The sequence below is a fragment of the Stegostoma tigrinum genome, chromosome 29 (genome assembly GCF_030684315.1).
Source record: "Stegostoma tigrinum isolate sSteTig4 chromosome 29, sSteTig4.hap1, whole genome shotgun sequence".
Classification (NCBI taxonomy): Eukaryota; Metazoa; Chordata; class Chondrichthyes; order Orectolobiformes; family Stegostomatidae; genus Stegostoma; species Stegostoma tigrinum.
Genome location: NC_081382.1, coordinates 2,603,342 through 2,705,887, shown reverse-complemented (window position 1 = coordinate 2,705,887; position 102,546 = coordinate 2,603,342). Strand labels below are relative to the sequence as shown.

The following is a 102,546-nucleotide window of genomic DNA, read 5'->3' as shown; positions in this document are numbered from 1 at the left end:
ATCATCGGCAAACTTAGCCAGAATGCCCCCAGTCCCTTCATCCAAGTCATTGAACCCTGCGGGACACCACTCGTCACAGTTGCCATTCCGAAAAAGAGCCTTTTATCCCAACTCTCTGCCTTCTGTCGGACAGCCAATCCTCAATCCGAGCCAGTAGCTCACCTTGAACACCATGGGCCCTCACCTTGCTCAGCAGCCTCCCGTGAGGCACCCTATCAAAGGCCTTTTGGAAGTCTAGATAGATAACATCTACTGGGTTTCCCTGGTCTAACATACTTGTTACATCTTCAAAGAATTCTAACAGCTTTGTCAGGCACGACCTCCCCTTACTAAATCCATGCTGACTTGTTCTAATCTGACCCTGCACTTCCAAGAATTTAGAAATCCCATCCTTGACAATGGATTCTACAATTTTACCAACTACCGAGGTTAGGCTAATCGGCCTATAATTTTCCATCTTTTGCCTTGATCCTTTCTTAAACAAGGGGGTTACAACAGTGATTTTCCAAACATCTGGGACTTGTCCTGACTCCAGTGACTTTTGAAAGATCACATCCAAAGCCTCTGCTGTTTCCTTAGCACCTCCCTCAGAACTCTAGGACGTAGCCCATCGGGGCCAGGAGATTTATCAATTTTTAGACCTTTTAGCATTTCTAGCACTTTCTCTTTTGTAATAGCTACCATACTCAACTCTGCCCCCTGGCTCTCCCTAATTGTTGGCATACTACTCATGTCTTCCACTGTGAAGACTGACACAAAGTACTTGTTAAGTTCTTCAGCTATTTCCTTATCTCCCATTACTAGCCTTCCAGCATCAATTTGGAGCGGCCCAATATCTACTTTTACCTCTCGTTTGTTTCTTATGTATTGAAAGAGGCTTTTTATTACCATTTCTAATATTACTAGCTAGCCTACCTTCATATTTGATCCTCTCCTTCATTATTTCTCTCTTTGTTATCCTCTGATTGTTTTTGTAGCCTTCCCAATCTTCTAATTTCCCAGTGCTCTTGGCCACTTTATAGGCTGTCTCTTTTTCTTTGATATATTTCCTGACTTCCTTTGTCAGCCATGGCTGTCTAATCCCACCCCGGATAATCTTTCTTTTCTTTGGGATGAACCTCTGTACTGTGTCCTCACTTACACCCAGCAACTCCTGCCATTGTTGCTCTACTGTCTTCCCTGCGAGGCTCTGCTTCCAATCGATTTTCGTCAATTCCTCTCTCATGCCCCTGTAATTACCTGTATTTAACTGTAACACCATTACATCCAATTTTGCCTTCTCTCTTTCAAACTGCAGACTGAACTCTACCATATTATGATCGCTGCCTCCTAAGTGTTCCCTTACTTTAAGGTCTTTTATAAAGCCTGGCTCATTACATAGCACTAAGTCCAGAATAGCCTGCTCCCTTGTGGGCTCCATCACAAGCTGTTCCAAAAAGCCATCCTGCAAACATTCCATGAATTCCTTTTCTTTGGATCCACCGGCAACACCCAATCCACCTGCATATTGAAGTCCCCCATGATCACCGTGACCTTGCCTTTCTGACATACTCTATTTATTTCTCGGTGCATCTTGTGCCCCTGGTCCTGATCACTGTTGGGAGGTCTGTACATAACTCCCATTATAGTTTTTTTGCCTTTGTGGTTCCTCAATTCCACCCACACAGACTCCACATCTTCTGACCCTATGTCATTCAGTGCTGTAGATTTAATTTCATTCTTAACTAACAAGGCAACCCCACCCCCTCTGCCCACCTCCCTGTCTTTTCGATATGTTGTGAATCCTTGGATGTTTAACTGCCAGTCCTGAACTCCCTGCAACCATGTCTCTATGCTGCCTACCACATCATAATCATTCAAGAGGATTTGTGCCGTTAATTCATATACTTTGTTGCAAATACTACGAGTATTTAGATAAAGTGCCTTGATGCTAACTTTCTTATCATTATGAGAGAGGTTGGAAATCCCAAGATGTCTTAAACTATCCTTCCTTTTTGCTGTATTCCTAGTCTGCCTCGAGCTTAAACCCACCTGTACACATGCTATCCTGTTGCTTATCTTTCCATTTAACTCCATACTCTCTGTCTCTTTCACTTTCCCTTCCCCCCGACTCAGAAGTTTAAAGTCCTACTGACCACCCTATTTATCCTTTTTGCTAGAACACTGGTTCCAGATCGGTTCAGGTAGAGACCGTCCCATCGGTACGGATCCGCCCGGTTCCAAAACTGATGCCAATGCCCCATGAAATGGAATCCCTCTTTCCCACATCAATCCCTTAGCCACGTGTTTACTTCCCTAACTTTCTTTTCCCTATGCCAGTTGGCATGTGATTCAGGCAGTAATCCGGAGATTATGACCCTTGAGGACCTGTACTTCAATTTCTTTCCTAGTGCTTGAAAATCCCTGAACAGGTCCTCTACCCTAGCTTTTCCTATGTTGTTCGGCCAATCGTGGACCACAACAACTGGATCCCCCTCCCGCTCCAATATCCTTTCAACCCGGCCGGAGATTTCCCACACCCTGACACCGGGCAGGCAACACATCGTGTGGGACTCCCGATCCGGCTTGCATAGGATACTATCTGTCCCCCTAATTATAGAATCCCCTATAACAACTACCTGTCTTTTTGCTCCCCCCTCTTGAATAGCCTTCTGCACCACGGTGCCGTGGTCAGCTGGCTTATCCTGTCCACGGCCCTTTTCCTCATCCGTACAGGGAGCAAGAATCTCATACCTGTTGGACAAAGTCAAGGGCTGAGGCTCCTGCCCTTCTGAATTCAGAATCCCCCTATCTGCCTCACTTACAGTCACACCCTGTTGTCCCTGAACACCTTCTGAATTTGAGTTATTTAATCTACCGGGTGTGACTGCCTCCTGAAACAAAGTGTCCAGGTCACTCTCCCCCTCCCGGATGTGCCGCAGAGTTTGAAGCTCAGATTCTAGATCATTTACTCTGATCCGGAGTTCTTCCAGCAACCAACACTTGCTGCAGATGTGGTCGCTGCCGTTCACAATGGGATCAGCCAGCTCCCACATCATACAGCTATTAACCCAAGAAGGGGACAGTAACCCAGGGTGGAAGGGGGTAATAACTCAGCAGGTGGAGTATTAAACTGGGGGGGGTGGGATAATAACACAGGGAGGGGTCATAACCCAGGGAGAAGGGGTAATAACCCAGGAAGTGGGTAATAACCCAGGAAGGGGACAGTAACCCAGGGAGGAAGGGGGTATTAATCCAGGGAGGGAGCAGTAACCCAGGAGGGAAGGGGGTATTAACCCAGGGAGGGAGCAGTAACCCTGCTTGGATGGCAGCAAGATAGGGAGATGAGGTGGTTAGGAAATCATACGGTCACTTTACCTTTATTAGACAAGACATTGAACACAAGAGAAAGAAGGTTGTGATGGAGCTGTATATAAAATGTTAAGCCGCAGGCTGGAGTACATAGAACATTACAGCACAGTACAGGCCCTTTGGCCCTCGATGTTGTGCCGACCTGTCATACCAATCTGAAGCCCATTAAACCTACAGTACTGAGTGCAATCCTGGTTGCGACATTATAAGAAGGATGTGATTGCACTGGAGAGGGTGCAGAGGAGATTCACCAGGGGGATACCTCTGCTGGAGTGATTCAACAATGAAGAGAGACTTGGGTTGTTTCCTTCGAGCTGAGAAGGCTGAAGGGGAACCTGACTGCGGTGTACAACATTATGAGGGATATAAATAGGGAGATAGCAGAAACCTTGGTAGTGGCATCGATAAGAAGGGGAAATGCTCTATCATTCTCACTGGCTATTACCCACCCCAACTCTCAACACCACTTAACCCTGCAATACCCCCTGGGTTGCCCACTCAGGGAACCATCTGCACCAACAGCTGTCACCACTTTCATTCCCCCTTAATATCTGCCTTGTTCTCATTCTGAAAAGAACACATTTCCCAATAAGGCAGAAGGAGCTAAGATGGGTGCCTGACATTCAGCTCCTCCCCAGTTCTGAGGAAGGGTCACTCGATCCGAAACATTAACTCTGAATTCTCTCCACACACATGCTGCCAGACCTGCTGAGCTTTTCCAGCAATTTCTATCTTTGTTTCAGCTCCTCAAGCCCTTATGAAGAGAGGATCATCACTGTCCCCCAAGTGACTGACTGACTGTGTCCAAGCCCCTGGACTTATATCAAAAGCTGCCTTTGACTTGCTGTGCCAGGACTCCTGAAGTGAAGGCTTGGAGTTGACTGAGGGTTGCTGACAAGCTTTGCTCCTTTGTGTCTGTGTTCAATGGCACAGCAAGGCAAAACTAATGGGAGCTTGATGTCCCTGGCCTAAGGGGCAAGTTGCAGCACTGCAAAGCAATTCAGGGCATGGATGCCATGAGCAAGACTCAGACTGAGTAAGCTCCATGACAGTGAGTGAACAAGAGGGAGATACACCCTGATCGATTGCATGACCTGGTGGGTGTCTCTGAGTGCACAGTGTCCCGACAGCACCATTGAAGTGCAGATGCATCCTGTTAGTGGATTACAGATTAGCGACAGGGTTCTTAAGGCTGGCACACGTTGGTTGCCAATGTCCATGGATGAGGAGTGCATCTGTCCCCAAGATGTTGGTGTTAAACATAAAGGTCTTTAGGAGCAAGAGACAAAGCTGAAATTACCAGGAAACTGCTGTGACTTCCATGTTAAAAATTCTCAAACATGGAGCTTGTTGACTACATTTGGTAAGTTAACAACCTGAATTTTTTTTTCTAAGCAGGCTGAATATTAGTGAGGCATTATTAAGGCATTTAACCCTTTAACTGGTAATTTACTGCTGCCGATTAAGATACTCATCTTGTTCAGTAAATGCATTAAAGATGCAACAAGTTGCTCTCATTGTTGAAACATACCTCGCTGGACTTCCTTTGCCATTCTGCCCCAAATTTCACCTCCACATCGAGAGATTCTGCCCTCTGCTATTGCCGGCTAAGTTTCTCCAGCACTTTTGTTGTTTAAATCCCTTTCCAGAATAATTACGTCCCCCCTTTACAACTTATACCTTCACCCTGTCATCAGCAAATATTCTGTCCCTACAGCCAAGCCATTGAGATAACTAGGAAATAGTATAGTGCCACAGTCTGATACCTGTGACACTCTACTAGTTACATCATGCCACCCCAAAAATAACCTGTTTATGCTGACTGTCTGTTTTCTGCTGTCTAACTAATCCTCCTTTCATGCTGATATGTCATCCCTTACACTAGAAGTTCTAACCTAATGTGGTGCTTTTGATGTGGCACCTTGTCAAATGTCTTCTGGAAATCCAAGTAGATCACTTCAACAGGTTCCCCTTTATGCAATGTTGCTAGTTACATCCTCAAAGAGCACTAAAAAATTAGTCAAACACAATTCCCCTTAAATAAAGCTAGATTATCTCTCTGCCTAATTGCATTAAGGTTTTCTAAGTGCCCTGCTATAATCTCCTTAATAGATTCTAGCATTTGTCCTATGTCGTGACCCTGGTGGAAATAGTGTGGTGGAAATTGAGCCCCACTATCTCATGTGTCTTGATAAATGTGAAAAAATATTAGTTTAGTCTCTAGGATGACCTGATAGTGATTACTATCTACAATAAAATATGTCCATTTATAAACAAACAAAAATGTGTTTATTCCAGCAAAACATATCCTCTACAGTGTAACAAAAATTGATTATTAATAACTATAGGCAAACTTTAATTATCTCTTCTTTGAATCCAAACTCTCTCACATTCATTCACACATAGGGCAGACAAGGGAAATGCACACCAGTTCTCTTTTTAGTAATATCTGTCGGCAAAAAGACTTAAATTCTTTTGATTCAAAGTCCAAACCAAAAGGAGTGGAATGAAGTGAATTTTCTCACATTTTTGTTTTGAGGGCTGGTCAGCAATTATATCACTATTAAAATGTGATAGTCATGATCCTCGATTAAGTGGCCATCAGTTGAACCTAGACCTTGGATTGAGTTAGAAATTCTTTATCTTTTTGCAAAATCTTTGAGTGGTACTTTTCCACAAAGGGAGGGAGAGTGAGCAATTTCATTTGCTGATTGGTTGGACTGCCTGAGGCCCAACCATTCTTTGTCCTCTCATTTCTGTGTCAAGTTGCAATTTAAACTCATTTAAATCATTATTTTTTTTCTCCGAAAGACACCTGATGGTGGCATGTACAACAAAAGTAACAAATCAGTTTCAGTGAAAGAAAACACACAGAGTTTCACCATTCCTTTGAATTGTACTTAAAAATAATCCAAGCCTCCATATTTCCATTTATATTGCTAAATGAAACATATGTAGTTCTTTTTGGCCTCCACCCTTGGAGAGATGATATGCCGTTTTTAAAAGTGTTTCGTCACCAGGTAATCATCACATCTATATAAATTTACCTTCATTCATCCTTTCTGCATGATTTCTACAATTTCTTGAAGCCCGTCTTCTCTGATTTTCTTTACATTGTTGATAATGTGTCTGCGATTACATTATCCCTTTTGATGGTATGAGCAATTCCTTTTTATTATTCATTCTCCAGGTTAGGGCATCACTGTCCAGGCCTGGCCTGTCCGTCATGGTAATAAAGAAATACTTATACACTGTTCATAAGCCTTTGGCTTTTCTTGCAAAATGTAAAATTTGGAATACAAGATTATTTTGATGGAGCTTATTAATTCAAACCATACAACATCAAAGGGGGGAGGTGATGGCCTAGTGGTATTTTCACTGACCTGCTAATCCAGAGATCCAGGTAATGTTCTGGGACAGTCAGGTTCAAATCCTGCCATAGCAGATGGTGAAGTTTGAATTCAGTAAAAATCTGGAATTAAGAGTTTAATGATGATCATGAATCCATTGTCAATTGTGGGGGGGAAAGCCCATCTGGTTCACTAATGTCCTTTGGCGAATTAAACTGTCGTCCTTACCTGGTCCAGCCTACATGTGACTCCAGACCTCAGCAAAGTGGTTAACCCTCAACTGCTTTCTGGTGTATGGATGGTGTAGGAGGGCAATAAATGGCAGTTAAGAGTTAACCACTTTGCTAAATGAAACGAATGTAGTACTTTTTGGCCTCCACCCTTGGAGAGTTGATACACCAATTTAAAAAGTGTTTAGCATCAAATATCATTTTAAAATGTTTCATGAACTCAGGAACAACCTGCATTGTTTCATTCATTAGAATTGCTTTCAGCTACTCTGAGCTGCTCTATTAGTAGGTTTTGTCAATAGTAATTCACCACGGCCTTGTGCTGTCGGGGCTGAGGTGAGGAAACGGGGGAAAGGCCGTTCTCTGAAGAAGTGAATGAGAGACAGGAAGGTTGTGCTGCCTCATTGGTGCCAGGATTTGGGATAGCTGCGCTGGGTCAGGAAGCGATCAGGGATCAAATAAAGGGAAAGGGAAAGGCATTGGGTGTAGGGACCATAATTTGGTTCCTCCTTTGAATAATATATTATATAACATAATACAAACTTGGCTAAGTTCGAAGTGTGATTAAAATCAAGTTCAGAAACTTGAACTGGGGGCAGTTGGATATACAGTGCTGTCTGTATGGTGTCTGCCAGGGCTCAGTAATAGTGTGCCACTGTCCAAATTGAGTCAAGAACTTACACTCACAAAGTCATAGATTTATACAGCATGGAAACACATCCTTTGGGTCAACTTATAGACGGTGAACCTTTTGAACTGATCAATGCACTGGAAGTGCCAAAAATAGAGGTACAAAGAAAGGGGAGGAACTGACATTTATGTTGCTTCTAAAGCACTTTACCTCAGAAGTGTTGTCAAGTAGGAAATGTAGCAATTTGTACATCGGTCAGAAATCACATAACACCAATTTATAGTCCAACAGGTTTATTTGAAAACACAAGCTTTTGAAGCCTTGCTCTTTCTAAGGGCATTAGTCTAACACCTGAAGAAGGGGCAAGTCTCTGAAAGTTTCTGTCTTTAGAAAAAAGATTTTTTTTTTCTGAAGACAGAAACTTTCAGAGAAAAGAATTTTTTTTTCTGAAGAAAGGTCTGGACCCGAAATGTCAGCCTTTCTGCTCCTCTGTTGCTGCTTGGACTGCTGTGTTCATCCAGCTCTACACCTTGTTATCTCGGATTCTCCAGCATCTGCAGTTCCTACTACCCCCCACACTACAGTCAGTGTGTGCTTCCAATAAGCTCCACCTGGCCCTGTTCTCCGTGAATAAAGCATAGTTTGGAAGTACAAAGCACTGATCTTCTGTTCTATCAGGTTCAGTGATAACTGATCGAACGACTGAGCTAGCAGGACTGTGACTGTGACTGAGCTATTCACGTACGGGGTTGTGGTGGAGCGTTGCTGATAAACTGACACTATTCCATACTGTGTGTGAAGCTGGATGAACACAACAGGCCAAGCAGCATCTCAGGAGCACAAAAGCTGACGTTTCAGGCCTAGACCCTTCATCAGAGAGGGGGATGGGGAGAGGGTTCTGGAATAAATAGGGAGAGAGGGGGAGGCGGACCGAAGATGGAGAGAAAAGAAGCCCAGTTCATCCCCTCCCCCCATTGCATCACACAACCAGCCCAGCTCGTCCCCTCCCCACACTGCATCCCAAAACCAGTCCAGCCTGTCTCCGTCTCCCTAACCTGTTCTTCCTCTCACCCATCCCTTCCTCCCACCTCAAGTCACACCTCCATTTCCTACCTACTAACCTTATCCCACCTCCTTGACCTGTCCGTCTTCCCTGGACTGACCTATCCCCTCCCTGCCTCCCCACCTATACTGTCCTCTCTACCTATCTTCTTTTGTCTCTCCCTCTCCCTCTCTCCTTTCTGTCTCGGGCTGAAACACTGTCGATTTTTTGATTTCAGGTTCCACCAATCACAATGCAAACTTTACCCCGGCAGCCAATCACCGAGGAGGCGGCTGAGGCGGTAAAGGTTTTTGTTACAAAGTGAAATTAACCGGAAACAGAGACAAGTTTGAGAGAGGGAGAGACCGAGCCCAGGACAGGGTGCAGTGCAGGAGGGTGTGACACAACAGGGGACGGAGGGGGAGAGCGCAGGACAGGTTGGAGGGGGTGGAAGTGAGTGTGTGACCAGAGGGTGATCTGCATGGGGAGGAAATGACCAGAGTGTGACTGAGACGAGGGTGGGTGCAGGTAGGTCCGGCCTCGGACGCATGCAGTCGACTGTCTCGGGCAGTGTGGAGCTGGAGACCGGGCCATCATTCCAGGAGCTGCCCCGGGGCTTCCTGCACAGTCTCCGGACTCTGTTCGATATCCTGGACGATGGGCGAAGGGGCTCGGTTCACATCTTGGAGATCGAGTCCCGCTGGAGCCAGGGCTCCCCCGGCCGGGCACTGCCCCCGGGGGTACTGCAGTGCCTGCGCAGAGTGGCACCAGCCTCTGGGTACCTGACCTTCGAAAGGTTCGTGCAGGGGCTCCAATCCTCCCTGCTCAGCCCCGGGAATAGGCAGGCACAAGAGAGCAGCAACTCGGGTATGTCTGGAGTATCGCTGGAACAGCACTGTTTGATGTGGGTGGGGACTTTACTCTGTATCTGACTGCGCTGGGAACGTTCAGGGACAGTGTAGAGGGAGCTCTACTCTGTAGCTAGCCCCTTGATCTATCTGTACTGGGTCTAGTTGATGAGGATAGTGTGGAGGGGTTATTACTGTTAGTTGAAAAGAGTGTAAGGAGCTTTGCTCTGTGTCTAACCTGGTGCTGTCCATAATCTGGGACGGTTTGATCAAGAGAGTATAAAACGAGTCAAGCGCATTCCGTTTAAAAGAAACGAGGAAGGCTTTACCCTCTATCTGACCCCTCGCTGTCCCTGTCCTGAGAGTATTTGACGGGGAACAGTGTAGAAAAAGCTTTACCCTGTATTAACTCCTTGCTGTCCCTGTCCTGAGAGTGTTTGAGGACAGTGCACAGAGAAATTTTCTCTGTACTATCATTGCAAGTTAGGGGATACAATTACAATTAGTGTTCCTGTTGACATCTTTTCTAATTATCCTGAGATGTTGTTGATCAGCTGGTACATGAACCTAGGTCTCCTTATTGAACCCAGGTTGTGAATATGTAACCAAGCACTGGTCTTTGTGGCTGTTGGATCACTAATTCCTCACACAAACGATTCTCTGTGTCTTAAAAAAAAAGTTGCAGATGATACTAAAGTAGCAGGATTGTGGATAGTGAAGGTTATCAGAAATTGCAGCAGGATCTTGATCAGCTGGGGCCGAGAAATGGAAAATGGTGTTTAATGTAGAAAAGTGTGAAGTGTAGCATTTTGGAAAGTCTAATCAGGGTAGGAGTTTCATGGTGAATGGTAGGGCCTTGAGTGCAGTGGAACAGCGGTACCTTGGAGTTCAGGTGCACGGTTCTCTGACAGTGGAGTCACAGGTAGACAGGGCAGGGCAGAAGGCTTTTGGCTCAAAGGCCTTCGTCAGTCAGGCAGTGAGTATAGATGTTGGGAAGTTATGTTGCAGTTGTACAGTGTGTTGGTGAGGCCGCACTTGGTGTGTTGTGTTCAGTTTTGGCTGCCTTACTGTAGGAAGGATGTTATTAAACTGGAAAGAGTGCAGAAAAAAAATGACAAGGATGTTACTAGGTCTAAAGGGTCTGAGTTATAAGGAGAGGTTGGACAAGCTAGGACATTTTTCTTTAGAGCATAGGAGACTGACTTGGAGGGGATGGGTCTTATAGAAGTGTATAAGATCATAAGAGGCATGAATAGGGTGAATGTACTCTGGGGTTTTCCCTGCATTGGGGAACCAAGGGCCAGAAGGCATCAGTTTAACATAAGAGGGGAAAGAATACACAGGAACCTGAGGGGCAACTTTTTTACACTGAGGGTGGTACACATATGGAATGAGCTGCCAGTGGAAGTGGTTGAGGCAGGTACGTTAACAAAATTTAAAAGACATTTGGACAAACACATGGATTGGAAAGGTTTAGAAGGATATGGGACAAGTGCAGGGAAATGGGGTTAGCGTGGATGGACATTTTGGTCGGCATGGACCAATATGGGCCATAGGGCCTGTCTCTGTGCTGTAGGACTTGTGTCCTTTTGAAATTGTTCTCCTCTCACCTTTTAAAAAAAAAAGTGCCCCCTAGTTTTGAACTTACCCACCCTGGAGAAAAGATCTTGGCCGTTCACCTTATCTATGCTGCTCATGACCTTAAACCTGGAGATGGGAAGGCAGAAAGTAAAATTCCTTGATAATCACTTTTGACAGATTGAGTGTGTCTTTGCCTGAATTAGGAAGTGTTGTCTCACTTCTTCCTCTGTGACTGCCCGACGTGAGAGCTGACTGTGTATCCACCTCTATGCTGTACCTGTCCTGGGAGCATTTAATAGAGACAGTGTTGAGTAAGTTTTGCTTTCACTTTAAAAGAGTAGAGGGATCTTTACTCTGTACTTGACCCCATGCTGACCCTGTCCTGGGAGTGTTTGATGGGGACAGTGTAGAGGAGGCTTTACTTTCAGTTTAAAACCGCAGTAAGATTCTGTAGTCAACCCTGTGCTGTCCCTATGCTGTGAGCGTTTGATGGGGACAGTATTGAGAGAGGTTTAATTTCAGTTTAAAACACTAGAGAGAGCAATGCTTGCAGTTTAAAAACTGCAATGGAGCTTTACTGTGTGTCAGACCCTGTCCTGGGAGTGTTTGACAGGCACTGGGTGGAGCTAGTGTTACCTTATGTTTTACTTTTAGTTCGAAAGAGTGGAGGATCATTACTTTTAGTTTATTTCTAGTTTAAAAGAGTAGGGGGCAGGGCGTTAGTCTGTACCTAACCCCATGCTGTCACTGCTTGGGAGTGTATGGGATATTGCTCGTTCTGATGCTGTCTAACCTGAAGTTTGTGGTTTGCATGAGGATGTTGAGTTGTTCCTGTTTCGCTGGACCCAGTGTTATTTGCTGATTTCAGTGGTGCCTAATTTAAGCCCCTCACTGCTGCTTGTGTTACAGTATGGAAGAGGACTAAGGATGGCTCTCGGAGGAGCAATGAGAACCTGGCCAGCTTAAGAACGCTAAAGGTCCCGCGTCAGATCTGCCCAGCGACTGAACGTCACCACCTGATGTCAGACAAATACCGAGCTCCTGGGGTTCGACCAAAATCACCGCTGAGGGCGAGACCGGCAAACATTCCCAATAACTGGACAGAGCCAGATCATGTCTCACTGGAGCCTGGCCAGTGCAAAACCACTCTGGCCGAGAGGGAGCCAACGATGGAACAGAGAGGAACCAACACAGGACCACAGAGCGCCATCGAGTGCCTTGGATTGGAAGAGCAGAAGCATCTGGAAGCAGGTGAGTGAGAGAGTGAGTATCAAATGGGCAAGAAATCACCAGGAATATTCAATTAGGATATAAACAGAGGGATAGGGTCAGTGGCCAGGTTAATAGGATAGATAGCAGCAAGGATAGAGACAGCCGACTGGCCTGGTCAATGCAGAGATTGTAACATAATTTACAGATTTGTTCAGGTTTATTCCCTCCTAATCATTATTCGCAAGGACAGTCCTGCCTGCTGTCTGATCCTGTGTGTTGTAGCTACCAAACTAAGCAGTCAGTTGATAGCACTGAAAGGCTATTTGGCCAATGTATCGACTTCCTATTTGACAGAGGAAAATTAATCCCACTGCTCCACTCACTTCCCAGAGCTCTGTATCAATCCCAAAGTAATCCCATTGCTCCCCTCTCTCCCTATTGCCCTGTATCAATTCCTAAACTAATCCCACTGTCCTGCTCTCTCCACATAGCCCTTTATCAATCCCAGTGGCCTCCATCACAAATTGTCTGATAGTCTTTTCCCCATTTCACTTTGAAAGAGTGTTGAGAATTTTACAACTCTTGTTTGGGCTTTGTTAAGCTTTGTCCATGCCTGGCATCTCCCTGGTGAATCTAAATGTTGCTATGATCTGCATATTTCAGGATGACTGGAGCTGCCCAAAAGAATGCCAATTGTGGCCTATAGCATGGTCACTGTTTCAATTTTTTTTTGATTCTGCGTTTTAAGCTAATGTTTATGCAACTGCAAATGGAGGAAGTGCTCTGTGTTTGAGGCCCTGGGACTGGCTTTGGTGGGAAGTTCTTGCAATTGAGGTGTGGCTCCTGTTCCCTTTTTTTAATGTTTTAAATTTCTCACTTAATCTCAATCTAATTTAGTCTATTTGCTTCATGAACCTGTGTCCTCCTGAAGCTGTTTGCATTCCCCTCGCTGTTTGTAAATATTGCTACTCTTGTACAACTAGTACATTTTAAAATTATAATCCTGATCCCGAAGCCCAAGCCACCTCCCAAAGTATCACCAGTTGACACAGAGCTAGTCACATGGTGGACCACATCCAGCTCTCTCTCCAGACTGACCAACACCTGTCAATCATTTTTCTCTCCATCTGGCTGTCTTACCTCCATATGGTGTACCTTCTGACAGATTGGCTCCTCCATATCTCCTGTGAGCTCTCTGCCTGTTAAACTGCTCAAATCTTTACCATCTCCTTGCGATTTCCTCTCTGACATTTCAAGGAGGTGATAGAACGCTGCCTGCAGTGGGATGATTATGTCCATGTCTGGAGATCCACTTCAGGAAGGATTAGAGATGGTGCAGAAAAGCATCATGAGAATGTAAGCACCCCACCCCCTACCCCCCAAATTCTCGGGACCAATTAGTGAAGTAGATTATATCGGAGTACAACGGGACCTTGATCAGTTGGGCCAATGGGCTGAGGAGTGGTAGATGGAGTTTAATTTAGATATATGTGAGGTGTTGCATTTTGATAAGGCAAACCAGAGCAGGACTTATACACTTAATGATAAGCTCCTGAGGAGTGCTGTCGAAAAAAAGAGACCTAAGGGTGCTGTGCTCAGTTTCTTGAAAATGGATTTGCAGGCAGACAGAGTAGTGAAGCAGGTGTTTGGTACGCTTGCCTTCGTTGGTCATAACATTCAGTACAGGAGTTGGAACATCATATTGTGACTGTATAGGACATTGATGAGGCCACTTTTGGAATGCTGCATACAAGTCTGGTCTCCCTTCTACAGGAATAAGGTGGTTAAACGTGAGTGGATGCAGAAAAGATTTACAAAGATGTTTCTGGGGTTGGAGGGTTTGAGCTAGAAGGAGAAGCTGAGTACCCTGGGGCTACTATCCCTGGAGACTGAGGAGTGACCTTAAAGAGGTTTATAAAATCATGATGGGTATGGATCGGGTGAATAGAGAAGGTCTTTGTCCAAGGGTAGGGGCCTCTAAAACTGGAGGATGTAGGTTTAAGGTGAGAGGAGAAAGATTTAGAAAGGAAATGAGGGGCAACCTTTTCACACAGAGGGTGGTGTGCGTATGGAATAAGCTGCCAGAGGAAGTGGTGGCGATGGGTACAATTACAACAATTAAAAGGTGTGTGTATATATGAACAAGAAGGGTTTAGAGAGATATGGGCCAAATGCTGACAAATGGGGCTAGGTCAGATTGGGATGTCAGGTCAGTGCTGATGAGTTTCTGTGCTGTACCATCCCATATAATTATGATGATAGACTGGAGAAGCTGGGACTATATTCCTTTGATCGAGGGTTCAAAATCATGAGGGGACCAGGAAAAGTAAGTACAGAGGAACTCTTTCCATTGATGGAAGAATCACACACTTGAGAACACAGGTGGTTGGCAAAAGAAATAACTGCAATTTGATGGTCAGTGATTTGACTTATAGTTGTCACATGTTTGGAGATACAGTGAAAAATATTGTTTTACGTGCTAATCAGACAAATCTTACAGAATGAGGATGGTACCTGTGACTCAGTGGTTAGCACTGCTGCCAAACTACGCCAGGCACACAGGTTCAATTCCACATTCAGACGACTGTGCGGAGTTTGCATATTCTCTCCATATCCATGTGGATTTCCTCTGGGTGCTTTGGTTTCTTCCCACAGTCCAAATACTTGTAGGTTAGGTGGAATGGCCATGCTAAGCTAATCTAAATTGCCCATGGTGTTCAGCGATGTGCAGGCTAGGTGGGTTAGCCATGGGAAATGCAGGGTTACAGGGAAAGGGTAGGGGGATGGGTCTGGGTAGGATGCTCTTCGAAAGGCTGGTGTGGACCTGTTGGGCTGAATGGCCTGTTTTCACACCATAGGGATTTCATGATTCTGTGGTTTACATAAGTACAGCAGGGAAATAGAACAGAATGCAGACCAGTGTTACAGCTGCAGAGAAAGATCAACTCTAATGTATGAGAGGTCTGATAACAGCAGGGAACAAACTGAGTATACCTGGAATATACTGAGAGTGTGGTCGAAGCAGGTTCAATCTACACACTTGAGAGGGGATTGGATTGTTCTTTGTAAGGAAGAATGTGCGGGGTTGTGGAGAGAAAGTTGGAAGTCTGGACAGCAGTCACAGACATGATGGACTGAATGGCATCCTGTGCTTTAACAGTGCTGTGATTGGCCAAGCACATCTTGATCATAACCAATCCAGCTGACTGTCCTGATAAACGATGCTTTTCAAAAAGCTCACTTTTATTATGACTCAAATCCAAAATTCTGGTTTTGCACCGAACAAACCTGCAATGAACTGTTCGGCTGCAATGCAGCTTTTCTGTTTCTCTCCTGGAACAGCGGATAATTTGTGCATCTGATCAGTGCAAAATTGAGACTTTAGTTTCTGCTGTTCCTGTGAGTTTCCTCCACAGCCCAGGGTGTAGGCTTCAGTACCCAGTCACTTGTTGCCCATCAATTCTAATTGTTATCACAGAATTGCTCACCATTTGGATCTCTTTAGGAGAGGTGAATAGATTTGATTTCATATCCGCTCCTCCACTGGTTGCAGTAAAATTTACTTTTAAAAAGGGGAGATGATTTTGTAAATTGTAGCTAACTGTATGTTGCTCAGTCACAGAACAAGTCAGCCAGGTTCCTTAAATAACAAAGAATCAGCTTAATGTAAACAAAACTTAGTGGAACAAAGATTTAAAGATTATTCACAAAAGGTTTAAATAATGCAAATATGTATCATTGCCTTCTTGAAAACTACCATGTCCATGCACAGCTACATCCCCAAGTATAGGATAAAAATATTAAACTCCTGAATGTGTTACCTCAAAAGCACTTTAGCCAAATAGTAGTTAAATTTTTAAAAAAAGGTCAGCTTGTCATAAATATCAGCCTGCATCCAAGTCAGGACACAAGCTGCTGGTGTTGTGATATCTCCATGGATTGGTTGTGGCTGGTTGACGTAGCTTTTGCTGGAGATGGTGCTGGCAGATTCTGAATTCTCCCTTGAGATCATCCACTTGTGGTAATGAGGTTATCCTGAGAGTTCCTAACTTAGACTTGAGAGGGGATTCTGAGAAGAGCAAGAGAAAGTGCAAACGCTGTTGTTGCAGGCAAGTTATCTCTCCAACGGCTTTATTACACTGACAAACTGAGTCTTGTGATCTTCCTCTGAAAGTATGGTGGACTCAGTGACTCCAGGCAAGCAACTTGCTTTCTTTACATTTACAACCGTTTTCCCTGCTACAGCTGATTAGCTTCGGGAAGCATACTTTTGAAAACGTTCAATACGCAGATGTGTGTTCAGTGAATCATATTCTAAATTACTGCTTCAGATAACACATCTTTGTAACACAATGCTGAAATAAAGGATTCACCCTCATGTCTGGAGAACAAAGAAATGGCAGAGGCTCTGAACAAGTCCAAAACTATAACAAATTCTTCGATGAGCGCTTGAAGTGTCGTAATGTTCAAGACTATGGGGCCTGTGAGGAAAAGCGGGACTTGGGTTGGTAATGGTGTATTTTCGGTAGTATAGACTTGATGGGCCGAAGAGTCCATCTTCTGTACTGCATAATTCTAGGTAGTTTGCATCTTTTTTTTCATGGTGCATGATAGTAAAAGCATCCTCAGAGGAATAGAAAGTAGAGAAGCCAAGGGGCAGAGTAAAAATGAAAACAATTGCACTCTCAGGTGGGAAAAGTACTTGGAAATCTAATGGAATTTAAAAGCTGACAATTCACTGGATCCGATGGCCTGTATCCCAGAGTTTAGCAAGAAGTGGTGGCAGAGCTAGGGGATGTCATCCATCTCCCCAAATTCCTGAGATTCTGGCCAGGTCCCAGCAGATTGGAAAAGTGCAAACATAGCTCTTTTATTCAAGACAGAAGAGAGACAGAAAGCAGGAAAGTATAGGCCAATTTGGTTAACATCTCTCATTGGGGAATCTGTTATCAGTGATCAGATGTTTGGTCTACAACGGAGTGAGCAATAAGGCCACGCATCAGGCTTGCCATGATGTTGTATAGTGGGGCTGAATGGCCTACTCTTTCTTACAATCTCATGAAAGGTCTTATTGTTTCACTTTCTCCTGTTAACCCTTTTCAGTTTCTTGATCTTTAATCTCTTTGCCTCGCAAACTCACTCCCTGGGAACATCTCCTTTTTTACACCTCACCCAACTTATTTTGTACCCTGCCCTATTGGAGGGCATCCTGATTAGGTGAGAGACCAATCCTGCCCTCGCCTCACTGGATGGTGTTTGGGAACAAGCAAGTGTCACTGATGCCAACTGTGCCCTCCTCACTCCCACTGCTTGGTGCAGGAGTCATCCTGTGACAGGGAGATTCCCATGTGGTCCTGGCCATTGGAGGCTATGGGGATTCAGACACTGAGCCTGGTGTTGCGTGATGGGGTCGTGGGCACAACGGATTGCAATGGTTTCTTTTAATCCTCTTTCCATATCTACAGAGGGGAGACACATGGCTCGCTGCCAAAGTGAGGCCTCCTGTGGTCGAATGGCATCTGGCCTCAAACGCAGACAGGAACTTGGTGAGCTTCGTCGTCACACCATAACCAGTGGGATTGACTATGACAGGGTGAGTGTGAGCTCACTGCAGGTTGTAGGCTCAGATTGTTAATGACAGATGAGCTGTCACATACTCACATGGTGTGCCCTCGGACCCAGGAGTCTCATGGCTGCTGCAACTCGGTTAGAGCGTTTGTTACACTCTGAAATGAGGTCTCACACTGGGTTGTGAAACATTCTTAGATATTGTAAGAACAAAAAGTAGCTGTGTGAGTTGGCCACATTGCTGCCCAGTCAGTACAATCAGGATCATCTCCACTTTCCCGTCCTCTTCTCAAATCCCTTAATACCTAAAAAAAACCTCAAAATCTGCCCCCCTCAGCCTTTCAGATTTTTTATACAATCATGGGATGTGGGTGTCACTGGCTGGGCAGTTTTTATTACCTGTTCCTATTTGTCCCTTGAAAAGCTGGGGCTGAGCTGCCTTCTTGAACCGCTGCAGCCCAGGTGCTGTAGTTAAGCCCACAATGCCCTTAGGCAGGGGATTCTAGGATTTTTGACCCAGTGACACTGGAGGAGCGGTGATATATTTCCAAGGCAGGATGGTGAGTGGCTTGGAAGGGAACTTGTAGATGATAGCATTCCCGTGTATGTGCTGCCTCTGTCCTTCTAGATGGAAGTGGTCGTGGGTTTGGAAGGTGCTGTCTGAAGATCTTTGGTGAATTTCTGCAGTGCATCTTGTAGATATTATACACAGCTGCTGCTACTGAGGGTCAGTGGTAGGTGGACTGGTTGCTTGTGGATGTAGTGCCAATCAAATGGGCTGCTGTGCCCTGGATGGTGTCAAGGTTCTTGAGTGTTGTTGGAGCTGCACTCACCCAGGCAGGTGGGGAGTATTCCATCACACTCCTGACTTGTGCCTTGGACAGGCTTTGAGGAATCAGGAGGTGAGTTACTAACTGGGGTATTCCCAGCTTCTGACCTTCTCTTGTAGCCACTGTATTTATGTGACGAGTCTAATTCAGTTTCTGGTCAATTGAACCCCCAAAACGTTGATTGTGAGATTTTCAGCAGTAACGTCAAGGGGTGATAGTTAGATTCTTGATGGAAATAGTCATTGTCTGGCACTTGTGTGGCATGAATGCTACTTGCCACTTGTCATCCTAAGCCTGGATATTGTCCAAGCCTTGTTGTGTTTGAAGGTGGACGGCTTCAGCATCTGAGGAGTCTCAAATGGTGCAGAATATTGTGTGATCATTGGTGAACATCCCCACTTCTGATGAAGCAGCTGAAGATGGTTGGGCCGAGGACACTGCCCTGAGGAACTCCTGCAGAGATATCCTGGATCTGAGACGATGGACCTCCGACAACCACAACCATCTCTGTATGTGTTAGGTATGACTCCAACCACTGGAGAGCTTGCCCCCAATACACATTGATTCCAAAAATAAAAACTTAATTTTCCTGCCATTTTTCAGCCCTCTTCAGTTACAAGGAAGAGTTTTGGGACTCAAATTGTTAACTGTGCTTGACACGTCTCCACAGATGCTGCCAAACCTGCTGAGTTTCTCCAGTATTTTATGCTTTTCAAAATCTTCAGCGATCACAGTAGTTTGCTTTTAGACTCCATTGACTTCAGTTTTACTCCTTGATGCCACACTCAGTCAAATGCAGCCTTGATATCGAGGGCTGTCACTCTCACCTCACCTCTGGAATTCAACTCTTTTGTCCGTGTTTGAACCAAGGCTGTAATGAGATCAGGAGCTGAATGGTCCTGGCGGAACCCAAACTGGGCGTCACTGAGCAGGTTATTTCTGAGCAGGTGCTGTTTGATAGCCCTGTAACTGACACCTTCCATCACTTTCCTGATGATCGAGAGTAAACTGATGGGGCGGTAACTGGCTGGCTTGGATTTGTCCTGCTTTTTATGTACAGGAAGTACTTGGGCAATTTTCCACACCTGTCGGGTAGATACCAGTGTTGTAGCTGTACTGGAACTTGGGTAAGGGAGCAGTTCTGGAGCACAAGTCTTCAGTACTATTGCTGAATGTTGTTAGGGACCACAGTCTTTGCAGTACCCAGTGTCTCCAACTGTTTCTTGACATCACGTGGAGTGAATTGAATTGGCTGAAGTCTGGTATCTATAATGCTGGGGACCACTATAGGAGACAGAGATGGATCATTCACATCATTCACTCGGCACTTCCGGCTGAAGATTGCTGTGAATGCTTCAGCCTTAACTTTTACACTGTGCTGGGCTCTCCCATCATTGAGGATGGGGATATTTGTGGAGCTTCCTCCCCCAGTGAGTTGTTTAATTGTCCATCACCATTCACGATGGATGTGGTAGGACTGCAGAACTGAGACCTGATCCGTTAGTCGTGGGATCATTGACCCCTGTCTATCTCTTGCTGCTTATGCTGTTTGGCCTGAAAGTTGTGCTGTTTGGTGGCACCTCATCTACAGGTATGCCTGGTGCTGCTCCTAGCATGCTCTCCTGCACTCTCCATTGAATCAGGGTTGATCCCCTGGCTTGATAGTAATGGTTCAGTGGGGGAATATGCCGGGCCATGAGGTTACAGATTGTCCCCAAGTACAATTCTGCTGCTGTTGATGGTCCACAGCGCCTCATGGATGCCCAGCATTAAGTTGCTAGATCTGTGCGAGGTCTGTCCCGTTTAGCACAGTGATAGTGCCACACAACACGATGGAGGTTGTTCTCAATGTGAAGGTGGGACTTTGCAACAGTCACCCTTACTGATACTGTCATGGACAGGTGTATCTGCAGCTGGCAGATTGGTAAGGATGAGGTCAAGTATGTTTTTCCCTCTTGTGGTGAGGGAACCAACCTGTCTCAGACCCAGTTTAGCCATGTCCTTTAGGACCCGACCAACTCGATCAGTAGTACTGCTGCTGCCGAACCACTGTTGGTGGTGGACATTGAAATCCTGTGCCCAGAGTACATTTTGGGCCCTCACCATCCTCAGTGCTTCCTCTAAGTGTGGTTTAACATGGAGGCGTATTGATTCATCAGCTAAGGGAGGACAGTATGTGGTCATGAGCAGGAGGTTTCCTTGCCCATGTTTAACCTGAAGCCACGAGACTTCATGGGGTCCGGAGTCAATGTTGAGGGCCCTTAGAGCAACTCCCTCCTGACTATATTCCACTGTCTCTTCTCTTCCCACCCCCCCCCCCCCCCCCCCGTGCTGGATCTGTCCTGCCAGTGGAACAGGATATATCCAGGGATGGTGATGGTGATGTCAAGGATGTTGTCTTTAAGGTATGATCCCTTGCTCTGTCAGGCTGTTGCTTGACCAGCCTGTCTGATAGCTCTCTCCAGTTTGGTAGTAGCCCCCAGATGTTAGTGAGGAGGACTTTACGGGGTCAACAGGCCTTTAGGCCAATGCCAGGAGGTCTGTCCAGTTTCATTTTGTTTGAACTCCATAGCAACTCCCTACAACAGGAGTGGCTTGTTAGTCATTTCAGAGGGCGGTTAAGAATCAGATATGTCATTTTTGGCTCTGGAATCACATGAAGGCAGAACGTGTAAGGGTGACCGATCTCGTACCTGACAGAACCTTGGTGATCCAGATGGATTTTATGACAGTCAACAATTGCCCCCATTCCCATGTCTAGCATTTCTAAAAATTCTAGCTGCAGTAATTGGCCCCTCCTCCTGAGACTGCTGTTTGTGCTCTAGATTCCCCAGACTGGGTGGAGTGACCAATATCAAACTGTGTGGCCCTTCTTTCTGTTTTAATTTAATCTGTTTCTTTGGCCGTGGAACGGACAGACGTTTAATTTTAGTTCAACACACGCAATAATTTCCAGGCTGTCCTTCTTGATTGGCTGTTTCCTGGCAGGGTTTGGTAGGTTGCGCTGTGATTGGCAGTTCCTGGAGCACTGAACTATGATTGGCTAGTTCCTGGAGCTAACACTGCTTTCATGTGTCCGCAGCTGAAGTGGATGAAGGAGCTGGAACAGGAGAAGGACGCCTTGCTGCAGGGTCTCGAAGTGATCGATTGTGCCAGAGGCTGGTATATCCAACAATTCCAGGCAATCCAGGAACGTCAGAAAAACCTCAGCAAGTCCCCCAGTGGCAATGTGAGTGGCTCATAGGAGAGCATTTAATGGACAAAAGCTCACCACATAACCATAACACCCCCACACAGTCTGTGTTCTTTGTGCAGACCTAGTGAAAGCCCAGAGCGGTCTCTCTGGGCACAGACAGGACAGCATTGGAATGGACTAAAAACCAAAAGAGCTGCAGATGATGCGAATCACAAACAAAAACAATGTTGCTGGAAAAGTTCAGCAGGTCTGGCAGCATCTGTGAAGGAGAAAACAAAGTTAACGTTTTGGGTCTGGTGACCCTTCCTCAGAACTGACTGGACCTGCAACGTTAACTCTGTCTTCTCCTTCACAGATGCTGCCAGACCTTCTGAGCTTTTCCAGCAACTTTGTCTTCGTTCATGATTGGAATGGACTAGTTTTGAGAAGTGAAATATAGGAATTAGGAGTGGGAATAGGCCTTCGAGCCTGCGCCACCATTTAACACGATCATGGCTGATCTTATCCTTGTCTCAACTCCTTTCCTGCCTGTTCCCCGCAGCCGTTTTTCCACCTTTCATCAGAAACACATCCATTTCTTTCTTGAATCTGTTGATTGATTCTGCGCCCATGGCACTCTGGGGCAGTGAGCTCTGCAGATTCACCACCCCCTGGGAGAAGTAGTTTCTCCTCATCTCAGACTTGAAACAACATCCTCTCACTCTATGATCTCTTGTCTGAGATTCTCCTACAAGTGGGAATGTTTGTTCAATGTCCACCTTATCAATCCCTTTTAGCATTTTATATTCCTCAATCAGATACCCCTCATTCTTCTGCACTCCAGCGAGTACAAGCCCAAGCTACTCAACCACTCCTCATACGACAGCCCCTTCATCTCTGGAGTCAGGCGAACTTCCTTTGAGCTGCCTCCAGTGCCATCTCATCCTTCCTCAAGTAAGCAGAGCAAAACTAGACACAATGTGCCAGGTACGATCTCAACAACAACTTGTACAACTGCAACAACATTACTTTACTTTACTTTCATCATCCTGTCCTTTTGCAATAAATGCCTTTCTGATTATATGCTGCACCTTCATACCCACTTTCTGTAATTCGTACACAAAGATCCCTTTGCACTAACACACTTTGAATCTGCTTCTCATTATTTTTCTGGCCAAAATGCACAATAAACTCCAGATTCTGGCCCATTCTCCCAGCTATTAATATCCATCTGTAAACTCTTTATCTCCTCTTCTCAGCCTGCTTTCCCATCTCGAATCATCTTCAAATTTTGCTTAGCTACACTCCGTCCCTATTTGTAGATCATTTATTTAGATTGCAAATAGTGGAGAATGGAACCCTGTTCGCCCTCGCGAGCAAGTCCCATTAATCCCGACCTTCTGCTTCCTGTCAGTGAGTCAATCCTTTATTCAAACCAATATTCTACTCGTAACTGCTGGGACCTAACCTTCTGGATCAGTGTTTTATACAGCAACTTGTGAAATGCCTTCTGGATGTCTCAATATATCACATCCATTGGATCTGCATTGCCCACCTTGCTGGGTACATCCTGAAAAAACTCCAGCAGGTTTGTAAAGCACAACTCGCCCTCTTGAAATCATGCTGACATTGGTGAATTGAGCTTTGTTTTTCCAAGTGTTCACTTATCGCCTCCTTTTATGATTGACTCCCCCAACTTCCTGCTACAGTGGTCAAACTAACTGGTCAGTGGTTTCTCACTTCTTACCTATCTCCTTTTTTTTTAAATAAGGGTGTCACATTAGCATACTCCCAATCCACCATTACCTTTCAAGAATCCAAGGAATTTTGGAATATTATAACTAATGCAGCCACTATCTTTAATACAGTGGTGTGCCAGGGGATTTAGCTGCCTTTAATCCATCAGTTTACTTAATACCTTCTCCCTACTTATAGTAATTTTACCAAATTCCTCTGTAGTGACTGCAGCTTTTGGGAAGAAATGATCCTTTACCGCTGGGTAAACCGAAAAACAAAATTGGTTTAGTGCCTCAGTGATAATGGGAACTGCAGATGCTGGAGATTCCAAGATAATAAAGTGTGAAGCTGGATGAACACAGCAGGCCAAGCAGCATCTCAGAGCTCTCTGTGATGAAGGGTCTAGGCCCAAAATGTCAGCTTTTGTGCTCCTGAGATGCTGCTTGGCCTGCTGTGTTCATCCAGCTCCACACTTTATTATCTTGGTCTCGTGCCTCTGCTGTTTCTGAGTTTCCCATTATGACCTCTCAGTTCTCTTGGTTACTTTCACTTGTTTTATATCCTTACAGAATCTTTTGGTATCAGTGCTCATGTTTTCGACTAGTTTCCTTTTGTTGTTCATCTTAACACTTTTGATTTTGTTCTCAGTAACCCTTTGCTGATGTTTAAAGTTCTCCCAGCTCTCCAGACTGCCACTAACACTTGCAGTATAATATGCCTTAGGTTTAGCCTTTATGTTATTCATGTCTTCCTTGTTTAATCCATGGATGACTTTAAAACTTTTTACAATTCCTTCTACTCTCAGGAATATACTTTAAATGACAGGTATTTAGTTTCCTTAAACATCTGCCACTGTTCTTCAACTGTCCTGCCCTGTTATATTTTTGCCCAGTCCACTTGGGTCAACTCCTTCCTCAGGGTTAAATAATCATCTTTGCCTGACTCTGAAACTCTGGTCTGAGACTCTGTCTTCACTCTTCAGTCTGAACTTGAAACTCTAGCACGTTGTGGTCCCTCCCTCCAAGAGGATCCTTAACTGCAAGACCATTTACCCTTGCTCTTTGCATAATGCCAAATCTACAATATCCAGTCCTCTGTTGGATCCCTGACATGTTGCTCTAAGAAACAATCCCTCATTCGCTCTATAAGCCTTTCTCTGAGGCTACTCTTGCCAGTTTGATTAATCCAGGCAGTTTGCATGGCAAACTCACCAATAATTACCATAGTGCCCTTCTCCCAAACCCTCATTATTTTCCTAGTTTATACCCTGCCCTAGTTTGGAAGTACTGTACTGGGGCCTGTGAATTACTCCTCCCTATCCATTTCTTCCGTTTCTTTTTATTTCTGCTCAGACCGATTGATCCCTAAAGCCAACATCATTTCTTAATACACCCTTGATGTCATCCTTAACCAATAAAGTAATTCCACTTCCTGCTCCTCCTTGCCTATCCTTTTGGAATACTGAGTACCTTTGGACATTTAACTCCTGGTCCTGATCTTCCTGTAGTCACATTTCAGTAATCCCCTCTATTTGTCTCTATTTGTGCTGTCAGCTCAGTAACTTTATTCCGAATACTGTGTGCATTTAGGTCCGAGGTTTTTTAAATAATTCCACTGATTTGTCTTTCCCATTTAATATTTTCTTGTGCTCTATGCTTTCCACACACTCCATTCTTTATTTTATTAATCCCTGATGATGTGGAGCCTCTTCTGTATCATTTATTTCAGATTTCCAATCACGTTTTCATCTTTTATGCCTCCTCCCCTCCCCATGGCTATTAGACTGGCCTTGCCTGTTCATCCTGTTGACCTCTACCTTCTGCTTACTTTGTGACCTGCTGCTTTGGTTTCTGCAGGCACTTTATTAGATGAGATGGGCTGGTTTTCTCTTCAAGATTCCACTCCCAACTCATTTACAGATTTTCAAATGCAAGGTCTGCCATGAGCCAATGCCATTCAGCAGCTTCTGAGGAAGGATTTTGAATGAAAGTATTGTTTTGAACAGTACTCTGCGAAATAGTTCGGTGGCAACCAGGTGCAGTTTGATTCGTGAAAATAGGCTGATCACAAAAAGTAATGATTTTTAATCAGTGTGTTCACCAATGTTTAAGTAAGTCATCTTTAAACAATTGAAAATGACTTCAGGAAATAAATGTTAATCATATTCATGCTTGGTGCATGATCACCAGCTCCTTCATAAATTTAAAGGAAAAGTCGAATTACATCAAAATAGCACTGTAACAGGCCCCAACACCTCATCCTTACCATGAGCATCAAATCCTGTACACCTGTATCCCCCATGTAGATGGCCTAAAAGCCCTCTGCTTCTTCCTCACCCACAGGCCCAACCAGTCCCCCTCCATTGACACCCTCATCCGCCTAACGGAACTTGTCCTTACTCTCAACTACTTTTCCTTTAACTCCTCCCACTTTGTACAAAATGAAGGTGCGGCTACGGGTATCCGTATGATTCTGAACTATGCCTGCCTCTTTGTAGGGCACGTGGAACAGTCTCTCTTCCGCTGTTACACTGGCACCATCCCTCACCTCTTCCTCTGCTACATTGATGATTATATTGGTGGTGCCACGTGCTCCTACAAGGAGATTGAATAGTTCATCAACGTTACTAATACCTTTCACCCCACTCAAATTCACCTGGACCGCCTCCGAAGCCTCTTCCTCTTCCTGGGGCTGTTTATCTCCATCTCTGGTAACCGTCTCAGCATCAATACTTATTTCAAACCCACCCAAATCTCCTCTCACCCACCCTCTTGCAAGAATGTGATCCCTTTGCTCTCAATTCCTCTGCCATATCCGCCTGCAAGGTGGAGCGTTCCAGTCATGAACACCCTGATGTCAAACTACTTCAAAGACTGCAACACCCCAATCCCCCACCCCATTTATTGAAAATGCCCTCAGCTGCACATCCCTTGCAATTCCCGCATTTCTGCCTGCAAGCCCCCTCTTCCCCCACCCAACAAAAATAAATACTGAATCCCCCTTGTCCTCGCATACCACCCCACCAACCTCCACGTCCAGTGTATCATCCTTCGCCACATCTGACAATCCGACCTCACCACCAAAGAGATATTTCCCTCCCCACCCCTATCTGCCCTTCATAGGGACTGCTCTCTCCATGACTCTGTCGTCTGCTCCACACTCTCCACTAACCCCACCACCCCCACACCTTTCCCTGCAACCACGGGAGGTGCTACACCTGCCCCGCCACCTCACCCCTCATCTCCATCCAAGGCCCAAGACAAACTTCCCATATTCAACAGTGGTTGACCTGTACATCCTGCAACCTGGTCTACTCTATCTGTGCTCCTGATGCGGTCTCCTCTACGTCAGTGAGACCAAGGGCAGACTTGGTGACTGATTTGCGAAGCACCCGCACTCCTCAGGCTATAATCAATAACACCTTCTGGTCGCCAGCCATTTTAACTCCCCCTCCCACTCCCTGGGTGACATGTCCATCCTGGCCCTCCTCCACTGTCACAGTGACACCACACCTAAACTGGAGGAGTAGGACCTCGTATCCCACCCGATGGCACAAACATAAGCAGGAAAGTACATTGAGAAGAAGACATGAAGTTACAGGGATATAGAAAGGGTAGTGAATGGGCAAAAATCTGGCAAATGGACTACAATGTGGGGAAGTGTGAAATTGTCCATTTTCTCAAAGATTAAAAGAAAGAAGCAGGTTATATAAACAGTGAGGGGTTGCTTGATTCTAAGGTGGAGAAATTTGGGTGTTCTAATACATGACTCGCAGAATGTAATCAGGAGAGCTAATGTTTTATTGTGAGGGGGGAGGTTATGCTTCAGCTGAACAGGGCATTGGTGAGATTCCATCTGCAGTACTGTGTATAGTGTCGATCATTTACTGACAGAAGGATGTTAAAGCATTGGGAGCAGTTCAGAGAAGGTTTACTGACTGATACCTGGAATGAACAGATTGTCTTGTGAGGAAAGGCTCAACAGGTTAGGCCTGGATCTTCTGGGGTTTAGAAGAATCATAGAATCCCTACAGTGCAGAAGCAGGCCATTCAGCCCATTGAGTCCACACCATCCCTCTGAAGATCATCCCTCCCCCTACCCTATCCTTGTAACCCTGCAATTCCCATGGCCAACCCACCTAGCCTGCACATCGTTGGACAGAGTCAGAAGTGACTTAATTGAAACATATAAGATCCTGAGGGGATTTGATCAGGATGATGTGGGAGAGTCTAGAACTAGGAGCCATAGCTTTTTTTTAAAACAAAAGAGCATCCATTTAAAGCCTAGGTGAGGCAATTTTTTTAAATCTCTCTTGAGGATTGGGAATCTTTCAAATTCCCTTCTCCAAAAAGCAGTGGATGTGGAATTGTTAAATGTTTTTAAGGCAGAGATAGATTCTTGATGCCAATGGAAACCATTTCTCCCCCTCAACTCTGTCCAGACCTGTCATGATTTTGAACTCCTCAATTACATCTCTTCTTGGCCCTCTGATCTCCAAGGAAAACAGTTCTTGCTTCTCCAATTAATCCTCAGTAATTCCTCATCCCTGGAAGCATTCCCATGAATCCTTTCTATACCCTCTCTAATGTCTTCAATTATGAATATTTAGCCTATTCCGTGCCAGAACTCTCTCCCATCACAGTGACCTTTGCAGCCCTGCCTTGTAAATTACTCATTTAGTAACTCTGCCATATCTAAATCCCCCTTTTTGTTCCCTAATCAACCTCATTCAGTCTTTAATATTCCCATGCCTGTCAAAACTTCTAGATTTTTATTTTCTAAGCTGCCAGTTTCTTCTCATGCTCTCACTATGCTTCTCAATTCTTTTCTCCCTGTTTGTCACACTGTCTCTGACCTTACTAAAACACAACTGGTTCCCCTTATGTTACCAGCATGATGTTTGTCAGGCACACAGTTTATTCCTTCACTCTGTATTTTGTCTTCAGTGGATCCAGGTGTAGCTGGACCTACCTTGTCCCTTCAGGGGAATGCACCCACACTATCTCCTCCCAAGACTCACTCACTGCTTCATGAGCCAATCTTTGATTCCAATTTCCCGGAGCTGGGTCTGTCTCCATCCCAATTTCAGTCCCTTCTGAGGAAGGGTCACCGGATCCGAGACATTAATTCTGTTTCCTCCTTCACAGATTGTGCCAGACCTGCCGAGCTTTTCCACAAACTTTGTTTTTGTTTTTTGTGTTTAGATCAGTTCTGGATTGCTCCTTGCACACAATTGAAACCTCCGACTGACATCACTATCCTGTAAATGTTTCCAGACTGACACTTGATCCACTTGACCTTCAGTTTAGCAGAGAAGAGGGAGATTTCCCCTAAGTTTAGCAGAGAAGCGGGGGGGTGGGCAGCACATTGTGTCTAGCCTGGTGCTGTTGCCTGTCGATTGGAGAGTCTGCTGGGTTTTGCAAGCGGTGTGTGCTTGTCAGTGAGGTTTGTGTGAGAGGGGCTGACGTTACCGGCCGAGGTAGGGGTTAGTAACAAATGTGTAATTGTTTGTTCTTCTCATCCATTCTAGGCCAATGCTGCTGAAGGCCACTCAGTCCGAATGGACCTCCTCCTGTCCAAACTGCAGGCAGTGAGGCACTGCCTTGTCGATCTCACCTCCTGCTCTGCCAAGGTCAGCCACAGTGATTCAACCCTCCGCTTCCGGCTCACTCGCTCCTGTCCTGTTCCCTCCATCTCCCTTTTCCTTGTGTTGTAACATCTACCCCTGAGTGGTCTGATCTGAGCTCCCTCCGCCACCCTGTGTGTCATAACCAAACCTGCTACTTATTCTCTCAACCTGTCCTTCCTTCCCCTCGGTGCTGAGGCTAACAGGAGTCTGAGTTCCACAGCCTGTACGTTGTTTGCTGGCCAGGCTGTTGAGTGGTTAACTATTTGACTGCAGTGGGGCGTCACACTGGTGCTGACTTTTCCATCGGTGTGGGCTGCTGCGTGCAGCTCTGATACATTTCCCTGCCATTTTTGTCTGTCTGTCTTAGGGTTTCCTGCGGGAAGAGGCTGAAGTGTAAACTCACCAGACGTGCCCTAAATTGTCTCCTTTTGTAATAAAAGTTCAAAAAGGATTGAGCCAGCAATTACAAAGCCGTCAGTTTAACTTGAGCACTGGGGAAACTCCTCAAAACAATTATACAGGATCGAAATGATAAGCTCATAAGAGCTAGGAAGAAGAGCAGGCCCTTCAGCCCCTTGAGCCTGCTCCACCATTAAACAGGATCACGGCTGATCCACATCCCTCATTGTGCACTTTCTGACATTTTCCCTGTGACCCTTGATCGCATATCAAATGGAAAACTGTGGGCTGGCTCTGAAGAGGCAGGTTTGGAAAGGGAGATGTGTGTTTCTCAAACTTGTTGGAGTTTTTATTTGAATCGCTTACAGAGAGGGGCTGTTAAGGGCTAGGCCACTGAGATTATCTACATGCATTGCTGAAAGCTGTTGTAAACAGTGCCACATTGGAGTTGTGAAGAAAATGACCACTCGTGGAAGATAATGGACAATGTGGATACAGATTGGCTGAGCGATAGGACACAGAATAACAGTGAATATATAATGTTGGAGTTGGAGGATGGTTTGTGGTGGAGCTCCCCAGGGACTGATATGAAGACCTTTGCTGTTCCTGATGTATATTAATGGTTTGGATCATGGGGTGTGCGGAACAATGTCAAAGCTTGCAGATGACACAAAACTTTGAAGATTTGTAAACTGTGTGGAGGACAGCATAGAACTCCAGAAGTACACGGACAAGTTAAGTGGCACGGTGGCTCAGTGGTTGGGACTGCAGCCTCACAACACCAAGGACCCGGGTTCGATTCCAGCCTCGGGTGACGTGCAGAGTTTGCACGTTCTCCTTGTGTCTGCATGGGTTTCCTCCGGGTGCTCCAGGTTCCTCCCACAGTCCAAAGATGTGCAGGTTAGATGGATTTATTGTGCTAAATTGCCTTGTAAATGTGCAGTGATGTGTAGGTTGGGTGGATTAGCCAATGGAAATGCATTGTAACAGGGATAGGAGGTGGGTCTGCGTTGAATGTGCTTCAGAGGTTTGGTGTGGACACGATGGGCTGAATGGCCTGTTTCCACACAGTAGGTGTTCTGCAATTCTAAATTGGCATTTGGCAGCAGATGAGTTTCAATACAGAGAAATGTGAGATGACAAAGAAAAATAATGGGCACTGAAGGATAATGGATGCTCCTAGATGATGAAGGGATGCAGGAGCAGAGCAAACTGGGTGTATATGTACATAAGCCATTGAAGGTGCCAGACAGGTGGAGGGAGCAGCTACAAAACACAATGTTGTCACCTTTATTAAACAGGAACATGGAGTACAAAAACAAGATGTTAAATGTGTACAAGACGCTTGTGAGACGTCAGCTGGGAACTGCATCAGACAGAATGCAAAAGTGGTTTATGAGACTGGTACCAGGAATGAGAAACTTCGTGATGTGGAGAGATTCAGGAAACGGGGACTGGGTTCTCCCCAGAGAGAAGATGGCTGAGAAGAGATTCAGTAAAAGTTTTCAGATTCACAAACGGCTGGACAGTGTAGAAAGGGAGAAGGTGTTTCTGTTTGTAATTGGATTAAGATCCAGAGGGGAGAGTTTTAAAGTGATGTGCACGTGTTAAAGAAACATTGTTAGGGCTGGAAATATGGTGGAGACTGGTTCCGTTGAGGCGTTGCGTGATTATTTCTGTTCACACAGTGTGGAGCACTATGACAAAGTCAGGGGCTTGGCAGTAAGTTTTTTTTTTTACATCTAGAATCCCTAAAGTGTGAAAGCAGGACATTCAGCCCATCATCAGCCCTCTGAAGCACATCCCATTCAGACCCATCACCTTATCCCTGCGTTTCCCATGGCCAATCCACCAAGCCTGCACATCTTTGGACTGTGGGAGGAAACTGGAGCACCCGGAGGAAACCCACGCAGACACAGGGAGAATGTACAAACTCCACACAGTCACCCCAGGGCGGAGTTGAATCCGGGTTCCTGGTGCTGTGAGGCTGCAGTGCTAACTACCGAACCATCGTGCCACACTCAAGTTACAATGCTGAGACAACCAGTGCAGACAAGATGGGCCGAGTGGCCATCTGCCCCACAACACTGTAATTCAGAGACTCCTGAAGCAAGCTGTAGAGTAGCAACATCCTGTCTGTGGTTCACGGTTCATGGTTCAGGTGCACATTGAGGAAGAGGCTGCTTCCTGCTGGTTTTCCTCAAAATGGACTGGATTGATGAGACAATGTAGAGTGAGCTTTACTATGTATCTAACCCCATGTTAGCTCTGTCCTAGGAGTGTTTGGGGACAATGTAGAGAGAGCTTTACACTCTGTCACCCCATGCTATCTGTGTCCTGGGAGAGTTTGATGGGGACAGTGTAGATGGAGCTTTACTCTGTTTCTAACTCTGTGCTGTCCCTATCCTGGGAGTGTTTAATGGGAACAGTGTAGGGAGAGCTTTACTCTGTCTCTAACTCTGTGCTGTCCCTATCCTGGGAGTGTTTAATGGGAACAGTGTAGGGAGAGCTTTACTCTGTCTCTAACTCCTTGCTGTCCCTGTTCTCATGAGTGTTTTGGTTTTTTTTGGGGGGGGTGGAGGAGGTGGTGGTGGCAGAAGGGGGAGAAATCAAAGAGGCACTTGAGTTGATTTCTCTCCAAGGATGGGGAATCTGTAGGATTCTCTTCCACACAGATCACTGGAGGCCAACTTATTAACTGTCTTAAGGCAGAGATAAATGGACTCCCGACCAACCAGGTCGGTCGCTGGTCGCTGTGTGGCCGGTAGTCAGACCAGCCCAGATCTTCTCAAGTGGCACAGAAGACTCAAGGGTCCGAATGGCCTACTCCTCATTTGAATGTTCATGTGTCTGTTCTCTGGAGCCTTTGCATGTGTCTGACTTTGCTCTCTTGAATGTCCCTCACTACCTTCAAACCCTGGCATACATCTCCCACAGCTCTGGAATTCTCCCCCAAAACATCTCCACGTCGCTCTTTAAAACCTCAACCTTTGCTCAATCTTTCAATTGTCTGATCTGGTTTCTCCTGATGTGCCCAAACTCTACCTAGGACCATCCCCATGATGTGATGTTATGTTAGGAACGCTACATAAATGCAGGTAGTTGTTTGTGTTTGCCCACCATTGTACTTCTGCATCATGTGCATGATTATCTCGGTGTGACAGCAGCCACATGGTACTTTCTGTGTGAGTGTCCCTTCGAACGTCAGTGCTGTGTGAATCTATAACACAGCAGGATGGATCATGAGACAGTAGGAACTGCAGATGCTGGAGAATCCGAGATAACACAGTGTGGAGCTGGATGAACGCAGCAGGCCAAGCAGTGTCAGAGGAGCAGGAAGGCTGACGTTTCGGGCCGACACCCTTCATCAGAAATGGGCTTCCTGCTCCTCTGATGCTCCTTGGCCTGCTGTGTTCATCCAGCTCCACACCTTGTTATCTAGGATGGATCATGCAATGGGAGATGGGGGTGAAGGGCTAAGATCAGGCCATTCAACCCCTCCAGCCTGGTCCATCGTTAAAATTTGAGCATTCCTGAATTGTTCCTCCAGTTCTGTAGCCCTCAGTGCCCTGTGCCTTAAAAACACACCCTTCTGCCTTGGTTTTTAAATTTTCTGTTGACGGTTAGCCTTTGGGAAAGGAGAGTTCTGAATTTCTACTCCCTTTCTGACACCTTCTGTACAAATGATATGATTAAATTGGAGAAGGTTCGGAGAAGATTTACCAGGATGTGGCCAGGAATGGAAGGTTTGAGTTATAGGGATAAGCTGGGACCTTTCTTCACTGAAGTGTCAGAGGCTGAGGGGTGACCTTCTAGAGGTTTATAAAATCATGATGGGCATGAGTATGCTGAATAGCCAAGGCCTTTTCTCTAGGGTGGGAGAGTCCAGAACTGTAGGGTATAGGTTTAAAGTGAGAGGCGAAAGATTTAAAAGGGACCTAAAGGGTAACTTGTTCACACAGCGTGATGTGTATATGGAATGAGCCACCGGAGGGACTGGTACAGGCAGGTGCAATTACAATGTTTAGTAGCCCTTTGGGCAGCTACATGGGTAGGAAAGGTTTAGAGGGACATGGGCCAAACGCAGGCAAATGGGACTGGCTTAGATTGGGAAACTTGGCCACCATTGGACGAGTTGGACTGAAGGGTCTGTGTCTGTGCTGTATAACTCTATGACAGTATTGAGGGAGGTTTACTCCATATCTAACCCAGTGCTGTCCCTGCTCTGGGACTGTTTGATGGGAACAGTGTTGAGGAAACAGAAGATGGTAAGCACTGTCTTGCTTTCATCTCTATCTTTTGTCTATATTGCATCTTTCCTGCAGTCAGCGTGTGGGGGTAGGGTGAATGCTCACTTTGTGTGATCGTGTGGCTGGATTGCTTTTTGTTCTGGTGAAGTGTCACTGACTGTGATCTATGTACGCACGCGCGTGTCTGTAACACTGGCCTTGTGCTCCCCCACAGCTGATGTCCCGGTCGTGCAATATGGTGAACGGCTGTGAATTTCCAGCTCCGTGTAACATTCCCGTCCCTGGGAGCAATCTCCAGATGGTCACAATGCTAAAGGAGCAAAATCGGCTGCTGACCCAGGTAAGGGCCAGCACAGTGAGGCCATTCAGCCCTTCAAACCTGCCCTATGATGATAACTGACTGGTGAGGTAACTCTTTTTGCTTTTATCCCTCACTCGACAAATACACCTCGGTCTCAGCACTTCAGATTGTCATTGAACGGCCAGCTATTTTGGCGGGGGGGGTGGTGTGGTGAAGAGGATGTGCTCCAAATTGAAGACAGACCCCCTGCCCTTGTTCTGGATTGTCCCTTCACAGGAAGTAGTTTCTCCCTGTATCGATCCAATCGGACCCTTCTCATCATCTTAAACAGCTCAATGGGATCATCCTTTATTCCACGTTCAGGGAACACTAGTCTCATCTGTAACCTGCATGGGAGACTGAGGTGAAGGGAAGAGCCCATGGGATCCAAGGAAATCTTGGAGGGAGGTTGAGGGGGATGCACATTGGATCTAGTATCAGCTACGTGGCAGGAAGCAGGTGATGGTGGTTGATGTGTGTTTTCCCAGTGTTCAGTGGGGTTCAATAAGTTTCAATGTTGGGGCACTTGCTGTTTGTGGTAGAAATGATTTATACTTGAACATGGGAGGATTGATCAGTAACTTTGCAGCTGATATAAAAATTAAATAGTGAGGAAGATAGCCTTAGATTACAGGAGCATATGGCCAGGCTGGTCAGATGGGCTGATCAGTGATAATGGGGTTCAATCCAGATAAATGTGAGGTGATACACTTGGGTAGGACAAACAAGGCAGGGGAATGATGAACGACAAGGCTCTGGGAAGCGCTGAGGATCAGGGGGACCTTGGTTTCTATGTCCGTCGGTCTACCTTAAGGTAGCAGGACAGCTGTATAACATGATTAAGAAGGTGTAAGGGATTTGCTATTTATGGCTGTAACTCTATAGCTGAGGTTGTTGACTTGCTCACTGAGCTGCTTGTACTTGTTCAGACATTTTGTTGCCATGCTAGTTGACATCATCAGTGGAGCCTCTGATGAAGCGATGTTATTCTACTCTTTGGAATTTACACTGTTTGGTCCGTTCTGGTAAGTAGTGTCATTTTCGGTTTTGTTCTGAATGGGTTTGTATATGGGGTCAAATACCTTGTCCCAGTTAAACTTCAATGTCTGAGTGTACAGATATGAAGGAGAGTTCATCATGCCGTTTTGCTGCTACACAAAATGCTCACTATTAACTGACATCCTCACAACTTCATTCACAGATACCGATTAAACAGACAACAACAGGAGGACAGTATTCCCTTACACACTGGCCACACTGCCCTACATCAAGAACATATCAGAATTGACAAGACTCCTAAGACCACTCGGAATCATGGGGCCCACAAGCCCACAGCCACTCTATGACAAATACTTACAAGGATTAAAGGTTCCATTCCCACAACATGCAGAACCAACATGATTTACAAAATACCATGCAACAACTGCCACAAATACATCAGACAGACAGGAAGGAAACTAGCCATCAGGATACACGAACATCAGTTCGCAGCAAAATGGCACGACAAACTCTCCTTAATATCAGTACAGTCAGACAATGAAGGCCATCAGTTTAACTGGGACAAGGTAACCATAGAAGCCCAAGCCAAACATAGACTACATAGGAATTCCTAAAGGCATGGTCCTCCACCAGAACTGCAATCAATGAACATACAGAATTGGAGCCCATATACAAACCCATACTGATTAAAACCAGAAATGACACTACTTACCATAATGGACCAAACTGTATAAATTCCAAGTGGAGTACAATAATATCGCTTCTTTGGAGACTTACTGATGATGTCACCTAGCACGGCGATGAAACATCTGAACAAGAACAAACCAGTCCAGCGAGCAAGTCAACAACCTCACTCACAACCCGAGGCACAGATCTGTGCCAAAACTTTTAATTCTGTGACTGGAACGCAGCTTCCAGTGTTTCTATTCCAGCCCATTGTATTCTCATCCATTCACCTTTCTCACTCTGGTTTGTACCTGCTCACTTGTTTTTAGTGATTTCCGCACTCAGACCCATAAATGTCTGCTCGCCCACAGCTCTGAGCTTCTCCCCCCCACCCCCGATAAAATTCCCTTCCTTGCCACCAAAATGGATGAGCTCACACTGAACTCTGTCTCCACAGTCAGAGCCACTCACTCAATCTTTCTCACTCAATCTCACTCACGACAGCTCATTCCCCCCTTTGCAATATTCCAGTGACAGTAATTACTGTGAAACCCAGTTGTCTTTTGTCAGCAATTTTTGTTATGTGCCTGTGCACTCTGATATCCAAGAGTATCAATCCATCCAGTGAAGTCTGCAGTCCCATACAGGATGCTAGAGGGCATCCTTAACCCCATCCTGCCAATCAGTACATTCCCATTAGCCTCCTACCTCCAAACCAGTTACCCCCAGGTGCACATGCTCTCAATTTTGAGTTCACAGTCTCTTATAAGAGAACTTCTAGAATGTCTTCTGGAAGTTCAAAAAAACAACGTTCATACATGCAGGTATCCCCTCACTAATCACGTTAATTACCTCCTCAAAACATTCAGTTGGCTTCAGTGGATAAGAGTTACCATTTTGTAAAGTCAGACCAGTTTTCTCGAGAGGAATGTACTTCAGTAAATGTTCAGGCACTCTGCCCTGATGAAACATTTACCCACGATAAATCTAAGTCTATGATTTTCCAGCTCCCCTCGTAATTTATCCGCTAAGTAGGGAGCGTGGCGTGGGGTCGCTCGGTTACTGAGGGAGCGTGAGGTAAGGGAGGAATGGCTGAGGGGGTGACAATATGTTATGCAGACTGGCTGGGGCTAAGGCCTGTGGTGTGGATCTGACCCTGGCGAAGGGGATACTGCAGACCTGGTCTGCAGTCAGCAAGCTGGGGCACTCAGTTCTAATGATTATGTTGTTGCAGGAGGTTAGTGAGAAGAGTGATCGCATTACCCAGTTGGAACAGGAGAAGGTGGCCCTGATAAAACAGCTCTTCACCGCTCGCTCCCACAGCCATCATGACAACAGCCAGCTCGATTCCACTTTCATCTGATCTACAGCTAGTGATGTCTAACTGAGACAGGTCTCCTCTGTTCCCTGGCACAGAGATCCCGCTGTCACAAACCGGCTGTCTGCTCTGATCACTCCAACAACACTTGAACCCCCCTCACTCCAGCTCAGTCCCTGCTCTGTGTAGGTGCTCAGGCACTGTCTGGTAGCAGGCAGCACTTTACAGGTGGTTTGCATTGCTGTCCCATCCTCATTCAGACCAGCAACGCTGTCGCCATACTCAGTCAGTCTGGCAATATCTCATTCTTGGGTCAGCAGGTCATATCTAACCCCCTCTGTGCCTGTGTGCATCGCGAACATTGTTTACTTTTACTGTGATTGGAAATGTCTCTCTCTCTCTCTCTCTCTCTCTCTCTCTCTCTCTCTCTCTCTCTCTCTCTCTCTCTCCCTCTCCCTCTCTCCCTCTCCCTCTCTCTCTCTCCCTCTCTCTCCCTCCCTCTCCCCCAAGTATGGGGGCTTGGCAGGAGATGTGAGGGCAGTCTCAGTGCACTCCTCCCACTCCCCCTGAGTTTAAGTTTACGTTTTATTACAGTTGGTACTGCCTGAGAAAGGTACTGGACAAATCCTCCAACATTCTCTCAGTTGGATACGGCTGCTGTGTTCTCTGTTTTTTAATAAAGTGACTTTTTTCTAGTGCTGCTGTGTGTGTCTGTGTGAAATATTGGAGTCTGTAGGTCTGGATATTCCCATGGCCAGATTGTTGTTTCCACGTGTGTGGGTCAATATAATGCAGGATTCTCAGCACAGCAGACTCCGAGGGAATTCTCAGACCATTGGAAATTCCAATGGCCGTTTTTCCCCCCCCCCATGTCAGTAACCCACTGAACGGTTGCTGTATGTTACAGAATTCCAGAGGTTTGAACTACTCCAGCTTAACACTTGCCCAGGAAATGTTTGAGGATCAAAGTCAGAATCTCAACAGTGTGGAATTAGGCCCTTCAGCCCAACAAGTCCACACCGATCCTTGGAACATTCCACCCTGACCCATCCCATTATAACCCACCTAATCTATAGACCCCTGAACACTACAGTCAATTTAGCATGGCCAATCCACTTAACCTGCACATTTTTGGACTGTGGGAGGAAACTGGACCACCCGGAGGAAACCCACACAGACACAGGGAGAATGTGCAAACTTCACGCAGTTACCCAAAGTTGGAATTGAACCTGGGTCCCTGGCGCTGTGAGGCTGCAGTGCTAACCACTGAGCCACCGTGCCGCCCAAAGCCTTGCTCTAACTCCTAGGTAACTATTGAACTGGCCACCCCTCTGTGATCTCATCCCTCCCAATCCTGGCAACCTAGCCTATGCCTGAAATGTCAGCCTTTCTGTTCCTCTGATGCTGCTTGGCCTGCTGTGTTCATCCAGCTCTACACCTTGTTATCTCAGATTCTCCAGCATCTGCAGTTCCTACTGTCCCTGCTAAAAGCTGTCTGGGTCTGCTGTTTTTCTAATTCCCTGGGTGATTCCATTTGGGACACAGTAGACTGGGAATGGGCCAGTTACTAACAGATAAACAGGGCAGTAATGTTATCAATCCTGACATAATGGATACTGTGGGTCCCTCGTGCTGATGATGCCCACGTCCCATAGGACAGTACTGCATTGTGCAGCAATGTCACACAAATACAACAGGGGGCAGTGTTGCACTCCAGCGCAAGCTGTCCCTGTTGTATTGACGTGTTAAACTGCCTGATGCTGGAGCAGAATGACAGCTTTGCTCTCTGTTGTACCTGTGTAATAACTTTCCCCCCCTGCGGCAGTAGACTGCAAGACTGCAGATAGAGGTACAGAGGTGTGGCAACCTGACCCCCATTGGAGCAAAGTGTAAAACTGTTCTCATTTTACCAGAGTGTGATACTACTGCAGTGGCATGACAACACTGCTGTTTTGTGGGAGGGGGATGTAATACTGTCTGCTGGGGTACCAGTGTTCAATATTGTCCCCTGTTGAAGTGTGATATCAACACTGGCCAAGTGCAATGTTGCATCCTGTTATCCAGGAGTACAGTGCTGCCCTCTGTTGTATTTGTGTGTGATATTGCTGCCTGCTGGAGGGGATTCCAACTCTCCGACCTCTTGGTTGACAATAGCACCTCTACCCCATCTTGGAATGGTGTGATAACACTACCCCAGTGTAGGTGCAGAATGCAGTACTGTCCTATGGGATGTGGCAGGTCAGCATTTATTTTGCCCATCCCTAGTGGTGAGCTGCATTCCTGAATGGCTGCAATCCATGTGCTGAAGGTTTACCCACAATGCTGTTCAGGAAGTTCCGGATTGTGACCCAGCGTCAGTGAAGGAACAGCGATGTATCTCCAAGGCAGGATGGTGAGTGACTTGCAGGGAAACTTACAGGTGGTAGTATTCCTATGTGTCTGCTGTCCTTGTCCTTCTAGGTGGGAGTCATTGGGTTGGAAGGTGCTGTCTGAGGATTTTTGCCGTGCATCTTGTAAACAGTACACACTGCTGCTGCAAAACATCAGTGATAGAGGGAGTGGTGGCTTGTAGATGTGGTGTCAATCAAGTGGCTGCTTTGTCCTGGATGACGTCAAGCTTCTTGAGTGATTAGATTAGATTCCCTACAGTGTGGAAACAGGCCCTTCGGCCCAACAAGTCCACACCGCCCCTTGAAGCATCCAACCCAGACCCATTCCCTTATAACCCACACAGCCCTGAACACTATGGGCAATTTAGCATGGCCGATCCAACTAGCCTGCACATCTTTGGACTGTGGGAGGAAGCCGGAGCACCCGAAGGAAACCCACACAGACACGGGGAGAACGTGCAAACTCCACACAGTCGCCTGAGGCTAGAATCGAACCTGGGTCCCTGGAGCTGTGAGGCTGCAGTGCTAACCGCCGAGCCACCATGCCGCCCCAAAATGTTGTTGGGTCTGCACTCCTCCAGGCAAGTGGGGAGTATTCTATCACACGCCTGACTCACCACCTGACTTGGACAGGCTTTTGAGAGTCAGGAGGTGAGTTACTCACCACAATATTCCTAGCATCTGACCTGCTGTTGTAGCTGTTATGATAAGGTGGAGAGCCTAGTTGCGTTTCTGGTCAATGGTAACCTCCCAGGGAGTTTATAGTGGGGGATTCGATGATAATAACCCTATTAAATGTCAAGGGGGCAGTGATTAGATTGGCTGAAGATGGTCATTGCTTGGCATTTGTGTAGTACAAATGTTACTTGCCATTTGTCAGCCTATACCTGCTTATTTTACAAATTTTGCATTTATGGACTGCTTCAGTATGTGACGAGTCATGAATTATGCTGAACATTGTGCAGTCATCCCCACTTCTGACCTCAAGTTGGAGGGAAGATCATTGATGAAGCAGTTGAGACTGATCGGGCCTAGGACACTACCCTGAGGAACTCCTGCAGAGATGCCCTGGAGCTGAAATGACTGACCTCCCACAATCACAACCATCTTCCTATGTAATAAAATGTGAGGCTGGATGAACACAGCAGGCCAAGCAGCATCTCAGGAGCATGAGATGCTGCTTGGCCTGCTGTGTTCATCCAGCCTCACATTTTTTCACCTTCCTATGTGTCAGGTATAACTCCAACCAGCAGAGAGTTTGGATCCATTGTTTCGAGTTTTGTCAGGCCTGCTTGATGCCACACTCAATGAAATACAGTTTTGATGCCTGACCTCACCTCTAGGACTCAGCTGTTTTGTCCTTGTTTGAACAAAAGCTGGGATGAGGTCTGGAGCTGAGTGGCTCTGAGCATTTTATTGCTGATAGGTTGCTGCCTGATATAGCACTATTGATGACTCCTTCTACCACTTTACTGATGGTTGAGAGTAGGCTGATAGGACAGTAATTGGCCAGGCTAGAATTGTCCTGTTTCTTGTTTACAGCTTGAATTTGATGGATTGTTATCACATGTACCAAGGTACAGTGAAAAACATTGTTTTGCATGTTATAAAGAAAATATATCTGGGCAAAATAAAAACCCAATGAACTGCAGATGCTTAAATCATAAACAAAAACAAAATAATTCCCAGCAATTTCTGGTTTTGTTTCAGATTTCCAGCATCTGCAGATCCTTCTTATGGGGATGGGGCACTGTCCCTTGTTGCACTGGAATGTGACACTGCCACCTGTTGGCAATGCTCTCACCCCTGCTGCAGCTGTGGGTCAACACTGCCCCCTGTTGGAACAGATTAACATTTACGAAGTAGAGATAACAAGGTGTGGAGCTGGATGAACACAGCAGGCCAAGCAGCATCAGAGGAGCAGGAAGGCTGACATTTCAGGTCTTGAAGAAGGGTCTAGGAGCTTCCGGCTTAGGAAGCTCCTAGACCCTTCCTCAAGACCTGAAACGTCAGCCTTCCTGCTCCTCTGATGCTGCTTGGCCTGCTGTGTCCATCCAGCTCCACACCTTCTTATCTCAGGTTCTCCAGCGTCTGCAGTTCCTGCTATCTCTGAAAGATTTACAAAGTCCTAGCTTTTCAACACCATATTCTGGACATTACAGAAATGTGTGACAACAGCAAGAAACATGTGCAACAGCAATTTTTTTATGAAGATAGTAGCAATGTAACAATTGTATCTGCTATTATAAAATATAATAAAACACAATAAAGAAAAATAAGGAAAATTTACAACCTTAATTTGCAATTTCATCCTGATATATTCTCTATAGCCACCAACCCTGGCTCAATGGAGAGTGCAGGAGGGCATACCAAGAACAGGAACAAAAACAGAAATTGCTGGAAAACCTCCGTAGGTTTGGCAGCATTTGTGAAGAAAAATCAGAGTTAATGTTTTGGGTCCGGTGACCCTTCCTAAGAACTCTGGACTCGGACCCAAAACGTTAAGTCTGAATTTTTCCTCCACGCATGCTGCTGGACCTGCTGAGCTTTTCTACCAATTTCTGTTTTAGCTCCTGATTACAGCATCTGCATTTCTTTTGGTTTTTAAACCAAGAGCATCAACTGAAAGAGGAGCCAACCTGTCAAAGCTACGATGCAAGACTATCTGCTAGTGTAGAGTAATCTCAGAACGCTTTCTGCCAGAATAGATTAACATCACATCATGTCTGATGGAGGGGAATAACATTCTCACTGTCCCCTGCATAAATGGAGTACGACTTCCTCACTCTCTCCAGCCCCACTGCGCTGCATTAATAACACTGTCCCCTGCTGGACCGGAGTGGAGACACACTGCATTCTGCTGGAGATATGCCCTAATTCTGTACTCCATGCTAGACCGGCCCCTGCTGAAGCACTGTGACAGGCAGGATGCCTGCCTTCAAGGTCTTCCCTGTGACTGTCTCCAGGGTTCCTGCTTCCAGGAGTGTGCCCCTGAGCCCTCCAGCTCCAGCCTGTGCTTGTACAGGTGCCAAGTTATGGCAATGTCAGTGTCTTCAGGTTATTGGGGAAAAAGAGTTTAATCATACAGCTTCTCTTAAAAAGTAAATCTGTACTAAAACCAGTCACTGGTTACTTGCAATTTGCAAATGATAGATGATGTGGGATTATGACATATTCGAAATGGGGAAGAGTAGTAAGGGAATGGAACTCTTTGCCTGCAACGGTAGTAGATTCGCCAACTTTAGGTACATTTAAGTCATCATTGGATAAGCATATGGACGTACATGGAATAGTGTAGGTTAGATGGGCTTGAAATCGGTATGACAGGTTGGCACAACATCAAGGGCCGAAGGGCCTGTACTGTGCTGTAATGTTCTATGTTCTATGTTCTATGACATGGGAGATGTAGGCTGTACTTCAGTACACAAGGGCAATGTGCTCAGGTACAGAATTCAAATAGAGGTGGGCACTGCCCAGAGTTACAATCCAGCACCATGTTCGATAATAATTGCCACAGGAATGTGGGTAAAGGTGGTTCTGTGTTTATCGCAATTGCATTCTGGGAAAGGAGAGGTTTTGCTTATGAACAAGACTGTGTCAATGGGGATCCCCATGGTCTCTGGTCCTCCCCCACCCCCCACCGATTCCAGTCTGTCTGGTTCCAGTTACCCCTGATATCCCTGATCCCCATACTCCATGTTCCCCCAACATGTGTTCCCCTGATCCCTGATCCATGTCCACTGATCCTTCAAACCCCCCCAATCCATGTTCGTCCCAATCCCTGTTCTCCCCAGCCCCCCGATCCCTGTTCTCCTGATTCCCCCGCCCACATTTCCCCTGTTCCTGTTCCCTCTGATCCTGGGATCCCCATGCCGATTCCTGGCCCTGATACCACAGCGAAGCTGATGGGGATCCCTGGGTGTTTCATACTCAGTGCTGCTCTCTGAGTTGTGCACACACCCAGTTTGAAGTGACAATGGAAGATGGGCCTTGTTTACAGAACGTGGCAGATTCTTTTCTTGGGATTTTCTCGATGTTATCCTTGCAGGGAGAGAGTTGATCAGTGTAAACAACCCAGTATCTTTACAGGATTACCCACTTTGTTATTACCACAAAGACTCAGTTCATAATGCTTGTGTGTGAGTGAGAACCAGATTGAGTTAGAGAAAAATAGACATGTTATGTTCCATTGGTAATTAACAGATCAGACAGTGATAGTGCTGAGGGAACACACCCAGGGATGCTCTCTGTCTGCCTGAGGGATTTGACTAATCGGTAATTGTGAATGCTGCAAACCAGTCCTCCCTAAAATGAGGTGAATGTATCACTGAGCCAGGATTAACTTCACAGTGTCAGTGCAAACAGAAAACTGCAGGAATCTGAAGATATTGATATCAGCCTTTGCAAAGGAAGCCTGGAGAGATATTCAGTGGTTTTTGTTGAGATTCATCCCGAGCAGCTCCATGAGGCAGGACTGTGTGCTGTATGGTCTTTTCCCTAGGATGCACACCGAGGCAAACACCACCGCTGCCTGGAGGACCATCAGCTCAGTGAAAGGCACTCTTCGGTCTGCCAGGAATGTGTTGGTCTTCCAGAACAAGGACTTGACCCTGAGCAAGTGTTGCAGATTGGCACATTCCAAAGTCTAGGACTATGTGCTGAGGGACATGAAGCTTGGGGCTGCCAAGGTGCAGTGGGGAAAGACCATTGTCTGAGGTCTTCCTGCCAAAGGACAATGTGGGTCATTTAGTTATTGGACCTCCCGGTGCCTCAAATTATATAAATAAAGTTTTGTATAAGTAAGAAATTTCTTCACTCAGTGGTGAGCTGGCGGAATTCGGTGTCACAGAAAGCAATTGAAGCCAAAACATTGAATTCTTCCAAGATGGAGTTAGACATAGTTCTTGGGGCTAAATGGATCAAAGAGTGTGGGGAGAAAGCAGGAATGAGGGACTGAGCTGGATGACGGATGTGATCTTATTGAATGGCTTGAAGAGATGAATAGCCTTGCCCTTATCCTGAAACACTGACTCCTGGTTCTGGATACCCTGGTCATTAGGATTACCCACCCTGTCAAGAACTCTTAGACTTTTATAGGTTTGTATGCGATTCCCATCATTCTTCTAAACCCCAGTGAATATAATTCTAGAACAACTCAACTTCTCGTCAGATGTCAGTCCTGCTGTCCCAGGAATCTAACTGGAAAGCCTTTGTTGCACTCCCTCTGTAACTGGAGCATTCTTCCTCGGACAAGACCAGTGTGACCACACTATTTCAGGTGTGGTCTCACCAATGCCCTGTACAAGTGCAGCAGGACATCCCAATTCCTGAACTCAAATCCTCTCGTTGTGAACACTAACGTACCATTCGCTCTCTTCACTGGTTGCTGACCCTCGGCGACTGGTGAACAAGGTCACCCAGGTCTCATTGCATCTCCGCCCCCATCACAATCTATTGACATACAGATGATAATTTACTTTCCTGTTTTGGCTAACATAGTGGATAACTTCACATTTGTCCACATTATATTTCATCTGACATGCACTTGCCCACTTGCTCATCCTGTCCAAATCACACCGAACCATCTCGGCATCTTCCTCACCACCAACCTGGCACCTCAGTCAGCTGGCACACATTCCCACCTCCTGCCTCATGATACAATTGCTTTACTCCTGGCCCCAGTCTGAGATCACCTTCACTTGTTTTCAGATCCCTTCAGTTACCTCTCCCCTGCCTATCCCCATTGGCTCAGCTTTCTGGGCCTAAGCAGGACAAGGGCTGGAGCACTAGGCACTCCATACTGCTCAGTGTTTGGGTCAACACAGGGGCCTGCCAGTCACCCTCCACCCTTCCCACTCACCCCCCGCCCCCCACTCATCGGACACTCTCACCCATTCCGCTGCAGCCAGACCTTACAGCACTGCTGCATTGCACACCCTCTGCTTTCAGTGCTGCAGACATTATAATCTCATTGAGACATCACAGTGCAGATAGAGTCCATTCAGGCCATCGAGCGCAAGCAGCAATGCCATTCTTGGGAGGAGGGAATGCATTGCCAAAACTCAGGTTTGAAGAGAGTGCTGTTAATCGAGCTTCGCTGTTCCACAAATGACCATAAAGATGTAAATGTACATTAAACCGGATTAGATACGGAGTAAAGGTCCATCCACGCTGTCCCATTGAACCCTGCTAGGACAGAGACAGCACGGGGTTAGATACAGAGTAAAGATCCCTCTACACTGTTCCCCATCAAACTGTCCCAGGACAGGGACAGCACGGGGTTAGATACAGAGTAAAGCTTCCTCTACACATCTGGATGGCTAAATGAATGGGAAGGTTTTAGAGGGATATGGGCCAAACGCTGGCAAATGGACTAGATCCATTTAGAGTATCTGGTCAGTGTGGACATGTTGGACCGAAAGGTCTGCTTCCGTGCTGCACAGCTCTATGACTCTATGGCTACATAATACCCAACAATTAGCGGGTACTGACTGATATCTACGTCTATGTTTTTATATTTCCCTAACTGGTGCATTCTCCATGGCAACACTTCGACCAATCAAACAGTGCTCTCTCCTCAGGCTGTTGGTTCTCCCCCTGGAACTGATATTGTTGTGGAGTGTCCTGATGAGGGCATGATGAAAAGCTTTGACAAAATGAAAAGCTTTATTAAGCAATGCTCAGTTTCTGTAGGAGTGACTGATGAACTGGTATGTCACTCAGAATGCTAGAATGCTGTCCAAAATCCTGTGTAATACAATCACACAGATGTGAGCTTTCATTAATAAGCTGAATGCTTATAGCCCATTGTATCTGTGTGTTTGACTTGTGGTGTCTGCACAATGTTGTTTTCCAGAGAGCTCCAGCCTGGGCTTTCAGTGCAGATGGAATATCTGGGTCTCCCTTGCAACAATCAGAGAAATAGCCTCGCCCCAAAAGGACGCAATCCCAGCAACAGGACATTCCCTGTTCCACAGTAAGAATTCTCTTTAATTTCAAAAATATACTTTATTCATAAAAATATCTTTATATACGCAGTCACCAAAGCAGTTCAGTTGTGTATGGGAGCGTACGAAGAAACAAACATTGGATTTTGACTCCACCCAGCAAACAAAACAAGGCATTTCTTAATTTTGCATGACTATATTTCCATATATCTGAGTCACTGGGAGGGTCCTATAACTGAATGGATTCACATTGTCCTTTGGCAGGAAGACCTCAGACAGTGGTCTTCCTCCACTGCCCCTTTGCAGCAGCTGCCCCAAGCTTTAGTGTGTCCCTCAGCACATAGTCCTGGGCCTTGGAATGTGCCAGTCTGCAACACTCAGTCGGGGCCAACTCCTTGCTCTGGAAGACCAACAGGTTTTGGGCAGATGAAGGACACAGAGGGGTGTCAAGTGGTTCTAGCTCATGTTGAACCTGCTCTAGTCTGCGATGTTTCCTGTGGGAACTCACTATTAGCCCCGGGGTGTCCTGAGACGTTGGGCGCTGTGTCAGGGCTAATCAAGAAGCTGCAAAAACAAACAAATCGCAGGGACTCAGCGTAAAGTGATGACCAACTCACGCACCACACTGATCTGGAACTTTGCGATTGACTCCTGTCCAACCGAATGTCTGGGTGGAATCTCCAGGCCAGGATTTGTTGCCTCTCTGTGCCAGCCCACTGCCCGTTGTGAGCTAAAAGGGACTTTGCTGTTTTGTCTCTGCTCTATGGCGTGCCCAGATGGAGTTTGATAAAGGTGGATAACTCCTGAAGCCTATCACCGCAGGGACCTTCCTCACCCTGCCTTTGCCCCTCCTTGGCCACTTGCTAACTGAGCTGGAAACAGATCTCCGTGTACTGCTCACACCAGCCTGGCTCCCTCCAGCTCCTTCCCTCACGCTCAGTCCAGCAGGGCAGCAGAATGGAACATTGACACAACATGTTGCCTAGAGACTCCCTAAAGCTCCAGTCAATTCACTTTGAAATATGGTGACAGTTGCTGGGAGACGAAAGACATTGCGACAATCCACAGGAAGGTGACTGTGTCAATTCAACTGGATCGATGATTCTGGGAAACTAGGCGCTGCTTTGGGCCCAGCTCTCACACCGAGAAGCTGGAATCTGAAATACTGCACTCCTCTCTCCGTCCCCACGGCATCTTATTGAGGGAATTCCCCAATCTTCGGATAGCACTGTCATCATCCAGTCAAAGCAGTGGGCACAGGCTGAATCGCAGAATGTCTACAGGAGAGATAGAGGCCATTTGGCCCATTGAGTCCACGCTGACCCTTCAGACAGCATCCCACCCAGATCCAACACCACCCCCCCTCCCACCCTATCCCTGTAACCGTGCATTTCCCAAGGCCGATCCACCCAGTCTACACATCCCTGGATATTATGGAGCAAGTTAGCAGGGCCATTCCACCCTAACCTGCACATCACTGGACGGAATATTTACTGAAATGAAATCAGTCAGCCTCTGGTGTCAGAACGGTGACCGAGTCACAGACTTACAAACAAGCCTGGGCATTTTAATGTGTTACCTCGCGAGAGCTGAACTCTTCAATGCACCAACCCAGCAATATCCATTCAGGGTGGGAAATCTGCTGTCCTTACCCAGTCTGGCCCACATGTGGCTCCAGACACACAGCAATGTGGCTGCCTTCTGAGAGCCAAGTGAAACAGTCAGCATCAATTAGCTGTTACAGGGAGCAGTGCAGAGTGCAAGGCCCGCACCTCCACACCACCTCCGGGTGGGCCTTGTCACTGGCACTCACGTCGAATCGGACAGCAACAACATAAACCGAGGCCTGGTTTAATTCTGACACACAGCCACAAGGCTTAGAAACAGAATACAGTCCCCCATCAAACACTCCCAGGACATGGACAGCACAGGGTTAGATACAGAGTAAAGCTCCCTCTACAGCCAAAGCTACTTACACCAGAAGCACAGAATGGCTCCACGCAGAGAGAGTAAAGCTGGCCCACAGTGGGGAGCCCTCACGCACCCCTCTCCCAAAGCACAGGGGCCCCCTCAGGGACCCGGTCACTGTCAATGTGCCCTCTGAGGTTGAATGCAGAAGTCACATTCAAGCAACAAGGTGTGTTCCGAACACAAAATCTCAGAGCCTCAAGCTGCTACTTGTGTCCCACTCTGTCAAAAACCTTTTCCTGATCAAGGGAGAGAAAGGCAATCCAGAGGCCAGCCCTCTGGGAATAATGTTTTGGACTGAGGGTGTTTGGGGTAGGGCGGCGGGGGGGGGGGGGGGGGGGGGGGGATTCTTGTTGCGGATGGTCTGACCCAGGACAGGTCTGGGTGGATCGCATGGTCCACCATGGTACCAAGGCGAGTTGAAACTGGCCTGGGGAAGATTTTCTAGTCCGTGCTGAGGAGGGAGTCTGGACACCAGTCCTTTAACAAACAGAGATTCCCCATTTTTAGGCAACGAAGCAATGCTGGCCCTGCACCAAGAAAGGGACATCTCTCTGGTCATGATAATTCCACCCGGAATTTATTGGATGTGGGCTCTACACAGGGTCGTTCAAGTCAACCACATTGCTGTGGGTCTGGAGTCACATGTGGGCCAGACCAGAGTATGACAGCAGTTTCCCCACTCTAAAGGAGATGACTGGACCCGTTCGGTTTTAACAGTCACCACGAGACTCGGTTTTAATTCAGTATTTTTGTCGTTTTATTGAATTCGAGTGTCACCATTTTCCCCAAAGAGAGATTTTACTGCAATCTGTCTCCCCCTGTTTAATTTCATGGCATCATTGCGGGAAGAAGGGTGTGAAGTTGTGGGAATCAATTGTCCAGTCAACACCCTGCCCACGGAAATGGAGACAGAGAAGACGAGGAAAGGAGAAGTGGGAGATGCACCAGGTGTAGGTGAGCGAAGGTGAAAATTCAGGAACTCTACCCCTGCCAAGTGGGCACAGTACATCCAATAAGCTGTCACTGTGTGGTCTGTAACAGTTGCTGCACTCCCCTGTTAGTTGCGAATTCCAGAATTGTGCTCCTGTTGTCAGGTTAAAGGATACCAGGACAGTTTGTTAACCTCCAGCAGCTAATGAATGTTGCAGTACCAGGCAATGTGATATCTGTCAGTGCAGGGTTCCTCAGCAATGTGTCCTTTTACGGGCTGTTTAATTGAGATTTTGTGAAGCATGAGCAGTGACAATATGCAGAGATTCAACTCAGAGGAACATGTCTATTCATGGTTCATATTCAGCTCCTGAATCCCAAATAAACTATGCAATATAAATAAAACATGAATGTTTTATCTGCCTGATGCCAAGTTGACATAGCTCCCATTAATCTGCCTGCTGTATCATACTGAGAGGCAACTGCGGCTGATCTGTTTTAACCCTTTGCTTTCAGGTAGACCTGCGGGAAGTTCCAAGGGATACCCCCAGAACCGATCCCGCACACAGCAGCCAATCACAGCTGCTGACCCAATTGAACAATTGCTGCAAACAATCGCAGGGAGAGATCTCAGGAAGTGATCACAGGATCCAACCAACAAGTGGGAACACACGGGTGGATCCGATCGTGATTTTCCAAATCTCCCTGACAACAGGCTGTGCCGTTATGCCATTGGTTAAAAAGGGAGTGTGTGTAATTACAGGCCCAGTCAGCTAAAACCCAGCAATAGGAGTATGATTAGCAAGATGGTGGTGCTGAGGTGGGCAGTGTCCAGGCTCTGACCCAGGGGGGCTGTCCACTCCATCTGTTCTTCAATGTTTCCTTCCTTTTCTGTTCGTGTTTTTTTTGTCTTTTAAAATGTTCTTTAGTTTAGTTTTGTTTGACTTACCTTCTGGAGAGACCTCAGTCCTGGAGGCGCCAGCATTGGGGTGCAGAGTGTGCCTTTGGTGCTGGCGAGCTGGGCTCTGGTGGTGGGCAGTGTGTGGGGAACGTGACAATAAAAACCTAACTAGTTCTAATAATAGGAGGGAGCTCCTGAGGGAGAGTCCTTACAGTGATTTCAAAAGAAACGGATTAACCCTGGAAAATCTATGTGTGATTTGTCAGGGGGGAGTGTCTAACTGAAGGCTCTGATGAGGTCACTGGAAAGTTCTAATGGGCTTTAACAAGGCATTTGACAAGATCTTACACATCAACTAGAACACAAGAAACAGCAGGAGAAGACCGTTCGAGTCCCTCAGACCAATTCCACTTGTTCTGACAATGGCTAATCCTCAACTCAATCCGCTCCCATGTCCCTCAACCCCCTGATAGACCAAGATTCTCTGTGTGCCCCTGTCTTAAATTTACTGAACCATGGGGCATCCCCAACCCCCTGGGATGGACAATCACAAAGATTCACAATCCTCCATGAGTCCGAAACGCTCGCCCCCAACTTCTGAGGCTGCTCTCTCCTCGCCCCTCGCCTCCCCCAGCCCGAGCAAAACCACCTCTCGGTGCCAACCCTGCCAAAGCCCATCAGGTGCAAAATGGCAGACTGAGCAACAAAATCAGAGGCTTATCTGGGGCAAAGGGGTGAGGTAGATGTGAAACTGCCTCCATGGCCAAGGAGGAAGAGCCGTGTGTCATGTTTGCGTTGAGAAGCAGTAGATGTTGAACACAGCAGGCCAAACAGCATCTTAGGAGCAGGAAAACTGACATATTGGGCCTAGACCCTTCATCAGAAGGCACATAGCTCTTTGAAAGTTGCATCACAGGCAGACAGGGTGGTCCAGAAGGCATTTAACACACTTGCTTTCATTGCTCAGATCATAGAGTATAGGAGTTGGGATGTCATGTTGAGGTTGTACAGTATGTTGATGAGGCCATTTTTGGGATTCTGTGTCTGATTGCCCTGATATAAGAAAGATAGAGGGTCTGGAGGAGGCTTATCAGGATGTTGTGGGAAGGGAGGGTTTGAGTTATAAAGCGAGGCTGGATAAGCTGGCACCTTCTCCCCGGGAGCATAGGAGGTTGAAGAGGTATAACCTTATAGAATAATAGAGATGTATAGCATGGAAACACACCCTTTGGTTCAACTTGTACATGCTGACCAGATATCCTAAGCGAATGCAGTCCCGTTGGCCAGCATTTAGCCCACATCCCTCTAAAGCCTTTCTGTTCATATAAACATCCAGACGCCTTTTAAATGTTGTAACTGTACCAGCCTCCACCACCTCCTCCGGCAGCTCATTCCATACATGCACCACCCTCTGCGTGAAAAAGTTGGAGTTTTAAGCCTCTTAAGTCTTTCCCCTCTCACCTTAAACATATACCCTCTAGTTTTGGACTCCCCCACCCTGTACATGTTTATAGAATCATGAGGGGTATGTATAGGGTGAATAGCCAAGGTCTTTTCCCCAGGGTGGGGGAGTCCAAAACCAGAGGGCAGAGGTTTAAGGTGAGAGGGGAAAGATTTAGAAAGAGTTAAAAATTTTCATGCAGAGGGTGGTTGGTGTGTGAAACGAAGGAGGAAGGAGGGATAGGGTAAAAGGGGGTACAGTTACAACATTGAAATGACATTGGACAGGTACATGAATAGGAAAGGTTTAGAGGGATATGGGCCAAATGCAGGCAAAGGGGTCTGGTTCAGTTTAGGAAACTTGGTTGGCATGGACGAGTTGGGCCAAAGGGTCCGTTTCTGTGCTGTGTGGATCCATGAATAGCCTAGTCCTGTTCTTGTGTCCCTAACAGATCACAACTGTTTTGTGTTCAGGCCTCAAATGGCTCAAGCTCCAAGAATCTCCTTTGAAGAGGTGTGCATGCTGGAATGGATAGAGATAGAGGAAGCTGATGTGCTGAAAATTTTGTCAAACATTAAGATTGACAAGTCGCCAGGCCCGGACCAGATTTGTCCTCGGCTGCTTTGGGAAGCGAGAAATGCAATTGCTTCGCCACTTGCGAAGATCTTTGCATCCTCGCTCTCCACTGGAGTCGTACCTGAGGACTGGAGAGAGGCAAATGTAATTCCTCTCTTCAAGAAAGGAAATAGGGAAATCCCCGGCAATTATAGACCAGTAAGTCTCACGTCTGTCATCTGCAAGGTGTTAGAAAGGATTCTGAGGGATAAGATTTATGACCATCTGGAAGAGCATGGCTCGATCAAATACAGTCAACACGGCTTTGTGAGGGGTAGGTCATGCCTCACAAACCTTGGAGTTTTTTGAGGATGTGACTAGAAAAGTTGATGAGGGTCGAGCTGTGGATGTGGTGTAAATGGACTTCAGTAAGGCATTTGATAAGGTTCCCCATGGTAGGCTCATTTAGAAGGTCAGGAGGAATGGGATACAGGGGGACTTAGCTGCCTGGATACAGAATTGGCTGGCCAACAGAAGGCAGCGAGTGGTAGTAGAAGGAAAATATTCTGCCTGGAAGTCAGTGGTGAGTGGGGTTCCACAGGGCTCTGTCCTTGGGCCTCTACTGTTTGTAATTTTTATTAATGACTTGGATGAGGGGATTGAAGGATGGGTCAGCAAGTTTGCAGACGACACGTAGGTCGGAGGTGTCATTGACAGTATAGAGGGCTGTTGTAGGCTGCAGCGGGACATTGACAGGATGCAGAGATGGGCTGAGAGGTGGCAGATGGAGTTCAACCTGGATAAATGCGAGGTGATGCATTTTGGAAGGTCGTATTTGAAAGCTGAGTACAGGATTAAGGATAGGATTCTTGGCAGTGTGGAGGAACAGAGGGATCTTGGTGTGCAGATACATAGATCCCTTAAAATGGCCAACCAAGTGGACAGGGTTGTTAAGAAAGCATATGGTGTTTTGGTTTTCATTAACAGGGGGATTGAGTTTAAGAGTCATGAGATCTTGCTGCAGCTCTATAAAACTTTGGTTAGACCGCACTTGGAATACTGCATCCAGTTCTGGTCGCCCTGTTATAGGAAAGATGTGGATGCTTCGGAGAGGGTTCAGAGGAGGTTTACCAGGATGCTGCCTGGACTGGAGGGCTTATCTTATGAAGAGAGGTTGACTGAGCTCGGTCTCTTTTCATTGGAGAAAGAGGAGACCTAATTGAGGTATACAAGATAATGAGAGGCATAGATAGAGTTGATAGCCAGAGACTATTTCCCAGGGCAGAAATGGCTAGCATGAGGGGTCATAATTTTAAGCTGGTTGGAGGAAAGTATAGAGGGGATGTCAGAGGCGGGTTCTTTACACAGAGAGTTGTGAGAGCATGGAATGCGTTGCCAGCAGCAGTTGTGGAAGCAAGGTCATTGGGGTCATTTAAGAGACTGCTGGACATGCATATGGTCACAGAAATTTGAGGGCGCATACATGAGGATCAATGGTCGACACAACATCGTGGGCTGAAGGGCCTGTTCTGTGCTGTACTGTTCTATGTTCTATGTTCTATGATGTTCCCATATCTTGGAAGGAGTTGACTGGACCCGGAAAAATCACAGGAAGTGATAATAGAGAACCTGAAGAGAAAGCCGGCAAAAACATAGTGGATGAAGGCCTTTGAGGCAAGTTAGTAATTAAACATTAAGAGGATGAGGCCTGAAGAGAAGCCTCCACAATAACAGCTGAAGGACTTTGAGGTGAGCCCTGTCTGTCATCGAAGGACAGGGGACAACCCACTGGGACAGCGCCCCTATGAATACTTACAGCACTGCACAGTCAGAGACTCAAACAATATCTCAGCTGAGTAATGAATTTCATCCTACACACCCAGGAACATTCTAGAAGGGGCTGTATGGGCCATTGTCAGGAAGGGGAGGTTGAACCCCTCTGATAATTAAAGTTGAAGCACAAGCCCCCAGTCAGTTCTGGTGGGTGTAGAGATTCCCTGCTAATAATTAAACCGAAACACCCACAGAAGCTCACCTCACCTAATGTGTTAAACTGGTACGGAGAAGGGGAAGTTAAATAAAAGAAAATCCCTGATATTCACTTTATAAGTAACAAGTAACAATTTATTCATTCGACCCAAACAGTGAACAAATTAATAGAATTTCAAACAAACTGAACAATTCTCTCTTAACTTTAATTGTTCCCTTACTGAACTAAATTCTACTAGTACGCTGTTCCAATAAACCCAAGTCATAAGAAAATAAATTGCAAATTAGTCTTTCAAAGCCTACACACCTTTCTTCTACTGATCCAGCTGTCAGGGATGTTTTCCCTGTGTTGCCCCATAGTTAGAGGAGATGTGATACATTTTATGGGTGGATGGTGTTTTCTTAGACAGCTTGTCAATTTTGTGTGCAAGCTCAATGCTCATTTCTCAGACACCAGTTCACTCTCTCACCGATTTTCAAAAACCCTCTCCTTATATAACTTGGATGACATATCAATTGTCATACCATAGCATTGGTCTGAGTTGTCAAAATCGTTAGATTTAAATTCAATTGGCTTTCAATCTAAGTGTTTGGTTTAAATTAATTGGCTGATTCCAGTTAGTTAAAATACCAAAACGTGCCTCAGGTTTCCAATCACACAGCCAATTGATACGTATTTCCATTTCAGGACTAGTTATACATTTTCAGCTGCGTACACATTTTTTTTCTGTGTAAATCTCAAAGCTTAGAGAAGCACTTTACCTCTTAAAGGGACCACACACTCTTCCCCCCCTATCATTTTCACGAACAAATTCTAGCTTCCTGCCTTCCAATTCATCATTACCCTGTACAACTTGGTAACATCATACAAGGTCTGAACAGGGGTCAGACACTTCAAGCCAATCAGGTGCATAACTGAAAGAGCAGTAAGATGACTAGGGCAGAGATAATGGGAACTGCAGATGCTGGAGAATCCGAGCTAACAAAGTGTGGAGCTGGATGAACACAACAGGCCAAGCAGCATCTCAGGAGCACAAAAGTTGATGTTTCGGGCCTAGACCTGTCATCAGAAAAACAAGATCTCTAGGGTACCTTCTTTTCCGAGCACTGTAACAGTGTCTCTCATTCATCAATGCTGCCTTTCCTTATCCCCCATCTTTCATGGGCACCTTCAACCCCAGAATAATAACCATCCAATTCCCATCTTGACCATGCTCCCCAATCCTGCCATTTCATCTGATCACCCACACGATAAATTGTTCCAGTACCTTCCTGACATTATAACCGCACGCTGGTTATAAAGGTACTTTTAATCCAAGCCTAACTTTGGACCTCGTCCTGTTTTTTCCAACCTCCTTTACCCTCTCTGTTACTGCCTCCTAATCCCAGCTCATCTTTCCATGTTAGAATCCCTCCAATCAAAATCACTTCCCTCTGATCTCTCCTGAAGATGCTTGGTACATTTTTTTTGTATAATGCTCCTGTGAAACCCTTTGAGGCCTTTAATTATGTTCAAGGCGTTATTGTAATGGAGGTTGTTGTTGCATTATTTCTCAGTCCTCTCTGTGTCTTATCCTTATGGAGCCATAGAGTCACACAGTGCAGAAATAGACCCTTAGGATTGTGTCTGATGCATGGCCGGAGGAGTTCAAGCCCTCTCTCACAATCTCAGAATAAGCTGTGTGTGAGGAGATTGCTCCCAGCTCTGATCAAGTGTAACCTGTTCATTTGGAATGGGTCCCTGCCTAGGAGCTGGCTCCAATATCCCAGACTCTTAACATATCTCCAACCTGTGCCCTGAACACCCTCACTAACTCCAGGTAAGCATGCAGATCCTAAAACAATCACAGCATTCGGTTAAATCCAGAGGTTATTACAAAAGTAAAATACTGCAGGTACAGAGATAATGGGAACTTGCAGATGCTGGAGAATCCAAGATAATAAAATGTGAGGCTGGATGAACACAGCAGGCCAAGCAGCATCTTAGGAGCACAAAAGCTGACGTTTCGGGCCTAGACCCTTCATCAGAGAGGGGGATGGGGTGAGGGTTCTGGAATGAATAGGGAGAGAGGGGGAGGCGGACCGAAGATGGAGAGAAAAGAAGATAGGTGGAGAGAGTATAGGTGGGGAGGTAGGGAGGGGATAGGTCAGTCCAGGGAAGACGGACAGGTCAAGGAGGTGGGATGAGGATAGTAGGTAGATGGGGGTGCGGCTTGGGTGGGAGGAAGGGATGGGTGAGAGGAAGAACAGGTTAGGGAGGCAGAGACAGGTTGGACTGGTTTTGGGATGCAGTGGGTGGAGGGGAAGAGCTGGGCTGGTTGTGTGGTGCAGTGGGGGGAGGGGACGAACTGGGCTGGCTTAGAGATGCGGTGGGGGAAGGGGAGATTTTGAAACTGGTGAAGTCCACATTGATACCATTAGGCTGCAGGGTTCCCAAGCGGAATAGGAGTTGCTGTTCCTGCAACCTTCGGGTGGCATCATTGTGGCACTGCAGGAGGCCCATGATGGACATGTCATCTAAAGAATGGGAGGGGTAGTGGAAATGGTTTGCGACTGGGAGGTGCAGTTGTTTGTTGCGAACTGAGCGGAGGTGTTCTGCAAAGCAGTCCCCAAGCCTCCGCTTGGTTTCCCCAATGTAGAGGAAGCCACACCGGGTACAGTGGATGCAGTATACCACATTGGCAGATGTGCAGGTGAACCTCTGCTTAATGTGGAATGTCATCTTGGGGCCTGCGGTAGGGGTGAGGGAGGAGGTGTGGGGGCAAGTGTAGCATTTCCTGCGGCTGCAGGGGAAGGTGCCGGGTGTGGTGGGGTTGGAGGGCAGTGTGGAGCGAACAAGGGAGTCACGGAGAGAGTGGTCTCTCCGGAAAGCAGACAGGGTTGGGGATGGAAAAATGTCTTGGGTGGTGGGGTCGGATTGTAAATGGCGGAAGTGTCGGAGGATGATGCGTTGTATCCGGAGGTTGGTAGGGTAGTGTGTGAGAACGAGGGGGATCCTCTTTGGGTGGTTGTGGCGGGGGCGGGGTGTGAGGGATGTGTTGCGGGAAATATGGGAGACGCGGTCAAGGGCGTTCTCGATCACTGTGGTGGGAAAGTTGCGGTCCTTGAAGAACTTGGACATCTGGGATGTGCGGGAGTGGAATGTCTTATCGTGGGAGCAGATGCGGCGGAGGCGGAGGAATTGGGAATAGGGGATGGAATTTTTGCAGGAGGGTGGGTGGGAGGAGGTGTATTCTAGGTAGCTGTGGGAGTCGGTGGGCTTGAAATGGACATCAGTTACAAGCTGGTTGCCTGAGATGGAGACTGAGAGGTCCAGGAAGGTGAGGGATGTGCTGGAGATGGCCCAGGTGAACTGAAGGTTGGGGTGGAAGGTGTTGGTGAAGTGGATGAACTGTTCGAGCTCCTCTGGGGAGCAAGAGGCGGTGCCGATACAGTCATCAATGTACCGGAGGAAGAGGTGGGGTTTGGGGCCTGTGTAGGTGTGGAAGAGGGACTGTTCCACGTAACCTACTGCAGGTACAGGAGTTCTGAAGAGTCATACTAGACTCAAGATGAAAGTTCTGTTCCTCTCTTCAGACATGCTGCCAGACCTGTTGGGCTTCTCCTGCATTCTCTGTGTTCATTCCAGAGACTGATCACCTGTGAGGCGCAGCCTTAGAACGACTTCCTGAAAAACTGACACTCTTCCTTTCCCAGTGTGCCGACCTCCGGCCCCTCTGTTCTCACATGTGGATGAGAATCACAGAATCCTTATGACCATTCAGCCCATTGTGCCTGTTCCAGCTCAATTATCTGGTGCCATTCTCCTACCCTTTCCCCATTTACCTGTACACTCAGTGACTCACTCACATACACACACATTCATACACACACATGCACACACACACTGTCTCACACACGTACACAAACACACACCCTCTCACACTCATTCACACTCTCATACTCACACACACAAAGACTCAGACACAGGCATACAGACACACAGACACAGACAGACACAGACACACACATGCATGCACACACAGATACACACGCAGACACACTCATACACAAACACTCACACAAACACAGGCACACACACAGACACACACAAACAAGGTGATGCATTTTGGAAGGTCGAACTTGAAAGCTGAGTACAGGATTAAGGATAGGATTCTTGGCAGTGTGGAGGAACAGAGGGATCTTGGTGTGCAGATACATAGATCCCTTAAAATGGCCACCCAAGTGGACAGGGTTGTTAAGAAAGCATATGGTGTTTTGGCTTTCGTTAACAGGGGGATTGAGTTTAAGAGTCGTGAGATCTTGTTGCAGCTCTATAAAACTTTGGTTAGACCGCACTTGGAATACTGCGTCCAGTTCTGGGTGCCCTATTATAGGAAAGATGTGGATGCTTTGGAGAGGGTTCAGAGGAGGTTTACCAGGATGCTGCCTGGACTGGAGGGCTTATCTTATGAAGAGAGGTTGACTGAGCTCGGTCTCTTTTCATTGGAGAAAAGGAGGAGGAGAGGGGACCTAATTGAGGTATACATGATAACAAGAGGCATAGATAGAGTTGATACCAGAGACTATTTCCCAGGGCAGAAATGGCTAGCACGAGGGGTCATAGTTTTAAGCTGGTTGGAGGAAAGTATAGAGGGGATGTCAGAGGCGGGTTCTTTACACAGAAAGTTGTGAGAACATGGAATGCGTTGCCAGCAGCAGTTGTGGAAGCAAGGTCATTGGGGTCATTTAAGAGACTGCTGGACATGCATATGGTCACAGAAATTTGATGGTGCATACATGAGGATCAATGGTTGACACAACATCGTGGGCTGAAGGGCCTGTTCTGTGCTGTACTGTTCTATGTTCTATGTCTACAAACAGACAATCACAGGTGCACACACAGACACAAACATAGAGACACAGGCACAAACATAGAAACATACAGACACACAGATACACAAAAGCTCACAGACACACACACAGACACAAGCACAGAGACGCACACACACTGAAACACACCCAGACAGACAGACACACACACACACACTCACAGACACAAGCACAGAGACGCACACTCACAGATACACACATACGCACAAACAGACACAGTTACACACACAGACATACACATACAGACATACACAGAAAGACACACCCTCTCACATGCACAAACAAATTGCATTTTATATCTCCACAATAAATAAAAGAAGCCAATGCATGATGATGGCCTCAGAGGTCTCCCTGGGTGCTGTAACAATTCAGTGATACTGGAATTGAGGTGGAATAGTACCAGGGGTTTCAGGCACGGCTAGAGTCCCCTGAGAAGATGTAAACAGGTTGATGCTCACCCCTGCAGCCCCTTTCCCCAAGCATCCCCCCTCAACCCCATCCCTGGTAAGCCCAGTCTGTGGTGTGTCTGTGTGTGAGTGCTGAGAGGGTCAACTCATTGCAAAAATCCCACAGCTAAGCGAGTTAAATTACGACTGTACGGTTCCCAGGCTCAGCTTGAGTTCCTTTGAATATAAAAGGCTAAGGGCTGACCTAACCAAGATGATTCAGTTGATTCAAAGATTTGTTTGAGCAAACAAACAGAAAGCATTTCTTTTGGTGGAACATTATGTCCCGGTCCAGCTCATTCAGGGAGAATGTGAGGAAGCTCTCTTCACACAAAGGACAGTAGAAAACGAATGCAATATTAAAGTGGGCGGGTTTGCTAAAACTGTACAGCCAGACCGCAGCTGGAATACTGTGACCAGTTTTGATCCCCTTATCTAAGGAATGAAATGATAATGTGGAGATCCCGATGTTGGACCGTGGTGCACAAGGTCAAAAATCACACAGCACCAGGTTATAGTCCCCTCGTATGTTTCGCTAAGTTTGCCTGTCATTTTTCTCAGCTCCAACAAGTGCAGGCCCAAGCTATTCAGCCTCTCCTCAATAAGACAGTCTCTCCATATCTGAGATCAGCCTAGTGAACCTTCTCCGAACTGTCTCCAACACCATCATTTCATTCAACAGCTTTACTTGAATGTGCAAGCTTTTGGAGCTCAGCTCCTTCCTCAGGTGTGGTGTGAGCTGGAGCCGCAACACGCCTGGCGCTGTGAGGCAGCAGTGCTAACCACTTAGCCACCGTGCCGACCCATGATCCAACTCTGTGACAGAACAGCTGGATGGCCCGAATGTCCCCTCTTGTATCGTGTCTCAGGATCCTGAGTGTCTGTGCCCCATCTGGGTACCACAGGGGTAGGGGATGTGCCATAAAGGATGTGGTGGGCACCATGAGCCGGGGAAATGACACTGCCTGATTGCTGACTGCCCTGAGCTGGGAGCATTCCCCATTCAGCCTCCTGCCAGGCTGCTGGATTCCTGAATACCCATTCACAGGACATTGAATCTGTATGAACAATGAAGGCAGTGTCAACAAATGAAAGGACCTCACGGCCTGGGAGGAAACATAAAAAAACAGCATTTTGAATAGAATATGTTCAATTAATGAATTCTTTGATCAGAGGCCGAGTCAGTCAATGGTTTGTGTGAGTCACAGGCAGAAGGGATTGTGGCAATTCTGCTCTGCATGGTCTGGTGGGCCCCACATAATGCAGCCACACAGTGTCTCAGGGAGCACACAACTGCAGGTTAAATGTCATGACCTTTGCTCCTTATTGATGGAGACAAGTTATAGACTGTGGTTTAAGCTGTTCTCTAGCTGCTATATAAAACAGACAACATCAGATTGCTCACAGGAATGGCGTGAGCTCACATTCTGAGCATTTTCTTTCTCTTTGACAGAAGAATCAGAAATCTCAGGCATAACTCCACGCTTTCGGTTCAGGCGCGCAACATTCCTACCTCAAATGTGGTCCTTCACTAATCTGCCCACCCAAACAACATTGTACCTCAAACTGAATCTTCCAGGCACCTTCTGTGGGTGTTGAGAAAGAACTTGCTCATGTATTTGAGAGTCAAACCCATTGACTGTGGGCCTGGAGTCACATGTAGGACAGACCGTGTTAAGAGGCAGATTTCCTTCACTAAAGGACATTCAGGAACCAGCTGTTTTTATTTATGCCAATTGACAGCAAAGCAGCTTTTGTATTTCAAATTTTTAATAATTCAAATCTCACCAACAGCTGTGGGGCTGGTGATGGGGGTGGTAGGGGTGATGATGGGGGGGTGGTGATGGGGGTGGTGGGGGTGATGATGGAGGGGTGGTGATGGGGATGGTGGGGGTGATGATGGGGATGGGTGGCTTGTTGGGGGTGGGGATGGGGGTGGTTGGGGGGGGGTGCATTTGGTCGTTTTTGGGGCCGGGTGGGTGGGTTGGTGATGGTTGGGGGGGAAGTTGGTTGTGTTCTGGATTAATAGTCCACTAACTAGTTACTTTAATCAACCCCCTGTTTGGACATGGAGCACACACGGGCCTTGAGCCCAGATCTCCTAGCCCAGAGGCAGGACGTTGCCACAGTGGCATACAGCCCTCCATGTCAATGTGTCTCTCTCACTGTGGTTGGCTACCTTGTGTTAATGAAATGCTAACTGTCTCTAATCATATTCATGTGGTGAGCACTACTGAGTGTTTACCTGGGACTGTTATAACGCACACAGAATGAAAGTGTAGCACTGGCTCTGGAGGAGCCTGAGTGTAATGTGTACCTCTATAAGGGATGTACAATTGGTTCCAGTTATATCCCTCAACACTGGCTCACTGGAATATAGCTCAGTAACAGGGGATAAAGGTGAGGGCTGGTTGTAAAAACAAAAATCTATCAGATACGAGACAATAAACTTCATGGCCAAAGTGGAATATGGCAGAAAGCAAGTGTGAATGGCTGGTGTTGTTTCGTGGGTGTTTTTGGAGTCTGTATGTAGAATGAAGTGAAGACATGAACACAGGTTACTAACCCTAACAACATTGCTGTTTTTCTGAACTTTTTTAATATTCCAAAAATATATGTTGCTCATAAAAAAACTTTCTATACCTAGACAGTCACTAGATCAGTTTGATTCTGTACAGCTTTTTTACTTATGTAGAACAAACAAACCAAAGGCATTTTTCACTAAGACAAGACTATATGTACATAGATTTGAGGCATCGGAAGGGTCCAATATCTGAGCAGACCCACATTGTCCTTTGGCAGAAAGACCTCAGACTGTGGCCTTTCCCCCACTACACCTTTGCAACATCTACCCCAAGCTTTAGTGCGTCCCTCAGCACATAGCCCCGCACCTTGGAATGTGCCAGTCTGCAGCACTCAGTCAGAGCAAATTCCTTGTTCTGGAAGACCAACAAGGTTGAGGAAGACCAAACAGCGCCTTTCGCTGAGTTGATGGCCCTCCATGCACTGTTGATATTTGTCTCACTGTGTGTCCCCGGTAACAGACCATAGAGCACAGAGTCTGTGTTGCTTTGTTGCTGTTTTACTGAACAAATCAATCGTCCTGAATGGCTTTCCAAAATCAGAGATACCTCCCCCTTGGTCCTGGCTGGTTTTGTATCCTGGGCAGTTCTATCAGAGTCTGCTAGAGCCTGAACTGTTCAGTGAGGTTAATGTGACTGCAAATGGCTCTCCCATACCCATCCTCTTAAGAGCTAAGTCCTCAATGCGGCCTGATCACAAATGGCTCTTTCTCCTGGCTCTTATGCCGAGCCATCATTCACCTTGTCTGTTGTATTCAGCTATGTGGGAGCTGGTCAGCCAGGATCTGCTGTACGATAGAATGTTTCTGGCAGGTACTATGCGTGAATCCTTGGGGAAAAGTATCATCATCCCTCCTCTACAAACACAAGGGGGACAGGGAGGAAATTAGAAATTAGTGCCCAATTTCATTGCTAAAGGCAGACGACAAAATCCTGTCAAAGGTCAACCGGGTCAGGTCTGCTCTGGGATTGGAGATCCACCCCGACCAAACCTGTGCTGCACTGGGCAGGGTGATCTCTGAGAGCCTCGTGATCATCAGGGATATGTTCGCCTATGTGCGGGACAGGGGTGTGAATGCCTGCCTCATCAGCCTGGGCCTGGTGATGGCCTTTGACAGGATATTGCACACCCACACGGGGGGACATGCCTCCATAATGGGCTTTGGGGAATGAGTACATAACTGGAACCACCTGCACTACACCAACATCCTTAGTATCAATGGGTGGGAATCAGAAAGCTTCCCAACTGGATCCAAAGTCAGGCAGGGCTGCGGCGCTCTCCTACCTTGTTTGTGTGTTGTATTGAGCCTCTTACTGAGTCCATCAGGAAGGATTTGAGCCTGTGGGGGGGTGGCAGGAGGTGACTATCCCAGGCAGCAGAGACCCTGCAGTTCAAGGCCTCCCTGCACACGGATGACGTCACAGTTTCCTGCTCGGATCCAGTCAGTTTGCAGGCTCATGAGCATCTGCGACCGGCTCAAACTGGCCTCGGAAGCCAAGGGGCCAACTGATCCTTCATCCCCCTCACCATCAGGACAGATTACCTGAAGGTGCTGGGAATATGGTTCGGAGGGGCTGGGGTGTGTGCAAATCTTGGGGAGGAGCATATTGCCAAGGTGAGGCAGAGACTGGGCTTTTGGGAACACCACTCCCTCTCCATTGCAGGTAAAAACCTGGTCATCAGGTGTGAGCCTATCTCTCTCTCTCTCTCTCTCTCTTTCTATCTCTCTCTCTCTCTGTTGTTGTATGTGACGCAGGTCTGGCCCATTCCCCGAACCTGCACTGCTGCAGTCACCTGAGCCATCTTCCTCTTCATGTGGGGGTCCGGGGGGGCCATGTTTATAGGGACACCACGTACAAACCTATGGATAAGGGGGTGAGGACGTACCAAACACCACCCTCATCCAGATGACCACCTTTGTGTGAGGCTATATCAAGCTGTGTGTAGACCCTCAGTGCATAAAGACCAAGTGTCACTACACACTGAGGTTCTCTCTGCCCCTGTGTTGAATGGGACAGGTCTTGCTGATGCGGAACACCACAAGTACCTGCACTGTTCCATATCACCTGTCATAGGGTCATAGAGTCATAGAGCATGGAAACAGGCCCTTTGGTCCAACCAGCCCATGCTGACCACAATCCTAAACTAAACTAGACCCACCCTGCCTTGCCCATATCCCTCCAAACATTTCCTATTCATATATTTATCTAAATGTCTTTTAAATGTTATAACTGTACCCGCTTCCAACACTTCCTCTGGAAGTTAACTTCACACCATCCTGCTTTTTAAAAATTTTTCCCCCCTCACCTTAAAATTGTGCTCCCCAGGCTCGAAATCCCACACCCCAGGGAAAAGACACTTGCTATTCACCTTATCTATACCCCTCTCGATTTCCTCAATCTCGACAAAGTCACCTCTCAACCTCCTACCCTCCAGTAAAAGAAGTCCCAGCCTCTCCTTATAACCGAACCCCTGCCCATTCCCAGGAGCATCCTGGTAAATCTCTTCTGAACCCTCTCTGTAACAGGGTGCCAAGAATTTGATGCACACACCTGTCCTTTGTGGAGAAATTTGCAAAGAGAAACATCTTTGAGCATAAACCCATCAGGAAGGAGTCAGCACGCAGCGCCCTCCAGCCCAGGTGGGAAAAGGAGAGGGTGGGCCTGTCGGGTTGTTCCCTGAGCAGAGCGTCAAAATCATTTGCCAGATTGTCTCATCGCCAGAACTTTCCAACAAGCAGCAGGACATCACTGGGTTGATGGTGAGAAACGCACTGCCCGTGAGGTCCATCATGTACACCCGGACTGTCTGTGCCACCAGACACTACCCTTGAAGTGGCTACAGGGGGTGGTGGTTTGGGGGGTGGGCGGGGGTGTGGGTGTGCGAGACCAAATCTGGACACAGTATTCCAGAAGAGGCCTCACCAACATCCTGTACACCCCCCACATGTTGTCCCAACTCCTATAATCACAGGGCCGAGCAACGAAGGCACCACTATGTGGGAGAATTGAAAACAGAATCAGGTGGTTAAGCATCGTAATAAATGCAAATTTTCTTAAAATTGTCCAGACAATGTGCTCATCCTTCCAGCCGAAGACACTGAGATAGCCCAACCATTAGCTGCAGGCGTGGGTGATAAGGAATACAGAGGGATGATGGAAGAGATATTGGTGAGATCCATGATGTCAGTCAGAAGAACAGAAACCACAGTCTAAGATAAGCTCACATTGGCTTGTGACTTTAATGAAGTCATTGCCCTGAGTCTAAATGGAAGGGACAACGGCAACATTATTTTCAATGTACCTTTGGTCAACCCAGCCACTAAATTTTGACTTTCTGGAATAACACTTTATAAAGATTATGGAGTTATTAATGACAAAGCCAGATAGAACCAGGCAGGGACTAGACTTAGAATGTTGGTGAAATGTTTGACTAATAATGGAGCAGAGTTGGTCAACGGCGATTCGTGCAGTTGTGTGAAAACATGAACGTTGTGTTTCTGAATCGCAGAACCGAAAATCCACGTGGTACTACACCCTGTGAAAGGAGGCCCGTGCTACGTAGTCGCTCAGGAGAAAAGCCATGTGCAAGCTGACAAACACAGGCTGAGCACAGGCTGAACATGGGCCAAACATAGCTTGAACAGAGGCCGTGCACAAGGGGCACACAGACCAAACACAGGCCCAACAGAGCCTGAACACAGGCAGGGCAGAGGCCAAGCACAGACAGAGCACAGTCTGTGGAGAGTCTGCGTATAGACTCAGCACAGAAACTTCTTCCAGTTGTGGGACTAGGCAGGAAAATGGAGCTAATGATTATCAGATCTACTATGATTTAATTGAATGGGGGGTCGATGTGCTGAATGGCCTACTTACTGTTCCTACAACTTAGTCTTGTCATGGTTTCAAGTCTCTGGTGTGAGGCTTGATTCCACAACCCAAGGTGACAGCTGAACAGGTGACCAAGTGGTTTTGCTGTGGGGATAAGGTTATAGACCTTTCCCTGTTATATTTGAGTGTTCATCATGTACTTCATTACAATTCATTAACATTTCATAGCCTATGCTCGGAATTTAGATCAAATAAAATAATCCTGTTTCAGCAGCAGCATCTGAAAGCATTCTGTGGCTATAGTAACCATCTCCGCTTGCTAACCGATGTGTGTGTGGGTGTTGATTGATGTGACAGTCAGATTGGGGCCTTTGCTCTGCATTTCATGATAAAACCACGTGACAGATTTCTGACTAAAATTGGTGATGCCAGGCAACTCAACTGAGTGCCCTGCTCCTCATCTTCTCTCAGCTAGGCCTCTCTCTCAAAGGCGCTGGGCCCTTGTACAGGCCCAGCCCTCCTGCACAGGCTCAGCTTTCTCCCACAGGCACATACCCCGGGCCCTCCTGCACATGCCCATGACCTCCTACAGGCCCTGTGCCCTCCTACAGGCCCTAGGCACTCCTGCACATGCCCCGTGCCCTCCTATAGTCCCGTGGCCCTCCTGCACATGCCCTGTGCCCTTGTACAGGCCCCAGGTACCACCTGCACATTCCCCGTGCCCTCCAGCAGGTCCTAGGCCCTCTGACACAGGCCCTGTGCCCTCCTGCAAATGCCCTGTGCCCTCCCACAGCCCTAGTTCTCTTGCACAGCCACTTCTTCCTCCTATAGACCTTGTGCCTGGTTCAGGTATTTGTCAAATGGTGGACTGGGTGTGATGTGGATTCCTCCAGTCCTCTTGGGGGATCTGGTTTGGTTGTTTTAATGTTAATTGATCTCCAGCAGAATCTGGAACACAGGTTCCTCTCTGACAGTCAGCATCACCACCCACGCACTCACTGTTGCCATGGTTACTGTAGTTACTATAGATTTCAGATTTGCTGCTGAAATTATATTTAATCTGAGCTTCAATAACATTTACACGCAACAATATTCACTCCATACCATGAAATATCTATAAATTACAGAGAAATGCAGGAATAAGCAACAAGCATAACTTCCTTTTATATAACACCTTTAGGAAAATGAAATAAATGGAGGTGCTTTGAGGGGAAGTGATGGTCTTGTGGGGGTTTTGCTGCGATTAGGTAAACTCGAGAGCTGGGTTCAGACTCCGCTATGCTTTTGGAATTTGAATTCAAGAAAATCTAGAATGAAAGTTCTAATAATGACCATGTAACCACTGTCGATTATTGTGAAAATCTATCTGTTCACTCATGTCCTTTAGGGAAGGAGATCTGTTGTCCTGACCTGGTCTCGTTTGTACGTGACTCCAGACCAACTGCAATGAGGTTGACTCTTCATTGCCCTCTAGAGTGGCAGCAAAAAAATAATTGACATGTCCTAGATGTGCCTGTCCATGGGAGAATCAATAAGGGTGATTACCATGCAGACTTTGTGAAGACAAAATCCCATCTTCACATTGAGAATACCCTCCATCATGTTGTATAGCACTACCATCATAGCTAACTGCAGAAACTTGCCAAGGCTGTTTTAACAGAATCTTCCAAACTCATGGCCACTTCTAGATAGAAGGTCGGAAGCAGCATGTACATGGGAACACTAGAATCATACAATCTAAAAGAGACCCTTTGGCCCATCAAGTCTGTACCACCAGAGCTATACTGAATCTACGCTTGTCCCACTTTTCCTGCTCTAGCCCCAGGGCTTTGAATGTTCCAATGCTCATCCAAGTAGTCTTTAACATTGTCAGGTTTCCTGCCTCAGCTACTCTCCCAGGCAGGGCATTTCAGATCCCCACCACTTTCTGGGAAAATAAATTATACCTCAAGTCACCTCTAAAGCCCCTGACTTTTACTTTACAATTATGCCCCCATATTCTGGACCTTTTCAGCTAAAATGAACAGTTGTTTTCTATCCACCCTCCCCATGTCCCGCATAATCTTGTACACATCAGTTAGTTACCCTCTCAAACTTGCTCCAAAGAAAACAAGCCGAGCTTACCCCGCCTCTCATCACTGCTGAAATGCTCCATCCCAGGCGCTATCCTGGTGAACCTCCTTTGCATTCCTTCCAGTGCAATTATGTCCTTCCTCTGATGTGGTGACCAGAACTGCACTCAATCCTTCAACTATGGCCTAACCTAAGTTCTGTACAGCTCCAACATTACCTCTCTGTTCTTATAGTTTGTGCCTCAACTGATAGAGACAGGTGTCCCATAGGCCTTCTTAACTATGCTGGGACTAACTCAGTTTATGAAACCTGGTGGGCATAGATGCGTTGGGCCAAAGGGCTATTTCCATGTTGTATGAGTCTATGCTGAAGTCCCTGCCCATTTTTCATGAAGAAAATTAGTTACTTGCCTTTGAAAAATGCTTTCCTTAATGAACCCATCTTTATCCAAATGACTGTCAACTCTGTCCTGGATTATCATTTTGAAAGGCCCCTGATGTTAATATGGCTGTTCTGCCTTGCTACACCTTGTTTCTGTATCAGGGCACAGTGTTTGCAATTCTCCAGCCTCCTGGCACTTTCCCAGTGTCTGGGAAGGCTGAAAGATTATGGTCAGGGTTCTTGTAATTTCCACTCTCACATCCTTTAAAGTCCTGGCTCACATCTCATCCAGTTCTGGTGACTTCTCAACTTTAAGTATCATCCGTTATTTCAACACTTCTGCCCTATTAATTTCCAAACCTTTCAGTGACTGAGCTCCTTTATCTGTCACCACGGCCTAGCTAACATCTCTTTCTTTGGTAAAGATACACCTAACACCTCAGCCGCACCCCTTGCTCAAAGTACTAATCCCCTGTGCTGTCCTCCTCCTCTCACTGAGTTTATATGATTTATATGGAAGACTTTGGGACATCTATTTGTGTTAGCTGCTAGTCTTTTCTCATAATTCCTCTTTGATTCTCGTTTCCTTTATTCAGTTCTCCTGCAATCCTTTGATATTCCTCTTGGTCCTCAGTTTTATTTTCTACCTGACACTTTTCACAAGCGCACTTTTACTTCCTTATCCTAATTTTAGTCCCCATTATCATCCAGAAAGCTCAGGATTTATTGGTGTAACCAAACCCATTTGAAGGACTAATACTCAATTGTACCCAAGCCATGTCTTCTTTGAAGGTAGCCCATTGTTCAGCTCCTGCTCTTCCTGCCAACCTGTCTTACAGACTGCCTTGCTTGCTAACTTTCCAACTCACTCCCCAAATTCTGATTGCAGGACCTCATCCTACGTCCGTCCTAAGTTATTGGCATCAAAGTAGACCTTAGTGTGCAGGGGACAATTTCAAAGGTTGCTGATGACACAAAATTTAGAAGAATTGGAAACCGTGAGGAGGACAGAGATGAAAGTGCACAATAAATCTGGGGAATGAAATCTCGATCTGTGTCTATCAATGCAGGTAAAGTTCTCATGTACGGACCCTAATATCTGTTAATATTTCTCCTTCTGTATGAAAATGAACTTGCACAAAAATATGACTTATTCGGATAGTGCATAGAGTGCCATGTGTAACATAAGGTTCACAATCCCCCTTTAAAGAACAGGCTGCCAGGCATAGAACATAGAACATAGAACATAGAACATAGAACATTACCGCGCAATACAGACCCTTCGGCCCACGATGTTGCGCCGACCTGTGAAACCAAACTGAAGCCCATCAAACCTACACTATTCCATTATCATCCATATGTTTATCCAATGACCATTTAAATGCCCTTAAACTTGGCAAGTCTACTACTGTTGCAGGCAGGACATTCCACGTCCTTACTACTCTGAGTAAAGAACCTACCTCTGACATCTGTCCTATATCTATCAGCCCTCAATTTAAAGCTATGTCCCCTTGTGCTAGCCATCACCATCCAAATAAAAAGGCTGTCACTGTCCACCCTATCTAATCCTCTGATCATCTTGTATATCTCTATTAAGTCACCTCTTAACCTTCTTCTCTCTCATGAAACAGCCTCGAGTCCCTCAGCCTTTCCTCGTAAGACCCTCCCTCCAGACCAGGCAACATCCTGGTAAATCTCCTCTGCACCCTTTCCAATGCTTCCACATCCTTCCTATAATGCGATGACCAGAACTGTACGCGATGCTCCAAGTGCAGCCGCACCAGAGTTTTGTACAGCTGCAACATGACTTCATGGCTCTGAATCTCAATCCCTCTACCAATAAAACCTAACACACCGTACACCTTCTTAACAACCCTATCACCCTGGGTGGCAACTTTCAGGGATCTATGCACATGGACAACGAGATCTCTCTACTCATCCACACTACCAAGAATCTTACCATGAGCCCAGCACTCTGTATTCCTGTTACTCCTTCCAAAGTGAATCACCTCACTCTTTTCTGCATTAAACTCCATTTGCCACCTCTCAGCCCAGCTCTGCAGCTTATCTATGTCCCTCTGTAACCTACAACACCCTTTCACACTATCCACAGCTCCACTGCCTTTAGTGTCATCTTCAAATTTACTAACCCATCCTTCTACACCCTCATCCTGGTCATTTATAAAAATGACAAACAGCAATAGCCCCAAAACAGATCCTTGCGGTACACCACTAGTAACGGAACTCCAGGATGAACGTTTCCCATCAACCACCACCCTCTGTCTTCTTACAGAAAGCCAGTTGCTGATCAGGACCACAGAATCACCTTCAATCCCATGCCTCCGTATTTTCTGCAATAGCCTACCGTGAGGAACCTTGAGAAATGGGAATGTGCACGGGCTGAATTGGGGATTGGATATCTCCAGCCAGTTAGTAAGCAAGTTTCTAGTCGGTATCCCCTGGCTACATATCAGGCATCAAACATGGAATAAAATCTTGAGTAAGGATACCAGCTCACAACATTGATACAGCAGTGGGCAGCACGGTGGCTCAGTGGTTAGCACTGCAGCCTCACGACACCAGGGACCCAGGCTCAATTCCAGCCTCGGGTAACTGTCTGTATGGAGTTTGCACATTCCCCCTATGTTGGTGTGAGTTTCCACCGGGTGCTCCAGATTCCTCCCACAGTCCAAAGATGTGCTAAATTGCCCACAGTGTCCAGGGTTGTGTGGGTTATAGGGGTACGGGTCTGGGTGGGATGCTCCAAGGGGCAGCGTGGACTTGTTGGGCCGAAGGGCTTGTTTCCACACTGTAGGTTTATCCACGAATGCTTGGGTTCTTGAATCAGGACACTGTGCCTCAAACTATTTCTCTGAGAAACAGGTTTGAACCTCACAGATACATTCTTTAGTTCTTGCTCCCCAACCGCCATTGGTCACCTCAAGGGTAATCCATCGATATCGACCGAGAGTCACAATCTGGAGAGCAGAGTAATGAGAAAGGCTGGCAGCTCAAAGGGAGAAAGGGCTGAAATTTCTCAACTCTTGAGGGAATGTTGGAGAACAGGCTCCTGCAGAGCTCAGTGCAGTTGAGATGCCTCGGGAATCTGCAGTGAATCAAAGCCCTCCGTCAGGGCAAGATCTTGACCCCTGCCCCCTGTCCTGGCAACACTGGCACCCTTTAAGCCCCACACCCACCAAAACACACCTTGGGACATGGTGGTGTCGCAGAGAGCTTCCTCATATCCCGCTACAGCTGCTGAGGTACCCAAACCTATCAGAGGGAGAGGAAAGGTGAAAGAATCCTGAAGTCACTTTAGATGCAGAGGGACGCTAACCTAGTTCTCAGTCGGACACTTCACACAAAGAGAGCACTTTCTACAACAGTCCTGTGATCTCCATTCATTTACTCAAAAAACTTTGGGCTGTTTATGGCTTCCTTGTAGATAACTCTGAGGGGATGAGGATCTCTCTCGCACACACACACACTCACACACACACACACACACACACACACTCAAAATCACACACATAGTCACTCACACTCACATTCACTCACCACACACAGAGTCACACATACTCACGTGCACACACTCACACACACGCTCAAACTCATGTGTGTGTTCCTGTTGTGTGAGTGTTGTGTGGGGGGTAAGTTTGGGTATGTTGTTCTGTGTGTGCGTATGTGTGATTGTTGTGGTCACATTGCATCTGTTTATAACATCACATGTTGACTTCTTGAAGCAGCTCAATACAAGAGACCAGGCACAGACAGGACAGTTCCTGAGGCTTCTCTCTGCTTGGGAGAGATCACACAAACCACAATGGCATATAAAAGTGCAGCAAAATTAAGCCACAATCTTCCTTCTAACTCAGAAGTGACAGCATTTGGCTCAGATTCTAAGCTCCCGGCTCCAGTTACTCTCGCCACATTTGCAAAGCAATCTCAGAGTCACGAGGAGCTGGCACATAACCCCCTTCTGCAGCCTCAGAATACTGCGACGTGTGGCAGTGCTCTGAGCTGGTGAGTGCCACTGGCACCCCTTGTGTACCTCTCACTGAGAATAACAGCACAGCTTACGGAAATGTTGGGCCGAAGGGTCTTTTTCCATGCTGCATGACTCTACACACTACGAGGTGCTATTGAGCCAGAAGACAAGCACTGAAGGACCACACATGAAACTAACCTGCTCTTATCGAGCCACATTAATGAGGGAAAACTCTCAAAAAAGCTCTACAGCAGGGATTATCAAACAAAACCTGACCTCAAACCGTGTGAGGAGGCCAAACTGAGGAGTACTATATTTAGGATTTACAAGCAGAGTAGGCCATTCAGCCCCTCAAAACTGCTCCACCATTCAATATAATCATGGCTGATCATGGAGTTCAATATCCTAACTACACTGACTACATAGACGAGGAGTGAGTGCCTGGTCTGCTTCATGTTTCTGCTGTCACCCTCCTCATCTTCCAACTCTGAATTCCTATCACTTCATCAATGACAAACCACTCGGCAACACAGCAGCCAATCAATGGAGCTGCTACCTACCCAGGTGACCACAGCCACGGGAAACCCTGGCTGATGATGCCCGGGAACGTTCCAGAGTTGGGGAGGGGACATAGGGGCTAGGCAGGGGTAGCGGGTGTGGAGTGGGGGGAATGGAAAGGGGCAAGGGGAGGGAGCGGAGGAGGAAGCGGGGAGGGAGGAAGATGAGAGGGCAGGGGGAGGGGAAGGGGCAGAGATTGGGGAGTGGGGGATGAGTCTCGTAAGGGGAAAGAGTGGGGGAGGGGGGATCTGGTTGGGGAGGGACAGTCAGGACAGGGGGAGTCTGGTCGGGGGAGTCTGGGCAGGGGGAAGAGGAAGGGATGAGGGAGGGGGAGTCTGGACAGGGGGAGTCTTGTCAGGGGGAGTCTGGACAGGGGGAGATTGGATAGGGGAGTCTGGAAAGGGGGAAGAGGAAGGGATGAGGAAGGGGGAGTCTGGATGGGGGCAATGGGTGGATTAAGACTGGAATGGGGGAGAGAATCAGAAAGAAGCTGAGAACCTGGTCTCTGTGCCTGTGATGTTTTAAAATTCACGTGTGGGATATGGGTGTCTGTGGCTGAGCCCAGCACTTACCACCCATCCCTAGTTGCCCCAGAGAAGGTGATCCACCTTCTTTCTGAAAGCTGATCAGACCGAGCTGGCTCTGGGCAACTTCCAGAAGCTTCTTTGGATGACGTTCACGTTTCTGAAAATGCAGGGAGGTGGCTGAATTGCCGACAGCTTTAAATGTTTACGCAGCGCAGAGGGAGTGGGAAATTTAAACGATGCAGAGGTTACTCTGACAAATTATCTTTCACATGCTCCCCAGTCAGCCCCAACATCCCCTGGAAGTCAGGTCCCAACTAGCTGCTTTCTCACTGCGTTCCTGAAGTGATTCTGAGGAGGACTTGGCCCAGAATTAGACCTGCATCATGCAGCAGGGTAAAGATAGTGGGCCAGGTGCACCAATTCACTGACCCCATCAACCCCTGGAGATAGTCAGGAAGTAAGGTTAGTTGAAAATATATTCTGTAACACCAGGTTGGTCAACAGCACAATCAATGAATGATTCAGGACAGAAGGAGTTAATTCAGCCTAATGTCTCTGTGCAACAACAACTTATATTTATATAGCTGTGTTAACATGATGAAATGTCCAAAGCACTGCACAGGAGCATTGCATAAAAAGTCTGTGTGACATGGTGCCAGCTGTTCAGAAACCTGGTTAAAGGCATTGGGTTGAAGCAATGTCCTTAAGAAGGGAGTGAGCTACAAGAGGCAGAGAGGTTTAGGAATGGAATTGCAGAGTTCTGGTAAACTGTGTGACCAGCGATGGAGAAGGGATTCAAATTGGAAGGTGTACAGGGGCTCAGATTTACTGAAACGTCAGGGCCTCACATGGTGTGGGACTAGATCATGGAGGGATTTGAAACTAGCGGTGGGAATTTCAAAATAAGTGCTTTGACTGATTGGGAGCCAAGATAGGTCTGAGAGTGTTGGGGTTGACAGGAGAACAGGACTCGCTATGATTTAAGACACTAGCATAAGAGTTTGAATGAGCTGGAATTTGTGGAGGGTGGAATATGGAACACCAGCCAATGGGAGCATTCGAGTGGTCAAGTTTCAAAGCATAAAGAGAGGTGAGAATTTCAGCAGTAGATGAGCTGGAACAGCTGCAAAGCTGGCTGATATGAAGTTGGAAATAGGCATTCTTCTAGATAACCTGATATATGAGATCAGAAGAATATCTGAGGACCAATCGCAACACTGTGTTTGTGAACAGGGCTCAGACAATTGGCAGGGGCAGGGTGTGGCTAAAGAAGGGTGTTTGAACTGAAACAGTCTTCACTCTTCCTAATATTTAATTGGTGGATATTCCCTGGATGTCAGGGAAGCATTGTGGCTGTTTAGGAACAGTGGGGGAGTTGAGGGTGAGCTGTTAAGAGTGTCCATATCAAAACTGTCAACACAGTATGGAGCTGGAAAACCACAGCAGGAGGAGGAAGGAAGTTGATGTTTCGCGTCGGAACCCTTCTTCAGGAGTGGGAGGGAGAAGGGAGCTGGGGAATAAATAGAAGGAGGAGGGGTGGGTCTGGGGGGTGTGGAGATGGGATGGTGATAGTTGGAGGCAGGTATTGGGGTAGTGGGGATTGGTTAATGGGGAGGGTGGTGTGGATAGGTGAAGAAGGAGATGGAGAGCCCTACACCAGCTCAGAGCCTCTCTTTCCCAGGCTTTCAAGGGTCCTCTTCTGACCTAACCTGTCCATCTTCTTTCCCACCTATTGCCCCTCCCACCTCAATGACCACTCCCCACCATGCCCTACCTGCACCCACCAATGACCATGTCAATTATTGTCCCCCAGCGCATCCCTCTCTGTTTATTTCCCAGCTCCCTCCCCCTCCCCTATTTCTGAAGAAGGACCCTGAACCGAAATGTCAGTTCTCCTGCTCCTCTGATGCTGCCCGGCCTGCTGTGTTCCTCCAGCTCCTCACTGTGTTGTCTCTGACTCCAGCATCTGCAGATCTTGCCATCTCCTTATCGAAACTAATGCTGAGTCTAAAGAGACAGTGTCATTGGAGAACGGGGTGGGGGGGGAGCGGGTAAATTGCAGGTGGGGACCAGGGATAGATTCTTTAACGCAGTAGTGACGCAGGGCTGTGGCCCTGTCAGTGGAGAAGTCATACTGAAACTGAGCCTGATATTCTAGTTATGCGGCTTCATTGTGACAGATGGTTAAATTTTGAGTTGAAACAGATATGAAAATTTAAGGGGAAAGGAAGTCTACTGCTGCCCATTAAGTTATAAAAGCCCTCCTGGTTCATCACCGTCCTCACTCACTCTAGACCCACAGTGAAGGGGAAATGGGGAACTCTGTTCAAAGCACATTTAAGGACTGGGAGTGAATGTTCCATATCCCACAGAGGAATCTGCACTGCCAGCCCCATGAAGTCTCCACCCTGGGAGAGTGACATCATGGTCACACCCCTCCTTGTCCGATCCCTCAGGATTAGGGTCACAGAATGGGCTCTGCCTTTCGTGAATGAAAAAAGAGAGAGTCCAGCTCCTCAGTGTGCCTAGATTCCTAAAGGAAAAAAAATTGGACCCTTGCATTTTCGTAGCACCTTTCCCAGCCCAAGGATTTCCCGGAGTGCTCCACAGCCAGTGAAGGGGGATCGTTTTACCAGTCAATTTGCACACAGCATGATCCCATTCCCAGCCACTTCCTAATGAGCAGCTCGTACCAGGAACATTCCCCAGCCTTTAGGGCAAGGTGATCTAGTGGTATTGTTTCTGTCTGAGTCAGAGGTTGTTTTTTTTTGGGGGGGGTGCCAGGGTTGTCTCTCAGTAGCCACTACAGTGCCAGTCTCTGGGCGTAGTGTTGGTCTGACTCCAGAGAGAGGAAGGGTGAGCTACTAAAGCACTTGATCCTGTAATGGAGCTGGAATACCAGCTCTGATCCAGCTGGGATTAGGGAATGTTCTCTGTGTTTGATTTGTAAAGACAATGAAGTCTTCTGTGTAGCTGCTGGTGAAATTTGTGAGATAGTTAGACCCCCGCAGAAATATGGTTTTTAGAAAAGCTGCAGGCTCAGGCAGGCTCTTATCCCAGAGCACTGCAGAAAAACAGAATGGTCAGGCTCAGGCAGGCTCTTATCCCAGAGCACTGCAGAGAAACAGAATGGTCAGGCTCAGGCAGGCTCTTATCCCAGAGCACTGCAGAGAAACAGAATGGTCAGGCTCAGGCAGGCTCTTATCCCAGAGCACTGCAGAGAAACAGAATGGTCAGGGGTTAGTTTGCTCCTGGGCAGAATGATGAGCAATAAGGGATAGTTGTAAATAACAAAGCTTTGTAATGTAGAACCAAACTAAACAGAGGCCCAATGTTCGAGCAACATCCATTTCCTGCAGTTTACTCTTTATTTTCCACTGACTGTGACTCTCTCTCTCTCTGTCTCCTTCAAAACTGAAAACAGTGGAAAGAAACAAATGGGGCATTTTATGCTGACTATTCTGCTCCCTGTACAATGCAGCTCCAGTACATTCAGTGAAATCATTTCCAAGACAAAGCAATTTCTTTAGCAGTTTTCCTCTGACTCCCGCTCTGAGGTCTCATATCTGAGGCCTCACCTGTATCATCTCACTGAAATGGGAGAGACAGAACTTACTGACGACAGAGAAGTGTGCAGGGACTGAGAGGGAGAGTGGGATTAGACTCGGTGGGGGGGGGGGGGGGGGGGTGGGGGGGGGTGGAGTTTGGATAGTAACGGATGGGGGTACTGAGGGGGAGGGTGGGGTAAGACTGGGTGGGATATTAAAGGGAATGGGGGTAAGAGGGAGGGTGGGGTAAGACTGGGTGGAATATTAAAGGGAACAGAAGGAGATTTAACCTCCTGGTCTCCTTCATAGACGATATAGTTGCTGCTAAAATCCCAGTTATTGCTCCATTGTCTTACCTGTAGGATCCCTATCTCCAACATTCTGTTTGTAGAAAAGGCCTTTCTTTCTGACACCCACAAAGTATCATCTGGGGCACTTTAATCTGCTGAACGTCCATCATGGAGGATGAAACGGGTAATTTATTCCTGTCATATCCGAAATGTTCATTCCAGACTGTTCCTACTTTGCAGCATCTTGAACTTTCAGCCAATGCCATTGTTCCCTTCAGACTGTGTCCTGAACCTGAGGACATTGCTCTAACTTCAATGGAATCACTTACAACACAACTGTATTTTGTTTGAGCAAATCCTCACCCAATCCTCTGATTGATTGGTTTCATTGTAGGTGAGAACATTGTCGGTGGTTGCCTCCATTTTCTCTCCATGTGTGCTTTCCTGAAGAATTAACTGGACACCATGTTCACAGCTCCAGTTGAGGTACTAGAGGGCTGTTGCTTACTCAGCATTTTCTTTGTCACCAGAGCCTAGAACAGTACAGCACAGGAACGGGCCCTTTGGCCCACAGTGTTTTGCTGAACAGCGCCAAATGAAACTAGCTCCTTCTGCCTGCCCTTGGTCCATATCCCTCATTGCTTGTTTATTCATGTGCTTATCTAAAAGTCCCTCAAATTTCCCTGTCATATCTGCTTCCAACACCAGACCTGACAATGTGTTCCAGACTTCTACCATTCTCTGTAAAAAAAATCCTCCCTAACCTTAAATGCATGCCTTCTAGTATTAGCCATCTCAACCCTTTGAAGAAGAATTTGACTGTCTATCTATGCTTCTCATATTTCATAGATGTCTATCAAGTCTCCCTGCAGCCTCCTCCTCTCCAGAGATTTTCTAGCCTCTCCTTACAGCTCATACCCTCTAATCCAGGCAGCATCCTGGTAAACCTCTTCTCCATCCTCTCTAAAGCGTCCATATCCTTCCTGACCAGATCTGATCGCAGTACTCAAAGTGCGGCCTAACCAAAGTCTTATAAAGCTGCACCATGACATCCTGACTCTTACACCCATTTCCCCACTCAATAAAGGTAGGCATGCCATATGCCTTCTTTACCACCCTATCTACTTGCACGGTCACTTTCAGGACATCTTAAAAGAAAAGGATTAAAGCATTGTTTTCAAACTGATCATCATTCAGCAACAAAGTCAAATCTGCTGCGTCAGTGTTTTCAGAGGCTGCTTTACATACTGAGCACTTTCAGTTAAAGCTTTAATAATAAGGTCAAGTCGGTCGTACTGCTCATCACAGACTGCTTCTGGCAAACTTTACTGCTCCTTGTGTCTGACCTGATCTGTCTTTAGTGATGATGGGTAAGGAGAACATTTGTTCTGAAGTCTGTGATTTCCATCCTGGTGACAGTGTGAACTAATCGGTCTGTACATGCATTGATAACATCAATAGATTCCTTCTTCTGTGTGGGTTCTGCCCAAGCTCAACTTAGTTGTCTACCAGTTATACATTTTGACTGATTCCCCTCCTTAAGGCTATTGACGACAAGACATAGTGAGAAAAGTGTTGGTTTTGAATCACATGCACATTTTCCCACTTTCTTACACTCCATGCTGCAGTGTTGCTTTACTTGTAATGTACTTTTGCTCTTGAGAGTTTGCTTCATGATGTTTTGTCTCTGTTTCTTCAGCCAGGGTATTTGATCAGATAGGACTGTGATGCTAGAACATGTACCATTGACAGAGATTAGTCAAGTAGACAAGTAGAACTATTTTAGTTTGGAAACATCGTCAGCATAGACTAGTTGGGCTGAAGGGTCTGTTTCCTTGCTGTATTACTCTATGACTATTTCTATGAATAGCCCAGCTATCTTATCCTGTTCAGCTCTTAGATCCAGGCCAGCTCGCTTATCGAGCTTGTGATAATACGATGGCTTTATGAGATATATTCTGTCCTGGTTGTTTTTGAAGAGGTGTTGAGCCATAGACAGAGAGCTGTCTCCTCCAAAGCCAATAAAGTTAACAGCTTGTCAGGCCTTGGGTTTTCTTTAGAGTTGGAACAATAGAAGCAGCATGAATGGGTGGAGTCAGCTCACACGGAACCGGAGTTTTAGTTTGGCTTTCAGTAGTTGTTGGAGTTTTGAAGCTGGTTGTGGAGGTTGTCTCTCTCTCTCTCTGTCTCTCTGTCTCTCTCTGCTACAGATAAAAGCTGGAGTTCTCTCTGCCAGAACTTTCTCTTGATGTTCTTTCCTCCTTGTCACCTATTTTACTGCATTTGCCTTTGCCATAGCTGTGTTTATGTGATGTTACTATTTTGGAACAGTTACTGTTCAGAAGTTAAATAATCTATCATTCTGTTAAATTTTCCAACGGCGAAGTTATTTAAATTCTTTTCTCTTTTGTTTGTATTTTAATTGTAGAGTAAGGATATAACATGTTTTACTTAAAGCCGACAAGTGTAACCAATCAACTTGCATCTAGAACACGGCACCTTACACTCGCCTTTAAATAAGAAAAGTAGGGGTCTAGGTCTTGGACGAAGAAATGGCAGATGGAGTTCAATCCAGGCAAATGCGAGGTGATGCATTTTGGACGATCCAATTCAAGAGAAAACTATACAGTAAATGGAAAACTCCTAGGGAAAATTGATGTACAGAGAGATCTGGGTGTTCAGGTCCATTGAACCCTGAAGGTGCCAACGCAGGTTGATAGAGTGGTCAAGAAGGCACATGGCATGGTTTTATTCATCGGACAGGGTATTGAGTACAAGAGTTGGCAGGTCATGTTACAGTTGTACAGGACTTTGGTTCGACCACATTTGAAATACTGCTTACAGGATGTGAGTTTGCTCGCTGAGCTGGAAGGTTCGTTTTCAGACGTTTCGTCACCATTCTAGGTAACATCATCAGTGAGCCTCTGACAAAGCGCTGGTGTTATGTCCCGCTTTCTATTTATCTGTTTAGGTTTCCTTGGGTTGGTGATGTCATTTCCTGCATTGGTGATGCCATTTCCTGTTCTTTTTCTCAGAGGATGGCAGATTGGCTCCAAATCAATGTGTTTGTTGATGGAGTTCCAGTTGGAATGCCATGCTTCTAGGAATTCTCGTGCGTGTCTCTGTTTGGCTTGTCCTAGGATGGATGTGTTGTCCCAATCAAAGTGGGGTCCTTCCTCATCTGTATGTAAGGATACGAGTGATAGTGGGTCATGTCGTTTTGTGGCTAGTTGATGTTCATGTATCCTGGTGGCGAGCTTTCTGCCTGTTTGTCCAATGTAGCGTTTGTCACAGTTCTTGCAAGGTATTTTGTAGATGACGTTCATTTTGCTTGTTGTCTGTATAGGGTCTTTTAAGTTCATTAGCTGCTGTTTTAGTGTGTTGGTGGGTTTGTGGGCTACCCTGATGCCAAGAGGTCCGAGTAGTCTGGCAGTCATTTTGGAAATGTCTTTGATGTAGTGGAGAGTGGTTACGGTTTCTGGGCCCGTTTTGTCTGTTTGTTTGGGTTTGTTGCTGAGAAATTGGCAGACTGTGTTCATAGGGTACCCATTCTTTTTGAATACGCTGTATAGGTGATTCTCTTCTGCGCTTCGTAGTTCCTCTGTGCTGCAGTGTGTGGTGGCTCGTTGGAATAATGTTCTAATGCAGCTTCGTTTGTGGGTGTTGGGATGTTTGAAGCTGTATTAGAACATTATTCCACTAGCTATGAAGAGACGTTGAGTAGATGAGGATTATTTACTTTAGAAAGACGGAGGTTGAGTGGGGACCTGATTGAGGTTTACATAATCATGAGAGATATAGTCAGGGTGGATAGCAAGAAGCTTTTTCCCAGAGTAGGGGACTCAATTACTAGGGGTCATGAGTTCAAGGTGAGAGGGGAAAAGTTTAAGGGAGAAATGTGTGGAAAGTTCTTTACGCAGAGGGTGGTGGGTGGCTGGAACATGTTGCCAGCGGAGGTGGTCGAGGTGGGCACAATAGTATCATTTAAGATGTATCTAGACTGATACATGATTGGACAGGGAGCAGAGGGATACAGATCCTTGGAAAATAGGTGACATGTTTAGATAGAGGATCTGGATCAGCGCAGTCTTGGACTGCAAATGGCCTGTTCCTGTGCTGTAATTTTCTTTGTTCTATCTCCTTGATATATTTGAGGGGGAGTGGTCTTCTCCATAACAAACTGAAGATCTGGGCGAAATAAAAATGTGTAATTCCATGTTGGGTCTGGGATTATTGGACCCAAGGACAGTGAGTGGTGATGTTGTTGCCTTTTTTCTTTCGCGTGTTACCTTCAGTTGGTTTAAACGGGGTGTGCCTTCTGTAGTAACGGCTCTTTCAGTCACTAGGGGTTTCCTCGGGATGGAAGAAGTCACTTCTGGAGTTTTACAGGAAGTGAGCAAGGCAAAGTGGGAAGTTTCCTGATGTCACCTTTGATTCTTTTAGAACCAGGGCCTAAATTGTTGATTTCTGGTAACTGAGATGGGAGCAGGGCTAGGCTATCCAGCCATTTTGGAGGGTCAGCCATGAGCTCCTCCCAGTTGTTAATGTCATTGATGCTGCTCTTCAGAGAGCCTCAGTCACATTTTCCCTGTCACCACCATTTCACGCCCCCCCCCCAACAACGAGGGAGATGAGACATTCAAGAAAGGATGGGATGGTTTTAGCGATAGTAAGGACTGCCGATGCTGGTGTCAGAGATAACACAGAGTGGAGCTGGAGGAGCACAGCAGGCCAGGCAGCATCAGGGGGGCAGGGAAGCTGCTCCTTTTCCAGGACCCTTCTTCAGAATTGGGGGAGGGGAAGGGAACTCCTCCAATCTCACCCCTCCTCTCTCTATTTATTTCATACCTCCCCTTCCCCTTCCCCCATTTCTGAAGAAGGGTCCAGGCCCGAAGCGTCAGCTTTCCTGCTCCTCTGATGCTGCCTGGCCTGCTGTGTTCATCCAGCTCTACATGATGTTATATGGGATGGTTTTATTTTGGATAGTTAAGCTAGGTAGGAATATGGAGGAAAAGAAGGAGATGGGCAGGAGACCAGAGAGCTGGAGGAGATAGAAGAAGGTATTTGTTGTTTTCAGTACAGATTCCAGCATCTGGAGTAATTTGCTCCTAGATAAGAAAGCTGAAGCAGGTAAGAGAGTGGAACTAGACACAAAACTTCGATTGATTGATTGATTTATTGTTGTGTATTCCAAAATACAGTGAAAAGCTTCATTTATGAGCTGTATAGGCAGATCTTAGTAAGCAAGGGATGTACGGATCAAAAAGATTTAGACAGAGGCATACAGGTTACACTGTATAGGGCGCGCGCTCGGTGAGATCAACATTAGCAAGATCAGCGTTATTTGAAGCTAGAGAGTCCATTCATCATCACTCTGATAATGGCTGGAAAGAGGCTGTTCCTGAGCCCCCTTGTGCATGTGGTCAGGTTTCTGTATCTTCTGCCTGATGGAAGAGGTAGTAGGTGATCATTACCAGGGTATGATGAGTCTTTGATGATGTTGGCCATGTTTTTGCGACAGCGAGCCGTGTAAATAGAGCCCATGGATCGAAGATTGGCTTCTGTGCAGACCACCTTCTGTAGTTTATTACGGCCCTAATGGTGTTGAAGGCAGAGCTGTAGTCAACAAGCAGGAGCTTGACATAGGTGTCTTTGTTGTCCAGATGTTCCAGGGATGAGTGCAGGGCTAGGGATATGGCATCCTCTGTGGACCTGTTACACCAGTTGGCAGAATATAGGAGATCGAGACAGGCTGGGAGACTGGAGTTGATATGGGCCATGACCAGCCCCTCAAAGCACTTGATGATTGTTGAAGTCAGAACTGTTGAACGGTAATTATTAAGACACACTGCATGTGTTTTCTTGGGCTACAGGGATGATGGTGGTCTTCTTGAAGCAGGTGGGGATTTTGGCCTGTGGGAGGGAGAGGTTGAAGATGTCGGTGAATACCTCCATCAGTGTCAATGAGGGATGTATCATTGTCTGTTGTCTTACACTGTTTCTAGACAGCAGGAGTCTGTTTGGGCCTGGGCCTCTTTTGCAGAGATCATATCAAATATGACTGAATAAGAGAATTGGATTCAATTAAAAGAGCTGGGCTACATGAAAGAGCTGGAATCGATAGCAGAATTGTACTAGAGAAGACAGTTGTGTCAAAGAAGGGAGGCGGACGGGATTTTTTTTCCTATTCATTAACAGGAAATGGGCATTACTGGCTGGATCAGCATTTATTGTCCACCCCTAATTGCCCAGAGAGCAGTTAAGAGTCAACCACATCCCTGTGGGTCTGGAGTCACATGTAGGCCAGACCAGGTAAGGACGGCAGTTTCCTTCACTAAAGGACATTAGTGAACCAGATGGGATTTTCCCCTAAAAATCGACAATGGATTCACAGTCATCATTAGATTCTTAATTCCAGATATTTATCGATCTACAAAGTTCACCATCAGCATTCATGGGATTGCAGCCCAGGTCCCCAGAACATTATCTCTGGATTACCAGGCCAGCGATAATACCACCAGGCCATTGGATAAGAGATCTGGACAAGATCAGAGATTTGGATCTAATAAGATAGCGGAAGGAGACACATGAGGTGAGTTATATCAGAGAGGTGAACTGGATAAAAAAAACCTGGGTTAGATAAGAGAGGTGGGCTAGGGGCAGCACAGTGGTTAGCACTGCTGCCTCAAAGTGCCACAAATCCAGAGATAACACGGTGTGAAGCTGGATGAACACAGCAGGCCGAACAGCATCTCAGGAGCAGGAACGTTTGACGTTTCGGGTTGAGACCCTTCTTCAGAAATGGGGGAGGGGAAGGGGATTCTGAAATAAATAGAGAGACAGGGGGAGGTGGACAGAAAATGGATAAAGGAGAAGATAGCTGGAGAGGAGACAGACAGGTCAAAGAGGTGGGGATGGACCCTGTGAAGATGAGTGTAGGTGGGGAGTCAGGGAGGAGATAAGTCGGTCCAGGGAGGATGGACAGGTCAAGGAGGCAGGATGAGGTTAGTGGGTAGGAGATGGGGGTGGGGCTTGAGGTGGGAGGAATGCTTAGGGAGGCGGGGACGAGCTGGACTGGTTTTGGGAGGTGGTAGGGAGAGGGGAGATTTTGAAGCTTGCGAAGTCCTCATTGATACCTTTGGGCTGCAGAGTTCCTAAGCAAAATATGAGCTGCTGTTCCTGCATCTTTTGGGTGACGTTATTGTGGTTAGGCAGGAGGCCCAGGATGGACATGTCGTCCGAGGGTTGTGGAGGGGGGTAGTTGAAATGGTTCGCGACTGGGAGGTGCAGTTGTTTGTTGCGAACTGAGTATAGGTGTTCTGCAAAGCGGTCCCCAAGCCTCCATTTGATTTCCCCGATGTAGAGGAGGCCACAATGGGATCAGCGGATACAGTATACCACATTAACAGATGGGCAGGTGAACATCTGTTTGATGTGAAAAGTCTACTTAGGGCCTGGGATGGGGGTGAGGGGTGAGGGGGAAGGTGTAGGGGAAGGTGTAGCCCTTCTTGCGGTTGTAGGGAAAGTGCCAGGGCTGGTGGGCTGAAGGGGAGTATGGAGCGGACAAGGGAGTCACGGAGAGAGTGGTCCCTCCGGAAAGAACACAAGGGTGGTGAGGGAAAAATGTCTTTGGTGGTGGGGTTGGATTGCAGATGGCGTAAGTGTCGGAGGATGATGCATTGGATTTGGATGTTGGTGAGGTGGTACGTGAGGACAAGGGGGTTTCTGTTTTGGTTATTTTTGCGGAGAGGGGGTGTGAGGGATGAGTTGTGGGAAATGCGGGAGACACGGTCGAGGGCAATTTTGATCACTGTGAAGGGGAAGTTGCGGTTCTTGAAAAAAGATGATATCTGAGATGTTCGGGAGTGGAATGCCTCAGCTCAGGAGCAGGTGCATCGGAGGCAAAGGAATTGGGAATTTTTACTGGAATGTGGGTGAGAGGAGGAATATTCTAGGTCGTTGTGGGATTCAGGCGGCTTAAAATGGATATTGGTTTCCAGTTGGATGCCAGAGATGGAGACAGAGAGGTCCAGGAAGGAGAGAGAGGTACCAGAGATGGTCCAGGTAAACTTAAGGTTGGGGTGGAAGGTGTTGGTGAAGTGGATGAACTGCTTGAGCTCCTCGTGGCACCGATACAGTCATCAGTGTAACGAAGGAAGAGATGGGGGATAGGGCCAGTGTAGGTGCAAAAGAGGGATTGTTCCACGTAACCTACAAAGAGGCAGGCATAGCTTATAGAACATAGAACATAGAACACAGAAAAATACAGCACAGTACTGGCCCTTCGACCCACGATGTTGTGTCGTGGAATAATCCAAATCCAAAAATAAAATAACCTAACCTACATTCCCCTCAATTCACTGCTGTCCATGTGCATCTCCAGCAGTCGCTTAAATGTCACTAATGACTCCGCTTCCACGACTACCACTGGTAAACTATTCCATGCGCTCACAACTCTCTGGGTGAAGAACCTCTCTCTGATGTCTCCTCTATACCTTCCTCCTAACACCTTAAAACTATGACCCCTCGTGGCAGTCAATCCTGCCCTGGGGAAAGGTCTCTGGCTATCGACTCTATCCATGCCTCTGATTACCTTGTACACCTCGATCAGGTCACCTCTCTTCCTCCTTCTCTCCAGAGAGAAAAGTCCGAGTTCAGTCAACCTCTCCTCGTAAGACAAGCCCTCCAGTCCAGGCAGCATCCTGATAAACCTCCTTTGCACCCTCTCCAAAGCCTCCACATCTTTCCTATAATAGGGCGACCAGAACTGGACACAATATTCCAAGTGTGGCCTCACCAGGGTTTTGTAGAGCTGCAGCATAACCTTGCGGCTCTTAACTCGATCCCCCTGTTAATGAAAGACAAAACACCATATGCTTTCTTAACAACCTTATCCACCTGGGTGGCAACTTTGAGGGAGCTATGCACTTCAACACCAAGATCCCGCTGTTCCTCCACACTGTCGAGAATCCTGCCTTTAATCCTATATTCAGCATTTAAGTTCGACCTTCCAAAATGCATCACCTCACATTAATCCAGGTTGAACTCCATCTGCCATTTCTCATCCCAGCTCTGCATTCTGTCAATGTCTCGCTGAAGCCTGCAATAGCCCTCGATACTATCAACGGCCCCTCCAACCTTTGTGTCATCAGCAAACATACCAACCCATCCCTCAACCTCCTCATCCAAGTCATTTATAAAAACTACAAAGAGCAGAGGCCCAAGAACAGAGCCCTGTGGGACACCACTCAGCAGTGACCTCCAGGCAGAATACTTACCATCTACAACCACTCTCTGCCTCCTTTCAGCCAACCAATTCTGAACCCAGACAGCCAAATCACCCTGTATCCCATACCTCCTGACTTTATGAATGAGCCTGCTGTGGGGAACCTTATCAAATGCCTTGCTGAAGTCCATGCACACCACATCCACTGCTCGACCCTCGTCAACCCGTCTTGTGACCTCCTCAAAGAACTCAATAAGATTTGTGAGGCATGACCTGCCCATCATGTTGTGAGGGGCATGCTGGCTCCCTTTAATCACGCTATGCTTTTCCAAATAGTCATAAATCCTATCCCTCAGAATTCTTTCCAAAACGTTGCTGACCACAGACGTAAGACTGACTGGTCTGTAATTTCCAGGGATTTCCCAATTCCCGTTCTTGAAAAGAGGAACAACATTTGCCTCCCTCCAATCTTCCGGTACAACTCCGTGGAGAGTGAGGAAGCAAAGATCTTCGCCAGCGGCTTAGCAACCTCCTTTCTCGCTTCCCAGAGCAACCTAGGATAAATCTGGTCTGGCCCTGGGGACTTATCAATCTTAATGTTTGCCAAAATTTCCAGCACATCAACCTCTTCAATCTTGATCTGTTCAAGCCTGTTGCCCTGCTCCGTGCGGGTACTCACGGCCACCTCCTTCATCTGTAGGAAATGGGAGGAATTAAAGGAGAAGCTGTTGAGAGTGAGGACGAGTTCGGCTAAGCGGATGAGGGTGTTGGTGGAGGGAGACTGGTTGGGCCTGAGGGACAGAAAGAAGCGGAGGGCCTTTAGGCCATTTGCATGGGGAATGCAGGTGTATAGGGACTGGATGTCCATAGTAAAAATGATGTATTGGGGACCAGGGAATTGGAAGTTCTGGAGAAGGTGGAGAGCATGGGTGGTGTCACGGATGTAGTTGGGGAGTTCCTGGACCAAGGGGAGAAAACAGAGTCGGGATAGGTGGAGATAAGTTCGGTGGGGCAGGAGCAGGCGGAGACAACGGGTTGATCAGGGCAGGCAGGTTTGTGGATTTTGGGAAGGAGGTAGAAGTGACCTACAGAAACACACCGTACTCTGGACCTGGCACGCTGCAGAAGTGAAAGCTTTTGTGTTGGGAACCCAGGTCTATCAGTCATTCCTGAAATGAATGTGTGCAGCACTGAGAGAGTTTGGATTTGTGTAGGTCAGGGTGGGGAGGGAGTACTGATGGGTGGAGAATTGAGGAACCTGAGTAAGTGGGGGAAAAGGGTTGATCTGAGCAGTAGCAAGCCACAGGAGTGACCTCTTCCATGAGTCAGTGTCCCATTCTAAGGTGAATAGTCAACATACTTCCACCAGGGTAGGGGAGTTCAAATATAGACATCATAGCTTTCATGTGAGAGGGCAAAGACTTAAAAGAGACCCGAGGCACAATGTTTTCACATAGAATGTGACACATATATGGAAGGAGCAGCCCGAGGAAGTGATAGGGGCTTGTACAATACAACTTTAAAAGACATTTGAATGGTCACATGAATCGGAGAGATTTAGAGGGAATGGGCCACATGCAAGCAATTAGGACAACTTCAGTTTCAGAAACCTGGTTAGCATGGATGTTTTGGGTTGAAGGGCCTTTTTCTGTGCTGTATGGCTCTATGACTTTAGGGCCTGGGAGAGAATTAAGGTCTTTGGACCTTGTTTCCAACCCCTCTATAACTGCCATTTAGCACTGGAAAGGTTCTGTCACTCACATCAGGAACAAGATCTGTGCTAAATGAAATAGAATATCATGCTGCACTCAGTCCACACTAGGTGTTTCTCTCCCTCTGTTTTTCTCCACGTGTTGATGTCATTTCCTTTTAAACACTGATTTCAATCAATATAGTAGCTGGAAGAGAGTGCATTCCAAATCCAAACCACTCTTAGTGGTAAAATTATTAGTTGTGGTGCCAAACATTATTAATGCAGTGAAACCTGGTAGATCTGACTAATGATCTCTCAGCCAGTGGAAACAGTTTCGGTCCATTCTGTCTGAAATATTCATAACTTAGACAATCCCTTCAAATCCCCTCAGAATTCTTGGCTCCAAAGAGAACGCAAAGGAGACTACCTTCAACGTCTGTGTAATAAATACCGAAGTTGCTGGGAAAACTCACCAGGTCTGGCAGAATCTGTGGGGAGAAAACAGAGTTAATGTTTCAGGCCCAGTTGCTCCTCCTCATCAGAGCTCTGTGAAATTGCTCAACTGCAGTTTTTGGCAAGAGGGCATCATGTATATAAGTGCAGGTGTGTGTGTGTGGGAGTGTGTGTGTAAGATGGTGAGAAGGTGTTGGGCTTTGTCTTTTGAAGAACTGCCTATACATCAGTAAAAATAAATTTCATCGTCAAAAAAGGGAGTGTGAGTAGGTGATGCCATCACAGTGGAATAGCTACCAGGCCCAATGGCTTTTGCACTGGACCACACCGGCCTGCTTCCCACCCTCAGACACTCGCGACCAATTGCAAGCGTGGAAGAGAGACCTGCTTTAGAGAAGAGCTAACAAACTCCCACAGTGGGCTGGTCCCTGGTACGCACTGCAGGGCACCCTCTTGCCCCCCCATCTACCCTCCTCCTGCTTCTCTGGCACAGCCCCCCCCTCCCCCACACCCCACTCTGTCCATGTGGGATCAGGAATTGTCAACCATCTCTGGGTGACAGTGTGTGACCAGGCATACTCTCAAGCCAGAGGTCAGAGGTCAGAGTCAAGGCTCCGGAGTCAGACTGTTCCCCTAGAGGCCTGGGGAGAGTGGACATGGAGAAGATTCTTCCACTGGTGGGAGAGACTTGGACCCAAGGGCACAGGTTCAGGGTGAAGGGACGGCCCCTTAGAGCTGAGATGAGGAGGAACCTCTTCAGTCACAGGCTAGTCACTCTGTGGAACTTATTACCACAGGGAGATGTACAGGCCATGTCACTGAATGTCTTTAAGTCAGAGATACGTGGGGATCGGTGGATATGTGGAGAAGGCAGGAGAATGGGGTTGAGAAACATATTAGCCGTGATTGAATGGCAGAGCAGACTCGACGTGCTGAATGGTTTAATTCTGTACCTGTACCTTATGGCCTTCTGGTCTTATGCCCAGCCCGTCGCTCCAACAGACGCTCAGGCATGTGGTAATTCAGGAGGGAAAAGGAAAGTAAAATCCAGAAGCGAAGGAACTGGCCTGAACTCACCAAAGATGGGAACTCCAGTTCCGAAGAGTGCTATGATTTCCATGTCTTTGTTTCACTCTCTTGTCCCACTGAAGCCATGAAGGTGAGGTGACAGTGGGACAGGGAGATTTCCATTTATACCACAGTGCTTCACAGGGAATTTGAGTAATTCGTAAACAGTGACGGGATAAAAGAACAGATTTACCTTCATTAGTAAGAGATAACCTTAGTGAGGATACCAGGATAATTCCCAAACAGCTCCTCCCAATAAAACACTAGGGGCTTTTTCATGTTAGAGTAGGTCTCATCTATATCACTGACTGTTGCAGTATCCAACACTTCAGCAATTAATACAAAGAGTTAGTATAACCATCATTCAACCATTCAGAAAGGAACTATCATGGTGCTAGCTCAAAGGACAGGCTTTATTTTGACAATGCCACATCAGGACATCACAAAGTGCTGCAGGACAGTAAGTTTTCAGTGAGTGAGGCCCCCTCTGAGTGCGAGCTTGAGGTGCGAAGGTGGTGGCAGAGAGCAGGAGAGCACTCGTCCCTGTCTCGCCATGGCTGGTGGCTGTTTTAATACAGACAATGAGCCTGGATCTGTGTGAGAACCTCAGGTCAGGCCAAAGGGTCCGAAGGGTGGATTTCCTGCTGCTTTCCCTGGAAAAGAGGAGCTCCCTCATTTCATGGGCCTGAACTAGAGCGAGGTGACACTGACCCGTGGGGCAAGTTTCTGTCTGGGCTCAGACATCTCCAGGGCTGGGTCAGAGACCAATGATACTGAAGGAGGCTTTTAAAGATAGTGCCCAAATCTTCAACCTCGGAAGGCTCCAGCTAGGATTGAGAATGTCCTGGTCTGCTTGCCCTGCAAGATTCACCTATCACTCAATAATTACATACATAAGTGATACAGACAGGAGAAAGATGTAAATTACATCTATTTTCCTGCTCTTTTATCTGGCCATTGCGGGCAGCTGTTTGTAAAGTTCAATTTTTCTTTAAATAACCCATGATTACGGTTAAAACAAGAATGGTTTATTCTTACAGTGAAAGCTGGGGAACAATTGCTGGAACATATTCAAGCATACAAAGAAGAAATCTAAAAAAAAGTAAAGAGGTTACAATTTTTTAAAAATCGAAGATATAGACATTATTAATATGATTCTTCTCTGAGTTCAGAAAAAGTGCTTGTTCTTCCTTGAAGGAACGCAGATTCAGGTGGGGTACAATTTCTGCTGAACCTGCAGAATTCCTTGACAATTTGAGAAAGGCACAGCAAAATGATGAGGCTATACAGGCCCTGGTCATCTCTTTCAATTTGTGCAAGATTTCTGCTAGTACTCAGTTTTGAAGGTGATTTAAGCTCGAGGCTTTAAATCAAGCTGTGATTGAATGGTGGAGCAGATTTGATGGGCTGAATTCCCTAATTTCTGTCCCTATGTCTTATGGTCTTATGGTCTTATGGTCTGCGGTGTCAACCAGTTAGATCCTTGGCAGACTGACTCAATGTTTACAACAAACTACTTCTGCCCAGGCTGAACTGAGGATTCAGAGACTGTATAGCAAAATCCTAAATTCTCAACGACCAGGAGTTTTGGTTTTGTGATGGGGTTCTTGAATAGGTCAGTTTCAACTCTGTGAGAATTGGTTTCTACTTCTCGATTTGGATCATTGTGGATTTGTATGAAATGAGGAATGAGCTGTTAATGCCACTTCAGGCATATTGAGTTTTAATCACACCCCTTTGCTCCGAGCTGACTGGAGAGGCATTTCATTTGCTTGTCCTATGGTGTCTTTTAGATTGCACATAATGCAAGAAAATAACATTCGAAAGAAGGTGATGCAAGTTCTCTCCTGGTTATGGCTGAACAGAACTTTCCGGTAAGCTAATGCACTTGCAACATACAATTAGCAGCCATTGTGTTTTGACCTGGCAACATTCATTTAAGCAAGAAATTATAGCTTCTGAAACACCTTATGCTCTCTCTTCAAGTTTTGTGGAGCTGACAGAATGTAAGGGCTGAATGCTACCTGAACATGACAGGAAGCCTGCTCTAGGTCTGAACAGGAGCGATAACCTCTAACATTCCTCCCACCACACCGGAGTGCAATGCAAGGTTCTGCCCTCTAGCGATTGAGGCAGTTACTGTACAAATATCACGGCTTGGTCCAGCAACTGCTCTTCTCCAAACGCAAGAAACTACACAGAGTTGTGAACACCACTCAGTCCATCACTCAAACCTGCCTCCTGTCCGTTGACCTCACCTATACTGCCCACTGCCTCAGGAAAGCAACCAACAGAATCAAAGACCCCACCCACCCCGGTTGTACTCTCTTCCACTCTCTTCCCACTGGCAGAAGACACAAAAGTTGGAAAACACACACAAATAGATTCAAGAACAGCTTCTTCCCCGCTGTTATCAGACTTTTGAATACACCTCCCAAATGTTACTTCTGATCTCTCTCTCTGCAATACTCTCAGCCGTAATACTGTACTCTGCACTCTGTTCTGCTACACCGATGTACTTTGTAGGGTTTGATCTACCTGTATAGAACACAAAACAACACTTTTCACTGTATCTCAGGGTACGTGTGACAACAATCAATCAATCAATAAGCTTAGGCCCAGCGGCTCTGACAGAGGTGTGAGCCTAGCTCCAGGAATCCTGAGAGCCCTCAACATAAATGAGGAGGTAGTAGGATGGGTCCTGGTTAATGGTGATGTCTCATTGCCTGTGGGTCACTTCTATTGTTCTGCGGTATGAGGGAGAGCCCAGTCTGGATTGTCGAGCTATCTCATGTTGGTTTCCTTAATTCGAGTGTTTATGGAGGAGATAAAGGACAGAGCGCACCTTAGAATAGAACTTACAGCCTATTTAATCATACCAATATCTGATAGATTACAGTGTTGACATGATCCAACAATTACACAAGAGGTTACATCCATATTTGTTCAACACAATTGATGCAAGATCCTCTTTTGGTCAGAGGCCACCCACTGCTGGTTTCTTGACGGTTGCCTAGTCTGTTGATTAGCGTTGCCCAGAGGTGTTATGTTAACCCTTTCAGTGCCTCCACCCCCATTGGCCCACCTGAAGCCCCTGCTTTCCATGTGGCCCCTCCTTGGCTGCTGTATGTACAGTAGGTTGGTCACACCTCCTGCCACATGGTTCCTCCTCATTATTCCTCTTACTGAGTGACCCACTGAACAGGAAGTGAAAAGATCCACCCACCAATCTGCCTCTTATCCCAAGCAGAGGGAGCAGTCAATGTGCTGCCGTCATCTCGCTCTGCCAGTTGGTGACTTCCATTCCCAAACAAGGGACTCCTATATTCAGTTTCATGGGAATCAATCCCCGCAAGACATTGGGATGTGAGATGCTGGTCCTCTCCATGGATGAGAATCTATATTTCTCCCCCACTAGGTCTGTGCTATAACTTCCTTCTCCATTTCTTCTACCTCCTTCATGACTTGGTGATCCTGGCCTGCTCCTTCACCCCATTTCTTCCACGCCTCTGACTGGTGCTCACTCACTATGGTTACGGACACATTCTTCTTGTGCCTGTGTCTCTCCAGATCCAAGGGTTCTGCTGCTGTTTCCAAATTGTCCACTTTCTTCTCTGTAACAGGCTGTAATGTAACTCCATTACTTTGTGCCCATTGACTTGGTTCTGAGCTGGGGGTGGACTGCATACTATCAGGTTTCCAGCTGGGGATACACTGGTAGGTGCTGGTCCCTGTAACCCTGCCTTTCCCATGGCCAACCCACCGAAATCCACTCATCACCCAGTAACCAAGCTTGTGGATTATACATCACTATTCTTACCTCCCTGCATCAGATACATTCCAGACACTCCTTAACATCTGATTAACTGTCCGAGGCAGCCTGAGCTTCAGGCCTGCTCTGGCCTGGTAGCTGTAAATCTCACTAGCCCTGTCATTCCTCACCTTCTAACTCGGTAGTTCTTTTAGAGTAATGTTGGTGTTCAGGATGTTTTCGGTATTTGATAATAGGCCACCTGCTGGTCCCTTCAGTATCTCGGGACAGTCCAGTTCAGGGCTTGGTTGTCGGGGTAAGGTTCAGGTCTTTGCTTTGACCAGCCTTCCAACTCCAAGGATCCTGGCTGGTCCCTTTAATGTGTGTAAACCCTACTCCTGGCCTGTCTCCACACTGCCTGAGGCTGGGACTTGGGCCAGTTTGGGAGGCTGTGTTTCTTTTTTAAACCTCAGAGATGGGAGACTTACCCACTGAGGAGCTGTGAGAGGTTTTGCACTTCCACTTTGCGCCATAAATGAATTTGATTTCAAATTGTTGATGGGAGGGATTTGTCTTTCTTGCTGTGTGGGTCATTCGAACACAATGTGAGACCCTCAGTGTGAAGCAGGACAGGACGCACTGATGGCAAAGTGTTAAAAAGGCATCATTGCCAGGAGGACATTGGGAGACTGTTAGTGACAGGGAGATACAATTCAATATGAAATAAAAGCCAAACTCCTGGCAACATCTTATCAAGTATAGTATCAGGAAAGTGCAAAGTGTAATATTTAAAGTGTGGATAACTCCAGCTGGCAGCAGTCCCCAGCACTCTTCCTTTGATTAAATAATCTGGTTTGTGGCTTCATCTCTCCTCTTCACCAGATGATCAATGATACGGTCAACCCGAGTCCTGGCCACAGACTGAGAATTGATCAGGATGTAGTGATTGTAACAATGTTAGCCAAGTAGACTGATAGAATATGAGTTTCCTGATTGGGGCTGTTAGCCTGGTCCAATCAGGGAGCCCTGGCTGACAGGTATAAGCAGGACTGTTAGACGTTCTGCTCACTCTGAGAGCTGTTTCTGGTGGAGCTGGATCAGTATGAAGCATTCTCCACCTGTAAATAACGAGTGGCTTGGTGATGGGGTACAGGCTTCTGTGAAGTTTTTTCAGTGGACATCACTGCTGTTCCATTTTCTAAAAACTTCTCTGCCTCTTTTTGAAAAGGTCACTTCAGAAGGCTGCCACTGGACATTTGGAATAATTTGGTGAAGCCTCTGGAAGTTTCTAAAGCTGGTTACAATAGACACATCGAGACACCGTCCTTATGAAATGCAGCACTTGCCATTATCAGAGCCTATCCCAAAAGCAACAAGGACAACAAAGCTTTTGGACACTCTGAATTCCAGCTGGGCCAGACAGGAGAGCTAACTAAACCAGTCATGTGCAAGGAAGTGCTAAGGACAATGTTGTGTGTGGAGAAAACCTTTGTTCTATGAACAGCCACATAGCAAGCACATAGGGAGCTAAGTCAGACTGAAGTCAGATCACATGGAGCTCAGATGTAGTCTCCCTCACCAACCCTTGCCTATCATTATGTTCAATAAAGCCTCTTAATGTCCACTCACCTGATTGTAGACCTCGTCTAGCTACAAGGTAGCAGTAGTGTCTTGATCCACAGAGCTGGGTGCAAGAGGCAAGCAGCATTTGAGCTGAAGCCCAGTGAAATGCAGCCAGGAGGGACCTCCCAGGTCAATGCAGTCAGCTGTCCAGTCTGTCAGTGAGATGTAGATTTCAGCTCCAATGAGCAGTACACTCTGCTCCAATCCAGACAGGAACTTTCCAGGCAGCTTGCCGTACTAGAGAAGCTGAGCAAGTGCAGAACAGCCATGATGCAGGATCACACAGCTATAGGGAGAGAACACAATAAGGGCACCATTTTGAAGCCTTCCCTCATTGACTCAAGATAATCCCATCCACACTGCCATTAAGCCCAAGGCGTGATAATAATGGTTTGTTTTCACCACAACAGTCTCAACACAAATAAAAACACAAAGCAGCTGCTTCGAAAAGCGAACACACAGCACGGCAAGTTTTTGGAGTGTTACCACTGCTGTCGATAGTTTGCACAGACACTATAAACTGGACTCAGTGACAGCTTTAACTGGCTGCAGCCCCTAGCATCCCAGCTTCGAGGTGGAACCAGCCTCAAAGTTAAATGTCAGTTTCAGGCAATGCCAAGACACAAAAATAAGCAAACTGTCAAAACTGTGTAACCTCTCCATGAACGGCTTCGCTCCTTGCTCAACAGGAAGCTTACATCAGCATAACCCTCACCCTCAAAGTGGAAAATGTTGTCAAGCAGGAAGCAGCACATGGAATCAAACAAGAGTCACCAAAGCCCTTAACCCTGGGGGTTAAATACATCACATTGAATCCATCTGATCCTCACACCCAGGAGGGCCCCTCAGCCGCTACAAAGCCAGGTGCAAACCGAGACTGAGGCCATGTACCAACAGGTGAGATAGAGGTACAAATATGTAAACAGATTATGGAAAGTTGTAGGAGCCACAGGGTGGTGATGATGGGAGATTTTAACTTACCCAACATTCTAGGGTAAAAGACAACTGCCATTAACTCTATCTGTAACCCTCATGATTTTATAAACTTCTGTAAGGTCACCTCTCAACCTCCTACACTCCAGTGAAGAAAGATCCCAGCCTTTCCAGCCTTTCTCTATAACTCAACCTGTCTGGGTCTGGCAATATGCTGGTAAATCTCTTCTAAACCTTCCCCACGACCATGAAACCATTGTCTTTTAGGGAGGGAAACTGCCATCCTTACCTGGTCTGGCCTACATGTGACTCCAGACCCACAGCAACGTGGTTGACTCTAAGTGCCCTCTGGGCAATTAGGGATGGGCAATTAATACTGGCCCAGCCAGCAGTGCCCATATCTCATGGATGAATAAAAAGTTTGATCACGTTCCATCATGTATCAATACCAGCTGCCATTTGGCCCAGAGGTTTTTAATCTCTGGAGCTCTTGAGTTGTCAAGGACTGCTTGCTTTGTAGCACTCACCAATAGGAGAAACATTCCAGAGACTGGGCTCTAACTTTGGGCCTTTCCAGCCGCAGGGCTTAAAGCTTAAATCCTCCCTAAAACCTGTTCTGAAAGATTCCCAAATTGGCTGGGGACGGAGCTGGTTCCCTGACTACCGGAGATAATCAAGGCAGTCCAGCTCCACACTTTGTTATCTCGGATTCTCCAGCACCTGCAGTTCCCATTATCTCTGATCACGAATGTGACTGGGCTTTTGTTTTAACCTGTGTGAGATTCCCATGACCCTTTCCGGGAAATGTATGAATAAATTATACCGCTTGTATAGCGGTATGCAGCTTGTGATTTTGTTAACAAAAACTGACCAGAGCCAAATGGGAAGAGAGTTAAACCTCATCGAAATGAAACAGCTCCCGTTCAAAAAGAGGGGAAAGAGGAATGAAAAATCCCCAACACTGTTGTTTACTTATTAATTAGCAGCTCATGCAACTTTCTCCAGTCGGGAGCGTGAGGTAATTTCAAAAGCAGGGTTCCAACGCCAGAATTAAAATCTCACCCTTACTCCTATTTTACCAAGAGAGGAAGGGGAGGCCAATTGGAGAGAGACATTGCATTGGAACTGGGGAAGGATTTCGATGCTGAGTGCAGCGTCGGTAAGGATGTGTCATGAGGTAGAGAAGGTGAGGGAAAGAGGGCTGTGAGGATTGGGGGCGAAGGGGACTGTTGGAAAGGAGCTTGATTCAATGAGTTTACAGAGTGTTCTGCAAAAAACAATTCCCAGTCCAGGCACAGACTCAGAGATAACAGTACATTTATGACTTCACCCTTTGCAATGATCTCCCACTATTGCCTAACATCTCCTTCAATCTGCCCACTGCCCTCATCCTGAACAACTAAACCAATCAAAGACGCTCAGGGATAGCTTCAGACCTTCTCAATGCATCCCTGCTGATTGCTGTAATCACTTCCCTCTGCCTTTATCTCCCCCTCTCCACTTCCCTCCTTCTCCAATCCCTACCTCTCCAGTCCCTACCTCTCCAGTCCCTACCTCTCCAATCCCTATCTCTCCAGTCGCTACCTCTCCTGTCCCTACCTCTCCAGTCCCTCCCTCTCCAGTCCCTACCTCTCCAATCCCTACCTCTCCAGTCCCTACCTCTCCTGTTCCTACCTCTCCAGTCCCTCCCTCTCCAGTCCCTCCCTCTCCAGTCCCTACCTCTCCAATCCCTACCTCTCCAGTCCCTACCTCTCCAGTCCCTACCTCTCCTGTTCCTACCTCTCCAGTCCCTCCCTCTCCAGCCCCTACCTCTCCAGTCCCTACCTCTCCAGTCCCTACCTCTCCTGTTCCTACCTCTCCAGTCCCTCCCTCTCCAGCCCCTACCTCTCCAATCCCTACCTCTCCAGTCCCTACCTCTCCAGTCCCTACCTCTCCTGTTCCTACCTCTCCAGTCCCTCCCTCTCCAGCCCCTACCTCTCCTGTCCCTACCTCCCCAATCCCTACCTCTCCAGTCCCTACCTCTCCTGTCCCTACCTCTCCTGTCCCTACCTCTCCTGCCCCTCCCAGCCCAGTCTTATTCTCTCCAGTTTCCTGCTTCTCTAACTTCCCTGGGGCATTTGGAAATGGGAAATAAATGCTGGCCTGGTCAACAACACCCACATTAGACAATAAAACACAAGAGCAGAATTAGGTCATTAGGTCCACCATTCAATCGTGGCTATATGTTGCACATCTCGTGCCTTCTCCCTGTAGCCCTTGATCCCCTTAATAATCAAGAACCCATCTATCTATCGCCGTCTTAAAGTCAGACCTGACCTCCAAAGTATTCTGTGGTATTAAGTTCCACAGATTCATCACCCCACCGCTGATGGAATCCCTGCTTATCTTGTTCTAAATGATCATCCCTCCACTCTGAGACTGCGCCTTTGGGACCTTGACCTTTCTTCTCGTGGAAGCATCTTTTCCATTTCCATCCTATCCAGACCCCTCAGTATTCTGCAAGTTTCAATCAGATCTCCCCCCCCACCAACCTTCTAAACTTCATCAAGTACAGACCCAGGGTCCTCAACCGCACCTCATATGACAAACCCTTCATCCCTGGGACCATTCTTGTGAACGTCTTCTGGACCCCCTTCGAGTCTGGCACATCCTTCCTTAGATACAGAGGCCAAAGCTGTTCACAATATTCCAATGCAGTCTGACCAGAGCTTTATGCAGCATCAGCAGTATATCCCTGCTCTTGTACTCCAGACCTCTTGAAATGAATGCTAACATGACATTTGCTTTCTTAATTGCCAACTGAACCTGCATGTTAAAATTAGAGAATCCTGAAATAGAACTCCCAAGTTCTTTGAACTTCAGATTTCTAAAGCCTTTCCCTGTGTAGAAAATAGTCTACACCTCTATTCTTCCTACATCACACTTTCCCACATTGTATTTCCATCTGCTACTACTTTGCCCACTCTCCCAGCCTCCCAAGTCCTTCTGTAGCCTGAGATAACAAGGTGTAGAGCTGGATGAACACAGCAGGACAAGCAGCATCACAGGAGCAGGAAAACTGGCGTTTCGGGCCTAGACCCTTCTTCAGAAATGGGGGAGGGTAAGGGGGTTCTGAAATAAATTGGGAGAGAGTGGGAGGCGTATAGAGGATGGATAGAGGCGAAGATAGGTGGAGTGGAGGCAGACAGGTATGTCAACAGTGACTGTACTGAATTGGCTGTGAGACACTTTGAGATGAGTCATGAGAGGTCCCACATAAATGCAAATCTTTCTTAATCACTTTAATTCCTGCTATGTGGAAACCACCTAAACTATTCCCAGAACAACAAAAGCATTATTTCTGGATTTCTCTGTGCAGCCATTGTGCTGATTAACAGGGAGAAGCTCTTTAAGCAGTAATGAAGCATTTGTTGCTTTTTATCTGCAGCAAATGTCGGGCCGAGATCCTTCTTCTTCAGAAAAGGGTCTAGGCCCAAAACATAAGCTTTCCTGCTCCTCTGATGCTGCTTGGCCTGCTGTGTTCATCCAGCTCCTCACCATGTTATCTCGGATTCTCCAGCATCTGCAGTTCTGACTCCCTTCTGTAGCCTCCCCGCTTTCTCAACACTACCTGCCTCTTCCCCTATCATTATGTCACTTGAAAGTTTAGCAACAATGTCCTCAGTTCTGTCTGTCAGATCATTAATGTATAATGTAAGCAGTTGTGGTGCCAACAGTGAGCCCTGTGGATCTCCACGAATCACTGTCTGCTATCCTGAAAAAAAACCCTTTATCCCTACTCTCTGCCTTCTGCCAGTCAGCCAATTCTCTGTCCATGCTAGTACCGTGATCCTATCACCAGTAGTTCTTATATTCAGCAACCTACTGTGCAGCACCTTGTCAAATGCCTTTTGGAAATCCAAATAGGTCACATATAATAAAATGTGAGGCTGGATGAACACAGCAGGCCAAGCAGCATCTCAGGAGCACAAAAGCTGACGTTTCGGGCCTAGACCCTTCATCAGAGAGGGGGATGGGGAGAGGGAACTGGAATAAATAGGGAGAGAGGGGGAGGCGGACCGAAGGTGGAGAGAAAAGAAGATAGGTGGAGAGAGTGTAGGTGGGGAGGTAGGGAGGGGATAGGTCAGTCCAGGGAAGACGGACAGGTCAAGGAGGTGGGATGAGGTTAGTAGGTAGATGGGGGTGTGGCTTGGGGTGGGAGGAAGGGATGGGTGAGAGGAAGAACAGGTTAGGGAGGCAGAGACAGGTTGGACTGGTTTTGGGATGCAGTGGGTGGAGGGGAAGAGCTGGGCTGGTTGTGTGGTGCAGTGGGGGGAGGGGACGAGCTGGGCTGGTTGTGTGGTGCAGTGGGGGGAGGGGACGAACTGGGCTGGTTTAGGGATGCAGTAGGGGAAGGGGAGATTTTGAAGCTGGTGAAGTCCACATTGATACCATTACGCTGCAGGGTTCCCAGGCGGAATATGAGTTGCTGTTCCTGCAACCTTCGGGTGGCATCATTGTGGCACTGCAGAAGGCCCATGATGGACATGTCATCTAAAGAATGGGAGGGGGAGTGGAAATGGTTTGCAACTGGGAGGTGCAGGAAATGCTACACTTGCCCCCACAACTCCTCCCTCACCCCTATCCCAGGCCCCAAGATGACATTCCACATTAAGCAGAGGTTCACCTGCACATCTGCCAATGTGGTATACTGCATCCACTGTACCCGGTGTGGCTTCCTCTACATTGGGGAAACCAAGCGGAGGCTTGGAGACCGCTTTGCAGAACACCTCCGCTCAGTTCGCAACAAACAACTGCACCTCCCAGTCGCAAACCATTTCCACTCCCCCTCCCATTCTTTAGATGACATGTCCATTATGGGCCTTCTGCAGTGCCACAATGATGCCACCCGAAGGTTGCAGGAACAGCAACTCATATTCCGCTTGGGAACCCTGCAGCGTAATGGTATCAATGTGGACTTCATCAGTTTCAAAATCTCCCCTTCCCCTACTGCATCCCTAAACCAGCCCAGTTCGTCCCCTCCCCCCACTGCACCACACAACCAGCCCAGCTCTTCCCCCCCACCCACTGCATCCCAAACCCAGTCCAACTTGTCTCTGCCTCCCTAACCTGTTCTTCCTCTCACCCATCCCTTCCTCCCACCCCAAGCCGCACCCCCATCTACCTACTAACCTCATCCCTCCTCCTTGACCTGTCCGTCTTCCCTGGACTGACCTATCCCCTCCCTACCTCCCCACCTATACTCTCTCCACCTATCTTCTTTTCTCTCCATCTTCGGTCCGCCTCCCCCTCTCTCCCTATTTATTCCAGAACCCTCACCCCATCCCCCTCTCTGATGAAGGGTCTAGGCCCGAAACGTCAGCTTTTGTGCTCCTGAGATGCTGCTTGGCCTGCTGTGTTCATCCAACCTCACATTTTATTATCTTGGAATTCTCCAGCATCTGCAGTTCCCATTATCTCTAGGTCACATATACTGGCTCTTCTTTGTTTCACTTGGTCATTATCCCCTCAAAGAATTCTAATAAATTTGCTAGGCACGACCTCCGCTTGACAAAGCCATGCTCTCTCAGCCCGTTTTACCATGCACTTCCAAGTAGCCCACAATCTCACCCTTTATAATGGACTCTAAAATCTTAACAACCACCAAGGTCAGGCTAACCAGCTTACCATTTCCAGCCTTCTGGCTCCCTCTCTTCCTAAACAAGGATGCTACATTAGCCATTTTCTAGCCCTCTGGGACTCTCCCTGACTCTGATTCCTGAAAGCTAACTATCAATGCCTGCACAATCTCCTCGTCTATCTCCTTTAGAACGGCGAGCTTTAGTCCACCAACCTGGATGATCAATCCACCTTCAGACCTTTCAGCCTCTCCTGTACCTTTACTTTAATGACCGCCTCTACACACTCACCTCTAACCTGACTCTCGGAATTCTGATATACTGCTGGTGTCTTACACTGTGAAAAAATGATGCAAAGTACTTATTCAGTTCCATTGCCGTTCCTTAGTTCCTATTACACTTCTCCAGACTCATTTTCCAGTTGCTCAATGGCCACTCTTGCCTCTCTCTGACCTCTTAGATATCTAAAAACACTCTTGGCAATCTTCTTTTATGTTACCATCTAACATTCTCTCATATTTCATCTTCTCCCTCTTGTTGCCCTTTTAAGTTATCCTGTGCTGGTTTTTAAAAGGCTTCTCGATCCTCTGGCTGCCCAGTAATCTTCGCCACATTGTGCACTTTTCCTTTGTTTTTATGCCTCCCCTGACTTCCCTTTTCATCCACATTTGCCTTGTCCTCTCCTTAGCATATTTCTTCTTCCTTAGGATAAATTTCTGCTGTGCCTGCTGAATTATCCCCTGAACCAGATACCATCGCTGCTCTACCTTCCCTGGTGGCTCCCCTTCCTTTAGATCTTTGTAGT

General features: G+C 46.8%; 1 protein-coding gene and 1 long non-coding RNA gene across 3 annotated transcripts; both read left to right on the top strand.

The window, feature by feature from the left end:
* Positions 1-8,931: 8,931 nt before the first annotated feature.
* On the top strand, positions 8,932-37,849 carry sapcd2 (suppressor APC domain containing 2). 2 transcript variants are annotated; one of them, XM_048558808.2, is made up of 7 exons: positions 8,932-9,471; positions 11,943-12,284; positions 17,711-17,838; positions 21,726-21,872; positions 29,086-29,187; positions 34,048-34,173; positions 37,073-37,849. In XM_048558808.2, the coding sequence occupies exons 1-7, from the start codon at positions 9,153-9,155 to the stop codon at positions 37,199-37,201; spliced, it is 1,293 nt and encodes a 430-aa protein (XP_048414765.2). In that variant the 5' UTR covers positions 8,932-9,152; the 3' UTR covers positions 37,202-37,849. The 2 variants fall into 2 exon arrangements, with proteins under 2 accessions (XP_048414765.2, XP_059494197.1); XM_059638214.1 differs by lacking the exon at positions 37,073-37,849 and adding an exon at positions 35,375-37,063.
* A 1,569-nt stretch (positions 37,850-39,418) lies between these two features.
* Positions 39,419-95,193, top strand: LOC125465390 (uncharacterized). The gene is made up of 3 exons (XR_007250232.2): positions 39,419-39,548; positions 91,610-91,690; positions 94,796-95,193. It is a non-coding gene; the product is annotated as an uncharacterized LOC125465390 (long non-coding RNA).
* The last annotated feature ends 7,353 nt before the right edge of the window (positions 95,194-102,546 follow it).

Coding starts and splice junctions, on each gene's coding strand:
- sapcd2 (XM_048558808.2), top strand. CDS start 9,153: ATGCAGTCGACTGTCTCGGGCAGTGTGGAGCTGGAGACCGGGCCATCA. Junction 12,285..17,710: donor GCAGAAGCATCTGGAAGCAG/GTGAGTGAGAGA, acceptor CCATATCTACAG/AGGGGAGACACATGGCTCGC. Junction 21,873..29,085: donor GCAAGTCCCCCAGTGGCAAT/GTGAGTGGCTCA, acceptor CATCCATTCTAG/GCCAATGCTGCTGAAGGCCA.